The 144179-nt window shown below is 40.7% G+C and overlaps 5 protein-coding genes across 5 annotated transcripts; 1 reads left to right on the top strand and 4 right to left on the bottom strand.

The window, feature by feature from the left end:
* Positions 1-8051: 8051 nt before the first annotated feature.
* LOC139445573 (zinc transporter ZIP5-like) lies at positions 8052-10110 on the bottom strand. The gene is given in 2 exon segments (XM_071226734.1): positions 8052-10067; positions 10069-10110. Coding segments are annotated over 2 exon segments (2058 nt in total).
* Positions 10111-33753: 23643 nt separating this feature from the next.
* LOC139445563 (probable methyltransferase-like protein 24) lies at positions 33754-52333 on the bottom strand. Its single transcript, XM_071226723.1, has 6 exons — positions 52147-52333; positions 39317-39416; positions 37992-38108; positions 36839-36910; positions 35232-35403; positions 33754-34107 (listed from the first exon to the last, which is right to left on the bottom strand). The coding sequence occupies exons 1-6, from the start codon at positions 52277-52279 to the stop codon at positions 33814-33816; spliced, it is 888 nt and encodes a 295-aa protein (XP_071082824.1). The 5' UTR covers positions 52280-52333; the 3' UTR covers positions 33754-33813.
* Positions 52334-72577: 20244 nt separating this feature from the next.
* Positions 72578-92443, top strand: LOC139445558 (sodium- and chloride-dependent creatine transporter 1-like). The gene is made up of 13 exons (XM_071226709.1): positions 72578-72776; positions 74052-74183; positions 74412-74700; positions 77620-77752; positions 78157-78291; positions 82823-82926; positions 86258-86382; positions 86796-86908; positions 87288-87419; positions 89564-89663; positions 89805-89905; positions 90606-90773; positions 92321-92443. Exons 1-13 carry the CDS (start codon positions 72578-72580, stop codon positions 92441-92443), a joined length of 1854 nt encoding a protein of 617 aa, XP_071082810.1.
* Positions 92444-93161: 718 nt separating this feature from the next.
* On the bottom strand, positions 93162-111723 carry LOC139445549 (sodium- and chloride-dependent betaine transporter-like). The gene is made up of 13 exons (XM_071226697.1): positions 111498-111723; positions 104274-104405; positions 103797-104100; positions 102813-102945; positions 101612-101746; positions 100851-100954; positions 99882-100006; positions 99601-99713; positions 99287-99418; positions 95864-95963; positions 95296-95396; positions 93718-93885; positions 93162-93314 (listed from the first exon to the last, which is right to left on the bottom strand). Exons 1-13 carry the CDS (start codon positions 111721-111723, stop codon positions 93162-93164), a joined length of 1926 nt encoding a protein of 641 aa, XP_071082798.1.
* Positions 111724-122019: 10296 nt separating this feature from the next.
* On the bottom strand, positions 122020-135264 carry LOC139445539 (uncharacterized). The gene is made up of 4 exons (XM_071226685.1): positions 135204-135264; positions 126285-126728; positions 124035-124079; positions 122020-122466 (listed from the first exon to the last, which is right to left on the bottom strand). Exons 1-4 carry the CDS (start codon positions 135262-135264, stop codon positions 122174-122176), a joined length of 843 nt encoding a protein of 280 aa, XP_071082786.1. The 3' UTR covers positions 122020-122173.
* Positions 135265-144179: the final 8915 nt, after the last annotated feature.

Genomic DNA, 144179 nt, shown 5'->3' with positions numbered 1-144179 from the left:
GACATGGCCGCCCTTTCACTATCAACAGGCGTGACCCAGAAAGTCACATCACACAAGTTCGATCCCTTGATGGGCTGGCTTGTCGCGTAACCGGTATAACACGTGTGGACGATCTCTTGTGAATAAAATAATAAAATCCGAATTAGAGCAGTCAACAATAGTTTTATGATATTTCTTGTTCATGTAACCCCCTCCCTCCTTTTCAGACACCGTAACAGTTGACTGCCCCTCGGCCTTGGGTGGTATGCGCCCTCTTTACAAAGCACGGAATCCACATGTGCCTTTGTATGCAGTCCGTGACACTGTCTGCAAATCTCATCCGGGATATTCATTGTGCACAAAAAAACTTGTTTTCGTCACCTTGAATAATCTTGGTGTTTTCAACAGTAACAGCTCGAGCCAGTAAACAAACCGTAAACAAACTTGATATGCAAAACAATATCAACAATCGCCCCCAAAACCGCCCCAATGTAAATTCAACCTTCAAAGCTACAATGATTAATCCACACTTGACAGTACTTAAGACACACTTGCCTACACATGACAGTAATTAATACACACTTGCCTACACACGTCGATAATTAATACACACTTGCCTACACACGACAGTAATAAATACAAACTGGCCTACTAAACATGACAGTAATTAATACACACTTGCCTACACACGACAGTAATTAATGCACACTTGCCTACACATGACAGTAATTAATACAAACTTGCCTACACATGACAGTACTTAAGACACACTTGCCTACACATGATAGTAACTAATACACACTTGCCTACAAATTACAATGGTTAATACACACTTGCCTACACATGACAGTAATTAATACACACTTGCCTACACATGACAGTAATTAATACACACTTGCCTACACATGACAGTTATTAATACACACTTGCCTACGCATGGCAGTAATTAATACACACTTGCCTACACATGACATTAATTAATACACACTTGCCTACACATGGCAGTAATTAATACACATTTGCCTACACATGACAGTAATTAATACACACTTGCCTACACATGACAGTTATTAATACACACATGCCTACACATGACAGTAATTAATACACACTTGCCTACACATGACAGTAATTAATACACACTTGCCTACGCACGACAGTAATTAATGCACACTTGCCTACACATGATAGTTATTAATACACATTTGCCTACACAGGACAGTAATTGATACAAACTAGCCTACTACACACAACAGTCATAAGTACTCACTTGCCTACACAGGACAGTAATTAATGCACACTTGCCTACACATGACAGTAATTAATACTCACTTGCCTACACACGACTGTAATTCATACACACTTGTCTACACACGACAGTAATTAATACACACTTGCCTACACATGACAGAAATTAATACAAACTGGCCTACTACACATGAGAGTAATTAATACATACTTGCCAACACACGACAGTAATTAATACACACTTGTCTACACACCACAGTAATTAATACGCACTTGCCTACACATGACAGTAATTAATACACATTTGCCTACGCATGACAGTTATTACAACTCACTTGCCTACACATGATGGTAATTAATACACACTTGCCTACACATGATGGTAATTCATACACACTTGCTTACACTTGAAAGTAATTAATACAAACTTGCCTACACATGACAGTGATTAATACAAACTTGCCTACAAACTACAAAGGTTAATACACACTTGCCTACAAACTACAATGGTTAATACACACTTGCCTACAAACTACAAAGGTTAATACACACTTGTTCACACACGACGGTAAGTGTAAGTGTATTCATGTTCTCCCAACGTCTAAATGCCTATAAGAGACTTGCCACCCGTGAAGATCCGGGGTAGAATAGATCTTCAGCAACCCATGTTTGCCGTAAAAGGCGACTATGCTTGTCGTAAGAGGCGTCAAACGGGGTCGGGTGGTCAGGCTCGCTGACTTGGTTGATGCATGTCATCGTATCCCAATTGCCTGGATCGATGCTCAATTATTTACAGACCGTCGTCGTATAACGGGAATACTGCTGTGTGTCAACAAACGACAGTGAGGAACTTACCTAGTGACTTTTCAAGGATTTATTCAGACTTGCCTACAGACTACAGTGATCGGTACACACTTGCCTACAGACTACAGTGATCAGTACACACTTGCCTACAGACTACAGTGATCGGTACACACTTGCCTACAGACTACCATGATCGATACACTCTTGCCTACAGACTACAGTGATCGGTACACACTTGCCTACAGACTACAGTGATCCACATAGTCCCTTTCTAGGTTTACACAGTTTTGCCAGCGATGCTGCAAGGCCTGGATGCCGGTCAAGAAGACATTTTCTTCAGCCACCCTAAAAAAGTCATTCACGGCGGTAATGACGTCATCATTACTAGGAAAATGGCGACCAGCTAGTTCCTTTTTCATTTTGGGAAACAAGTGGAAATCTGACGGGGCCAAATCGGGTGAATAAGGGGGATGGTCAATGAGTTCGAAGCCACAATCATGGATCGCTGACATGGCAACCACCGATTTGTGAACAGGAGCATTGTCTTGGTGGAACAGGACTCCATTAGTGAGCATTCCCCGTAGCTTAGCTTTGATAGCTTCACGCAACTGTCTCAGTAGGTCAGCATAATATCTTCCATTGATAGTCTGGCCTTTTCCAAGATAGTCATTCAGCAGAATACCCTTGGAATCTCATAAGACTGAAGCCATCACCTTTCCAGCAGAAGGAACCGACATGGCTTTTTGCGGGGCTGTTGATTCCGCGTGATTCCGGATGCTGCCATTGTTTAGACTGAATTTTGGTTTCTGGTTGAAAGTGATGAATCCAGGTCTCATCCATGGTTACAAATCGGGCCAAAGTATCATCGGGATCTGCTTCAAAACGGCAGAAATTGTCACGGGGCGTCAGGAATCTGACACGTTTCTGATCCGCTGTCAAGAGCTTTGGCACCCATCTTGCAGAAACTTTTGTCATTCCCAACTCGTTGGTGATAATGTGCTCAACCCTCTCATGAGAGATGCCCACAACACTGGCAATATGTCGAGTGGTCAATCGTCGATCAGCCATCACCATGTCATGCACCCGGGTAATGTTTTCCGGAATGGTTGCTGTTGAAGGCCTTCCTGGACGCGGGTCATCGTCAAGGCTCTCTCTGTCACGCTTGAATTCCGCAGCCCACTTCTTTACAGTGGAAAAAGAAGGGGCATCATCCCCTAAAGTGGAGACCATGTCAGCATGTATCTGTGTTGCAGTTAGCCCTTTCAGTTGCAGGTACTTGATGACTGCCCTACAGCCAGTTTTGTCCATTTCTGGTGATTTCATTGGGTAGGTTCACAAGATGGCCTGGTACAAAGACAATAATAACACTACAGTTGCAGTTCTTATGTCTGTGATTCATTATATGATTGTACTTGTTGGTGGCAAAAGATTGTTTCAATCCGATGGAGATATCCCACTTAGGTTTAGAACTTTTCAGCCAGCCCTCGTAATGTTTGTCACTGATGCGTCTAATTTGAAATTTTTAACGCTTTACTGATCTATGGTCATCACGTTGTGTAAAAAATCCCGTCGACACCGGAAAAAGACTAATCACAATGACGTTGGCAGGTCGCTGCTTAGAAAGACTACCAACGGTTGAATGCAATAGGGGCACGGGTAGCCCAATCGTCTAAGGCGCCGCGATTCGCTGTGCAGAGTTGCGTCCCTTGGGCACGCCAGAAACCTATGATTGTGGGTTCGAATCACGGTTCGCCCCGATTATGTTTCTAGGTTTGTTAGCACCATACCCGTGCTCGTGGGTTTCACCAAAATGGTAAACGTCTGAGACCTGCATCAGTTTGCTCCCACATTAAGCTGACACACCGCGATATAACTGGAATACTGTTAAAAGCGGCGTTAAACCCAACTCAGTCACTCGAATGCAATGATTTTCTCTGGACATTAAATAAAGTCATCTGCAACTTGGGCTATAAGATGGATGGTATATTTTATCTAATATCGTATTTTGCATGCAAAAGATGGAGCGATTTTTAGAATTGAAATGTTGGTAAATACAGTTGGATATGGTTTGGCTTGGTTTGCTGCTTTACGCCGCACCAGACAATCCAGTGAGTGATAGCATGAGCATCGATCCACGCAATTGGGTACGGTGACATACTTCAACCAAGTCAGCGAGCCTGACCACCCGATCTCGTTAGTCGCCTTTTACGACAAGCATAATCGCCTCTTACAGCAAGCATGGGTTTCCTGCTTCACTGATCTGACGCTGCAAACTCCGTGTCTCCCTTCCCCGTATGTGACCCAACAACGCTGCACAACTCCGTCTCTCCCTTCCCCGTATGTGACCCAACAACGCTGCATAACTCCGTCTCTCCCTTCCCCGTATGTGACCCAACAACGCTGCACAACTTCGTCTCTCCCTTCCCCGTATGTGACCCAACAACGCTGCACAACTTCGTCTCTCCCTTCCCCGTATGTGACCCAACAACTATGCATAACTTCGTCTCTCTCTTCCCCGTATGTGACCCAACAACGCTGCATACCTTCGTCTCTCCCTTCCCCGTATGTGACCCAACAACGCTGCACAACTCCGTCTCTCCCTTCCCCGTATGTGACCCAACAACGCTGCACAACTCCGTCTCTCCCTTCCCCGTATGTGACCCAACAACGCTGCATAACTCCGTCTCTCCCTTCCCTGTATCTGGCCAAACAACGCTGCATAACTTCGTCTCTCCCTTCCCCGTATGTGACCCAACAACGCTGCACAACTCCGTCTCTCCCTTCCCCGTATGTGACCCAACAACGCTGCATAACTCCGTCTCTCCCTTCCCCGTATGTGACCCAACAACGCTGCATAACTTCGTCTCTCCCTTCCCCGTATGTGACCCAACAACGCTGCATAACTTCGTCTCTCCCTTCCCCGTATGTGACCCAACAACGCTGCATAACTTCGTCTCTCCCTTCCCCGTATGTGACCCAACAACGCTGCACAACTCCGTCTCTCCCTTCCCCGTATGTGACCCAACAACGCTGCACAACTCCGCCTCTCCCTTCCCCGTATGTGACCCAACAACGCTGCATAACTTCGCCTTCCCTTCCCTGAAATCTGGCCAAACAACGCTGCACAACTTCGTCTCTCTCTTCCCCGTATCTGGCCAAACAACGCTGCACAACTTCGTCTCTCCCTTCCCTGTATCTGGCCAAACAACGCTGCACAACTTCGTCTCTCCCTTCCCTGTATCTGGCCAAACAACGCTGCACAACTTCGTCTCTCCCTTCCCTGTATCTGGCCAAACAACGCTGCAGCAACTTCGCCTTCCCTTCCCTGTATCTGGCCAAACAACGCTGCACAACTTCGTCTCTCCCTTCCCTGTATCTGGCCAAACAACGCTGCACAACTTCGTCTCTCCCTTCCCCGTATCTGGCCAAACAACACTGCACAACTTCGTCTCTCCCTTCCCTGTATCTGTCCAAACAACGCTGCAGCAACTTCGCTGTACCATTCCCCGTATCTGGCCAAACAACGCCGCAGCAACTTCGCTGTACCGTTCCCCGTATCTGGCTTCGTCTTCCCTTCCAGCCCCCGCCCTTTCTCTCTCAGTTATTCTCTGAGAATAGTGACAGCGAACAAAGTGAGTCAAACATTAGACTGAAAATAGAAGACAGTTTACTTCTTGAAACCTTCTTAATGAGAGTTAAGGGGAAAAAATCATTTTCTTCATTGAATAAAAAAATCAAAAAAAGTTATTTCTGTCACTGAGAAAATGGAAATTATGTCAGTAAATTAATAATACAGTTATAATAAAAGTTATAATATAGTTATTCGGTAATAAAAGACAATTGTACATTGGAAGAGTTAAGAACTGTTTAATACAAAACTATATACTGATCTGATCGCAATGAACACAGAATTTACGTAAACTTCACAAATTTAGAGATTCCAACGTTAGAAAACCAAACGAAAAACTTATTAGTCAGAGAAACTGAGCCTAAAAAAATGTCATTTGCAGTTAAAAACATGAAAAACCCTGGTGTTGAAGGCTTTCCGATAGAATGATTTACACTTTTCTAGAAATAACTATTATTCTTGATATAGAGATTTGTAACAAAAAGCACTTCAGCTAAAAACAAAATGAGTATGACACTGAAAAGGGGAGTTATATCTTGTATACCAAAAGCAAATGAAAACCGATCACAGATTGACATAGCGCCTCTCCCGAGGTACGTCAGTTATCTCAGATTGAGTCAGCTCCTCCCCAGCAAAGACAGGCTGCTGCGATTCGCTGTGCAGAGTTGCGTCCCGTGGCTCGCCAGAAACCTATGATTTTGGGTTCGAATGACGGTTCGCCCCGATTATGTTTCTAGGTTTGTCAGCACCATACCCATGCTCGTGGGTTTCACCGAAGTGGTAAACGTCTGAGACCTGCATCACTCCAGGCTTTCCACCCACATTAAGCTGACACGCCGTAATATGACTGGAATGCTGTTAAAAACGGCGTTAAACCCAACTCACTCACTCAATGACAGGAGGATACACTGCCTCAACTTTAACACACCAGGAATCATATAGTAAGTCTGGGATTATTCCATTAGTGAAATGGTAAGTCCCCGTACAGCTTACCAATAGGATTTAGTTTCTGTGTCGCCATTCAGCATGTTACATTAAATGATTTGAGCAATCTCATAAAAATCAGATCTTAGTTCTCGCTATCGCTAAACAAAGATCCGAGGACATCCCATTACGGGTCACGTTAGACCTTTCATCCGACCAATCAAAGCGTCGCTTATCAGATCATGAAAGTGACAGTCCTAATGTGTTTTCTGATCATGCAACCTCGAAAACGTTTTTTTATCATGGGGTATTCTGAACGGCAGTTACGGCCCAGTGCGACTGATTCCGTCAAAATCATCGTCTATCTCTCGCTTCCGTGGGATAAACATTTGAACAGAAGAGGCGTTGCACAGTATGTGGGAAGCACTGCCATACAATCTCAACCATATATTAGACATTCCAGAATGTTTGTTTGTTCAGATTTCAAACAGGGTCAACATAGTTTTCAAGCGTAGTCTGAAATGGAAGTCGCCTGGTCGAAACGAGTGTCGTAAAGCTCGAGAAAGTTGCTTTCTAATTGGCTGATGTCGACTTCTTGTTAGTAATTTCAGTGGTCGGTCAAAGTTTGCGAAATGTCGTTCTGACATGACCCGTTGTGGGATGTCCTCAGATCTTTGTTTAGCGGCAGCGAGAAGAGAACTTAGATCTGACTTTAATTAAGAAGTGTAGTCAGATGTACACACAGCGACAAAACGAAACAAGGTAACAATTCAAACATATTTCGGCCAAATCCAACTATTTCAAGCCGCAGAGGTCTACGAGCATAGATATGGCTACTGATCCCGCTTGGCTAGGCCTCGTGCCCTCGCAAATGTTTCGAAATTTATATCTCCAAAGTTGCCAAAACTTATAAAATGCCTTAGCTACGTCACAGTTGGACACTTATTTTCAGTATATTAGACTGTTCTTTTGATAATGATAGCAATTATCCCTGTAGTTTATCCAGATTCACGATGGTTAATTCTAACTCGATCGCCGAATGACGAGGGCGACGCCATGTTTGTTTATAAACAGTGAAAGTAGTCCCTACTTGACCTTTGATATTTGCATCTCTATCCGCATATGACCCCAACGGATGTCGTTTTTATCCGTTGGCTTCATCCTGCCGAGAAACCTACCCATTATATGATAAGTGGAGATATCAGACATGACGTGTGAATTGCAACATTGGCATCAGTATCAGGTTCACAACGATCATTGTCAGATCACGCAATTATCCTTGTCACCTTTCTTTCTTTTCATAGTCAAACTCCTACAAGGTTGGTATATATTTCATTCAGTGGGATACATATATAAATTCGCTGAAATGATTAAATTGTGGTTACATTCAGTCAGACTCACAGTCTTTATAGGCCTAGATCACGCGAATACAAATTAGTGTCCATTTTTAATGAGAATGAGTCAATGGTCAGCCAAGCACGTTCAGGAGATCTTCCTCGTAGACAGCTATGGTCAACATGATTCCTGAACCAACACACACGCCTACACATTGCAGGAACAGGTCACGGAGAGGATTCTGGGTATCCATTGACGTCAGTTCCGGTACCATGGTTACCAAAGAGATGTAGATAAACATTCCACCAACAGATGCGAAAATCCACATGGAAGCTTCCTCAATGTTTCCCAGCGCCACACCAATAAGCATCCCAACAAAACACAGCACGGAGGACAGGCAGTTGTAGACAACCGCTTGCTTGATCGACATGCCAGCTTTCAGAAGCACGGCGAAGTCCCCGATCTCGTGAGGAAGTTCGTGACAGAAGACAGCGATGGCGGTGCTGATTCCCCCAGTGATGCTGTTTGCAAATGCAGCCCCGATAGCCAGGCCGTCGCTGAAGTTGTGGACGCCGTCGCCGAGGATGACCATCCACGCTACGGCGGAGACTGTGGCGGGCAGAGGGCCGTCAATGTGGGAGTGCCCGTGTCCAGAGCGGGAGTGGCCAGTGGCTGACTGACCCCTGTCTTTCTGAGTTGTTTCCTGTTTCAGTGGCACTGCTTGTTCCGTTTGGGAACTGTCCTCTTCCGAATCAGACTCGCTGTACGAGGAAAGTTTCACAGCAACTGCGGACAGATCTGGTTCATCACTGATTGCATGTTTTGCCTTCGCCTTTTTCCTTGCCATCCTCCTGTTCCTCGCCCCTGTCAGGATGACCATCAGTCGCTGAACGATGAAGAAGAAGTAGATTCCTAGCAGCCCACAGAGTCCCTTCCACACACTGTCCAGATGGTCGTGGTCGTGGTCCTCGTCAGCGCCTGCTGCCGTCTCCCCGCCGGCGATGGCGTGGGGTAGCAGATGTAGCATGGCGTCCCCAGTGAGGGCACCGACCGCCATGGCCACGAGGAACTGCAACAGTTGGTTGAAGAAGAATTTCTGCATGATTGGAATGACAGCCACACCCAACAAGCCGACGAGACTGATGACGACGACGGCAGCTGTGCTGTATCCCCAAACCTGAGCAGCTGCAGGGACAGTGGACGTCGGCGCAACGTGGCGGTGGTGGGTCTCATTGTGTCGACGGCGGCAGTGGGGATTGTCAAGCTGGTACACAATGGCAGGGGACATGAATAAAAAATCCTTTTTGCCAATCTTACCTCTTTCGTCGGCATGGTAGAGCTGGATGAGTTCTTGTACAGACAGGCATTCAGTGTGCAGGTCGTGGGTGTGGATGACAACAGACTGGGCGTCAGGGCCACTGCCAAGCCTTGGTAAGTCACGGGATGCTTTCCTGTGTCTAGTTTGCAAGTCCCTGCGAACACGTGTGCTGCGGCCTCTATTAGTATGGTGACCAGTACCACCAGTGTGGTCAGGGTCACTCTTTGACTCATGGCCTTTCTGTCCATGCCCGCCATGACCTCTCTTCACCTTCTCCCCATGGCCACTGTTCTCATGGTCGCGGCTAGCGTTCACCTTGTTATGACAATTAGTGTTCCCACATCCACTGTGAATGTTGTTAACGCCATGTTTCACGTGGGTGTTTCCCCCACCCTCACCATCGCCATGTCCCCCCTTCTCGGTGCTCGAGCCAGGTTCAAGGTCACGGACCACTTGGTGTTCTGGTTCCTCATGGTCTTCCATCACGTGACCATGGGCATCATCAACCCTTTCGGGTTCAAATCCTATTCGCCCTAACAACAATTCAAAGTCAGCCAAGAGAATCTGTTTCTCCCCACGTCCATACTTCTCAAATATCTTCTTCAGGAAATATTTCCCTTCTTCTTTGATGTAAGTGGAGCTCTGCCTGTGCCGGGTGCCACTGGTATGCTTGTGTACGTGTACAGCCTGGCGCTTGGGACTGACGGGACTCTCTGTAACCTTCAAGGAACGTCTGGCTACACTCAGATCACAGAGTCCCCCAAGAACAATCACTAACATTATAAACATCGTCGCAGTCGCCATGCTGACGGGCAGTGAGATTCTACAGTGCCGTAGGAAGGAACAGAGGAAGACAAACCTCTGGATGAACCATTCACATACAGCTTTACCCTTACACTGACGGTCAGTGAAAATTTCTCTCAGGGATTCATTGCCGTGCGCAGAGGTCCACCACTCCCATGTACACCCTTTAGCTAACAGCGAGGCAACTAACTTCCTTTTAAGATCACTGACTATTATATAATCCAGCAAACAAGCGCTTCTCTGGTATTTCCTTTGAATGTCCACGTCTATAGGCCGTGAGGGGTATGAATATGACACAAGGTAAACACAAGGTAAACACAAACTACTTCAGGAGTAAGCCTGTAGACAGCACGCACTTTGCCCTTATGAACATACCCGTGTTATTGTTGATATAGGAGTCGCAATACAATAGGTGTAATCTTGAGTTAGCGGCAGGGCAGCAAGTACCCTACAAATCACTGTCTCCAACATAGTGGATCGACCAGTCATCGCTACCCGGGTAGAAAAACAGAGAGTATGGGTCTGGTCAATTGAATCCCGAAATCCAGACACATGCCTGGTTGGGTAACACAACACTTTTATTTATTTATGTTCCTTTGAAAAATGGCTGAAGTGAGTTGGTACGTTTGGTTTAAGTGCTTAAGGCAACATTTCAGTCACATCATGGCGTGGTAGGACACTAGATATTATCTTGCCACATTGTACCGATGCAGGGAATCGAACAAGGCCTTCGGCGTGACGAGCGAACGCTTTAACCACTAAGCTATGCAACTGCCCCAAAGATTTTTAGAAATGCATGCATATAACTGATATAACTAGTTGTTAGTTACGGTACTGTACTGTGTTACATAATAGATTACTATATGTTGGGTGGATTGTAAAGATGGTCCAAAAGTTACGTGACTATGTGATGCATTCGTGTACTCTCGTGTCATCCCTGAAATAATGATACATCCCCTCCCGTCTCCTTGGTATCGCGAGACAGGCGCGTGCTTTACGTGAGAGGGTGTTTTTGTGTTTGCTGTCACCTACTCTCATTGTGCATTATGCGTTCATGTAGTATGCGTTTCGTGACTTCCGAGTCACTACAAACTTGGCTTGATTGCCTTCGCCGGCAGTCACATACGTCACTATATTTTTTCGCGGGGTCCTCTGTCCCATCTGCGCGTGCTATACATTTGATCCCTTGCTGTCCAGTTGGAAATCAGGCCTTCGGGGGATTGAACAGCGAATCACAACATATAAACAATAAAACAACAAATAGACAATTGTTTTGGTTCACTGAGTGAAACCCCTTCTTTACAGCACAGCAGAGTAGTAGAGCGTCCGCCCGGACCGGGGCTCGATCCCCGGCCGCGTCATACCAAAAGACGTTAACAGATGGTACTTGTTGTAACCCTGTCTGGCGCTCGGCATTAAGGGGCTAAAACAAGGACTGGTCGGCTCGGAGTCAGTATACTGTGTCTGAGTGGGGTATTCATGTTAAACTGCGGCATGGTATCGCAGTGGGCCAGCACTATAAATCTGCGTCAGTCCGGACTAGTGAGAAGCCACACACACACACAGACACAGACACACAGACACAGAGAGAGACACACACAGAGACACACACACACACACACACACACACACACACACACACACACACACACACACACACACACACACACACATATACCAGAACATGAACATTTTGTACAGTAGCACAAAGATAACCAGTAGACATAAATAATAATTGCAAGTGTGGATTAAGGGAGATTAAATGGGGATTAAGCAAATACAATTGAGTAGGACCATATTGACTTAAGCTATTTAAGCGACAGTCTGGGTCGGGTTACAATAAAACGAAAGACACGCAGCACTGTCATCTGACGGATTGTATTGAGGCGAACTTTAAACTTTAATTACAGCAACCTGAGGGCAAAAGAAAGAGTTTGTTTTTTATGTTACATACTTTTGATAACTTTAATTATGTCATCAATAATTTCTGCCACAGTGTTTACAAAGTAATCAGCCTGGGTAATTTTGAGTAACAATATATTGGTCCAATGAAGACTGAGGCAAGATATTAACATGACCCCTACAATGTTTGAAATATTATGTGTGCCGTAAAATGATTTTATTGCTTTTTCAAAGATAAGATGTCCAAGACACTCATCAGCAGTTGTGTATTATGTAGAAAAATATTTTTAAGTTTTAAAGGAAAAGTAAATACATGTAGTAGTATTCTTTGAGTGCCGACTAAGTTCTTAGTAAGTTGATTTTCTAAAATATAATATCGCTACCTTTTCGACATTTCAGTTGAAAATCCAATTGATAAAATCAATTGAGAGGTAAAGTTGCTTTTCGTTACGTGCACAAAAGCAAATGCTGACACTTTTAAATCATGATGTCAGTCACTGGATTGTCTGGTCCAGACTCGACTATTTGCAGACCGCCCTGTAATAGCTGGAATGTTGCTGAGTGCGGCGTTAAACAACAAACATAACCATAATAATAAAAAAATGATAAGTATTCCTACCACTTCGTTGGGTTTATGTGAAGTGTGTTAAGAAGTACAGCAACCCTGCAGAGTCCTTCGCTTGGGTAAAGTCGACTGGCCTGAAAAGTGAAACAGAAGGCTTTCTGTTTGCTGCTAAAGACCAGTCACCCCCACTCGAAACCGTCGGCGTGTGATTTTGCATCAAAATGTAAATATGAAATGTAGATTATGTAATGAATTTAATTAGACTGTCCACCACATTTTCAGTGGATGCCCAGCTTTGGCAAAGACACAGTATTTAAGCGATATGATTGAGTGGCTCGATCCTTTTATTACCGTCTTCGGAATGCTTGTGGTTTTGACACAGGGGTCCATCCATGGTGCGACCCGGAATATGTTGAGGGCGTCATGGAATATGATAAATACAAAGTCTTTGGAAGAGGCCCGTATACACCGTCAGACGTATCCAGGCCAACAAACCTGATCTTGTCCTTTTTCATAAATTCAATGAAATTATATATAATACAGAAAATTCAATGCTATGTATATATCTTTGAATTTTCTGTCCCTTTTGACACTAATGTGATTGTCAAGATTGAGGAAAAACATGTCAAATATGCGGACCTCGCTTTCGAAATGTCACGCTTGCATCCCGAGTACCAAGTTGTTCTCGGTGCCTGAGGTTTGGTACCTCCCAATCTGTTAACTGACATTGGGAGGGTACTCGGGTTTGCTACCAGGAATACAACCCTTCTGACAATCTGGGTAATGCAGAAGGCTGCAGCGTTGGGGAGTCTTCATATTCTCCGAAACGTTCTGGGTGGGTTCGACTAGGCAGCGCTTCCTGGGAGAAGTCCCATTCGCTGTCTGGGCTGCGTGTAGAGGGGTGAAGGGCCCTGAGCTTATGATGAGCCTCATCAGCCTGACTGTGCCAGGATCACCCAAACCATCTTTGCTTCATTTTTTATTTTAATCTGTATCTGGGGATAATTTCACATTATTTGGAAGAGTTTCATAGAAGCGCTGGGGAATAGAATGTTCTTTCGCCAAACGTGGATGTTCTGATTTTGGGAACAGAAAATAGTTTCTGTTGTTGAGATCGGAGAGTTCTCTATGGAGAGTAGAATGGAAAGAGTTCAGTGAGATATTTGGGGGCAATGGTATTGAAACATTTGTATGCACTTAGAATGATGTATTCAATGCGAGCTGCAACTGGGAGCCAAAGTTTGGGAGTGACGTGGTTGATTGTAGCTGTCCTGTCGAGTTCTGGAGTTTCTGGAGTCTGGTCTGTACACCTGGGCCCACTTGCACAAAGGGATCTTAGTGCTAAGATGATCGTAACTCCCATAATTTAACATAGGCTTACAATAGTCTTAGTGCTAAGATGATCGTAAATCCCATACTTTAACATAGGCTTACAATAGTCTTAGCGCTAAGACAATCGTAGCTCCCATACTTTAACATAGGCTTACAATAGTCTTAATGCTAAGATGATCGTAAATCCCATACTTTAACATAGGCTTACAATAGTCTTAGCGCTAAGACAATCGTAGCTCCCATACTTTAACATAGGCTTACAATAGTATTAGCGCTAAGATCGCTTTGAGCAAGTGGGCCCTGGTCTTTTGTCATTCGTAAGGAGGCTGATGCGATAAGCCATTCTGGACATTACTAGAGAAAGAACTAGCTTTGCAGTAGAAGGTCTTGTGAGATAAGGTCTTAGCTTTCCGATATTTAGGAGGTGATACTTTGCTGTCTGACACACCCGTGTAACATGATGGCGTTCGCTCGTCACGCCGAAGACCAGGGTTCGATTCTCGACATGTGTACAATGTGTGACCCATTTCTGGTGTCCCCCGCCGTGATATTGCTGGAATATTGTTAAAAGCGGCGTAAAACCACTCACTCACTCACTCACTCACTCACAAACCCAGCCACTCACTCACTCACTCACTCACTCGCCCACCCACCAACTCACTCACTCACATCTGTAAAGGCCTCAACAGAAATGTGTTCGCAGATATTTCGTGTTCCATCAGCCCAGTTCAGATGTAGTTCTCATAAACGTTTCCAAATACATGTAATCGAAAAAGGACGACGCGTAGAAATATATGAAAATAGAATACTAAACGAGCTCCTGTGTAATACTAATTCCATGGCACGAGTGAATGAGTGAGTTGGGTTCAACGTCGCTTTTAACACTATTCCAGTTTTATCACGGCGTGTCAGCTTAATTCGGGAGGAAAGCCCGAAGTAATGCAGGTCTCAGACGTTTACCACTTCGGTGAAACCCACAGGCATGGTGCTAACAAACATTAAAACATTATTGGAGCAAACCGGGATTCGAACCCACTATTATAGGTTTCTGGCGTGCCCAAGGGACGCAACTCTGCACAGCGAATCGCAGTGCCTTAGGCGACTGGGCCACCCGTGCCCCCGACACGAGTAAAGGCGAGTCAGATACCAGAACTATTGACGGGTTCATAAACTTCATAAACGGGAGCGAGTCTAGTATTATAATTACTTGCCGTTTACAACTTTTGATCGAACTATTTGAATTCCCGGGATAAACTAGGTCAAGCTTATAAATTCAATATTTCTCTGTGCTTTGTAAATAGAAAATAAACCCACTGTTTAATTCACTTGAGTTCATAGAATGATACAAATACAAACACATTAAAAGATGACACGTATTAACTTGTTACCACACAACGGCTTGTCGTAAGAAGTCAGCACCGCAAAATTTACAGATTCGTCACAATACCCCTTGACGCAAATGGTGAAATGATTTTGACAGTCAGACACACCAGCTATACAACGCCGAGGGGCCATCGAGTGTGCACAATGCAAGCTCCTCTCAGCGATCAATCATCTCTGCACGCAATGTCATTGAATACACAGAGCAATGTTGAAAGTTTTATATATTTGTCAGTCATACTAGCTCCGGTGTAAGAGGATCAGGTCACTCCCTTGGATCAAATCACTCTTCATCCTAGGATCAGATCTCTCTCCTTAGGATCATAACACTCCCCCTTAGCAGGATGAAAACACTCCCCCTACACTTTCTGCATATTGTATTCGCGATAAGCAGATCCCTACCCTAATCAATTACTTATCCAAACATTTAAATAGGCGAAATACACAGTTGAAACACTTCATTTATACGTCAAGATTAATACCAAAAAGAAAGACCTAACTTGAAAGCTCTATTAAATATTATGCGCGATAAAATAAACATTGAATATGTACGAAGCGGTAATAATGAAAATTCCTTGAAGACATAAACATTTTATATAAGCCTTTGGTTTGTTTACTAATCTATATACATATAAATCAAGAAATCAATGTATACTAGTGTAAAATAAAAAAAATTGTTCAAATCAGTCAGTCGATATGGTGATGGCTTGGAATACTTTCCATCAATAGTCACTACGTTTTTCAAACTCTCCCAATGTTTCTACTGTTTGATATGACACCGCTCACCTTTACCAGTATAATCGGAAGTGTATACATTAATCTTCAATGCTATAATAATTAAGTTTTACACCAGTAACACGCTACTGCTTATTGTATTAAACAATTGAAAGATAAATAAAAACAGCCCAAACTCTGTCTTGTCAACACACTGCTATGATCAATAACGGTAATAAAAATGTATTTCATCCACATGCAAGTATGTTTGTTTGTTGGTTAATGCTGCACTCAGCAATTTTCCAGCTATATGACGGCGGTCTGTAAACAATCGAGTCTCGACCAGACAATCCAGTGATTGAAGTCATGAACATCCGTCCACGCTATTTGGATACGATGGCATACATCAACCAAGTCAGCGAGCCTGACCGCCCGATCCCGTTAGTCGCCTCATACGACAAGCATAGTTGCCTTTTACGGCAAGCATGGGTTGCTGAAGACCTATTCTGCCCCGGATCTTGACGGGTCATGTAAGTATGTATTCCATTAGTCATAAACTTTTCATGTAATTAGTTATGATTGACGCAATTGTTTGTCCCTTGCGTTACCCCTTTGATATAAGTATATCGGGCCACGGATATCAGTATAAAGATAAATAAGTACAGACTATTGACATATCTGCTCAGCTCAAAACAATTTGTCCGGGGACCTTTACGGGGGTGTAGGAAATGACGCTATACGGACATTACCTCTCACATTATGTTACATTGTTTATCAATTTTAAAAAATGACCTATATATTATATTTTTTATTTACATTATTAATGTTTTTTGAAGATATGTCTCCCAATTGTTCACACAAGTAAGATATGCTACTCTTCTGGGTAAATGTTGGTAACACGACGTTTAACGATAAAATGAAGCAATAATGAACAAATTTTCTTGTTCCTGGTCATATAAATCACCACTGGTGTTCAGTGGTCCATTCATGTCATTTCCACAGCTGTTTTTCACACAGCTCTTTTGTATGATGAAGACTAATTATTCTCCTGCATTGAATATTGAAACGGTTTTGTCATTTCTTTGCCATGGAATCAAGGAATTGTTCTAGAGTCCTCTGTCCATTTCAGTACGATGTACACCAGTGTTTCAATCCCTTCTGGTAGTCTCGTGTAAAGGCAGCATCTACAGGAATCTGGCCTGGTTTGCTGCGTGTCGATGACGCTTGATCCATCATGTTGGTGATGGTCCTGGTGGCGACTGGTTTGTGGTCATCTGTGATGGTAGGGGAATGTAGATCCAACTTCACTCTAGGTAAGGCCCCCTTTACAAGACAGTGACACCCTGCGTGAACATTCCCTCATGTCTTGTCTTTCTTGTGTAGCGTTTGGTGTACATGTCGCCTTCAAAGCAGAGCTTCATTCCCCACGATTGTTCTTGATTAATTCCATGATTCTAACTGAAGCCATAGCCATTTCATTTTTATTTATATACAACACTATTTGTTATTACAGGAATTCTATATTCCAAATTCACTTACTTCCAATTTGGAAGTACGCATTTCTTGTCAACTATTTATAATAAAATATTACTAATTTGTTTGGAATTTCTTATATATATCATTTATTACTAATTTTCGTCAATTTGTAATATGGTCTACTCAAAATATTATATTTTCTGATTCAGATGCTATCTATTTTCTGTATCCCTTAATTTAATTCATCTACAATTTCCTCAAAGCATGTTAAATTGGTAAAGGAACCCATACCCCATCACATTACACTAAAAGCATTATAAGCGAGTTATTGAAGTATGAAGAAAGCAATTCGTCCCTCTCTCCCAACACATGATCACACTGAAGTGTTAAAACAGCACAACAATATCACTGCCATTACAGTAACTGTAAAATCTCCAACCTGACTAATTAACTAAAACAATGTTAATAATTCATCAGTTCAGGCAAAATGCCTCTCTGTGGGATTGTACAATCGCAATGCACGCTGCATCGTTTACCACAAGATCTGTTTTTTGAAAATATTTGACTCCAAAATCAGACAAATTTTATTGTATGGTTCCGAGCTATGGGGTGTTGATAAATTCCAGGATGTTTAAAGTTGTACAAATGTTCGCGTGTAAGCGAGTTTTACGTGTTAAGTAGATGTCCACCAAATCATATTGTTAGAGGAGAATGCGAAGATGCCCTATGTACATATTTGAATGTAAGCGTGTTATTAAGCAAAATAATCAATATGACAGGATCACGTTTGGTAAAGAAATGTTATGATTCATTAATGTTAGACTGTGATAATGCCAACACCAACTGGGAATAAAAAGTTAAACACATTCTATTCTCTACTGGTTTGGGTACGTATGGGAACAGAAATATGTAAGTAATTTCATAACAGTCAGCTTCGTGTCTGCGTTAATACTTCGTCTAAATCTTCTTATGAGCAAGACTGACACGCAGCCATATTATCAAATTTAAAATTAACCCTTCAATCATATTTCTAAGACATTTCTCTTTTTAAGTATGGAGCTGTTGTTTCCCACGACTTGACACTGGGAACTACAGCACTACACCAAAGGTTATGTATGGTTTGTAACCAGGGTCAAATGGAAGATGAGTCTCATTGTGTATTAATTTTTATTATATACTTCAGTGTGAAAGACTGAGTTTTCTGAAGTTGAGAAAAGTGATATTTTCATTGCAGTGAACATAACACTTGATATTTCACTGCAGTGAACATAACACGTTGACGGAACTATGTTTGCCTACACGAGACAGCTCGTACACAAACTGTTGATTTACGTCAGTTCAACGTTGACAAGTCATATAATGACAGATGATCATTTATGTAGTTAATACCGATTCTTACCGTTTGTTTATTTTGTTGAAAATGATTTGTATTAAACTGTGAATTTCTCTTCTGATTGCCAGTCGATACTTTACGTTTCGCAAAGCGCCATTTTGTTACTTGAATTGCATGTATTCTTTCGCTTCGAACAACCGCCTCATTGATTTGAAATTTATTTTTTGATGAAGTTGATTTTGTATATAATCATATCCAAATTTATACTAAAGAATTTTAGTGACATCAAAAATTTTTGGTTACTTTTGTTTATTTTTTAAGATTTACCAAAGACGGAACTACATTTTTAGTCGTACTTACAGGGGGTGGAAAACCGTCCATGTGTGTTATGTAGGGAGAATTTACGCTTGAAGGTTTTACATTTGTAATGAAATAATTTAATCTTTCTGCAGACAACTACACCAAAAGTATATTATAAATAGGATATTTTATGTGTCGAGTGAAATATCATGTTTCTCTCATCTCCTTTCCCCCTGTCACTCGGTGAGGAGAGAAACATGATATTTCACTCGACACATGAAATATCCTCTATGTAGCCTCTACCACCATTTGGGATGAAAATGTATGCCACGTAATTGGTTTAAACATATTTATATTTCAAAAGAAATCTGGTAAACTAAAAAATAAGCATATGTAAATATCTCTCCAGGTAATAACTTAATAACACCTGGTTATATACAAGATAGTGCTAAAAATAGATATTCAAAATGCACATATAACACGAAGCCAATATATTGAATTCAGACACAAATCTTTTGCTTTTGACAATGAAATCGTGAACTGATTGAAGGATGTCTATGTTTGTAGAACTGCTGACTGAACTATTGCCAGGTGATGTTGATTTAGGTCATACCCGTTTGTGTGAAAATACTCAGTTTTTCTGATATTGTCGGGGTTTTTTTTTATAACGAAAAAGTGGATTGAATCTTCAAAATGATACCCGCAAGTGCAGTGTGGTATATCTGATACATGGCGCCTAAACCTTTCAGCGTTTAAGCCGCAGCCAAGCCGGGGGCCGCAGTGGACAATTTGTCATTATCTAGAACCATATTTTATGATATATTATATATTATATTGATAATTATATCAGAACGATTAATATATGATTTAAATTCGTTAAATGACCGAGCATTAGTTGCTTCGTCAGGCATAGGCGTGGGTTCTACATTTGTTTTTTTGTAAGTTAGATCTATTTCTGAGGTAATTATTGCGATTATCAGAGACTTGACTTGGAATGAGATCGTTGAGATGTTCAGGTGAAAAACCGTTTTTCATTTTGTAAAATTTATTAATTTGAAGCGGTGTCTTTCTGTTAAAGATTGTAAATTTGAAAATTTGTTTCGTTATAAATTTGGGCATGACTGGTTCTGGTGAACTGCACCACACATGTACATTCTCGAGCAGAAACGATGTCAGTTTGTACAGTTGTCCCAAATATGCCTACAGTCTAAGTGAATCAAGATGTGTACATAATCTCAAGCGTATTTCTGTTTCGTCTGTACCTAAAAACCATGAAGTAGCTATCATTGGACTAACTTTTCTTATAATTTCGTTGATTTGTAGTTTCCATGAACAATCACTTTGAAGTGTAATTCCATTTATAAGTTTGGTCTAACATCGGAATCCACTTTGCGACGGAATATTATAGTTTTAGTCTTATCCGGGTTGTTTCCTACTTGCCCTGTTGGTCCAGTTTGCATTTTTTACTCAATCGGTACTGATACAATTTGCTGCAGAGATTTGGTCATCAATGATGAAATATATGGACGTATCGTCTGCAAACCAGCGTATATCACTCTATGCCTTCGGTAATGTCGTTTATGTAAACAATAAACAGCAGTGGTCGAAGGACCGACCCTTGGCGGACCCCCTCTTGTACAAATTTTGATAATGAGCTACAACTATTAATGACTACTTTTGGGACTCTATTTTCTCAATAACTTTCGAACCATTTCAGGGGATCACCTTGAATTACGTTACAATTGAGTTTATGAATGATACCTTTATGCCATAGTCTATCAAAAGCTTTGCTAACATCGCAAAATGAACCTGGCTCTCATTTCATTGCCTTCGTCTTATGACCTATCAAGTGAGCTATCAAGTTGAGCTATCAAGTTATATAGATACGCGAGTTGGCTTACCTGGCATACATCCCGATTGTAAATTAGTCAGCAGATCGTGTTCCCTGAAGAATTTCAACACATGTTAGCCTTTCAGAACTAGTTATATTTTGTCCGGTGTTTAAAGCTTAAATTGAGTAAGAAATTAGCCCCCCCCCCCCCCCCCCCCCCCCACCCCCCCCCCCCCCCCCACACACACACACACACCTATTTTTAAAAATAATATCAAGTCACAACTAGTTGTGAAGCAAGGTTTAGCGTTTGATGTCTTGATGATTTCTTTTGCTTCTATGTTGGGGTTTCAGGTATGTATTCAAATCAAACACCAGACACATTCCCCAGTAGATCATGTTCAGACTACTGTTTTATGTACAAGAACACTAGAAAATATATTTTATTTTTCAATTATTCAAATCGTTGGTTCAGCAAAGGTTTTCAAACTATTTTTGGTATTAGGCATTCAGTATTTTTCTGTCAAAGATTTAGCCCCTTAATGAATCCTTAGACTCTATAGACTTGTATTCTTAATTAGTGAGTGAGCGAGTATGGTTTTTTCACCGCTTATAGCAACATTCCAGCAATATCACGGCGGAGGATACCAGAAATGGGCTTCACACATTGTACCCATGTCGGGAATCGAACCCGGGTCTTCAGCGTGACGAGCGAACGCTTTAACCACTAGGCTACCCGGCCGCCCCTCTTTATTAGTGGTATTGTTACATAAAGTACTTGTGCAAGTTGGTAGAGATAACCAGTATCACTGTAGAATTTTACTAAGTTTCTGTTACAGTGTTTATGAAGTACACAATTTTTTCATGTACACACATTAGGCATCATGGCTAAGAATTCAATTCTGTATGTGTACAAAGTGAGGCTGTATGATAAAGGTATTGAATAAAGGGAGATAACTCTGTAAATCTTATACTGGCTATGTGATCTAAGGGAGATAATCCAATTCACCCCCCTTCCATTGCATTTGTGTACTGTACGATTATTTCTCTGATGCCACCATGTTGGGCAAAACCGATAAATCAATGACATCGATCTAATCACACTGCAAACACGATATATGTATATGGGCAGTGGACGAAAAAACTACTAAAAAATAATTAAAATTAATTAATTGGTGAGCGTCCAGAAAGTGTCCGGAAAAGCGTCGTTTTTCAAGCGTAAAATGGACGGAAAAGCGATGCTTTTTTACTCCGCCTTGTACAACTGTTAACAGCCAATCTAGATTTGCCAAAATCGTTCTAGACTTGAGTTGGATTCCATTTTAAACTTTTTTTCTAAGGTCTGGGAGACACACGACGGCGTCAGGTTCACATAGAAAACTGACATGTAAGGAGGGTCCCGCTAGGTCCAGTCTGGGGCAAAAGTAATCGGATACAGTGAGTCTCGGGTTTGCTGAATAGAACAAAGGCACACAAACAAGGACACAATGTGGAGATTAAAGCATTCTCACCACAGTAAAGTATGTTTATATAAGATATATGTTATTGTGACTTGAAACCTCTGCCTGAACATTTGCGAATTATATTAGACCCTGTACACTTTCGTAATGGTTGAATAGTTTGTTTGCTTTTGCTTTTTTAATTATCAACAAATAATGAGAGCTACAGTGTAAACATCTACCTGGAGATATACAATAGTATTACTGAAGCGCATATCTGATAAATAGGACTAATCGACTGATAGTCCCTTCTTAAACACTGACCTTTTCAGGCATTCGAATATTATAGTATATATGATAGCTCAAGTGTTGAGAAACATTGCATTTGAAATAATGAGGAATTTAATGTCTAACCCAGCATATCCTTCTACGTTCTGAAATAATTATGATTTCTGCAATCAAAGTTGAAGCATCAGAGAGTTATATAAACGGAAATAAACCATACTGTGATAAATGAAAGATTAATTTCTTATTATGAATTAAACAAACTGAAATAAGAATTGTTTGTTTGCTGTTTAACGACGCACCCAACAATATTCCATCCACAAGACGGCGGTCTGTGAATAATCGAGTATTGACCAGACAATCCAGTGATTGACATCATGAGCATCGATCCACGCAATTTGGACACAATGACATGCATCAACCAAGTCAGCGAGCCTGACCATCCGATCCCGTCAGTCTCGTCTTTTACGGCAAGCAGGGGTTGCTGAAGACGTACTCTACTCCGGATCTTCACGGGTCAGTGACATAAGAAAAGATAGAACAAACAAATCATTTTCATCTGTTCTTGTGACTAGGTAATCAGAGATCGAGGCGTACCCTTTTGTGAAAAGTCAAGTATTCAAAGTTTAGGGGTTTGAACATGTGCATTGTCTGACAGACAAGAAATTAACGCAAGTGAGTAAATTATTAATCCAAATATTATATAAATAAAACTAAATATACAGAAAATAAGAAGTTTAATTTCTCATTATTGGAGGGTGATGAATAATAGTTAGTGTTTGATTGCTTCTTGTTAAACCCCGCACTCTCCAATATTCCAGCTATGTGACGGTCTGTAAATAATCGAGTCTGGACCAGACAATCCAGTGATTGTCATCATGAGCATCGATATACGCAATTGGGACATGCATCAACCAAATCAGTGAGCCTGACGACCCGATCTCGTTAGTCTCCTCTTGCGACAAGCATAGTCGCCTGTTACGGCAAGCATTGGTTGCTGAATACCCGGATCTTCACGGGTAAAGTTTTGAATAATAAGGTACAGTGCAATTCTTTATATGGTCAGGATGAGTGTGTGTACGTGAGATGCACTTTAAAGTTAAAATATGTTTCCAAACAGTGAGTTTGCAGGTTTCAAAATATACACTTCCGACATTTTACTTATCATTTTGCGTTGGGAGAGAGAAGTAGTGACAGTAGTGATTGACATTGATAGGTGCAAACAGGTGTCGAGTCGCTGTCTCAGATTGCTTAGCTCTAAAGACCATGGCGGCAATGCAGACTGTGACACAGTTCGCTCCTCGGTCCCTGAACCATGTTATTTTCCTCCCGCACAGCTGTTACTGTAATGCTATAGTCCTAAAGGAACAAGTCTAGATTTTCCACAAGTTCAGGCTGAAATTTCCATCTCACCGGGGCTCCTTTTCAATTTAAATATAGTATCGTTTTCATCAAACTAATATATTAGACTAAACGTTAGTCTAACCGTGAAGTACAACTATCCAAAAGAGCCCATGCATGTCAGGATTTCTCCAGGGAGACTCTTCTCGATCCTTTTCGATATATGTCAAAAGAGAATTAAGTTTTTTATGAATCCAGAGTGTCTATGTTACTCTAGCTGCTTGCTAAACATATCCTTTTCAACATCTTCTCGAATTTGTTTCAACACTAGTAGACACATTATATGAGCATACCAGCGTAGATCCTTCAAGATCCTTTTGCGCACATATACTGATTAATTAAAGTTTTAATACCACGCAAATACATCAGTTTGTTCTCGTAATCTTTATTCGTGCATGTGGCTCTTTGTCTGCATGAGATTACGGGGTATAAACTACTGGTTACATCACAACAGAAAGCCAGGTCCAAATTCAAGTCATGATTTCATGGTCCGTCTTGTATGTGTGAAACCAATATCGTAACATTACCGGATATTGCTAAACGTGGTATTAACCAGATTGCTCACATTTTAATCAATTTTCTCTATGCATGTTACAATCATCTACGATGAGTATACATGTATATAAGAAGGCACATCTATATTCATCCAGGGGCACGGGTGGCCCAGTCGTCTAAGGCGCCGCGATTCACCGTGCAGAGTTGCATCCCTTGGCACACCAGAAACCTATGATTGTGGGTTCGAATCCCGGTTCAATCCGATTATGTTTCTAGGTTTGTCAGCACCATACCCGTGCTCGTGGGTTTCACCGAAGTGGTAAACGTCTAAGACCTGCATCACTTCGAGCTTTCCTCCCACATTAAGCTGACACGCCGTGATATAACTGGAATACTGTTAAAAGCAGCGTTAAAACCCAACTCACACACTCACTCACTATATTCATCCAAATGTTAATCAATCTTTATTTCACATACTTAAAGGCCACAGGTCTATAGTGCATTACACATTGTCCAGTAGTGAGTGTCTTGTATTACAAACAAACGTTTATCCAACAGATTTTCTAAAATTCATAAAATATATACAGTTTCGCAAATGTATGACATTGTCTGTTGGCATGAGTACACTACAGTTTAAAAGAGAAGGAGAATTTCTGAACTTTTTAAAATACTGACGCCGTAGCTCCGTGTATGTAGGGCCAAGAAAATAATATTCGTCTTCTGAATTGTTTAAGTTGCAACACTGACAAATTCTGTGTTTACGTGGAATACCTGAATATCTTCCAGTCTCAAAAAAAACAATTCATTTCAGCTGCAACGCAATCTTACAAGTTGTACTCTGCATTTAATAACGTTTATTTAATAAATACTTTTCAGTAATAAAACTCTTCTTAAAAAGGAATAACACGTTAATGTACTAGACAATGAAAGAGACGGATGCCGATTCTGAATGTACATGTCCTTCAACGTTTGCGAAAAACATTTAATAAAGTTTGATGATATGCCATGTTATTATAACATTTCTTCGGGTACCTTTCAAATTGCATATGTATTAATCTTAACCAATATTTAATTACTCTATTAAAAATATGTAAGGGATATCGTCCACTTTCTCCATACACCATTAAAACTGGGGTGCTAGGTTTTAACACCAAGGAATCGCTAACATGCATAGAGATGTAGTTTCTCCACTGAATCATATAATTCAATACCCCAAATCTAGGCTCCATGTAGTAAAATTGTACTTATTTTTGTATCAAATATTTTAACAAAAAAGATGGTGTAAGAAACATCCGGAGGGTTTTAATATTTTTAAGAATTCCAATTAAAATCTTTTTGCTAGCGTTTCAGCAGTATTTGCATGCAAAGACCATGACAGCCTGTTTGTAAAAAACACACTCAGATACTTATATGATGATACGCATTCCACTCATTTCCTTAGTAATACCATTTTTCTCTCAGATAAAGTGCCCAAACTACAGTTTTGGTTTTATTAAGTTTAACCGACCAACCCCATTTTTGACAAAACCTTTCCAATTCATTAATTTGTTTTTGTAGATCAGGTATTGTGCTTGAAAGCATTACTATATCATCGGTAAATAAAGGGAGAAATATCTTTACTGTTTCGGGATGAAGCTGGATGCCATTATTACAATGTATTTGGATTTGCGGAATGAAAATAGAAAAGGACACAATATGCATCCTTGCTTCACGCCAACATTACTTTCAAAGGTATCAGATATAGTACCATTATTTCGGACACAAACCTTTACACTAGGAAACATATTGCACAACAACTTACCAATTTTACTACTAAGAGCATGCGCTTTGAAAAGATACCAGAGTAAAAAAACCCGGATAAGTTGACAAAGAGCACAATGACCTTCCACCCTTTTTGTCCGATATCTTTGTATTATTGACCGTAACATAAATAAATTATCAATTGTAGAGTACCCTCTTCTAAAACATGACTGACCTTCATCAACTTTCTGAAAAGTCTCAGTCGAAAATATTTTTCTTTTCATTAATGATATAAGTAAATATATTTGTGTCATCCACAGAACGTTGTTTGTGATTTGGGATATTAATGCCAAGTACTCAGTCTTCGGGAAATGATGATGTTTCTAGCATATTGTTAAATAACGGGTCCAGGTATGGAATAAGAATATCAGTAGAAGTTTTAATTAATTCTCCATTAACGTTATCATATCCAGAATACTTTCCATTCTGAAATGGTTAATACCCCCAGGGTTTCTGCACGTGTTATTGACCTATCGAGTACCTCTCGTGGTATTAGATAATCAGAATTATCTAATTGTTCTGGTTGCAATTCATCAAATAAAAAAAATATTCTCCCTCTACCTGGTGTAGAAAGTAAATTCTTTAAAATGCTCATACCAGTCCTTAATATTAATATTATTAATATCCTTGTGCCGTTTCCCCCCCAAAAAACTTTAATTGTTGCCCCAAATGCTTTCGAATCGTGAATATTGTGTTCCACAAGGTCAGCTATTTTCATAATACTCTGATTTCCTACGTCTACACCTTTAATTACGAACACTGTGATAGTTTTCTACTGAGGCCAAATCATTTTTCTCCTAAATGTATACTCACACGCAAAAGAAACGCAAGTCGCGTATGCAGTTTACATGTTATTTATTTTCAACAGTAAAGACAAGAAATACTAATAGGGCCAGATTGACAAAAATTTGACTGAAGACAGTTTAATGGATTAAAAGGCAGATGACATAATTGATTTTTCAAATGTTAAGGGCTTACACAGTTTCGGGTCAATACCCCAAATGTCAGTCAATACCTGGTGTGACCACCATTAGCATTGATCACTGCCACACATCTCCTGTACATTCAGTGGATCAGACGATTTGTGAAGGCGCTAGGGACCCCCCTGCACACATCCAGAGCAGCTGTGCGTAGTTCATCGGCAGTTGTAGGGACTGGGCCCACATTGTGCAGACGCCTTTGAACCTCTGGCGAGTGTTGTTGATGTTGTGCAAAAAATGGAACAACGTGGGGTCTGATCACTTGGTCGATATGCCGCTGAGCCGTGTCCCCGACCTTGACCAACATTCAGAAAGCACATGGGCCCAAGTCTCGCATTAAGTCCAATCCCTGCCCGTATCATGATGCTAGGTCCACCCCATGGATCCTCCACAACGTTTCTGTCAGCGAAACGATCACCTCGACGCCGCCCAATTCTGAATCTTCCGTTTGCATGGGAGACACAAAAGCGACTTTCATCAGAGAAGATGACACGCCTCCACTCACGATTACGCCAATTGTGATGACCCTGTGCCCACTGAAGTCGTGCTTGTCGATGCCGTGGTTGGAATACAGGCCGACATGCGGGTCGGCGACATCTGAGGTTGTTGGAAAGGAGACGTCGGATCACAGTGTCCCGGCTAATGTGTCGATTATGTGTTCCTATGGTCTGTCGAGCACTTTCACTTGCAGTTAGGAACGGATGTCGCTGGTGTTGACGGGTAATCTGCCGATCTTGTCGAGGTGTGGTGACCCTAGGACGACCGCTCCGAGGAAGGTCATCTGTGGTCTGTGTAGCATTGTATTGATGCAGGAGACGGTAAATTGTGGTTATGTTAACGTTGAAATGACGGGCAATATCTTGGACAGACTCTCCAGCTTCCAAACGTCCGATAGCCTGGTTTCTCTGAATTTGAGTTAGGCGTGGCATTGTTGACCAAGGAGTGGTAGGTCAAAGAATCGGCCACAGTTTTATACCCACTACACTTCGTGACAGTCGTGACGTTTTTACTCGGGGCTTCCAAAATGCAAACAAAAATATTGATAACACCATCAGGCTTCACTACATGCTAAAACTCGTATCAATTTATGGTTCCGTGTTTGTTACCTATTTGCTTAAAACCACTTGCGTTTCTTTTGCGTGTGTGTATATTCAAACATCTGCATCTTTAAAGACTCACAGTCGATATCATACCATGGCTCTTTGTAGTTAGGGGGGCACGGGTGGCACAGTCGTCTAAGGCGCCGCGATTCGCTGTGCAGGGTTGCGTTCCTGGGGCACGCCAGAAATCTATGATTGTGGGTTCGAATCCTGGTTCGCCCCGATTATGTTTCTAGGTTTGTCAGCACCATACCCGTGCTCGTGGGTTTCACCGAAGTGGTAAACGTCTAAGACCTGCATCACTTCGGGCTTTCCTCTCACATTAAGCTGACACGCCGTGATATAACTGGAATACTGTTAAAAGCGGCGTTAAACCAAACTCACTCACTCACTTTGTAGTTAGTATTGCCAGACCTTTTCTTCACATTTTCAGCAGCTATACATAAGGCTTCAGTAATGTATTCCACGCCGCCATTAAGAAAAGACAATGCTGCATCTACTGCTTTTTAAAAATAATTCTACTTCATCATCTGTTGATAATTTTCCAATGAACTCTTCACGTCTCTCTTGTTTCCAAACAAATTTGAATGAAGCATTCGTAAACGTGTTACATACGCTGTTCTGAGACATATCGTTACAGGATGATACGGAGATTCGGAGCGTGATAAAAAGTCAAAATTATTACAAATGTCAAATAGGTCGCATGAACAAATGACATAGTCTATAATGCTCACTCCCCGCGTTCCAATCAAAGTGTAATCTCCAATCGTCGAATCTGGACCGCATCTTCCATTCATGATATGAATGTTTAAACACTGCACATTTCAAACAAGCATTTACCAAACCTGTTCACCAAGGTGTCAACAGAGAAGCACTTTAATGTAATGTTATCTAGCTAAAAATCCACGTAGATTTATCATGACGCTCTAGAAACTCTAGAATGTCATCTTCAACAAAATCTGCGTCGATACCTGTTCTTGAGTTAAAATCACCTCCCAACAAAATTATATACATCCACACATTTACTCAGTTAGTGTCATAAACTGTCTTGCAATAATAATAGCCCATTTTTTACACTGACGTGATGGATCGTTATACCAAGTTGAAAATTCAGGGTATATATAAACACATGAGTATAACATATCTTTTCGTGATCCAGACATATCTTTTTCGACAAATATGAAAATGCAGCTTTCACAAAACTCTGTTCATTTTATATATCTAGAAAGTGTTTTCTGATCAGAACTATAACACCACCTGACAGTCTTCCGAACTTTGAAATTCGTTCACCATATTTTAAGAATATATGAAATTCACTGTGTTTAAATCTGTATCGGGTAGCAATGTTACAGTTAAAAATTGACAAATAACAAAATTTATAAAACCAGACCAGACACATTCCAGAAATTAAATCTAATGTTGTCAGTATGGTTTCCAACACTTGTGTGAGGCACAGTTTTTTCAGTATCAGTGTCAGTAGTATTTCGTACACTTTTAGGAGGTGAAACGTCATCTGTAATTTCAGCTGAGTGAAGTTTCCTATAATCACAAATGTCCTGACCACTTCCCCATTTACTGCCTGTTATTTCTCCAGTTGTGGAGCGTGAGGCAAATTTGACTACAAAATCCCGCTCACGCCGATGACTGTCTACAATGTCTCTACCCTGCTGATCCAGCTCACGTCAAAGACTGTCTACAGTGTCTCTACCCTGCTCATCCCGCTCACGCCGATGACTGTCTACAGTGTCTCTACCCTGCTCATCCAGCTCACGCCGATGACTGTCTACAGTGTCTCTATCCTGCTCATCCCGCTCAAGCCGATGACTGTCTACAGTGTCTCTACCCTGCTGATCCAGCTCACGCCGATGACTGTCTACAGTGTCTCTACCCTGCTGATCCAGCTCACGCCGATGACTGTCTACAGTGTCTCTACCCTGCTGATCCCGCTCACGCCGAAGACTGTCTACAGTGTCTCTACCCTGCTGATCCAGCTCACGCCAATGACTGTCTACAGTGTCTCTACCCTGCTGATCCAGCTCACGCCGACGACTGTCTACAGTGTCTCTACCCTGCTGATCCAGCTCACGCCGATGACTGTCTACAGTGTCTCTTACCTGCTGATCCCGCTCACGCCGAAGGCTGTCTACAGTGTCTCTACCGAAGACTGTCTACAGTGTCTCTACCCTGCTGATCCCGCTCACGCCGAAGACTGTCTACAGTGTCTCTACCCTGCTGATCCAGCTCATGTCAAAGACTGTCGACAGTGTCTCTGCCCCGGTAACCCTGCTCACGTCGAAGACTGTCTACAGTGTCTCTACCCTGCTGATCCAGCTCACGTCGAAGACTGTCTACAGTGTCTCTACACTGCTCATCCAATCAGAAGACATCATTTCGTGTTGGCTACCCAGCCATATTGGAATCATTGATTTGTTTGTTTGCTGTTTCATGCCGCACTCAGCAGTATTGCAGCTGTATGACGGCGGTCCTTAAATAATAGGGTTTGGACCAGACAATCCTGTGATTGACAACATGAGCATCAATCCACGCAATTGGGATACAATGGCATGCATCAACCAAGTCAGCGAGCCTGACCACCCGATCCCGTTAGTCGCCCCTTACGGCAAACGTGGTCATCTTTTACGCCAAGCATGGGTTGCTGAAGACCCATTCTACCCCGGATCTTCACGTAACACAATGGCTGCTGCTGCAGCGCTCAACAAACCTGTGACACCACTTCTGTTCCCATACACTGATTAGATATTATATCCATGATCTAAAGCGAAAGTAGTAGGACACCTAAGTAGGTATAAATAATGTACATGAAATTAAACCAATTGTCGGTTTCAACTACTTCGGTTGTCAATCCAGATGTAAAGAGGTCATTTGACGAAGATCTCGTCTTTGCCATAGTAGATATACTCTGAATATCTATAGAAACGTGTGGATTCTCCATTCAGTATCCCTTGTATTGAAAGAATTACCACTTAACATGTCCTGCTTGACTGTGTTGATTTTTCCATCACAAGGGATAACTATTTTAAGGTTTCATCCATGAAGGATCTTTTTAATAATATAAGCTCTCATTTATTTAAAAAAAATTGAAGACATATAATGGCATAATCAATTTTGTTAATATGTTTTGTATAAAATGAATGACCTTTTATAATTGGTGGAATTAATTTATATCTGAGATTGTGAGTGATTGTGCCTCGAAGGGGGTTGAAGTAGTGTAAAATTATTGTCCCCCGGAGAGAATTTCCAGAAGTCCATCGTCTTCAAAGAATATTTCTGTCTGCTACTCTTTCAAAAGAAGAATATTTGTAATTTTAAATGTGGCTAAAATTGCGGATAATCGCCAGCGACTGTAGGGATGGTGGAAATCCTTCTGGGGCCCATTCAAGGCAAAGGTACTGTAAGTCCCCATAGTCCCTGTGATCTACCTTCAGTTGATGGCGATCTTTTGCCCGTTTTCATATTGTGTTGTTATGTGTAGTGATATTTTTTTATGGTAACATACTAGTTTTAAAAATAAATTGTGACGGTCTGATTATGTTATTGTCCGACGACAAATTTGTATACAGTCTAAATATATCCATTATTAATGTATAAGTTTCTCTCGTCACCATATGGCTGAAATTTGCCGATGTGACGGAAACTTTTAACTCACTCCCTCAAGGCGTTGTAGGGATGTTCATACAAAACCCTAACGTTATCACAATGTTGTAGGGTTGTTCTCACTGACCGATACCGTTATCAAAAAGTTCCACGGATGTTCACACAAACTCATAACGTTATCAAAACGTTGTAGGAATGTCCACAAAAAACTATTTCGTTATCACAACGTTATAGGATGTCCACACAAAACCCTAACGGTATCACAACTTTGTTGGTATGTTCACACAGAGCCACAATGTTATCACAACGTTGTGGCTATGTCCACACAAAACTATTTCGTTATCACAACGTTGTAGGAATGTCCATACAAAACCCTAACGTTATCACAACGTTATGGGGATGTTCACACAAAGTTATTTCGTTATCACAACGCTGTAGGTATGTTCACACAAAACCCTAACGTTATCACAACGTTGTAGGTATGTTCACACAAAACCCTAACGTTATCACAGCGTTGTGGGGATGTTCACACAAAGTTATTTCGTTATCACATCTTTGTAGGTATATTAAAAAAACACCTAACGTTATCACAACGTTGCAGGTATGTTCACACAAAACCCTAACGTTATCACAGCGTTGTGGAGATGTTTACTCAAAACCCTAACGTTATCACAACGTTGTAAGTATGTTCATAAAACGAGAGAAAGCCGAGAAAGTGTGAGAGTGTCAACCGCCGAAAGACCTATGCAACATGAGTATCAGCATTCATACTGTCGTCTTTGTGGACGACTGCAAGACAACATCTGCATATACTGTTGGTAACAATTCCAAATAACGATGAGGATGATTGGTTTTGACTGAAACGAGATACAGTGTTTGAAACAGACTTCAGAGCAATCTGTCCGGACCTCATTTGAGTGTAGCCGTCATACAGCTGGAATACGGCTGAATGCGGCGTTAAACAACAAACAAAAAAACAAACATCATTTGAAAAAAACGACAAGACCATATACATTCATGGGTTGTCATGATTATTCACATGAACAGATATATCTAACATAAACATAATAATAAGTTAAGCCCGCTAAAAGTATATTTCGACATATAGGCCGTTTATTATAATTCCTATCCTGTTTTATATTTCTGAGAAAACGTCTCTGTTTTGGCTTCCAAGCTCTCATAATGAAATACAGAAACCGACATTATTTATGCGTTGCCATGCCAACTGTTCCGTGGCAATAGTTCTCTGACTAATGGTTTCCTTCAAAGTTCTTCCTCTACTTCTTTGCTTTACATGATATGACGCCGTACTTGCAGTCAGCCAGTGGAACATGCAGGTTTTGTACTAGGAATCGGTTTTTGCCGACTTGTGTTTACAGGCATCTTTGTGTATATGAACAGTGCGAAAACAGTATACAATCTACTTTGTCAAGTTTGACAAAGTGTTGTCCAGAAATTAATCGGCTAACATATTTTCACCAACTTTTGACTGTTTTTAAACTCGTATTTGGCGTGTGAATGGTTGTCAAAGATATGTTAGTCGTATACAATCGATCAGACACTGTTAGATACCACATGATTTTTACTTACGTCTATTACAAAATGGCGTCGGCATTGAGAACCTGTTATTGCAAACTTATGTTGTTCGACATAAACCGCTTTTACATAGTTATATAAATGCGATCTATGTCATGTATAGATATTTCCACAATGCACAAGTCACTTCAAGATATATGAAATTGTATAAAGATAGGAATAGCTCCAAACGTTTTCCCAGATGTATTTATATAGTGTGAATGTCTGTTGATGAATTTGAAACAATGATTCAGTTCCCTTTAAATAGTATATTGACGTAATTCACATCTGCCTGCAAAGTCCAGCTTTTTTCCCCGTACTTTCTGTTATGAAAGTCGGCTCTAAATGTGCGTAATCCCTTGTCTTTCATGCTCTGCACACTAGTATAAAACTCCACGTATTTGTCTTTGCTGGGGTAGGCGGGAAACAAGTGCCACTCCACGGCGAACTGGCGAACCTTGGACAGCACGCCGGACTCTGCTAGATCCTTCGCTGTCGGCCACTCGCTTGTCTCCACGTCAATCTTCAGGACATCGATGTGTCTCTAGAAAATCAAACATGTATTATTCCATATTCTCACATCTTGTTCTCATTCCATATTCTCACATCTTGTTCTCATTCCATATTCTCATATCTTGTTCTCACATCTTGTTCTCATTCCATATTCTCACATCTTGTTCTCATTCCATATTCTCATATCTTGTTCTCACATCTTGTTCTCATTCCATATTCTCACATCTTGTTTTCATTCCATGTTCTCACATCTTGTTCTCATTCCATATTCTCACATCTTGTTTTCATTCCATATTCTCACATCTTGTTCTCATTCCATATTCTCACATCTTGTTCTCACATCTTGTTCTCATTCCATGTTCTCACATCTTGTTCTCATTCCATATTCTCACATTATATTCTCACATCTTGTTCTCAATCCATATTCTCACATCTTGTTCTCATTCTGTGTTCTCACATCTTGTTCTCATTCCATATTCTCACAACTTGTTCTCATTCCATGTTCTCACATCTTGTTCTCATTCCATGTTTCGCATCTTGTTCTCATTCCATATTCTCACATCTTGTTCTCATTCTATGTTCTCGCATCTTGTTCTCATTCCATATTCTCACATCTTGTTCTCATTCCGTGTTCTCACATCTTGTTCTCATATTATGTTCTCGCATCTTGTTCTCATTCACTCTCACATCTTGTTCTCACATTATGTTCTCACATCTTGTTCTCATTCCATATTCTCACATCTTGTTCTCATTCCATATTCTCACATCTTGTTCTCTTATGTTCTCACATCTTGTTCTCGCGTCATGTTCCCATATAACACTGATGCCATTTATTCCCTTTCTGATTCTTTCTATCCATATGTTCATTGAAGAAGTGACCTTCACTTTTTGTGATTTCATTGGAATATGAACCTTCAGAGAGTGAGGGCCAAACTGAATGAACGTCGGAGCTTGCAACACAATGATCACAATTTCTTACCTCAAAACATTATTTAGTACGTGTGACTTCATGTTAACACTGACAACCATACAACAACCAGCTATATCGCGGAATAAAATAGTTCCTCAAAAAGAGAGGTGACATGAGAGAGAGCTGTTGGCGAAGTAGAACGTATATTCGGAATCGGTTATATCGTGAGTAAAAACAACACTTACATTTGTATGACCTAGCATCTTCATGATACTTTCGAGGCGTCTGATTTTCCATATTTGTTTGTTTTTAACATATATGTCTTTAGTAGCGACATACGAGTCACTGTCCATCCCTGAGATTCCGATGTCGTGGAAGTGGACATTCTTGCTTCTGTTGAAGTCCTTCAAGCCAATACTGAAACAGGATAAAACCATTACCTGCGTAGCATACATTGCCAGTCTGGCGCACGGGTTGCCCCACCGTCTAAGACGCCGCTACACTGTGTGCAGAGTTGCGTCCCTTGGGCGTTCCAGGAACCACTTATTATGGGATCGAAGTCCGGTTCGTCTTGATGATGTTTCTAGCTTTTTCAGCACCAAGACCAGTGTTTCACCAAAGCGGTAAACGTCTGAGACTTGCATCACTTCGGACTTCCCTCACACATGAAGCTGACACGCCGTGATGCAACTGAATTACTGTTCAAAGCGACATTAAACTCACGTTTCAACTCTTTTCTGAGTGACACAGTGGGTATGTTAATAGTAGGCTGCAACTGAGGACATTCTAACACCATGCTTCTGCTGACCTGGACAAGGTTAAAGGTGAAGCCTCTTTGCTGCAAGGTCATACTGAATAATAAACCTCAAACACCAAACGGAATTCCAAAACATCTCAATAAACGATTTCTAACTTAATTAGTTAACAACATTCTCGTCAGTGGAGATTTTACAGAACAATGAGAATGATGCATCACATTCTCCAAGATCATATGAGGAAATGGACATCCCGGGTAATGAGAGACGTATTTCCCCGTCTCCCGACTGACGCATAGCCTTCACAGATTGCTACACTCTTGGTATGAGGGTAATATGAGACCACGTCGGGCTTTCCTATTTTCTGAATATTTCTGAGGGGAGGTGCGTGCGTGCGTGCGTGCGTGCGTGCGTGCGTGCGTGCGTGCGTGCGTGCGTGCGTGCGCGCGTGTAGAATTAAATGGCCTTTAGTTTTGTCGATTGCGTTTATGGATCACTGCGACAAGGGCGTTCAAATACCGGACACAAAATTGTTTTTTGCACGCAAATCAGCTTATCTAGAAAAAGCTGTGGGGGTTGGCCGCCTCCTCATCTGAGGCCACACACAAATCCAGAAACATAATACTGTGTTTGCCCTTATATAATATCTGGACAGATCACATAGTCACTCTGCAAGGTGAACAGATGAACCGTTCTGAATCTAAGGCAGATTTTACTGTATCTTCACTGACTTTTTAATCACTTATGTCGGGTTTTTTCTTCATAATGAAGTTCTCTTTACGAGTGAGTGAGTGAGTGAGTGAGTGGGGTTTTACGCTGCGTTTAGCAATATTCCAGCAATTACAAATCGGGGTACACACATTGTACCCATGTGGGGAATGAAACCCGGGTCTTCGCTTGAACCAATAGGCTATTCACCACCACGTTTACAAGTCTAAGGAGAGTGGGACTTAAACACACTTTATATAAACTTAGCCTGTGATATATATTTAAGCCTGTTAAATAACCCCGACCTCTGTGATACAAATCCATACTTTTTGAAAGACACTTTCAATCTTTATTGCACTTATCCATAATTTGACATTATTTTATCTTACCTCGGATCAAAAGAATGAACTTCACAGCCAAGGGCCCCCATTGCATCATCAAAAGACCAGTCGTTCCAGATTCTGTATCAATTAAAACACTTCGTATTGAATTCATAATCTTTATGAATTATGGTATGGGCACTAACTAGTCCCGGGTACACGGGGATATAATAAGACTACTTCTCAGTTGAATGTACTTGGAGTATTCAAGAATTCTGACAACGAGTTTTCCTAAAATCCTAAGATTGACAAGATTCAGGAAAAACATGGCAAATATGCGGACCTCGCTTTCGAAATGTCACACTCACATCCCACAGTACCAAGTTGTCCGATTCCCCACTGTTCTTGGTGCCTTAGGTTTGGTACCTCCCAATCTGTTGACTGACATTTGGAAAGTACCCGGGTTTTACTACCAGGAATACAGCCCTTATGACAATATGGGTAATGCAGAAGGCTGCAGTGTTGGGGAGTCTTCACATTCTCCGAAAAGTTCTGGGTGGGTTTGCCTAAAACCCAAACCCAAACCCTCTTCCGTGCATTTTTTAAATTTTAAACTGTAAATAATAATAATAATAATAATGATGATGATGATGATGATGATGATGATAATAATAATAATAATAACAATTAGTAAGGAGTGAGTGAGTGATCGATATTAATTTAATTGCAAAATGTTGAAATTTTATGAATTTTAGGATATAATGAAACAATTAAATTTAAATAATTAATACTAATTGTATTTAAACATTTATCATCCAAAATAAGCTCCCACAGGAGATACTGAAGCTGTTAGCAGTATCTTTTACACTTAACTCACTGCTTATTACTGTCTACAAACTGGAAAAGTTGGAAGAAAGATGTTGGATGATGAATAAAATCTCACCCTCGTGTCTTTTGACATAAATATATCAACACTCGGAATTTTCTTTTATCAACTCGTGTTGACATATTTGATATCAAAAGACACCCCGGTGAGATTCTCTATGCACACTTAGGGTACGCCACACAAGGAAGACGGGCCTTGCTCGACACGTGCTGCTGGAACTAAAATCGATAATAATTTAATCATAAAATGTGTGTTGGAATTTTTTGACAATGCATTATGAAAGAATTCAAATTTAAATAATTAACAATTGCTGTGATTAAACATATATCTCCTCACCCAAACGAGTAGACCAGACAGGGCGGTTTCACAGCGTAGTTCCCGTCCATACAGACATGCCAGTTACCTTTCCTTACTATAGGAGTGCACTTGTACTCGGGCGGTTTTTCCCAGTCCCTGTAACACGACAATGGAGTCGTCAGTAAAATAGACAGAGCGTTTTATAAATCTGTCCCACTGCCAGCACGTATTGTTTAAGTGATTTCTGCAATAAAAGCTTATTCACATTATAACAAAAAAAAGACATCCATTTTTTTATGTAAAAAATAGCATATACATGGGAATTAGATTTGTAAAAAGACCAAACTTTATCAAAACGTTACTGGGCTGACAACCGAATCACTGCAAACGTTAAGGTCCAAAACACAAATTACTATACGCTTATCAAATACATCTTCGAATAACCATTTCTTTTCGTTGCCGGTTCCCCGATTATGTTTCTAGGTTTGTCAGCACCATACCCGTGCTCGTGGGTTTCGCCGAAGTGGTAAACGTCTGAGAATTTTTTTGTTTTTTACATTGTTCTAATAACATAACAAACAACAAAATCAAAATGATTTGAACAAAATATGATGTCATTATTAGAAGGAAGATGCATACTAAAGTAAAAGATTCATCAGCACTGCATCGTCACTGAAGCCCAGAATAACGCTAGAGTGAATATGAATTCTGAACGAAACCGCCGTCTATTTGGCGTTGATATATCATCTCACTTCTGAGTAAATAAAAACGACAAAACCTTTCCATGATCATAGGAAATATCCGCTTAAAGAAACGTCCTTTGTAGGATAAGATATATGAACATTCGTCTAGAATCACTATAAAAATGATGATACCCGTTCACCTTTTCACGAACATCTGGGCCCACTTGCACAAAGCGATCTTAGCGCTACGACTATTGTAAGCCTATGTTAAAGTATGGGAGTTATGATCATCTTCGCGCTAAGATCACTTTGTGCAAGTGGGCCCTGGTATGATCACCAATTGATGGTCATTCCTGAACACATGCTGTTAATATAGTCTGAAAAGTAATTTGCTTTTAGCAGAGTTTACTTATGAGACTGTTTAGACGCTCGTATGTATTATAACATGTGAAAAGAGATGCGGCAGAAACCAGGACACCATGACCTTCAGCTAATTCCAATACGACATTGACCCCCCCCCCCCCCCCTCACACACACACACACACACCCACCCACCCACCCACCCCCGAAACCCTACCACCAGCGATACAGCCCCATCCTTGATGACTGGAGTCTGTCCCATACACTCGATACATGTTGAATAACTCTTCAGACACTCTGGTGGCAATGAGGATCACATACCACTTCAAGAGAGAGGATGCTTGCCACCATTCTGTAATCTTCAAAGGATCCTTATAATTTGTAAGTGTATTCACTGACAATGGTGGTGGTGCTTGAAAACCTGGAACGTAAGCAGCACTGCATTAAACCCAACCAGAACATCGTACCGACAATAACATTAAACACCACCTCTCATATAATTGTGAATGATTTTACAATAATTTGCATAAGCGCTTAGTCATCAATAGATGAGATGAGGTGACAGAAATAAAATACGGAAAAGGGGACGACTTTGTGAAATAGTATTACATCTTTATTCAACGAAACTGGTTCATATTAGGAACGTCAAAAGCATGGGCAGATACACCAAAGAAAGACTGATGCCATCATAGACAATACACCACGCCAGAAACATGCTGATCTACATAGAGCTCTGGGGAACTTTGGAGTCAAGATTAGAGTTTGGATAAAGACAAACGCGGTGCAAGTTCAGATGGTTTGCAGTCGACTGCCGTAAAAGAGAAATATACTCCCAGTTTGATGGTGGCTAAAATGAAAGGAATGGTCACTAGTATACGATGTTGGTGTAGTTGATACGGGTATGATTGTTGTGTTGTTGAACCTTTCCTCTGTTTCGGCGACTGTTTTCAGCTTTGACAACATTTGTAATTTTTGGGTCAAATCCAATTTGCAAGTGTGTACTATACTTTGCCCGGCAGTGTATTCTCCCCTCTCCACCTGCACTTATGTTTCATGGCCGTCTTCCGACAAGCACACGCCGCTTACTGTGACCCATGCATCACGACAATATCCGCTTGATACAGACATATGTCAAACCTGGGACGTCTGTGCCCCAGGCGGAATACAGGCAGTAGACCCTGACGACGCGGCTGTATCTACACGGAATGCTGGCAAAACAAAAGACGTGCATGCAGTTGTTAACCGATCTATGACACCGACGCTGACTTCCAACCATACAACAAACATAAGCTTAAAGTGATCGGGCACACAAAAAGTAAAGATCTCTTCAACAAACTCTATTGGGATATTTTGTCAATTGTCTTACACAGTTACTGAACAGAAACGGCAAAATCACAAAACGCAACCTTCCTTTTCCGTTGATCCGTTATTGATCTAGGTTATGTCATTGATGAATAAGTCTGTTATGGATCAGTGGCAAATCCATTCTGTCTTGACGGCATATCGTGTGAACACGTCCTTGCTAGGAGCAGACTACGTAAGCTTAAGTTCTTCGAGATTAACACTGGTCACCGTTGCGGAAGCTCACGGACGCTGAGGGTTGAAAATGAGTGACTGGTTGTAGTTGTGGTGGTGATGATGATGATGATGATGGTGGTGGTGGTGGTGGTGATGGTTGTGGTGGTGGGGTGGTGGTAGTGGTGGCGATGGTGGGTTGGTGGTGGTTGGGGGGGTGATTGTGGGGTGGTGGGGGTGATTGTGGGGTGGTGATGGTGGTGGTGGTGTTGATGGTTAGGTGGTGGTGTTTGGCTGGTTGTGGTGTGGTGGTGGTGATGGTTGGGTGGTGATGGTGATGGTGATGGTGATGGTGGTGTATCCAAACTGAACCAACTTTCATTTAAACAACAAAGAACCTTGGCAACTGGGGATGAACTATGGCCGTTTCATGTAAAAGTCATCCGTTTCACTTGGCGGGTGGGTGAAATGTATATGCATCAGTTGCAATTGTTCAGATGTTGTTGAAGACGACTGCCATGTTTTGCTATACTGCCCTGTCTATGAAGTTGAGCGTTATAAAGAGCTAAAGGGGGCGTACAATTAAACTCACTGGGCGTTAGTGCTACACAGTGACGTGTTCATTCAATGACAAGATGCGCTACTCAAACAGTTGATGTTGAATGTGTATGATTTGAATGTGTACAGATTTCTTTAGAAGTGAAGTAGTGAAGCAGAAAACCTTTTTATGCAATTAATAAATTCTAGAAACGAGCTTCAAAAGCTCTTGGTATGTCCCCTCAGAAACTGAAAAATGTTGTTAGTCGACGAGATACAAATAGTCAGGCCAAGGAGGTAATAAACATATCAAAACCACGCAAGGTTGATAAATAAGACAGTTTTCAGAGGGATCAAGTCAGACGTGCAATTGTTAAACTGCACTCAGAAACCTGTCCCTAAGAATTTTGAAAAAACACCTTGAAACTGACCATGATTTACGTCTTACAAAGTACAAACTATGGCAGCTGTTGCATACATATGGTTACAAATACAAAAAGATAACTGGAGAAAATAGGGCTGTGTTGTGTGAACGGTCTGACATTGTTCGTCTCCGAAATCATTACCTTCGTACCATCAAGCAGAAACGTGAAGAAGGATATGAGCCTGTCTTCTTAGATGAGACATGGGTAAATGCGTCACACACAGCCAGATGTCAGTGGGTACCCAGTGGTGACTGTAAGGAGTCTGGTAGAAAGTTACCAATGGGAAAGGGTGAAAGACTCATAGTTCTCCATGCTGGTTCTGCTAGTCAGGGTTTTCTCCCAGACTGTGACCTCGTCTTTAGAGCCAAACACAACAGGGACTACTACACAGAAATGAACGGCAATGTATTTCTGGAGTGGGTGAAAGGTAAATTAGTCCCTGCTTTGCCTACCAAGTCTCTCATTGTCATGGACAATGCACCGTATTATAGTGTGCAGGATCCAGAAAGCAAGACTCCAACCTCTAATAACCGTAAAGGAGACATGGTTACTTGGCTGCAACGGAGGAACATTACCTTTCCTTCTCGAGCAACGAAACCACAGCTCTATGAAATCATCAAAACTATGAAACCTGACCCCGTGTATAAAGTTGACAGTTACATCAAGGGTCAGGGTCACGCTGTCTTACGACTGCCACCTTATCACTGCGACCTGAATCCAATCGAGTTGGTATGGGGCATCGTCAAGGGTGACGTTGGACGATCGAACACAACGTTCAAATTACGAGACGTTGAACAACTCGTAAAGCAATCCCTTGGTCGGGTAACAGTAGAAACATGGAGGCGTTGTGTGGCCACAGTCGTTGACGAGATAGAGCCACGTTATTGGTCACGAGATGGACAGTCTAACCTATAATAGTGGCAGTCGGTTCAGGCACCAGCAGTTCCGACGACGAGATCTATGGCATGAGCTAGTCAGATTGCGACTGAAATTATCATGAGACGGCCGCTCTAACGCTCTATCATTTCCCCTACCACAGAACGTGCAGTACATGCGTGCTTGCGCTGTGCCTTCCACGGTTTGTCCCCATACGTGTCATGTACACATTTCTATACAAAATTACATGATAGTTTCTTAAAGAACTTCATCCGTCATGGGTCTTAAAATAAACAAAATTCAGATTTTGTTGGGTACAGGGTATTCATGGTCTAGTAACGTATTGATGTTTCATACTCTTTTCTGGATTTCGAGTTATTTTGCAATTCATCGTTTTCATTTGGAGTCAAACGGACTGTAGTACAAGCAGCCACACAAACACACACACGTACATGCACGTCGCTATATAAGTGTTATAATCTTGGACGCGACGTTAACCCCATTTCACCTCACCTCTAAACCTTTAAGCGTAAAAGGCGACTATGGTTGTCGTAAGGGGCGACTAACGGGATCGGGGGTCAGGCTCGCTGACCTGGTTGATGCATGTCATCGTATTCCAATTGCGTGGATCGATGCTCATGATGTCAAACACTGGGTGTTCTGGTCGAGACTCGATTGGTACAGACCGTCGTCATATATCTGGACTCTTGCGGAGTGCGGCGTTAAACAACAAACACACCATTTCGGATATATACTCTTAAAAAAAACAACTTGACACTGACTTTCAAAATGTAATATAATGCGATTGTATCAATGTAGGACACAGAAACCATAATTGAAACACTATTTGAAGATCAATGTACACAATGTTCAAAACATTAATCGTGTCACCTAGACAGACACACGTACACGATACAGTTAATGTCACAGGGGTACAGAAAATGTCAGTATCGGTTGTGCCCACCACGTGCATCAATCTCCGCTTGACACCGACGACCCATAGATGCAATCAAGTTGTCAATAACACGCTGTTGGATGTGCTGCCATTCATGCTGAAGTGCATCAAGAAGCGCCGGAAGTGTTTGGGGCGGTGGATTCCTTCTGCGAAAGCGTCGATCCAACTCGTCCCACAGATGCTCAATCAGGGACAAATCTGGTGACCGGGCTGGCCAAGGTAATGTCTGGATGTTGTTGTGCTGTAAGAAGTCCTGACAAACACGTGCAATATGCGGTCGGGCGTTGTCCTGCTGGAACTGTCCGCCATGAACGTTGACGTGAGGAAGAACGTAAGGCTGTAGGATCAAGTCTGTGTAACGGACACCTGTCAATGCACCTGCCACATGCACGAGAGGCGTCCTACTACCGTGATGAATTCCGGCCAATATCATGACACTCCCGCCGCCAAATGGGACAACCTGCTGCACACAGTTGGGGGCGTATCGATAATCCCGACGTCTGTAGACACGTGCGCGCCCATTTCAGTAGGAAACGGGGCTCGTCAGTAAACAGTACATTTCTCTACCTTGCACGTGCCCATCTAACCCTCTGTTGGCACCAAAGCAGACGGTCCGCCAGATGACGTGGGGTCAATACATAACGTCGAACAGGTCTTCGTGCAAAAAGTCCAGCGTCCCTCAGTCTGTTGCGTACCGTTTGATCTGATATTCTGGGTACCCCAGGGATCTGTGTGGTTGTAGACGTGGCTGTGGTAGTGCTGTCTCGGAGGAGTCGCAGCCAGATGTATCGATCTTGTGCTTGGGTTGTCACCCTTGGTCTTCCTGACCTTGGCCTGTCGTCAACTCTGTTGGTGTTGTTGTATCGGGTCCACAGTGCGGAGATTGTCTGTCTGGATCCGCCAAAGTGCCTGGTCACTTCTTGCTGAGTTGCTCCAGCTTGTAATCGCGGTGTTTCAGTTTCGAACAATGACTGACAATGTAAACACAACCGAGTGTCGGGAGAAGTGTTTTGAAAACCATTCGGGAACCAGATTACCATTGACCGTCAAACTTCGTATCAGCTTGAATGACAAACCATGGATACAACAAATGGCCCCATATCAAGATATAAGTCAATAAATTTTCTGTAGTTTATCATAAAAAATCGAACCGATTGTGTTTGGCGTCTGCATCAATACGGTTGCACTATAAATAGCAAAGCACATGGTCATGTGTACATGTGACACATTCAATGCATTTGTGGTCAAAGTGTATTGTGTTCTATATTTTTACGGCAGAACAGCAGCAGAACATCAGTTTCGGTAAATGTAACAGTAACGATACTTAAATACGTAATTGACGACGCGATTCTTTCAGTTCAATCCGAAAATTACAGATAGGCCCCTATTTGTTTAGTTTAGGTCATTTGCATTCAACAGTTAGATTTATGCCACACAATAATCAGTTTATATTCATAAAACTTAAATTATTACAAAGATTTTTCAACTAGTGTTTAGGAAGAGGCCTAATTTGAAGCACCAGAAGTTTCGCCAAGTCACGTACATCAACATCACAATGCACATAAGCAACTGGTAAATAAGTAACGAAATATACTTAATGTTTTGACCTACAGAAGGCGTATCCAGATAATATTGTACTTACGATAAACGAAAACTCCAATACACATATTCCAAGACAAACTTTAATTATGAATTTCCTTTCCTTTCACAGAATTTTCACACACAAAACTGAGTTTGATCATTAGATCCACACTTGTCCCAAGTATTTTTTGTTCGGGGTATTTGGATACACTTCGCGCACAAGTTTTAAAATACAATCTGGGACCCCTGTCCCGTTTTGTCCACACCAATCCTTCTTCTGCTGCAACGTTTAATTCCGTTTCTTCAAGTCCAAGTATCTACGATCTCTCCAAACACTTCGTTTATTGAGCTCAGTCCAGAAGCAATGTGTTCGAATCGACGAATTTCTGCAACATGGTGGCCGCACCATTCCCTAACTGCGATTGCCTGTGCCGTGTCACGCATGGTTGACAAAAGAAGTGTGAACATACATGGTCGGCTTCATCTGGTTCCACAATGAAATCTAGCTGCGACACTGATTCACTAATCCGAAGAATCGGCACTGAATATCAAAGTTTCTGTTGCACTTGCAAGGGCGGGAAGAGAGGTGCCATCTTGTCGATTCGAGTTGTGAATCGGAATGATATGTCATCTTGAATTGGAACTTTCTCCACGATAAAGTCACTAATGTCATAACCGAAATAACAAAAGGCTCCCTGATTATGTCGAACAACTCTTCGTCAAATTAGGCTTCACATGAAAATGTTTTGTTGCTCACATTGAAGACAAGCGAAATTACAAAGTTCTGTACAGTTGTAAGCAGCAACCCGATGCGCTCATGGGGCGTGGTTGCTAGGAGATCGCGTGGTCAGAAAGGGGAAAACAAAAACTTTTAGAAAATAATAAAAGAAATACGCAGTGCAATCCAAAAGGACCATTACAGGATATTTTTAAATAATAATATTCACGAAAAAAAATCTTTTCTAAAAATACAAATTAATTTTATTAATTTATCCCAAGGTCGTAACCCTGATCACGTGGTGGGTATCTGGACGGAATCTTTGCGATGACGCCGAGAATGAGGCCGTGTGTATTACATTGTTGAATTCAACTGCCCAGGAAGATTGTTGAGGCATTGACATTTTGACAGATGTTCGTCATGGATGGAAAGAAAAATGTTCCTGAGAGAAACATTGTTGCTTTGAGCTTCGAGACAAAACATGTGTTACTGCCGAAGTAGCCAGCGACCTGAATGTAAGCTTGATGAAAATAATGTTGAAACCCATTTTCACGCACATGACAGAATTAATGAGAACAAATATTTATCTGAACATCGTTTCGAAGTCTGTGAGGCTGTCCGTATTTTAATAGTTTTATCATCATTCCGACGTGAAATAATATAATGTCTTCGTGTCTCAATTTTGCTGCCGCTGTGGAAAATTGCGCACCGATCTAATGAAAGAAATACTACTAGATCTACCATTGCACCGTCATAAAAGAACAAGGTCAACTTTATCTTTGTACCGTTGTTTATTAAAAATTCGTTTCCGAAGCAAAACGAATCGATCTAGATAATAAATTAATTCATAGACTAGATTCTAGTACCAAGTGTTAAACCTTTTTTTTAAATGTCGCAAAATAACTTACACAATTATTGAAAGACATTTTTTGATAAGTAATATATTTTATTTCCTCCGCCCGCTCTCTGGTTAGTTGAGGCTTGAGGGGAGAAACACATACAAAAAATATGGACGGCCTTATGCAAATGACACTTGGCGTGCCAATCAACAGGGATCTGGGTCACTGGGACCCGCCAAATTTCACGGATCGAGTTACTTCGGCATTAGGAGCATCATCTGACCAGTGAGACTTTGCCAAAATACATGGCTACTGGGCAATGAAAAAACGACAAGAAACTACTTTGATCAATTGAAAATATTTTTGACCATTACCAGGGTTTTTTACACGATCGTCGTCATCCAGATTCCAGATGAGGCAAGACGAACACAACGAAGAAAAACATTGTTGAAATCACCGATTGCCGTATATATTGTGAGAAATGCTATTTATAAACTGCAGATATACCTTACACCACAGGATAACGTTTGGTGCCCAATCACATATTATGTTTCTTGTTCATTTACACTGCTCATGTGCATCACGACAAACATATTTCGTTCTCGTCCAGAGATCTAGAACTATAATTTGTGTGTTGGATAATTCGTGGAAATTCCACGGTATCATTTTATGAAGGTGTGAAGACGACATGGCAGGTAGGTTTTGAAACCAAAGATGTACGCGTTTGTTGAAAAGTCTTGGAATCGTTTGGTAGATTTTATATTACCATTAAAAGTTACGTCCTTGTAAACGGCCCATGTGGGTGGGTGTTTACATGACGTCACCCGTTTACGCATTAACCAATGAAATGTATGTGTTCTCATGACGTCATATTGACCTGTCAGATCACTTGTATAAGCTCCGCCCACTAGAGTGCGGTAGTTACTACCGCAGATGGGGCTTACTAATGCGCACGGACAGCGTCTAAGAAACGAGAACGCGAGATCGCGAGAAAATGAATATTCGCGCATTATCACGATTTCGTGTTTTTGTGGCCTAATTTTATAAGTCTCGCGTTCTAGAATTATCATGTTTTGGGCATATTCAGCTCGTTTCCCAAAGTATTCCATAATCCAGAGTCCAATTTTGAACGCAAATAACCGATAACCTATTTTGCGAAATGAAATAAAAACTACACAAAATGCTTCTTTTATCCGGAAAGTCGGTTTCCGGATCCGGACAGACAATTTCAATTTCCAACCTTGCAAAAACACACACCATTAGGTCACACTTACCGGTCAGTATACACGCTTGTTTTACAATTCAAACCCGGCAGTCAAATATTTGACATGTATAACCAGTAGGTTGGTTGTTGGTTGGTTTGTTGTTTAACGCCGCACTCAGCAATATTCCAGCTATATGACGGCGGTCTGCAAATAATCGAGTCTGGACCAGACAATCCTGTGATTAATATCAGCACAAATGAATCGATTCATCTTGTAATTATAAGAGTTTCAAGATAACAAACTGTACTCGAGCTTTTTAATTTTCTGAATTTTTATTGTATTTACGTATTTCTAGTTCTTGATTCGAGAATTAATTTTGGTGTTTATTTTCTTAATATCTGCAATGTATGCATGCTTTGTCAAAGAGAGGAACTGTTTTGCACAGTAGCATTTGTAGACTCTTGTAATTGATCAAAAGAACCTGTTTCAGTGAGAGAAATAACCTGCATTAGTTTTGTTACTGTTTGGAGTCAGTCAGAGACTGTCTTTGTGCTTCTGCAAAGTGTTTTAGGATTTGTCGTTAATCACTGAAAGTGATTATACAGTTTGCATTTCATTCAATTATTTCACTGTATTTATTTTTCATGTTGCTCAGGATTTCAAGAGGAAAAATGGTTGTGTTCATTCAATAGAAAATGATAGAATAATAAACCAAAATAATCTCTTATCTATGTTTTTGTTGTTATTATTTACATGTTTGGCATGACTGCTGAGTTCCAGTACGTATCACAGGTGATACAAACAATATTTTGTAAACAATTGAACAAACAGTGGAAATCAACACATCTCTGTCTTAGTTTGACCACAGGTGTGTCAAATTAGGATTTTAAGAATTTTTGGACAACTAGAAATAGTTCTGGTTACTAGAGGGTTAAAAAATCGGATTCTTCTTGCATTGTCTATGTAGCTCAGTATGGTTAGGTCTACTTTCGCACTTTCGCCTACAGTAGTTTACAGAAATAGTGATGTGATGTGCTATGTGATAGAAGGTAAAGAATGAAATAGTTCATTACTTAACATTGAGTAGAGGACATGTTAGACACAGTTATTAATATTAACATATCAAAGAAATGAAACTGATCTGAAACCAAACATAGTTACAAGAGATTTATAAAAGAAACTTCACTATCTCCTGAGTAGAATCCCATTGTTGTTCAGTAACACAAGACCACTGATCACTCCAAACACTAAGATTAACAAGCGCTTCAAACAGGTTAATTATTTAACATACTTTCGTTAATTCAAGATAGCATAAGCGTCAATGTGTGAACCCAGGTTCTACTGGTAAATGTACATGTAAATGTATCACATGAATTTTTATGGTTTTATTTGCAATGTGAATTCATTGGAGGGTGTTGGAAGATGTGACAATATTTTAGCAAGACGTGTTTTTATTCACTGCCAGAAATACATTGTTCTTAGATTGTTGTGAGATCTATATTTGTTATAGATGGAGACTGTGTAATTGAACAACTGTGCCCTTTTTACGATGCCACCCGCTCTGCAGATTTCCCCGCCATATTTAACCAAAACTATGTAATGATATGAATATGATGTTTAATAACACCAATCTAGTACCTAAAATAGGTGCGATGTCAATCAGTGGAAAAATGCTTTATATAATAAATCCCCTGGGCCTGATGGTATTGCTGCTGAATTTTTAAAGTCTTCAGAAAAGCAAATTACACCAATTTTAGTTATTACATTTAACAAAATCTTTGAGAGTGGTCACTTTCCAGATGTGTGGGGAAAAAGTATCCTCTGTCCTCTGTTCAAGTCTGGTGATATGAATGATGCCAACAATTATAGAGGTATATCACTCATTGATACCATATGCAAAGTATTTACATCTATTCTTAATGCTAGACTACAGAGGTGGTGTGATGATAACAATATCATTGACGAATCTAAAGCTGGATTTAGACCCAACTATTCCACGACAGATCATATATTTTCACTACAGGCCATTATCCAAAAGTATGCATGTAAAAAAAGAAGGTTCTACTGCTTATTTGTAGATTTCTCAAAAGCTTTTGATAACGTTGATCACAATATGTTGTTACAGAGTTTGGAAGATATTGATGTCTGCGGAAAGTTTTTGTCCATTATCACATCAATGTACGATAAACTGTGTACCTGTGTTAGAACACCTACTGGGTTATCCAAATACTTTAAGAGTAATATAGGTATCCGCCAAGGATGAATACTCAGCCCTCAGATGTTTTTAATATTCATAAATAAACTTGTAAATTTTATGGAAAATTATGGGGGACAAACCGTTTTTATTACTAAAGACTGTCCAGCATTATATGCTCTTATGTTTTCTGATGACGTGTCATCTATTGCTGATACACCTTTAAATTTACACAAGAAGATCAATGCCTTGGAACATTTTTGCAATACCACAGGCATGAAGGTAAACTTGAAGAAAACTAAAGTTATGGTATTCAGAAATGGCGGACCCCTTAGACATTATGAAAAATGGAAATTTAATAGTGTATATATGGAAAATGTGTCGTTTTATAGATATTTGGGTATTGTGTTCACGCCCAAATTTGTTTGGACTAAGGTACTAAATACTCTTGCTGCACAGAGTAACAAGGCCATAATGACATTATATAGATATCGAAAGAAAGTTGGTAATATACCCTGTCAAGATTTATTTAAGATATTTGATGCTATGATTGAGCCTATTGTCTGTTACGGCGCAGAAATATTGGGCATCTCATATTGTAAAGTTTTTGAAGATGTACAGAATAAAATGTGTAAATGGTTTCTAAATACAGGTAAAACAACAAACAATGCAATGGTTTTAGGAGAGTGCGGAAGAGCCCCTCTCCAACTTGTGTATACCACAAGGGCCATCAAGTATTGGTGCAGGCTACTGCGTTTGGACGAGCGCAGACTGCCTCGCCAATGTTATTTAATGCTCAAATCACTGGACCATTCTGGTTGCACCACATGGGCCTACACTCCCCATACCAGTACATCTGACAATATGTATGACTCGTTTCAGATGTAGCAAGTTTAAACTTGCAATTGACTTGGGGAGATACACAAATGCCCCATACACTGAACGATTATGTAAATATTGTATAGAAAATGGTATATCTTTTATTGAAGATGAATTTCATGTTTTACTTGTATGTGAGCGTTATTCAGCCCTAAGAAATATGTATCTTAAACTATATCAAGTTTCAAACTGTAAAATCTTTCACTGAAATTATTTCATCAGAAAATGTTGATGTTGTATATAACACGTGTATATATCTATATAAAGTCCAACGGCTAAGAGAAACTTAAATCGACTACTTCCTTGACATGCGTAGTTCATGCAATCAGCCATTGTCTGTATTATGGGCCTATGGCCTTCTTACTGAATAAACTGTCTGTCTGTCTGTCTGACTATTATAAACTATTATGCATTATTATCTACTATATTTTTACCTACTGCCTGGGCGAGTCTAAATTGTTACTGAAATGGTAAACTTGAAATAACATAAATCACCGTTGCATAAATGTGTTGACGATTGTAGACGACGACCTATGTATGGTTCTAATGTCCACAGTAGGGAATTTCGAATACATTGTATTCGAATAACCTGTAATTAATACTTGCTTTTTGAATAATACACAGAATTCGTATGTACAGTGAATATATACCTCACTGTATATGCTTTCAGGATTGTGGTATGAAATACAGCCAGGTGATTGATACACTGTACCCACCGCTGTTACAGGCAAAGAAGGATGTGGCCCTCCACACATCATGTGTCTTGTACTTCATAATCCATCTACTAGAATACCTATCATGTCTTGACAGTGAATGATTAATTAATATACTGTCATCTTCTCGGTCACATGTCAGGGCTTGCATTTATTATAGTTACAACATCAGTGAGTCACTTCAGAATACGTAGATTCATTGCGTGCACTACAAATAGCAAGTTTTAAGAATGTAAGCGCAGACCAATCTAATCTTCATATCCGGTAGCATAGAAATACCTGTATCAATTTGGCTTGCGTTTTTACAAATTGACCGTTGCTTGTCCTTTCTGTCAATTCTTATCAGCTCATACTGAAACTACATAACGTAATCTACAGCTAAGGTACGTAGTTCTGTTTGTTGGTTCAAGTCACAATCAGTAATATTCCAGCTGTATGATAAACATGTAGTTAAACTACAGTTATCCACAGCTGTTTTTTTATAACAAGTAACATAGGTTCAAGGTGGAATATTCATATCATGGTCTTCATTAACATGCAGAACATCACAGCACGACCAAACACATGGTCATATCATATTGGTCTCCCAGGTTAAAGTTCCCGTGAAGCCAATATATTATTGCATGATCATTTAAGAAAAAATCCCATATGTTTTACCTTGATTTGAAAGCTACTTGTGATTTTAATGAGGAGGCAAAGAAACACATGTTTTACCTGCATTTGAAAAGCCGCTTGGGCCTTTCTCCCCAGTGTATCCAGTCTGTTCCCGTGTTGAATAAAGGACAAATACTAGAAAGATTAGAACGCCTACAAACGCTGCGGCTACTGCCTTGATTCCGAACGCCATGGTACAGCTCTTCACCTGTCTGAACTGTGACGTGGAGGGAGGTGTCAGACACACATCAAGAATGGAGCGGTGTGGCTGAAGGGTTTATTGACGTCACGTGTTATGTGCCTCTGTTCAACTGCCCACGGGGTTCTACACGGGGGACTCAAAGCTCTGTACATGGAGCATTAATAACCCATCAGCTGATATTCTGTACAGTGGGTTTGTTTACTTGTAATGTGCCTGTGAACATGTCTCCTGTTCAACCCAGTGTGTCTGTTTACCTGGCCTCCTGTGCAATCTAATGTGTCTGTTCACCTGGCCTCCTGTGCATTCTAATGTGCCTGTTCACCTGGCCTCCAGTGCAATCTAATGTGCCCGTGGAACGTGTTTCCAGTGCAATCTAATGTGTCTGTTCACCTGGCCTCCTGTGCAATCTAATGTTTTTGTTCACCTGGCCCCCTGTGCAATCTAATGTGCCTGTGTTGCGTCACTTCGGGCTTTCCTTTCAAATTAAGCTGACACGGCGCGATATAACTGGAATACTGCCAAAAGCGGCGTCAAACCCATCTTACTCTCTCACTGTTCACCTGGCCTCCTGTGCAATCTACTGTGTCTGTTCACTTGACCTCCTGTGCAATCTAATGTGTCTGTTCACCTGGCCTCCTGTGTAATCTAGTGTGTCTGTTCACTTGACCTCCTGTGCAATCTAATGTGTCTGTTCACCTGGTCTCCTGTGTAATCTAGTGTGTCTGTTCACCTGGCCTCCTGTGCAATCTAATGTGTCTGTTCACCTGGCCTCCTGTGCAATCTACTGTGTATGTTCACCTGGCCTCCTGTGCAATTTAATGTGCCTGTTCACCTGGCCTCCTGTGCAATCTACTGTGTCTGTTCACCTGGCCTCCTGTGCAATCTAATGTGTCTGTTCACTTGACCTCCTGTGCAATCTACTGTGTCTGTTCACCTGGCCTCCTGTGCAATCTACTGTGTCTGTTCACCTGGCCTCCTGTGCAATCTAATGTGTCTGTTCACCTGGCCTCCTGTGCAATCTACTGTGTCTGTTCACCTGGCCTCCTGTGCAATCTAATGTGTCAAACAAACAAACAAAACACAGGAAACGGACGCATGGCACATTGAAATACATCCCTGTCCACGGGAACGCTGACAGGAAAATTCCAGACGCTGTTGTCCCTGTTTTAAATTCATAAGGCTATCACGCTCAACATGCTTATTATATACCGCACAATGGTGTCCTCGTTTTCCTTTCCTAACGTTTTTTTTACTCTCACTACTACGCTACTAACAGTCTTGACTGTGAGGGACAGCTCATTTGATATTCTAGGTTGGCCTGGGATTTGAAAAAAAACACCAAAACAAATAAAAAACAGTAAAAAAGAATTTGGTCTTAGGGTTTGTCAAAATATAATTGTTCGTTGGATATGCTGGATGTTGGGAAGAAACATTAAGTTGTTCGGATCCTGTCACAGAAATACATTGCGTGTTTTGAAAAAGTGACCGAAAACATACCCTGTCCGATACAATTCCCCAATATGACTTGCACAATATGTTCCCGTGTTCGTTCAGGTCAACAACTGACTTGCCTTTGCATGTGTTCATGACGGGCGCCATCGTTGGGACATGATGCGCTCACCTTTTCGCAAACACCTAGCATCATCACTATTTAATATTAATGGTAGACGCTTCCTTATGACATAGTCGGGAACGTATAATGGTATCTGCTTGTGGAGAGATTTCTTCTGATCATGGAAATCATTTTTGTCTTCATTTGTTTGTATTCTACAAAGTTTGACAAATAGTGATTCATTGATTCAGTTCCAATGATTATAATCTCATTTTCAATGTAAGGGAGTGATGCCTAAACACATTAATGTTGCTGAATAAAATAATAATGATTTAACGAAGTGGAGGAAATTGATAAATATCACGACGTTATGGTTGATCAATAGCAAACTTGTCAAACCAGACCAGATTTCGAGACATGTGCCATGGTAGAGAGCGCGAAGGTCACCACTGGTTAAGATAACGAGCCAAGAACTGACATTACAGATGATATACAGAGAGTGGCAGTACTGCAATTATGATGAAGCTGCAACGCAGATAATTAGGTACCAGTTGAAGTGTAAGGCGCTACAAGTGGCTAAAGAGGTGTAACAGAATAATATGGTTGTGGGTCTGATGCCAAATGCAACCTGTGGCTTTATGCACACATTGTGACTTGTGTAACTGTAGGACATAGCATTTCAATATGAAACTTATATCGTAATTTATTACAAAATGCGACTACAAATCAACGGTGTGTGTGTGTGTGTGTGTGTGTGTGTGTGTGTGTGTGTGTGTGTGTGTGTGTGAGTGAGTGAGTGTGTGTGTGTGTGGGTGGGTGGGGTGTGTGTGTGTGTGTGGGTGGTGGTGAAGTAAGCCCAAAGTGGTGCAGGTTTAAGAACCTTAACACTTTGGTGGTGAAATCCACGGGCACGGTATGGTGCATCTCATTATCTCATTTATGAACATAACGGATTGTAGACATTTTGATGTTTGTCTCCAAAGTTGCCCAAACTGAATTTCAGTATATTAGACTTTTCTTTTGATAATGATAGCAATTATCCCTTAAGTTTATCCAGATTTCCGATGGTTAATTCTGACTCGATCGCATGACAAGGGCGACGCCATGTTTGTTTATAAACACTGAAAAGTAGTCCCTACTTGACCTTTCATATTTGCATCTGTATCCGCATATGACCCCATCGGATATCGTTTTTACCCGTTGACTTTATCCTGCCTAACAATAGATGTAAGTCAGTCTGCAGTTCTCACACTGGCGAATAATGTCAGGGACAGTTTAAGTATTTTTATCTCACCACTCCTCGCTAATATGTCTGCCAATTTGTATGACTACTGGTACATGCAAATATATGATTCGGATGCGTGTCTAGAGTGGGTTTGGCGGATATAGGTGAGAGGATAAAACTTTCATGTATATAGCACATTCTGATTTTTTAAATTTCCTCGGGAAAGACACAGTCGTATGACGATGGTCTACTTACCACTAAACTGTTGATATTTATGTAGGAGCATTTTTGTAATGATTCAGTATTGACCAAGTGTGTTCCCCTTTGGATAATTTCATATATTACGTGTACAAGTTGCATTATGTGATCATTTGGAGAATTATTCTACATGGCCTATGTGTTTTCCCATTGTAAACAGCAACTAGTAGAGCAACTAATGCTTTATGTGGCCTACGTGTATGTACATCAATTAATTTACATTAATTCCAGAATCCAGGTGACAGCTGTAGCCATCATGTACGAAGAGACTCGTTCATTGTGATGCACTGTTATGTGAACATGTATTACCGCCTATTTTATGTAAATATGTGAATTCATAGTATTTTCATATACATAATGCCACAACACCTGCTCCACCCACTGGACTATAGCTTTATGTACATGTTTGACTGTTTGTCGTATTTACGCCCATGATCTGGTAGTTACAAATATTGACTGTCGGAAGGTCCTACGTCGTCCAATATACAAGTTTGTATTGACGAGGCGAACAAGGCTTGTGTGCATTTTATTTCAAAATACAATAATTCTAGTTATTGTTAATATGTGACTTTTTTCCAGATGTATGGTGAAAGAGAATTGTTTGTCCTCTGTTCAGATCTGTTGATGTGAATGATGCCAACACTTATAGAGGTATATCACTCCTTGATACCATATGCAAAGTCTTTACAGCAGTGGTTAATGCCAGACTACAGAGATGATGTGATGATACCAATAACATTGGTGAGTCTCCAGCTGGATTTAGACCCAAATGTTCCACGACTACGGTGGCCCATAAGGGACATGGAGTCTGTTTTTCAATATTTTGATATTTCACTTACTGTTATCGTAACCTTTTGCAAATTAACACGATTTGTCATACAAATATGTGATAAATCATGTATAAAGACGATATTGCATCGCTGAAAAGATGAAAATGTCAAAAACAAAAACGAAAATGTCAAAAACAAAAGCGAAAATGTCAAAAACTAAAATGAAAATACAGAAAACTATACTGAACCAAATTAAAAATTTCACAATCCTAAAATTTTAACATTTTGACCAGTTATCATTGTGGGCCCTTATTGTGTATTTAAACAGTAATGGCTACGTATTGTCTTCAGATAACACCCGTTAATGTGCAGGTGAGTAGTATAGAACGGGTCCGCAGGAACCTTTTTTGGTTGGGGGAGGTTGAGTGAAAATAGGGAAGGTGATTGGTTGATCCAAGTCAGAAATAAGGCAGAAAAGAATTCATAAGGAAGCAAAAGTAAAGGGTTACGAATAGAGCTCAATGTATAGCGTGCTGCCCTGAATAGACAGACCGTACCCGTCAGCCCAGTTTGAATTGAGCGCGCTTGACAACTGACGTGGCCTCGTCGTTTAACCCGCGCTGGCTAGAGCGTGCGACCTGGTTTGATGAATGCAGGGTGTGTGTTGAAAGTACGACCATACCGCAATAGAGACGGGTTGTGTCAACATGATATACGCCGGGTAATGTAAGGGAAAAAAAAATGTTCGTCTGGCTGGATCAAATTCATCTTATACGGTCTACACGTTGTACACCATGAACGTTAGACAACCTGTATAGAAAAAAAATATAGACAAAATAGATAAGACTACGCAATCAGCAAGCTAGCGAAGTCGTTTACGTTTAGCGCGCAACAACGAGCTAATTAATAGCAGAGAGACTAAGCGACCGACCGCCCATAACAATGTCAACATACCCCGGCCTTACAATTAATGTCAACATACCAGCCTCGCCTGAAGCTTCCCATTCATAAATTGTGTGACCAGTGGTATTTATGATATGTTAGGGAAGATGTGTTGTACATTTGTTATTTTAAAAGGGAGTTATTTCAGAGAGGATATATGGGTATTCCCCTCATTAAACCTTTCTTTCGTTGGCGTCTATTAAACGTATCCGGTATTTAATACATTTGAATGATGTAGGAAAGTATGTTCGTGTAGATGTTGTACCTATATCCGAACACGAATGTATGACACCTTTCAATAGATCAATTACGGTTCTAACCACGACACGCAACATGACTATGAGCGTGGTTAGCAGTTCATATTTATAAACACATCGTAAATGACAGATTTCTGATGAATGAACTCGCCCGCACACATGTCTATAGGGTTATGTTCGCCCGAACTGTAAACAGTGACACATTGATAACAGGAAGGGTGCGTGGAATGCACTCGTCCTTGTAAGGGTAAAATACGCGTTTAAACTCACCATTTTAACGATGACATTACTTTTTAGATGTATTGGTATCAGTGAGTGAGTGAATTTAGTTTTACGCCACACTCGGCATTATTCCAGCTCTAGGACGGTGGTCTGTCAATAAACGAGCTTGGACCAGACAATCCAGTGATCAACAGCGTGAGCAGCGATCTGTGCAACTAGGAACCGGTGGCACGTGTCATCCGAGTCGGCGACACTGACCAATGGATCCCCGTCAGTCGCCGATAAGCATGGGTTACTGAAGGTCGATTCTATAACCCGGGACCTGCACGGGTGTAGTATGACGAAGACTATATACTAATATGATCGCTTTTTTAACATACTCACAAGTGTGCTGTGAAGAAAAGAGTGTCTTCTCAGAATCCCTGTGTAAGACAGTATAAACTCTACAGTAGTGTAGCCCGACAAACAGATTTACTCTCGCCAGCGAACGGATTGGACGTGAACAACATGAAGAAAGCATCAGAGATTAGACTTGACCCTAGAGATATATTTAGGAAGACTACGTTGAGAAAATCACAACAGAGAAAGAAACCACAAGCAGCCAAGAAGTCGACGCTGAAGACAAAGAAGAGACAGGTAACACCTAAAATGAAAACGATGACAACCAAACAGGGATCGAAGACAACACCCCAACCCGTGAAAATACAACATGTGTCGGAGGTGAAGGCTGTGGTGGAACGGGCACTTGCTGCCTTGAAGCGTCAACAGAGTCAAGGGTATAAAAGAAAGCTTCATACCCTCTAATCGCACACCGTATTTGGATCACCATGGGGGTTGCCACCTGTCCGGACTGTGAAAAAATGTTTTCAAGGAGAGATGTCATGTTACGACACAGGAGAAATAAGCATAGCATACCGCCGCCGTTACAAGCCCACCCGCCGCCGCAAGTCCACTCGCCATTACAAGCCCACACGCTAACGCCGCCGCCGCCGCAAGTCTACCCACCGCCGCCGCTGCGTCAAGCCAACCCGCCGTTACAAGCACATCCGCCGCCGCCGCCGCCGCCATCGCAAGTCCACTCGTGGCTGCCTCATTTACCATGTATATCTGATCTTCGAGAACAATTCAAGTTCCTGATTCCCTCAAATGCGCTCGTTGTGGGACCCAGTGGTTGTGGAAAGTCTGTGTTTACCTCTCATGTACTCCGGCATGGCCTGATCCAACCCCAACCTACCCGCATCGTTTGGTGTTATACTCAATGGCAGCCATTATATCAGGACCTCGGTGAGCAGCTGCCTCAGCTGACCTCCCTACGATATCTTGGACGAGGATTACTTTGATGCTCGTCAACAGAACGTATTGGTCCTGGATGATTTCCTGGCCGAAGCAAAGCACGACAAGCGTATTTCGCGGCTGTTTACTCAAACCTCACATCACAAGAATGTATTGATCTTTCTCTTGATACAAAATCTGTTTCCGAGAGGTAAGGAATCGAGAGACATTGCTTTGAACGCGCATTATGTCACCCTGTTTCATTCCCCCATAGATAAACAGCAAATCAAACTCTTCGCTCGTAGAATTTTCCCCGAACATATGGATCACTTTATGGCTATGTATGAAAAGGTTGCTGAAACACCCTATGGACAACTCACCATCGATCTAAAACCTACCACCAAAGATAAGGATCGACTGCATGTTAACCTCATAAATGAGGAAAACAGGAGAACAACAGCACAGTCTGAACCTTATCTGCGTAGGGAGAAGTTGACTACAACAGAATCTCTGGATCGTCCTCTGACACAAGAAGAGAGATTGCCCCAACATCAGCTCACTCCAATTGAAACTGATTCAGACACGAGTAGTGAGACATCATTGACTATGGCCACGGCTTGCGCAGATTGCGGGGTGCTGATAGATAACATGCACGATCTACAGCGACATATCAAACACTGGTGTCCGGCTAATAGCAAAATGTAGGCTTACAACGCATCTGGAAGCAGGTGTACGATACGTTTCATGACAAGATGAAACTGCAGAAAAAACAGTACAAGCGACAGGGACGAACGCAAGAATGGATTGAGAGAAGATTGAAACTGAGGTGGGAGGATCTAGTGCGTAGTACTCTCAACTATGCGATGGAATATACCACGTACTTTAAAGAGGCACCTCTGTTTCAAAACATGCTATACAACCTGGGAGACATGAATCCTTCCACGGAACAATCCGTTCTCAAAAATAAAATCAAACTCCTCCTAAAACCCAAGATGAAAGAGATCCTGCCTTTCATGGATATGCCGGAAATAGAAAGTGAGACTGAATCTGATAGCGTTGCAGAGGATAACAACGGTGATGACGAGGAGGAGGAGGATGATGATCGTGAGCAGAACGATTAGGCATAAATACCCATCACTACTGTATCAGTCTAACAGTCTGAAGAGAATGCCGAGTCAACGCCACGCGTCTAGTTTGATTCATATTTTGAAAACACCTCGTAAACTGCGGCGTTTGAACGATAAGAAAAGCCGAAATTCCCTCTACGTGAGAGGAATTGTGAAACTGGGACCTCCTGGACGGAAATCGTTACAAGCAATGGATAAAGCATAGACTATAGACAACCATTCAACCTTAAAACAGCGTAGGAAAGGAAACATTCAACAGTGCGAAATGTGTTTCAAAACATGGACTGGCTTTTTAAACAATAGGGCCTTCGTGCAGCAGCAGCATGTGTATATGAGTGACTAAATAATGTTCCAGAGTGAATACTATTGTCCATTCGTATATAACGGCTTTGTATGGAACCGATTGACTCGAATCAATAAGTGATACGAATGAATTGTTTGTTTTTTCTCAGTTTTTGCATATTAGTATATAGTCTTCGTCATACTACACCCGTGCAGGTCCCGGGTTATAGAATCGACCTTCAGTAACCCATGCTTATCGGCGACTGACGGGGATCCATTGGTCAGTGTCGCCGACTCGGATGACACGTGCCATCGGTTCCTAGTTGCACAGATCGCTGCTCACGCTGTTGATCACTGGATTGTCTGGTCCAAGCTCGTTTATTGACAGACCACCGTCCTAGAGCTGGAATAATGCCGAGTGTGGCGTAAAACTAAATTCACTCACTCACTGATACCAATACATCTAAAAAGTAATGTCATCGTTAAAATGGTGAGTTTAAACGCGTATTTTACCCTTACAAGGACGAGTGCATTCCACGCACCCTTCCTGTTATCAATGTGTCACTGTTTACAGTTCGGGCGAACATAACCCTATAGACATGTGTGCGGGCGAGTTCATTCATCAGAAATCTGTCATTTACGATGTGTTTATAAATATGAACTGCTAACCACGCTCATAGTCATGTTGCGTGTCGTGGTTAGAACCGTAATTGATCTATTGAAAGGTGTCATACATTCGTGTTCGGATATAGGTACAACATCTACACGAACATACTTTCCTACATCATTCAAATGTATTAAATACCGGATACGTTTAATAGACGCCAACGAAAGAAAGGTTTAATGAGGGGAATACCCATATATATCCTCTCTGAAATAACTCCCTTTTAAAATAACAAATGTACAACACATCTTCCCTAACATATCATAAATACGGGACACTGGTCACACAATTTATGAATGGGAAGCTTCAGGCGAGGCTGGTATGTTGACATTAATTGTAAGGCCTGGGTATGTTGACATTGTTATGGGCGGTCGGTCGCTTAGTCTCTCTGCTATTAATTAGCTCGTTGTTGCGCGCTAAATGTAAACGACACCGCTAGCTTGCTGATTGCGTAGTCTTATCTATTTTGTCTATATTTTTTTTCTATACAGGTTGTCTAACGTTCATGGTGTACAACGTGTAGACCGTATAAGATGAATTTGATCCAGCTAGACGAACTTTTTTTTCCCCTTACATTACCCGGCGTATATCATGTTGACACAACCCGTCTCTATTGCGGTATGGTCGTACTTTCAACACACGCTGCATTCATCAAACCTATCTGTCTGTCTATTCAGGGCAGCACGCTATACATTTAGCTCTATTCGTAACCCTTTACTTTTGTTTTCTTATGAATTCTTTTCTGCCTTATAAACACACACCTTTCATTACCCCCTCACCTGTGACGCGCTGTTGATGCATGTGTCATCCTATCCGATCACGTGACTTGGATCAACCAATCACCTTCCCTATTTTCACTCAACCTCCCTCAACCAAAAAAGGTTCCTGCGGACCCGTTCTATACTACTCAGGTGAATCGATCAAAATCATGTGCACAGCACTATAGTGGCAAAAGTGTTTTTTCACGTGCAACTGGTCACGTGGCCATAATACCGCACGTGTTTTCAGCCATACTTGTTAGCAGTCATTAACAAAAAAAGAAAAACACAAGAAAACAAAAGTCTTTACGGCCATTTGTCATGCCACGCCTTTCAAATGTGCAACGTGAACGTGCCATCGGCATGTTGCAGACGGGAACGTCCGTAGCTGAAGTCGCAAGGACGATGGGTTGTAGTCGACGGCCTGTTTATGATTTACAGACGCGCCTACAGCAAACGGGTACCACCGCTGATCGCCCTCGGCCAGGTCGACCACGTGTGACGTGACATGCAGAGGATCGTCAGATTGTCTTACGTCACCTCCGTAACCAATTTTTTATGGCTACATCAACCAGAAATGAACTGTTTAGGGGTAGACTGAGTGCGCAAACTGTTCGAAACCGTCTGAGAACTGCTCACCTTCAAGCACGACGGCCATACTGCGGGCCGATTCTGACTCAATTAGACAGACGTCAACGTCAATTGTGGGCACAGCGACACTTACGATGGACTCGGAATTGGAATCAAGTCGTCTTCAGTGATGAATCCCGATTCGATCTTCGATTTGCTGATGGTAGAGAAGGTAATTTGTGATCATTAATGTCCAAAGAAGGATTTTAATTGACGGTGGTAACCATAATTTGTTCCAAGCACCTACGGTATTCGGTAATAACATAAACAGTTTAAATCTTAAGCCCCAAGCATGAGAATCTGATGGCACACAAGTTCAGTAGCGTGTATGGCCACCATGTGCGTTGACAACTGCGACACAACGCCTCCGCATGGACCATGTGATGCTGGTGAACACATGATTGGGAAGACGACGCCATTGTTGTTGCAAAATGGTGTCAAGATCTTGCAAATTCTGTGGTTGGTTCTGGAGAGTGAACAGACTTCTGCCAAGAGCATCCCAGACGTGTTCGATGGGATTGAGGTTGGGAGACCTTGACGGCCAGTCCATAATGTTGACTCCCGCATTCTGAAGGAAATTCCTTGTCAAAATTGTTGTGTGGGGTCTGGCATTGATGTGTTGGAAGATCAAACCGGGTCCATGTACTGCCAGAAAAGGCAGAAGTTCTGGTGCCAGTACCTGGTTGCGGTAAGAAGCAGCGTTGAGGTTGCCACGGATGACAAGAAGCCAGGAACGTGCATTGCCACAGAAATCTAAAGCAACGTTGATCAGCCGCGGGGAAGGTTTTAAGAGTTTACTTTTTGTATTCATACACGGGTTTTAATTGTGTAAGATACACATACTTTTCCATTCTTCCAGTGGACACAGTCTCACTTAGGCTTGCCTGAACGGCCTCCTGGAGCTCTTCCTCGGAGTCAGAATATGTTATTAGTTCGGCATAGTCTCTGAAATATAATCAGAAAACAGCATTAAATTCGGTCATCTAATGTGACTTGTTTTACAGGAATTGCTAAATTATAGAAGGAAATAGTCAAACTCAATTTTAATATGTCATGCGGGTCCCTAGCCAGGAAAACTAGCCAAGCATTCCCTTTAACCCAATTAACCAGCTTAAGTCAAACCTGTTGTCACAGAAACGTCAAACATAAGAATCTCTAACATTCATCAATAGCAAAAGCACCAGTTGAGCATGAGCCTGATAGGCATGCAAAGGTTCGTTTGGAAATATGTAACGGTTTCTGAGTTAAGCACCGGAAACGATTTCTGGACGTACATACGGACGGGCAGACGGGCGGACGCTGTTTCAGGATCCCCTGCCTACTTCGTTGTAGCGGGTTATAATATGTTTTGTCCCAATAAGTGGGCTCCCGTCACTTTGTTAAGATAAGAGTAATAATATCCCCAAAACAGTTTGACTATAACCTTCGATAATGTTTCATACTTACCGCTGCATGTTGTATCCTAGGCCTGCTATTGATGTCGATGGAACAGAAGGACAGATTATTTCCTGTGAAGTGGTCAGATGATCAGCGGTATTTTGTGAGGTGTTGGTTGATGGGTGTACTGCGGAGGGTGGCATGGTCAGAAGATTCACCGGAGGCTGAGACGTGAAAGCGAGATGAAACGTTGACGATGCTGTGACAAGGGGTAACTCTGAAGACGAAATCGTGGTGGAAGGATATACCGTAGTTGATGACGTCGAGGCTCTGTTTGATTGACTTGCTGAAGGTGAGGTGTTTGATCGGTTTCGAGTCCTTCGACGTAGCAAAACTTCCCCACTTGGAGTTCCAAGGTCAAATTCTGGAAGTATTGTGTCTGAATCTTGAAAGTAAATTAATATATGTGCATCAAAATCAATTACAATCAACGCGTCGGTAGAAGGTAGAAGGTAGAAGCGAATGGCTCCCGGGATCCTTTTTTCCTCAATATAGTTTCCTAAATTAAAACTGCAGGATAGAGTGTCATTAAGATTTTCATTCCTTCCATTGACGACCTCTAAATCATAGTCAGTAGCATTTCCGAGAACGGAATTATTTCCGTTCACAAACATCGCCAACTCTTTTTTTGTCTTCATTGTTTCTTATTGAATCTAGTGAAAATTCCATAACAAAACAGTTCTTGTCTCCAAGTCGGGCTTTGATTGATTTTAGCTATTCTCCAGCTATCTTCGTCGCGTTTTCTTTCATTAGAACTCGCATACCGATATTAATGGTTCTTGTGGTCTATTTAGGTCTGCCCGCTGTGTTTGTAGTCTCTGGATTTGTTCTACTTGACCTCTTATTTTTTCTCAGCATGTCTGTCAATTTCTTCCTTCTTTCCCGCAGCTTGCAAATCTTCCGAGATGGTTGTAGTCAGAGGTGTATGCTCTGTGTTGTCCGAAGGCGGGCTATCACAGAAATGTTTGAGCTTCGCAACACACGCCAAGTCTGTCAACCCTAATTTTTGAATGTCACAGTTACCAAGTATTGATACTGCTTCTGAGTCAACCTGAAACATCATGGTTAAGATCGTTTGGTTAAGATGAATTTTAAAATTCTCAATCAGATTTCTGCAAGGTCTGCAAAGTTGTGTTCTGGTTATTTCCCTCACAATTATTAAGGCATAACGTTTCAAATACGTCAGACAGGAACGTTTTTTAATTTTAAACGCGGTTTGAGGTAGGTTTAGGGAGGCGGATGAAGTGCTATACAAAAACTATGCTGAAAAGTACGGCGGCTCAGTTTCCAAATGGCGCGGTTTTACCACTGCAAGACGCTAACCGCTAGGGGCTAGTGGTTGGTAAAACCGCGCCGATTGAATCAATTCATTTATGATGTAGTATTTCAATTGGTGCGGTAAGGACCGCGGATAAAAAAAATCGAACAGTGCTCAATTATCTTGAACCCTGTGAACTTTAAAGAGGTTTTTGACATCTATGTCGTGCCATAAAGTCTGTCTAATTTCTTGAGGAATTTATCCGAGCGTTCTACCATTGAGTTATTGCGACTGGGATGAATTATTTATGAATTTATTTTAAATAGTAGCCTTGATTAAATCACGTAATTGTCGATGTTGCACATGCAGATTTGTGATGCGATAACAAACGCTTTCCACGTGCACAAGCTATTGGTGGCACGTGCACGTGAATCGACGGTGTTTTACCGTTGAAAGTCGATAAATATGAACTTTCATATTGATAAGCTTTAAAACAGACTAGAACATACCCACAACAATGTTAGTATCTGGAAAATATTGGGTTTCTTTTTCAAATATCAACAAAGCTACAATTAAAGATGCAGACACCAGAAAGAAGTTCAAGAACACTAAATCTAAAGAACTTTTGTCTCCAAAACTACTGTATCTAAAGTAACAACTTTAAGTTCTAATTTGGGGAAAAGGAACAGTTTAATGAATACAAACAAGTTGTTTAGACTGGCATGAGGAATATTTACTACTTTTGAAGTAAAGAAAAGTCTCGATAGTTTACTACACTGTATAATTAAAAACATCTGCTTACAGTGATAAGAACTGTCGATTTAAACCCGAATCAAAATGATTTAACCTCTTTTTATGTGAACAAGAAGTGATCCCTCCGTGACCGTTAAGTGGTGTCTTTAAAAGTACCTTGTTAGATGTTTACGTTATTGAAAGCGATTTAGTTTTGCAAATTTTTATATCTATAATTCGGGCCCAAATAATTACAATTGAGACTGTTTTCTTTTTTTCCTGTAACTTACCATGTTTTGCCGAAAACGTAACACTGTAGCTGTTTCTACACCAATGTCTTCGAGAAATAAGCAGACCTGTAGGGAAATATACCATTATCAGTATCACAGACCTGACCTGTATCAAAACGAGGCTTTTACATCCCACGTGACTTTCTACAGCGGTGGAAATATTATCACCGCGGTGGAAATATTATCACCACGGTGGAAACAGTTTTCTGTATTTTCATTTTAGTTTTTGACATTTTCGCTTTTGTTTTTGACATTTTCGTTTTTGTTTTTTTACATTTTCATTTTAGTTTTTGACATTTTCGTTTTTGTTTTTGACATTTCCATTTTAGTGTTTGACATTTTCGCTTCACTTTTCAGCGATTCAATATCTTCTTTATACATGATTTATCAAACATGTGTATGACAAATTGTGTTAATTTGCAAAATGTTACGATAACAGTAAGTGAAATATCAAAATATTGAAAAACACTCTCCATGTCCCTCATGGGCCACCGTACACGACAGATTTTATTTTCCTTAAAGGCTATTATCCAAAAGTATACTTGTGAAAAGAAAGGAAGTTTCTTTTGTTTATTTGTAGATTTCTCAAAAGCTCTGATAACATTGATCACAATACGTGTATACTGTTACAAAATTTGGATGAAATTCCTGTCTGTGGAATTTGTTTGTCAATTATTACATCAATGTGTGTTAAACTGTATGCTTGTGTTAGAACACCTGCTGGGTTTCTCAATATTTTAAGAGGAATATAGGTACCCGTCAAAGATGCATCATGAGACACAAATGTTTTTTAATGTTCATAAAATTATCTTGTAACTTTTATGGAAATTTATGGAGGACAAACCATCTTTATTACTACACACTGTCCAGTAATATATGCACTGGTGTTTGCCGATGATGTGTCATCTATTGCTGACATACCTATAAATCTACTATCCCATCCTAGTGAACAAAACGAAGAAATGCACACCTGAACAAACTATCTTCGTATCGACTCGATCCGTGTCTAGGCGCGCAGTGACAGTCAACATCAATCTATGAATTTACCTTAGTGTCTGTTCGAGAATGCGACATTTGGGCATGATGCAAAATCTGCAATCTCTCAATCTCGACGTGTCAAATTAGGCCACGAAATCGCGAGAACGCGAGAATGCGACATTTCATTTTCTCGCGTTCTCGCGATCTCGCATTCTCGTGTTTTGGGCATATTTACCTCGTTTCCAAAGGTCGAGATCGCGAGAATGAGAGATCGCGAGAATGTCCCTTACAGTATTCCATAGAAATAAGACAATTACAACAGTCAACAATCAGTTGTTACGCATATACTCAATACGTGAAATATTCGAATTTCATTGGACAATCAATAAAATTAGACAATCAATTTGGATCGAAAAAGCGTCTGATTTTATGACCGCTTCACTGCGCACTTATACAAAACAGTAGCACTTCTTCCATTTCACCACTAACATGGCTGGTATCAACACAACAGACGTGATGGATTTCGGATTGTTTTTAATCGGCAATTGTTCCGATATATATGGTCCGAACCTACACATTTCAGGTGAATTAAGCCAAGATTCTTAGTCATAATTTAACATCGTGAAAATATATAAATCAAACGAAAATATCATCTGCTTAAATGTGAAGGCCAGTCTTATGAACACATCTCTTTTTCAAATATCTTTGAAAATACTTCATTACAAGTTAAAAAAAAGCACATCATCAATTTTTTCCTCACTTATTACAGCAAGTTCCATCCCCGAGAATAAACAATCAACATCTGCACCAGCAATGCCGACAAAGGAAAAAACAACAATAATCGGCTTTTACAAATTGAACTTAGGTAAGGCGATAACTGTCAAAAAAAGATAAACGTCAAGAATTTTTGAAAAAGCGAAAACAACTGATGACCATGATTACCCGAGTTTTGTTCACAATTTCATTATGAGGCCTGTCATTAACTGGCTGATTAAATAGCTATTCTAGATATATTTTTTATATTTTATTAGAATATCTCGTGAAACAATATTTTCTCCTAAACAAATTAATACATTATTCCCACAAACACTAGAGATGCAAAACAAACTACTTCTGGAGGAAGCTGGGGCCGTTTCACAACAATAGACTAGGCTGACCTCTGTTGAGTAGTCATAAGGATAACACTATATTGTTTTGGTCATGTGCAGTGGGGAACTGGAAGGACATCCGACGAAACCACATTCTAACTAAACGAGTGACGAAGAAGGTGTAGTGCAAGTTCCTTGTCTCGTCTATTCAATGGGGAAAGAGGCGGAACACATTTTAAAATCATTCACCTCTCCTCGTCTTTTCGATCGGAACAATTTCGAATATGTGCTAGCTCAGTTTGATAATCATTGGTAGTAGTTTGTATGGACTTTCCGAGTATTGTGACTTTGGGGGCAAGAAGAATGAGTACATTCGTTTCGTGATAGGATCGTCTTTGGTATTAAGGACCAAGAATTGTCCCAGAGATTACAGATGATTCCCAATCTTGACAGCTACACGTCCGGCACGACAGACAGAGGTGATTTAAAGTCAGATTTCCGATCGTGGGGAAACGACTAATCTAGATGAAGTAAAAGGATCAGGATCCAAGGGCAGACAAGCACAGAAGGGAAAAGGGATTCCAGATTTGCCAGCAGGAAAGAGATGTCACATGCTAAGGGGCTGGGGCACATGAATGTTGGGAAAATTTCAGACTCAGTACGTGGAAAGTGTTGTAGACAACACAATGGTCAAACGTGTCCAGCCCGATTCAAACGTTGTCTTAGATGCAACCAGATGGGACATTTTATAGCGATGTGTCATGCTAAATATGTGCATGGAGTCACTGATGATAATCTCCGCGAGCAAGAGGAAGAATAATAATTCTTTGGAGGAACAATCACATGTGATGAGAATGAAAAGCCATGGGAGATAGATCTTGGGATTTGCAGTCTCCGGGCGACATTCAAATTAGATTCAGCGCTCACACTGAAAGACCACAAGCCATTAGTGCCACTAATTAACAAGCGGGAAATCGACAAAGCTCTTTTTGAGGTGTACAAGTCTCCTAATACGACTGATGAGATTCAGTGCTATAGCCGAAAATGTCAGTGGGGAGGAGATTTGCGTATCTGATTTACTAATCAGCCCTAATCAGTCTATTGATAAAACAGTCGTTGAGTTGGAAGACGAAGTAGAAACCTTTGTTGACACAGTATCGGAGAATCGTCTTATGTCAGACAAGAAATTGCAGGAGATCCAACAAGCTACAGAAAGGGATCCTAAACTTCATCTGGTGATGAAAATGACACGTGATGGGTGGCAGCTAGAGATTACTTCGCATAACGTGGGGAACTTTCGGTGTCAAGGAACATGCTAACTTTCAGAGACCGACTGGTCATTCCAGAAGCCTCGAGGGCAGCGATAAACATCAAGATTGATGAGGGACATCAAGGGCAACTGGTGGCCGAACATTAACATGAACATGCAGGAGAAAATAGAATCATGCTCATTCTATCAGGAACACAGACCTTCACAGAAAAAAACCCTTGACATCGTCAGAGTTACCAGACAGACCATGACAACGTATTTATTTGAATCGGAGGGGCGACACTTATGGTTGTGGACTATTACTCTAGATACATTTACGTAGCACATCTCACTAGTACAACGTCAGTACACGTCATCGAGAAAATTAAGGCTGCATTTGCCAGATGGGGAACACTGGAACAACTAGTGACGGACGACGGACCGCAGTTATCAGCAAGTCAGTTCATCAAATTCACTACATCATGAGGTATTCAGCACACATCATCACCCCACCTCCCTCAGTCTAACGGGATGGCTGAGGCGGCGGTGAAAATTGCCAAGAGGATCGCCGTACAGGACAATCCATGGCTAGGTCTGCTGAACAACAGAAGTCCAGCTAAGCTTTTTATGGGACGCCAACTGAGAGGATCCATACCCATTGTAGAGCACGCTGTAACTCCAAAGTGGCCTCATTCCTCCAGAGTAAAAAAACATCAACAGACCAAGGAAGCAGTCCATTGAGGCGTGTTATGATCGTCACAACCGGGCAAGGTTACTATGTGAGCTTAAGCTTAAGGTGATGAAGTCCGGCTCAAGTGGGATGGAGAGACGGGTTGGAAGAATCCAGGGGTCATTAAGATTCATGCAGGTAGTCCTAGTTCATTTATGGTGCAAACGCCGACTTCAGTGGTCAGGCATAAACAGGAGGCATATCCAGAAGGTGCCCTTTTGTAGTGTGAACTTGGATAGCAGCAACGCCACAGCGCCAGATTTCGAATCTCTGATGAACTCAGATGTTACCAACGAACTAACCAGTAAACAGAGACTACATGTAGTTGTGAACTTTAATGTCTCTAATTACATGCTGATTGGAACTCGGAAAGGTTTAACAGTTCTGTGTTCAGTTGGTTGAGAGATTATGAGTATTGTCCTGAATTACTATGCTGAAGTATTGCCACGGGTGACAGTTGAACTTTATGATTTGATGTTAAAATTGGAATGTTTTACATTCTTAAAAAAAAGAAAGAAAAGGGGCAGATGTTGAGTAGTCGTAAGGATAACACTACATTGTTAGGTTATGTGCCGCGAGGAACCGGAAGGACATCTGGCGAGAGCACATGACAACGGACACACACACGTCATCTCCGAGAATACATTCATCTCGAACTATCACTCCAATGTCGCGTCGTGATTGGGATATAATCAAGTCAACAACCTCGACTCTTTTTTCTTGGATGGCCGACCTATATCAACCCTACGGACAACAGACTGGGGAGTTAGGATTTTTCAACGTGAGGGAATTATTAATAATAGAACATCTAATAAAACTTTTGTTTCAAAAACACAATTACATGAATTTTCCCGTCACATTTATCCCAAAATCTCTCTATCATATTAACTCCTTTTTTTTAGAATACTCAAACTTAATTACAATTTAGCCTATATGTCTAACCATTAACAATTAATGTTTAACTTAACAGCCCCTTAAAAATATATCCCTTTTTATTCCTCATTAACAGCAAAATTTATTTATGATATTTGCCTACCTGGTAAACGGTGTGTTTGTTTCCGCTTAAATTGGCTGACTCAGCATATACTGAGGGAAACAAATAAGGGAACACATGGAAGTACATGTTCCTTTATTATTTTCCGGGTTTCTTCGCATGCTTTGAGTTGCTCTGTGGGTTAAAATCTGGAAACAAATAAAGGAACAATGCGATGAAGTGGTGTTCCCTTATTTGTTTCCCCGGTATATGAAGTCCAATAAATTTGAAACACTTCCAAAAGAACTGGCGTCATATCTTCGACACTTTAATGCTGAACTTTCCACTGCTGACGGATTCCCCGCAAAACTGTCACTGCTGGTGATCCATGTTGGTACACCTTAAAACCACTAAGTTACACTCCCCTGTCCCATGTGGTGAAAACAATTTCCGAGGAACCGGAAGTTAGTCGCATTTGCACAAATTATTGCGTTAGGGCCTTTTGTCGCATGCCTGGTACAGGCACGTGAAATCATCAAACTCACTGGTCATAAAAATCAACACTGACTCGTAGGCCGATCAGAAAAAAGGGTTCAGGTTCGACAGTCAATCAATTATCCTTAGGTCTGGCCATTCCATGTTGTCAGGGGTACAATGCCACGGCAAACCAAACGGTAACCTGGTTTCTGTTGTGTCTGGAGGGTTAATATAACCAAGCTGTTACTTATTTACGTTGTGAAAAATTGTTGCATTTAACAAATAGTTGTTTGTTTTCTTTTGACGAATAAAACGTTTACGTTACAATGTTAAAAAAACAACAACGAAGGACACCTAAATCCGCCTTCACAGACGAGTTCAATTCGCCTCACGTGCCATGCCGCGGTACGAAGGAGTTTGATTTTAAATCGGTCATGGTCGAATGGAGATAAACATACTGTACTTGAAAATTAGATTAATGTCAGAATGAATTGATAGTTTCTTGATTTCATTTGCAACTCAACGCGAAGCCATGCATGTATGCCATTCTAAAATTAGTATACTATAAGGGTAACGCCATTTTTCAGTGCATTATCATTTGCAGGAGCCTGAGATCTTCCATTAACTGCCCGACGCATGAGGTTATTATAGCTAAAATGGATGGAATTTGTTATTGAACGTGACGTCACCTATCCCTATCCTATGACGTCACCTAACAACGGGCGTGATATTGGGCCATCGTCAAGCCTTGGTTGATACATGCCATCGATCCCGATTGCGTGGATCGATGCTCATGATATTAATCACTGGATTGTCTGGTCCAGACTCGATTATTTACAGACCGCCGTCATATAGTGCGGCGTTAAACAACAAAACAACCAACCAACCATCGTCAAGCAATATGATTGGATTATCAAGTTACAGAGGCCCGCTGAATTCTGATAACATGCGGGCGGTGTAATGATAGTATTACTTATTTCCATTTTAGCTATAATAGCCTATGCTGCCTATGAAACCTATGAATATTATCATCAGGTCAGCTGTTACATGAATATAACCTGGCAACACAGGTATTAGATGTGACCAGTAATGCTGCTTCCTGCCTAGGCTGAACTGATATGACACTCTGCGTTGAGGGGAAGAATCTCGACTTTGAGATCAACGACTGCCCGGACTCTAGCAATGAAGTCCAAATTAGCCATGACAGAAGGATCAAGTGGTCACGACAAATGGACAGCATTCTTTCTTTAGTTGGGTACTGTGTTGGCCTCGGGAATCTATGGCGATTCCCCTACTTCTGTAACAGAAACGGTGGCGGTAAGAACAGTTATAAACAGTACAGCGGGGTGTATAAAAATACAGAAAACTATTTCCACCGCGGTGTGAATATTATCACCGCGGTGGAAATAGTTTTCTGTAGTTTCATTTTAGTTTTTGACATTTTCGTTTTTGTTTTGATATTTTCATTTTAGTTTTTGACATTTTCGTTTTAGTTTTTGACATTTTCGCTTCACATTTCAGCGACTCAATAGCTACTTTATTTGAAAGTACATTTTCCATGTTTTCGGTTGTTTTTATACATTATTTATCACATATTTGTATGACAAATTGTGTTAATTTGCAAAAGGTTACGTTAAAAGTAAGTGAAATATCAAAATTGTGAAAAACAGACTCCCATGTACCTCATGGGCCACCGTACACGACAGATTATATTTTCCTTAAAGGCTATTATCCAAAAGTATACTTGTAAAAAGAAAGGAAATCTTTTTTTGAGATTTCTCACCGGAGTAATCGTTCATAAAATTTTCACTGCTACTTTGCCTTTTACCCCCAATGGAATGAATGTGTTTTGTGGGATAACCGGGACTGGTTATTCGTGAAGTTGGTTGATTGGTTTGTTGTTTAACGCCGCACTCAGCAATATTCCTGCTATATGTCAGCGGTCTGTAAATAATCGAATCTGGACCAGACAATCCAGTGATTGGCATCATGAGCATCGATCCACGCAGTTGAGATACGATGACATGCATCAACCAAGTCAGCGAGCCTGACCACCCGATCCCGTTGGTCGCCTCTTACGACAAGCCTAGTCGCTTTTATGGCAAGCATGGGTTGCTGAAGACCTATTCCCTCCCGGATCTTCTTATAACAGTATTCTGTGTCTGAGTGTATTATTTATGTTGATCTGGTCAGCTCAGCGGCAGTATGCTGTCTCTGAGTTGGGTATCGATGGATGAATGGTCGGCTCGGATATAATATACTGTGTCTGAGTGGGTTATCCATGTTAAAGTGCTGCATGGAAAGGTTACAGGTGTTATTTGTTTACCACGTCGGTGAAACAACTGAGCACCAATACAGTGCGAATCGGAATTCGAACCTACGACCATAGGCACGTCTAAAGTACACATCTCTATATAAAAATGGAAAAATAAACCGAGGCGCAAAAGAAACTATATCTCTCAGCTGATGTTATCATATGTTTGATTTTCAGTTGAAAATATCATATTGTATCCAGAACATGTACTGGTACTTAGTACTCCAAGAATACTTCTACATGTTTTACTATGTACTATGAACCTGTGTATGCTCCAGGGGCGTTCCTCGTGCCATATTTGCTGTGCATTGTCCTAGTAGGCCTGCCCCTTTTCTTCCTGGAGCTTTCTATTGGACAGTTTTCTGGAAGTGGGGCCATGCACGTGTGGAATATATGTCCACTGTTTAAAGGTGAAATTACTTTGTATAAAACATGAAATCGACATTTACAAATCCACAAATACTAAATGCAGTTCAATGTACATTCTTCAATATGTTAAATCTCACGTTATCACAAGCCATGCAATGTCACACTACTGTCGTGCCAGGACGATAATAAACCTCACAATTTTCATATGTAATGTTTAGATTCCTTAATAACATGCAGTGACAGGTACAATGTGGTCTTTCTATCCCCAGGCCTGGGCTATGTGATGAGTATTGCCTCTTTTATCTGCTCCTTCTACTTCAACCTGATCATTGCCTGGTGCCTGTACTACCTGGTAATGTCCTTCTATCCTGTTCTACCCTGGACCACCTGCTCCAACTGGTGGAACACGCCCGCATGTACCACCTTGGACACGCCCCTGTACTCTGACAATTTAACGACAAGTAACAGTTTAACATTGACCAGGAACATCAGCATGTCAAGTTCTGTCAACGAAAGCCTTTCCAACGTATCAAGGTCAGCAGCAGAAGAGTTTTGGCAGTAAGTGATGCACGACATGTGCAATGACACATTTAACATGAGCAACAATAACTACTAAACAAGGCGTCGACACACCAATGTATGTGAAACGTTGCTTTGACTAAAATCCATCACTTACATTAACATTTAAAATATCATGATCATTATGATTAACATTAACATATAAATTATGAATTTAACACATGATCATTATCATCAGATGTCGCGACCATATGCTTAATGACCTCGTATCATTAAGCATATCATCATGCTATTTTAAATGTTAATGCAAGTGATGGATTTGAGTCAAAGCAACGTTTCACATACCTTGGTGTGTTTTAATTTGGACATGTACCTCGTATTTTAATCTGAAACAGAGTGCGTGAGATTCAAAAAACTCAAATTCAAAACACAGTTTGGTTTATCTTAATTCTACCATGACGACAAGAACTGTCTCAAAACGGTAGTCGTTTTCATCGCTTTATACACCACGCCGTGATATAACTTGAATAATGTTAAAAGCGGCGTTAAACCCAACTCACTCACTCACTCACTCGCTTTATACACATGGGTAAATAGAACATAGATCAGCGATCTTAGAACATTCCGAAAAGGGGCCATAGATAGTCCTAGTGTAACAAATATAAGATTATTTACTTTAGTTTATTTTTGACTAAATCAAAATACTGGTAGCAACATACATGGTATTTGTAAAAAAAGAATTGACGAAAGTTTTATTTTATCGCACCCTGTTGCATATTAGTACTGCTTGGGCATGTTATTTTTTGGAAATGTAGTCCAATATAAATGGCCTATTATTACTATAAACAGTGAAAAAAGTGCAGAACAAATATATGTCTCCAACAAACGTTAATAAATAAGAGCATTTTCGGTATTTTAAAGTTGAACTAAGATGTACATATTTAGCAGTTTATTTGAAATATCTCCCCAACAGTAATACATATTACGAATGACTACCAGTATCTTTCCACCCCGAACTTCTCTTGGGCCGAGCTTGTCTTACGCTTAGCTGTCTATGACTGCCAAAGTAGTTGTTCACGGTGACAGTGCTATCTAATAAATACTTGAACCCAGAGGACAATCGTGATCTGTAGTAATGTTTAACATTTACGTGGTGATTTACTGGCGGAAATGAGCGCACTGGAATACCTCCTCCCACCCTGAAATATGACGACACGAGAGATACGAGGGGTGTCCCATAAGTTTCCGGCCTCCGTAAGTAATTTGCAATTTATATAAAAACTGTTTTACTTATTTTTCAACATAATCTCCCTTGACCTCAATGCACTTGTTTCATCGGTTCTCCAGCATATTTAACCCGTCAGAAAACCACTGTTTGTCACGTGACCCTAAAAATACCTCTACAGCAGTGATGACCTCTTCATTTGTCCCAAATCTTCGCCCCTGAGTACAGATTTGAGTTGAGGGAAGAGGAAGAAGTCCGAGGGGGCCAGGTCTGGAGAATAGGCTGGGTGAGGCAGGATCTTGAAGCCACATTCATGTGCAGCGCTCACTGCTACTTGGGAGGCGTGAACTGGTGCGTTTTCCTGGAGGAGCCAGACACCTCGGCTTAGTTTACCTCTGCGCTTTGCTTTGATTTCATTACGCTATCTGCACAATTCATCTGCATAATATGCACCCTTTATGGTGGAACCCTCCTGTAGATAATCTATCATGATTACGCCCGCGGAGTCCCAGAAAACGGAGGCCTTGACCTTGCCACTGGAAGATGTGCTTTTGAACTTTTTGGGTGTTGGTGACGTCACATGCTTCCATTGCATGCTCTGACTTTTTGTCTCTGGGTCAAAATGATGAACCCAGGTTTCATCCTGAGTAACATTATGAGCCATGAAAGCACGTGGATCTCTCCGAAAATCTTCCAGAAGCTGTTGACTAATCATGACCCTCTGACGTTTTTGTTCTTCAGTCAACATTCTGGGCACCCAACGGGCAGACACCTTGTTCATGTGTAAATGTTCATGGATTATTCGTTCCACTGATGTTTTACTCATGTCATGTGCAGTAGCTAACTGTCTAACAGTTACTCGTCTGTCCTGCATTATTGTATCAAGAACAGCTGCAACTTCATCTTGGGTAGTCACTTCACAAGGGCGACCAAACCGTGGTTCGTCTTCAGTGCTGCGTCTGCCCCTTGTAAATTCAGCACACCACTGTTTGACCGTACTATACGAAGGAGCATTGTCACCTAATTTTTGTACCATGTCATCATGAATTTGCTTTGGCGTTAACATTTTTAAATGTAGATACTTAATAACGACTCTACGACTCGGTCTTCTCCATTTTTTCCAAATGTGAGGGGGTCATGCTGTTTGATAGCAATTTATAGGAACTTGTAGCACGTGGGATTCATGTTTTGCATGTCATCCACGTGCAGAGATACTGTTCTAGCAACAGGTGCATTTTGGTTGAGTTTGGGCTATCCGTTCATGTTGAGGCCGGAAACTTATGTGACACCCCTCGTACTGTTCATTTTTGTGACCAATGATTATGTGGCCGTGACACAGTGGTTATAGTGTGTTTTAGTTAAGCGTGTGTTCTGAAATAGAGTTCGTCATGTCTGATAAACTGTTGTTCTGATATCGAACGTATTCAATATTCTAGGTTGTCGTTATTCATTGTTGAATACACCTACAGATTACAGATTGTATGTGAAAAGTCTTAATTCAAAAGAAGTATCAATATAGAAAAATGTATAAAAAAATAATAATCAGAATTAGGCATTCGTCAATGGAATGATGATCGCTTCAAAATTAAGGGACTCAAGTTTCGTTGATGGATTGACTACACACATTTTTTATCATCATAAATGCCCTTAGTTCCATGTACTTTCCCGTGGCGTCTATATACACAAGCACACACACATTATCATCATGGTATAAATGACACTATCTGCTTCAGGTACAACGCACTGCGTGTTTCTGCTGGGTTGCACGACATGGGAGGAATACAGTGGCACATGGCTCTTGCATTCTTTGCTGCATGGGTCCTCATATTTCTCTGTCTGATCAAAGGTGTCAAATCTGCTGGAAAGGTAAGTCCAACTACTCACAGGGTGTCAATCAGTAATATAACGTCGGTGTTGAGGGGCAGCCTAAATTGTTCACTTGTATTTGTTTGTTTGTTTGCTTGTGTGTTGTTTAACGCTGCACTCAACATAGTTCTAGCCATATGAGCCTGACAACCGAAACGATATTGTGAGCAACAATCCGCATCGCCGGGGTACGATGTCACCCAACTAGTGACCCAGTCTGACTGCCTGATTGGCTGTCTCTTTCGACAAACAATTGAGCGCCAATGACTTGTTCTTACCAAGTTTCATCAGGCTTGAAAAAAGGAAAACAGAAGCAGTAATGTACCACAGCCGCTCACGTTACTTTGTGTCACAGAATGCTTACGACCGAGGCCAGAACACTGACCACGCTGCTCTTGTTCCAGGTGGTGTACGTGACGGCCCCCCTGCCTTACATACTCCTCACAGTGATCCTCATCCGGGCCGTGACGCTGCCTGGTGCTGTCAAAGGCATCATCTACTACGTCAAGCCAGACTTCAGTCGACTTGCTGACTTCCAGGTTAATATATGCGACAAAACCCTTTCCGTATTTATAGCGAGTATACGATTCCGACTGTACCATGAACATGTGTTTATGAATCATTATCAATTAGCGATGAGTGTGAGTGAGTTTGGTTTTACGCCGCTTTTAGCAATATTCCAGCAATATCACGGCTGGGGTCACCAGAAATGGGCTTCACACTTTGTAACCTTGTCGGGAATCGAACCCGGGTCTTCGGCGTTACGAGCGAACGCTTTAACCACTAGGCTACCCGACCACCCCGTAATTAGCGATGATACCAGATGTGAGCGTATCCTGCCCCACCGTCGGCAACTATCACAAACACATGCAAAGGCAAGGTAATTGTTTAGCGGAAGTAATTCGTAACGTAATATAGTGCTGTACTAATGTAATCTTACTTCTAATACCAGGCATGTTTCGAGTTCCTTGATGATGGATCGATAGATATCCACTGTTGATGACCAGCTAAGTAGGTATCACGTTTGTATGTTTTAAATGTAAAAGTTTACATAATATACGGCTTTACCATTGGACGAGAGGTCGGTCACATGACCGCGAAACTGACGCTCATAAATGTATGAACGACACAATTTGACGTTCACACGTTTTTCACGAGACGGTTTTCTTGAGAAAACTCCTGGGAATTCCAGTGTATATACAGACGCGTTATTTCTGATTATTTAGACCCTGTAGTCTTGAACTCATATATTGAGAAATATCAGAGAGTTTGACTGCATGAGCGTTCACGAATATCCTCGCTACGACCCACCCTGAACAAATCGAAGAAATGCAAATCCAAACCATCTTAGAATAGACTCGATCCGTGTTTAGACTGACAGTGACAGTATACAGCAATCTGTGCATTTACCTCACTAACCTTTTGTCATATCTTTACAATCACCTTTAAATGATCGGCCAATTGACCAATGTAACACTTGTAATCGCCACAGGTTCATAAACAGCTTCCTCCCGTCACGCTTTAGTCGACTATTTTGGCGTCTTGTACTTGATGTAAATATATTGTGACGCGATGTTATTGTGCCTGACTTACTCATCAAATGATGATATTAGTTGAATATATTTGTTGTAGACAATCTACAACATATGTCACTGTAGAACAATCTGAGCCTGCACACGGCCATGTTGCCTCTCCTTTTGAGGAACTACATTCCGCGACACAACCTGTTGTTGTATGGCTGTTGTTGTCATGGTGAATATGAAGCCGCACGTATTTTGTGTATTGATCAACATCCTTTGAGATAAAATATTGTGACATTAAAAAATATAAGAATCGCAAGCTCCGACCCTTACTCTATGAAGGTTCAACTCCAATGAAATCACACGAAGTGAAAGTCAATTTTTTATTATGTAGTTCAGCACAATTCCTGAATGTGTCTCACTAGAGTATCGCTTCTTGTGTTCACACTGAGGAGAAAAATCTGATCATGCGATATGCATAGGCTACATTGAATGAGTGAATGAGTTGGGTTTCATGTCACTTTGAACAGTATTCCAGTAAGACGGTGTGTTAGCTTAACGTTGGAGGAAAGCCCAAATGATGGAGGTCTTAGACGTTTACCTTTGATGAATCCCATAAGCATGGGTATGTTGCAGACAAATTAAATCTTAAAACATACACTGCAAGCACGTAAACGTCGTATTTTTCGTATATGGTCATTCGACGGAAAAACGACTAAAAATTCATTAAAATTCATTGATGGTGTTCGGGTAAACGTCGAGTTTTTCAAGCGTAAAATGGACGGAAAAACGATGCTTTTTGCTCCGCCTTGTAAAACTGTTAACGGCCAATCAGATGGCGCTGGTCCCCCGACGCATGTGATACCAAAGTCCTCCTGGCATGCCTTGATCTAGGAACTGTTGCGCGCACTACCGCGTGATTTGCTGATCAGTCGGTTTTAGGATATGAAACATATTAGCGGAATTCAGACACGCGGCCAGAAGTCAAACCAAACCATGTTAGCAAGTTTATTGAGATAACATATCCCTCCGCTATGTACAGTTACCTCTATCGGAAAATGGGTGGTGGTTTATTTGGTTAAAACAGTAAATAACTGTTAAATGTGCAGTTTACACGATATACGGCTTTTACAGTGGACGATAAGCCTTTTGGTTGTTGTTTTTCCAACAGTTATCAGAGAAATAAAGGACGCGTGGTCGTTGTCCATCGTAAAATAAAACACTGCAGGGAGAATAAACCATGCGTGGTGCAGCCCGGAGTGATTTATTCTCCGTGTTTTGTTTTATTGTACTATAAACAACAATCATGAGTAGTTTATTTCTTATGAGATGTCAATATTATGTACGGCCTCTTTAAGGATAAAACATACAAGCTTTATAAATATGTTTATTCATTTTATAAATCAATACTCCAACCAGAAAAAGATCTGTCTACTTTAACATGTGAAAGAGATCTTCTTAGAGATTTATGTAAATTCCATTGTTTAAGCCATAATCTAAATGTACAGAAAACTCGATTTAATACAACCACAGTGTCATCGTTGAATTTATGTATGAAATGTAACCGCCATGAAATAGAAAATGAATACCATTTTTTGTTAATTTGTCCTTTTTATAAGCAATGGTAGAGAAAATTTAATTCCAAAATGTTACCATGTGCAACCATTTATCCAAAATGTATCTATCTATCTACCAGAAAAGATTGTGTTATTAAAAACATGTCCGTATTTTTAAAAAGACATTTACCTATGTAAATACAAATGTCTAAAATATGAACGTTTGTTGTAAGAAAGTTTGGGCATTTGCATGGTACATATTATCCCTGAAAATTCATGAATATACTTCTTCTTCTTCTATGAGGTATAGGCTTGTGGTTACATGATATCAGCAAGCCACGTCCAAATTCAAGTCAGGATTTCATGGCCTGTCATGCATGTGAGATACCAATATCGCAATATTGCTGAATATTGCTAAACGTGGTGTGTAAATGTCATGTTAATGTCGACGCTAATGCAGTGAACATACCACAGACATGATGCTGGACTAACATTTTACAGAAAAATATTGTATGGGAATGTTCTAGTTGTCGGACGTTCTCCTTTCTCATGTTGCAGTTACTTGTTTCAACACTTCTGTTAAAGTTCTTTTGTCACCTTGGCCTTATTTCTGCTAATTTGTCAGTGAAAGAGTCCCTAATTGTATTAATTTCTGCTAGGATGTCTGAGCTTGTTACGATGTTATAAACACACACGTTACACACATTGTCACAATCAATATTACCTTCCCCGCAACCATAGGGAGTAGTAGAATGTTCAACTTCATGTACGTCTGGGTTTTTTTGTATTTTAGCAGCTGAAGGTTCGCAGAAGTAAACGGATACCGACGCATGTACACCCGGCTGTGACAACACAGCATCCACATAGTCTCTCGCGCCTTCCAAATCACGACACATAATTTACAAGTTTATGTCGAAATTATCAACAAAAGTTATATCAAACTTGTCAGTAAATGTTTATCTGATGCAAGAAAGCAAAATAAAGGTATATTCGGCTTTTGATATGTGTGTGTGTGTGTGTGTGTGTGTGTGTGTGTGTGTGTGTGTCTGTGTGTGTCTGTGTTGGGGAGTGGGGGGTTTGTTTAAGATCCATTCTAACCCGGATGTTCCCCTTTGGGATCGGTTCCGTTGGTAGCCTAGATGTCCATAGAATAGACTCTAGTCCGTCTCACATTCCCTGAACCAGATCAGTTTCCCTTTCGCACAGTCCTTTCCATAATGCGGAGACCTAAATGAAGCAAGTCTAGATTTCATCTCTGAATCCCCCATCTCACTGGGGCTCCTCTTCAACTTTAAAAATGAGTTATTTGCTTCTATCAATATTATATATTTTCAGACACTAATCGTTAGTCTAAATATACATCATCAGTTTGGAACATCACACTAATATGTTTACAATAACAGAACATTAGCGACTACATTAGAATATTACACAGATTACTGCTTAATTGTCATATGCAAATATGAAATCGGACAATTAGAAGGCGGGCGAACCTTAACATTATTAATAGACATAGATTCATCAAATCCAAGCAATATCAGAAGAATAAAATATGCATATAATATCTGGCAATATACACCAAGGTTACCTTCCACAAAAATAGGTTTTGAAAGCCATCATATCATTCAGGTTCAGCTTGATATTAGTTTGCAGATTTGAGTATATAACTAGCGAAAATATTCATCCTTTGTTTATATTTAGCCGTTCTTTGGCCTTGCGCTTTCCCAATGATTTTGACAAAAATTCTTACCGTTCATCGTATCAGTTAATGAGAAATGCGTGACGATCAAGTACATGTCCCAGGGGACGCAACTCCATAAGCTACAGTGATGTATTGTTATGTGACGCATCTCTACGCAGCAGCTTACGCCAACAAAGCACATTTGTCTCAGAATTCGGGTTCAAGGGTCTGAAGATCCATATTCATTTCCTTTCTGAGACATTATTCTGTTAGATCAGAATCGGAGTACAGTAACCTTTTTCCTTGATTCCAGGTGTGGATGGAGGCGATGCTGCAAATGTTCTACTCTCTCGGCGTCACCTGGGGCGGCCTCCACACAATAGCCAGCTACAACAGATTCTCCAACAACTGCTACAGGTAGATGTAAACAAGATGTGCAAAATTCCATAAACATACTTCAACTGTTGCCTGTGAATGTGTATGGTTTTACGCCGCTTTTAGCAATATTCCACCAATATTACGGCAGGGGAGAGCAGAAATGGGCTGCATACGTTTTACCTATGTGGGGAATTGAACCTGGGCCTTCGAAGTGATGAGCAAACACTTTAACCACTAGACCACCCCACGCCGCCTACTATTGCTTGTAGTATTGTAGAAATCTTGCTATCGCCTTGTAACCTTGTGAAAGGTACTACTTTCCTAGTGGGACCTGCTGATAGGTTTTACATTTGAATTGTAATACATGCATGTGATCGATCGCAATTGCGTGGATCGATGATCATGATAGTTATCACTCGATTGTCTGGTCGAGACTCGATTATTTACAGACCGCCGTATATAGCTGGAATATTGCTGAGTGCGGCGTTAAACAACAAACCAACAAACCAACCTCCTTGGAGGATCTACACGTGAATTGTAAGACCTGATTTGAGATTTTACATCTGAATTGGAAGACCTAGGCTTTACAGCTGAATATATAAACTGCCTTTTAGTATGCATCTAAATAAAAGTTGTTGTTTGACTGGTTAAAAGTCACACAATTCTTCACCATGAGGTGACTTTAATCTGCACCCCTTACATATATTGTAACCCACTGTTTCTTTCAGGGCAGCTGGTGAAAGGGTGTTCAATATTATGTGTTATGACTTCAGTTGTCTGCATGTTGCACGTTGTCTTTCTTTAGTGTTTCACTAAAGGTATCCAAATGTTTTGTTTTATTCTTTCTGGTGTTTGTTGCATTAAGATAGTTCAGATAGTTCATTCGTTAAAACACTCCTCCGGGAAATGACCTATGGCCTTCCTGCTTTCCCCCCACTTGGGGTTTTACATTTAACTGCATTGCAACTAAAACCTCAGAGGTGTATTTTAACTGTATCATCAATAGCTCATTTTGTGTGATATGTTCTGTCTTGGCAAAAGTAACACATGACTCTTTAAGAGTGCTATTCTGTAACATAAGAATTTCAAGTTTGTCACTGCTCAAATATTCTGTTCAACAGAAACATGTAAACACAAAATGCTGTTTGATAAAGCCAGTGCTTAGTTTTTCTTCCACGAAATGGTTGTCTTTGTAAACATGTCCTCACCTTACAATGGTCATCCTGGATTTTGGCCCAGCTAGGTAGTATTTAAGCTTCTCAAAGGCTCAAAGGAGGCTTAAATGTATACGGCGATTTTCTGAAATACTGAAAAGTTTCTGACACAATTGCCAAAACATCTATCAAGATGTATGTGTGAAGCCCTTGCTCGTTATCTTGGCATGTCCTTTGCAGAATCATTGAATCTCTAGACCAGATGGACAGCAAGGTTCACAGACAGACATTTAACGTCGTGTACCACCATTGTCTTAACGACAGTTTCATCAACTAAATGTCGACTTAAAGAAGTATAAATTCCAGGTTTTCCTGAGGTCATGAAAGGAAATGATGAGCTAAGCAATAAGTCATCATTGGATGTTATTGTAAAAGTTGGTACGTCACTCCTTCATCACTCCATGGTATGCCATTGCATCAATTCATCTCTTATCAATTCTTCCGTCTTGTTTTCTTGTGGGCACTATAATTGTTGTCATGGTAGTGTGAGAGTGGAGTATACGACTCTAGTCACTCTGATGTAGATCATAAGATTCATTTTCACTGCCAGATAAGCATTTTAACTGCTACAATTCTCACATCAGTATTGGATTGTTATTTTCAGGAAGGAGAGTCTCATTGGCATTATTATTCGAACAGTATGTAATTGCATGTATAGATGCCTCACCCGTGCTCTTGGCTGCTAAAATGATAACAAACAATTGGTTATATTTCTCAGACAGAACAGAACTGAGGTCCAGAATATGATTTTGACATTCTGAGTCCATGACAAAGTATACATGTATACTAATGCATGTATACGAAACTGATAGTTGTGTGTTCAACATTCAGTTTTTGATAATGTTACACGATGAAGTAAATTGTCATCGGAGTTATACAATCAGGAACACATGGCTTGGACGGTTCATGTTCGTCTCCATGCAGGACTGTCGCGTCCAAGATTATTGCGACTGCTTGTGCTAGTCCGTACGCACGCTGATTTAATAGTGCCAGCCCACTGAGATACCATACCACAGTGTAACATGAATACCCCACTCAGACACAGTATACTGACTCCGAGCCGAACAGTCCATGTTTTAGCCCCTTAATGCCGAGCGCCAGACAGGGTAACAACAAGTAACATATTTACATGTATTTTGGTATCATGCGGCCGGGGATCGAACCCCGGACCTTCCGCTCTCCGGGTGGACGCTCTACCACGCGGTCACTGCAATGAAGGTTTATAGACACTGTTCACATCTATAATTTGAAGCAAATGTTGAATTTACACGTTGCATTGTGTAATGTGAAAGGAAACGTCATCAGAAGTTTACGGAGATAACAATTTGTGAAATGCTGGACTTCCTTATTGATATTAACATCAATGCAACATTTTGTGGAAAGACATTTAGGCAAGAAGTAAACATCCCCATAGGCATCAATTTTGCTGTTTCTGTTTCTTTCTGCACATGATTCGGAATTTCAGCTCGGAATGGCAAAGTTAAAACAGGGTTTAATTAAAGCTAAAGGTATATCGATAATCTTATATCGTTCAATAACCATCAAATAGCCAGTTCCCCCCCTCTGATTTACCCACCTGAACTAGAAATAAAGGAGATCAGTGCGACGTCCTGATCTGTTTCATAATTAGATCCATGAATAACGATTCAGAGTGACAACACACTCTCCACAAGACTGTATGACAAGAGGGAAGTCTTCAACTTTCCAGTAGCCCACTTACCCTTTATGTGGAGCGATATTCCCTGCAGCTCCAACCTTTTGTGTTTATATTTCACAACTTTTGAGGTACATGCTCTTACTACCAAGAGTTCACAGACCGTCATACGACCCTTGTTCAGAATCTGTTTTGTCAAGGTTACAACATTCAAAGTCTCAGTTAAGCTTTCAAAAGTTTTATGGTAGACATGTGGAGGACATTTGTTCCCGTGTTTTTATAAGTGACTTGCCTTTGCATGTGTTTGTGGCGGATGCCATCGGTTGGGCAGGATACGCTCAACCCTTCGCGAACACCTGATATCATCACTATTTGATAGCAATTAAAGAAACTCATGCTCGTGATATAGTCGGAATCGTACCATCGACGCTGCTTTCAGCAGAGATTTCTCATGAATATGGTAAGGGTTTTTGTCGCTTTATTTTATTGATTCAACTTGCAGGGATGCTGTCTTGATTACATTCCTCAGCGAAGGCACCAGTTTCTACGCAGGCTTTGCCATCTTCGCTGTTCTTGGATTCATGGCAGAGAACAAAGGCGTTCACATATCAGAGGTCATCAAAGCAGGTGAGGGGGCGGGATCATACACAATGGGAAATATGAGTTGAAACATTTAACCTCGGCACTATAGCTCATTTTGTTCCTTGGATTCTCTTCAACATGTAAACATCGTAACAAACATGACCACCTGTGATTGTCTGAATAATGTGGCTGAATTTCGTTTTTTAGCAATACTCCAGCTATATCACAATGGCCTGTTAATATACGAGTCTGAACAGGCAAACATGTCAATGAGAACTATATATGCGTAACTATCTACGTTTTGGGGAAAGACCCAACAATCAGTCACATTTTCTGAACATCATCTTTGATCAAATGTAGGAGCCTACTACGACCTACAATAGGGTTCAAGTTTCCATGCCTAATAGTGACTAAACTACAAACTACAAATACTAAAACCTAATTATTTACTCCTGCAGGACCTGGTCTTGGGTTTGTGGCTTACCCAGAAGCCCTTGCGCTACTTCCGGTACAACAGTTGTGGGCAGTCATCTTCTTCATCATGCTTGTCGCAGTGGGAGTTGACTCCCAGGTCAAACTTTATAACATTGTAGCTACCATCCGACCTAGCATCCACGGAACCTAATGATAAAAGTGAAACATAAAAACTCCACTTTCACTTACGTATCACCTGTTCAGTACTCGGTCAAATTATAACTGTAGCCAATGTATGAGGAAGTCAGTTGAAGGTCAATAACAAAAACCAAACGTATATTTGATTAATTTTAATTTTCTCTGTATGGTTTATATCATGGTTTGATAACGATTTTGTTGAGGGGAGAGCTCAAGAATGGCATTCACGTGTAACAGGATTTGGTTTGGTCTGTCAGATGCACGAAACTTATCATATTCCTGTGATTGCTATACATTCCTATGATTGTGCTTTTAACACGTATATATTTTTGCTTTAGTTTGGAACAACGGAAACAACAGTGACGGCAATTGTAGATACATTTCCAAATCAGCTTCAGCGACGGCGAGGTTTGGTGACTGCTGTTTTGTGTGGATTCAGCTTCATATGTGGTCTTGTGCTGGTTACACGGGTGAGGCGTGGAACCCGACATAATTTCAATGAAGACCGTAACAAACCGAATGCGCGCGCACTCGTCTTCTTGTTGTCTTTGTGGTTTAGTGTATTTGGTTCTAGTTACAATGTGGCATGTTTTAATCACTTCGATGCATGCTTTAGAAGTTTGTGTCTTGTTTATAATTTGTGACGCTGTTTCTGTTCCCATCCGTACATATTCCTTAGTTTCCTTCTACTGGTTTTCATTTGAAGGTCTGAATATGGAGACGTCGATTATTGATCCCATTCCAGTTTTAAGTACACATCTTTCACCAACTATACTGAGTCAAATTAAGAACTTCAAATTTTTAAAAGTAACCCCATATAGGATAAACAACGGACAAATGTATCAGAGAAGGTAATTTTTAATCATTAATGTCCAAAGAAGGATTTTAATTAACGGTGGTAACCATAATTTGTTCCAAGCACCTACGGTATTCGGTAATAACATCAACAGTTTCCAAGCACGAGAATCTGATGGCACACAAGTTCAGTAGCGTGTATGGCCACCATGTGCGTTGACAACTGCCACACAACGCCTCCTCATGGACCTTGTGATGGTTGTGAACACATGATTAGGAAGACGACGCCATTGTTGCTGCAAAATGTTGCCAAGATCTTGCAAATTCTGTGGTTGGTTCTGGAGAGTGCGCAGAATTCTACCTAGAGCATCCCAGACGTGTACGATGGGATTGAGGTCGGGAGACCTTGACGGCCAGTCCATGACGTTGACTCCCGCATTCTGAAGGAAATTCCTTGTCAAAATTGCTGTGTGGGTTCTGGCATTGTCGTGTTGGAAGATCAAACCGGGTCCATGTGCTGCCATAAAAGGCAGAAGTTCTGGTGCCAGTACCTGGTTGCGGTAAGCAGCAGCGTTGAGGTTGCCACGGATGACAAGAAGCCTGGAACGTGCATTGCCACAGAAAGCCTCGAAATCTGTCAACTTCCTGTACACAACACTGGGCGTAACGTTCATGACGGCGCCTCCACACCCTCGCCCTACCATCAGCAAATCGAAGATTAATTCGGGATTCATCACTGAAGACGACTTGATTTCAATTCCTCTGAGTCCATCGTAAGTGTCGCTGTGCCCACAATTGACGTTGACGTCTGTGTAATTGAGTCAGAATCGGCCCGCAGTATGGCCGTCGTGCTTGAAGGTGAGCAGTTCTCAGACGGTTTCGAACAGTTTGCGCACTCAGTCTACCCCTAAACAGTTTAATTCTGGTTGATGTAGCCGTCAAAAATCGGTTACGGAGGTGACGTTAGACAATCTGACGATCCTCTGCATGTGACGTCACACGTGGTCGACCTGGCCGAGGGCGATCAGCGGTGGTACCCGTTTCCTGTAGACGCGTCTGTAAATCATAAACAGGCCGTCGACTACAACCCATCGTCCTTGCGACTTCAGCTTCGGACGTTCCCGTCTGCAACATGCCGATGGCACGTTCACTTTGCACATTTGAAAGGCGTGACATGACAAATGGAAGTAAAAACTTTTGTTTTCTTGTGTTTTTCTTTTTTTGTTAATGACCGCTAACAAGTATGGCTGAAAACACGTGCGGTATTATGGCCACGTGACCAGTTGCACGTGAAAAACCACTTTTGCCACTCTAGTGCTGTGCACATGATTTTGATCGATACACCTGCACAAAAACGCGTGTTATCTGAAGACAATACGTGGCCATTACTGTTTAAATACACAATAAGGGACCACAATGATAACTGGTCAAAATGTTAAAATTTTAGGATTGTAAAGTTTTTAATTTGGTTCAGTATATTTGACTATCCTTTGTCGACAGTTCGTGATATTATATGAATATATTATTTTCGTGCCATTTCTAAAACATTGTTGACGTGACAGAAGATGCTCTCACTCATTCTTAATTTTCAAACATCATTTAATTGTTTGTTTGTTGTTTAGCACTCAACAGTATCCCTGCTATTTGTCGATGACCTCAGACAAGCCACAGATTGGATATTATGCGCAACGTCCTACAAAATTGGGATGCGATAACACGTAATCAATAAAGTAACCGACCCTGATCATGTATACCCTATCAAAGTACGACCAGCATAGGTTTCTGGGGACGTGATCCAACCTGTGAATCGTGTTTACAGGGCGGCATCTATGTGTTCATGTTGATCGACTGGTATGTGGCAACCTTCAGCCTCCTGTTGGTGGGAATCATGGAGTGTGTCATCATCAGTTGGATATACGGTAACACACATAGGAATAACCGAATTTGAGTGAATAAATAGTTCATGCATCCTTCGTTGATCTAACCTAAAATGCTGTTTGTGGCCGCACATAACATCAGTGCTGCCTTGATGTGAATGTTGCTCTGGCCTGTTGGACCAGGTGCGGACCGGTTCAGTGGCGACATCGAGATGATGCTTGGACGAAGACCCCCTGTGTTCATGAAGACGCTCTGGTGTTTTGTATCTCCAGTTCTTATGGGCGTGAGTAAAGGAATGTTTTATAAATGTAGCCTCACGTATATCATGTGGTTGGTTTCTGGGATATAAAAGGTAACACTGAAATAAATACCTTTCGGACCTTTCATATTTCTATAACTACCGATATATAACCCCAACTGATAAACACCAGTACAGATATGGCACCGCCTTTGCCTATCGGCGATTGAGAAATTACCATTAGGAGTCTGGACAAAGTACTTGTCAACATTATCAAAATATTAGTTAAAGGTGCACAATTCGCCTTCGCTCATCAGATACCAGATCTAGTCGCTAATTTAATAAAATTCGTATTATACGGGAGCTCTTTTTTGTATTCTACATGTATCACATAATCGTGTGGTTTGTGTTCATGGTTTTATTGTTGACTGGGATATATATTCGTGAGGTTTGTGCTCATGGTTTTACTGTTGGCTGTGATATATTCGTGAGGTTTGTGCTCATGGTTTTACTGTTGGCTGTGATATATTCGTGAGGTTTGTGCTCATGGTTTTACTGTTGGCTGTGATATATTCGTGAGGTTTGTGCTCATGGTTTTACTGTTGGCTGTGATATATTCGCGAGGTTTGTGCTCATGGTTTTACTGTTGGCTGTAATATATTCGTGAGGTTTGTGCTCATGGTTTTACTGTTGACTGTGATATAATCGTGCTCATGATTGTATTGTTGACTGTGATATGTTTCAGCTTTGCTTCATCCTGACTGTAGTCAAGTACGAGGCTCCTACGTACGGGGACTATGTCTACCCGACATACGGCGTTGCTATTGGGTTCTGTATCGGTCTGGTGTCCATAGTACCGGTGCCAATCTGTATGATACAAGAATTGGTAAAGGCCAATGGGTCATTTGTTGAGGTAAGAAATTGGTTTGTTTCCTCTGATGATTATTAAAACTTGTTCAAGACAGAATTCTAACGACCAGTTGAATATGGAGTATGTTAGTTGTGAAACGATGATAGCGGAGAGTAGTTGGATGGGTGACCGTGTTCAGCAGCTTGATTCCTGAGAGCTTCCAGGGATTCGGGCTTGCCTCACCCTGAAGCATATGCAGCATATGTGATGTGTCTTAAGGCAAGGGGCTTTGTTCGACATGCCTTAGTTCATCCAGCACTGAATGGGCATCCGGTAGCATGATATTGCTATGTTCCTGTTAGCCTCACTTTCGTTCTATACTTCTCAATTAACTGAGAATGGAAATAGTGTACACACTGATGCATTGACCAGGGCAATAATTGTGTGTTTGAACATTTTTTCTGGCATGGAAATGGATTCTTCTTCTGCTCCTTCTTCTTCTTATTATTATTATTAAGTACAGATTAAAATAAAAAGGTTTTGGGTGATCCTGTCAGTCGGGCTGGTTGGGCTCATCATCAGCTCAGGGCCCTTGCCCCCTCTACACGCAGCCCAGACAGCGAATGGGACTTCTCCCAGGAAGCGCTGCCTCGTCAACCCACCCAGAAATTTTCAGGGAATGTGAAGACTGCCCAACACTGCAGCCTTCTGCATTACCCAAATTGTCAGAAGGGCTGTATTCTTGGCAACAAACCCGGGTACTCTCCCAATGTCAGTCAACAGATTGGGAGGTACTAAACCTAAGGCACCGAGAACAATGGGGAGTCGGACAAGTTGGTACTTGGGATGCAAGCTTGACATTTCGAAAGCCAGGTCCGCATATTTGTCAATTTTTCCTGTATCTTGTCAATCACATTAGTGTCAAAAGGGACAAAAAGATTCAATGATATAAATGATTTCATTTGATTTGTCCAAAAGGACAAGATCAGGTTCGTTGGATAGGTCTGAGGTCCAAAGAATGTTGTGTGTATCATTTTCCATGACGCTCTCTACATAATCTGGATCGTACCGTGGATGGACCTCTGCGTCAAAACCACAAGCATGGCGAAGGCGGCAACAAAATGATTGAGCCACTCCATCATGTCGCATAAGATACTGTGTTTGTGCCAAAACTGGGCATCCCCTGACAATGTGTCGGACAGTCCTATTAAATTCATTGTATAATCTTCATTTCATATTTACATTTTGCTGCAAAATCACACGGTGACGGTTATTATTACTATTTGTGAATCATGTGTTTATCTATCGCGGAAGAAATAGATATGCAATATTGTTTTATTGTGATGCAGATATATAGAAAATGAATCTCAATCCCAAACTCGCAATGCACAGTGGATATGCAGACACAACCTAAACAGGACTGAAGACTACAAGCAGGATATGACGGATACATTTATTTCTGGAACGACCAGTTTCTTCAGATGTCACAAAACCTGAACAAAACTGGACACAGTAAAACGTATTCCTTTACAGTAAAATATTTGTATTAATTCTTTTGAATTAATTTAACATTATTGAATATGATTACATATATTTGTTTTATTTGCCAGAGAGTGCGAACCTGCTTGAGGCCAGACTCCACGTGGGGGCCAAGCTCCAGCAGGCACCGTGCTCAGGACACCAAGTCTGTGGAGTCGGGCTGGAGGAACGCCTTCAGGATATATACATGGTAGCGGGGATACGTAGTGCTGTGTACACTAAGTCTGTGGAGTAGGGCTGGAGGAACGCCTTCAGGATATATACATGGTAGAGGGGGATACGTACACCAAGTCTGTGGAGTCGGGCTGGAGGAACGCCTTCAGGATATATACATGGTAGCGGGGGATACGTACACCAAGTCTGTGGAGTCGGGCTGGAGGAACGCCTTCAGGATATATACATGGTAGCGGGGGATACGTAGTGCTGTGTAGGAGGAGCATCCGGTCTTTGTCTAATGTAGTGGAATATGGCCAAAAATGTTAAAGCAATATCAAGATTTATTCTCTATCAATACATGGGCTCTTACTATTTGTAGACCCATCAATCAGCAAAAGTTTGGACTTGTTTGATTTCATTAATGACATAGTACAGTCTAGTTCTTTCTATGTGCAGTCCCAATTGTTCATGTCGGAGAGGTATCAAATATTCTAAATGAATTATTCCATTTTGCCTCCCTCCTTTGATGTGAGTTTACGTTGACGTGTTGCATGAAGATAGGCATGAAACTACGGTCAAAGTGTACATGCAGCCTAACACCGAAAACGTGGATTTAGTAAAAGGTCGAAAATATCAACAGTCATGATTTAACAACAGGGGTTCTTTGTAGTTTACTTTCAATAAAATAATTTCACAGATTTCACGGATTTCAAGTGACTTGATTATTTCAAAAGGATACTTTATGAAAGAAGTTATTCATGGCTCAGAGCGTGTTTGAGTTTTGAAAATGTATCTGAGGTTTTCTAAGAAGGTTCTTCTGTTGTGAAGAATGCCCTCTCTGTGTCTTGCTGTAAGCGAATCTTCCGCTGGACGCCACTGAGAGTTTGGTCGAAGGGACAACGTCAGTTTCTGGAACAGTAGATTACAATTAACCTATTATTTAGTGATAATTCGACTGGTACACTAACCAATATGCCATTTCCTACCTTGGACCCTTATCATATCGGTAGAAGGTTTGTACTTGTCGAGTTATGTCGGTAAAGTCGGTAATGACTACGTAAACACGGATTTCGTCGTTTGTGTCAATAAGAGGAAATCTTTGACTTGGAAATAAAGTATTAATGTCCGGTGGCTGCAGTGAACTCCAGTTAATATATTAATCGCATAACATGATTTCAATTCATGATATATGCTTCACAACATTTTCAAATACATTAACATGTGACTCTGTATTTCTACTTAGTTGCTCTTTTGGCCTGCAATATATTCTCAAACTTTCATTTCAATTCTTATAACACCAGGAGTTTCATACCTGTCTTAACGACCCCTGCTGTTTCCTCAAAGCCTTTATTATGAAAATGGCCACTGGAACAACAGAAATAAGGGCAATCATCCATCCAATCGCGGTAGCCTCTTCAGGGTAGGTGTACTTCCCGTAGGTGGGAGAATCGTACTGGGATATCGTCGTAATGAACACAACCTGTGTTCAGGAATGAAAGCAAAATAAAAATTTGATCGACATTCCCTGTATCTTGCTCTGAATACTGTAACAAACTGTGAGAGTGAGTGAGTATGGTTTTACGCCACTTTTGGCAATATTCCACCAATATCACGGCGGGGGACATATGGGCTTCACACATTGTAACCATGTGGGGAATCGAACCCGGATCTTAACCCACCACCCCAACAAACTGTGGGAACTAATAACACAAGGGACTAGCAATTCTGCTAAATATCAGTCAAACCTCAGTTGGGTTCCCTGCTAAATAATAACAAGGAAATCATTTCAACAATGACAAGTTATTTGTTCACCTGACAAAAGCATGGGAACATGGATAATTGCACCAGACATAAGAGTTTTCACTGATGCGCAAAATTTGGACATGTCCTCCACATGCATACCATCAATTTTGTTTGAAAGGTTTACTTACTAAAGGGAATTTACTTACATCTTACTGATGTATATGACTCTAGTAGCTACCGATAGTCCCACTTACACAGTTCCATACAGAGCACTAATTACAACGTCAAGTTCTGGGCGAGCCCTGCCGTCAAGCTAAAGTTCCCCTTAAACAGCTTTTGTAAGTATGCATGTGTGTAGAATTTACGATGTTGTAGTCTCAGTCACATCTTCACTATTAAAGCTGGAGACACCACCACAAACGCCGACAGGTAGTGACACCACCACAGACGCTGACAGGTAGTGAAGCCACTGCCACAGGAGCTAATGCAATGATACAGTTTTCTCTAAATCCAAAGCAATCGTGATAAAATCTGAAGTTGTTAGGTTGTTCCTGGGAAATGTTTCATAGGACCAGAGCACTAATCCAAAGGTTTCAGGAAAACAATAGTTGTTTTGTTTTGAATATGAAAGCAACAAAATTATTTTCATAATCATAAGAAATCGATTATACGATTCCCACTATATCATGAGCATGTGTTTTTGAATCACTATCAAACCATCATGATCATGCCAGGTGTTTGCGAATAGTTGCAAAGTTCATTACATGTATGTCGCATAAATAACGTCCGCTTAAACATTTCATTATCATCAGCTGCAAAGCGTTACAGTAGACTTACATCCAGATACGACAGGAATCTAAACCATTTGCACACGACACACGAATAAATTTGAAGTTACGGAAGTTTAATAATGTTACAAATGGATTGAGACAATAACAGCGAAAAGAGGGTTCAAAATGTTCTGACTCTAAAATATGACATGGAAATGTGATGACGTTCATTTACTTCATGTTCATTCATGGCATCTGTAAACGGTAGAAGCATCACTTGGAAATATGCCGACGTTCCTTTACTTAGTCATTCATTCATTCATGAATCTTTTAACATCACGCCAACACTTGCCCAGTTGAGTAATTATTCTGCTTACCACAAGTATTGCCGGAGTGACGATGCCCCACAGGACTTTGATCAGCACAGGCAGAGGACGTCCACACATCATGTCAACATCCTCACTCAGCTGCTTGATACCTTCAGTGAACAATGTCATCATGAAGTTGCAGAGGGTATACAGTGAAACACCGTTAGTCCGGGCGCTTTCGATCCCAAAGGATTGTACTGATTACGCACTCTCACAGTAGCATCTATTTTCCTATACGACATGAAGTTCCGAACAATATAATCGTTCAGAATGTGAGGTTTACGATCTAATGGACTTACACTCTACATGGATATACATTGTAGCATTGTGTCATTAAATCTCGGAAGAAGTAAACCTTGCACATACTATCAACCACTGGTTTGTATTGCCCAGACTCGATGACATAATTAGGCCACCGTGATAGTGCTTGAACATTGCTAAGTGATCTAAACAAAACTTTCTCAACGAGGACAACCAGCGCCCTTGATTATCACATTGATAACACACGTACATTACCTCTTTTACAATCTCGATTTACAATTCACGTAATTACACACAGGTCATTGTACACAGTTACCGTAGAACCAGACAGCAGCCACACACTCCAGGGTACAGAAGAGGAACACCGAGAGAGCCACCAGGTACCAGTCCAGGAGTTGCATGATGTACGGACCACCCTGAAAGTATGGGCAGGGATAGCTTGTAAAGGTGTGTTTATCATTCTGGTCAAGTGACTTTCAGACCTAGGAAAGAAAAAACTGTGATTGCAAACATGAATTTACTGAGGAAGATAATTTATGGATGTCAAGTTCTTTATTATGAGGATCACAACGTTTCAGGGGCCATGCTTACTCCTTCATCGGGTCAATAAATGCTATGAGCCAGAGAGCATATATGTATGTATGTACTGTACATGTAAGAACAACAAAGGTAATAAGATAACAAAAGGTGGAAACTTAAGCCAAAAGATAATTGGCGCCGCTAGGTGATAAGCAACAGACAATGGAACCCAACACTTTACAGTTGATAGCGCTGATAGTTATGGACAACTTGAAGAAAGGGTGAAATTGTCACTGATTGGTAATTGGCAATCGAACAATGGGCAAACGGAAGGCCTGGGGGTAATTAGCACTGATAGATAAAAGAATAGAAATAGCAAAGGGCAAATAGAAGACAGCTAGATGATTGGCACTGATTAAGATCAAAGCAATAAGTCCCAAGCACTAGATAGATAGGTTCCCTGATCACGGTTCATGGCTAGGCGGTGTTTCCTGATTTCATTGGCTCCTTGTAGTTTTCTTTGTCGCCAGTTGTTGTTGTTATTGGAAGACAGGACTTTGGTGGCTTCCCACATGATGTTATGATCTTGGTGCTTGAGGATATGTTCTGAAATAGCGGATTTCAGGTCTAGTTTGTTGTCAGAGGTCTGATGTTCTTTAAGTCTTGTGTTGAAAGGTGGGATGGTTTCTCCGATGTACTGGTGGCCACAGTTGCAGGGGATCTGGTGTATACATCTTCGGGGATTGGGACTTATGCTGCTTGTGCCTCTGCCATTGGCTTGTAGATGGGTCTTGATGGACTTGCCACTAGAAAATGTGACATCTTTGTTCTTGATGAGTCGGGAAATCTGATGAGTGACATGACCTTGGTAAGGTATGGTGATTCTGATTGCGGATGGTTTTGGAGACTATTGACATATAAAGAAGTTGACATCCATAAATTATCTTTCTTATGTGTGTCACTTCTAAATGCCTTTCAAAGACTTCAAACCAATTTTCATTTCAAACAAAGGTGGTAAGGTTGAAATATATGTTTAGTGCTGTGGAGATGTCCTTCACATGTCTAGCATACAATAACTTGAGGGGTGTACTGAGGCCTTGAATGAAATAACTTTTGTGCAAGGGTCGCAAGAAGTTCTTTAAAACATTCGTAGAATGACCATGTCCGATTGTACCTCAAAGGTTGTGAAATGTAGACACCAAAGGCTGGAGCTGCTGGAATAAAGCTCGACATAAAGGGAACGCTGACTAAAGGATAGTTGAAGTCATCCTCTTGTCATACAGTCTTGTGGAGAGTGTTTTGTCACTCTGAATCTTTATGCATAGATCTACTATGAAAGAGAAGAGGTGGTCTCCTTTATTTCAGCTTCAGGTGGGTAAATCAGTGGAAGGGAATTGGCTGTTTGATGGCAAGTGAACGATATCAGATAATAGATATAACTGAAGCTTAAGTTCTACTTCTAGGCCAAATTACCTTGCTTTGAATTTACCAATCCGAGCAGAAATTATGCTTTAGATGCATAAAGAAACATATCAGCAAGAAGGGAGCACAAATGGTGGCCATGGGGAGGCTTACTTCTTGCCTAAATGTCTTACGCCAACATTTTACATAGACGTTATGAATGAGGATGTCCTACATTTCACATATGGTTTTCTCAGTACACTTCAGATGACGTTTGCTTTCAATTTTGACAAATTGTCCTGAACCTCTGAAGATAGATATGTAACCTAGTCACCTAGTTTGGGAGCAAAGTGCCCCCTGAATCAAGGAATGAAGTGTTTCCTAACGTTTGTCATGTGGGATAGTGGTGTACAAAGTTGGCAAATCAATTGTTTTGACAGAATTGAAATTCAAGTCTTGGTCCTTTTCTGACGCAACGCAAATCTTTGGCGTTTTGGGGGAATCCACATAGTATTACTTCCACTTGTCTCAAATGCTTTCAGTGAAAATAACGAAAGTCCTACGTGATACTATTAAGGATTATTGTTAATCTTTGAGACATGGATTTTATGGTACATTTGCTGGACCCAGCCATATCAATCTCTGCATGCGGATTTTTGTTATGGAGCTTTGGTATCCAGAACAAAAGAGGAAAGGATATGGCTTCAGGTTTTAAAGTCAAGTCAAAAGTTGATAGTACTGATGCATTCATTATGTGATATGTCACTTTTACCAAGTTCATTTATCAAGCAATTAATGTAGTGATGCTAACATATAATGGCTATGTTATTTGAGGCCTTGTCTGGGAACAACGACAAGATTGACATGTACGGTAGCCAACTTGGGATAACTGCTGGCTGGGACAGAATAGGTTCACTTCAATTCTGTTTCCTCCTTTTTAGTGTTGTGCGTGCTGCTAATGACATAATCACTCACGTACTTAACCCACATTGAAAGACCTTAAACATGTTCATGTAGTTTTACCCATGATTTCAGCACACATAGTGATATTAATTGTGATCAAATTAAAAAGCAGGCAGTCTTTATCTGACTTAGTGGAGTCGTTTTCCTCTTTTGATGAAGCGTCTCCAAGCAACATCAAGAACAATACTCTTACTTGTTATAGACCAATCAGCAAACGTTCCCACTTTCGGAATGGTACCTGATAATATATTAATACAAAGGTAATACCTGCTCACTAATCATTCATCTGTAAGGGTATTTGTTACAATTCGTGTTACATTACAACATCTAAGGTGCAATCGAGCATGCTCTTTCTACCAACTTGTTAATGGGCGTCGTGTGACTCAATATCTGATAGGGGTTACCACAATCAGGACCTGTGTGTAGATTTTGAAAGGTTGTGGCAGACGTTTGGAGGGTAATTCCAAATTTGACACATCAGTGACAACAACTATGTCCGATAAAATTACATATTTTGACGTGTACCACATGTTCCCATGTTTCTTCGGTCGAACATTTGACTTTGTTTTGCATGTGTTTGTGACGGGTGCCACTTTTCGCAAACACATGATATCATCACTATTTGATAGTGATTCATAAACACACGCTTATGGCATAGTCGGAATCGTATAGTGAACTCTGCTTTTAGCAGAGCTTTCTAATGATTATAGAAAAGGGTTTTTGATGTTGTTTATCCTTAATACTGATTCACAAGCCACATCTGCAGTGTATCACAGCAAAACTCATCACCTTTTAATTCATCACCAGCTCTCTGTGTTAAAGTTACCTACAGTTTGTATAAATAATATTATCTTACCTGTGTACATATGATGATACCAGGACAAAAGGCAAGGACACATATGACTGCTGTGACCAGACCTCGTCTATGTCTGAGTATCAGGGGAAACCGATCTATCACCGTCGTGGACAGGAGCTCAACAAACATGAACTGCAATTCAATAAACTGGATTACCATTTAAAATAAAACTAAGCCTTCAGTCCTCTACGTATTCACGCTTCGTAAATGCAGTTACAGACTAAACCCTAACTAGTCCCATATTTACGTTACTTTTCGGGAACAGGAGAATCAGTTCAGGAGAAGTTTAATAAGTGTATAATATATTTCATCACCTGGGAGTCTAATCCTACAGCCAGTAACATCAGGAAAAATATAAACGACCACACCTGTGGAAGCGGGAGCTGTGAGAGAGCTTCTGGGTAGGCAACGAATCCTAATCCTGGTCCTTTGCAAATGAAATGTTCATACTCGTCAGTCACTGGTACATTTTTATCCACATGAAATTGTTTAGTATGCTTAATTATTTAAACTGAGAGCCTATAAGAAAGTATGCACATTTCGAGTTAGAAAATGCAGATTGAGACTCACCTGTAACGCGTTTTAAGAATCTCACCTGATGAAACAACTTCAGATATTGAGACGCCCACTCTTTCAGCCATAACACCCAGGATGGCAAACGTGACAAATCCAGCGAATATGCTTGTGCTTTCAGATACAGTGCATAGGATAATAGTATCTCTGAAAAATAAGAGCAAATGTTTAGTTTTGGAGGAATACGGTAACAGCTGAAGTGATATGAGTCTATGTATTATCAAGGAGTGAGTGAGTGAGTTGGGTTTAACGCCGCTTTTAACAGTATTCCAGTTATATCGCCGCGTGTCAGCTTAATGTGGGAGGAAAGCCCCGAAGTGATACAGGTCTTAGACGTTTACCACTTCGGTGAAACCCACGAGCACGGGTATGGTGCTGACAAACCTAGAAACATTATTGGGGCGAACCGGGATTCGAACCCACAATCATAGGTTTCTGGCGTGCCCAAGGGACGCAACTCTGCACAGCGAATCGCGGCGCCTTAGACGACTGGGTCACCCGTGCCCCCTTATTATAAAAGAACAGTGTGTATTATATAATTAAGTGTGAAACACTGAGATGTTAATGCAGTGAAAATATCTCTTTATCGGAACTACACCGGAACGTCTCTCGCATGTGATAGAAGCCGGGCTTCGGAACACTAGTCTTCCATTTCTGTATTGACACTGACAATCTTTAACACCCAGTAACAGATTTACTGGATAACAGTTCTTTTCATACGTTATCTGTCTGAAACTCTTCCTATTAGATGCATTACTAAGCGATCATTAATTCAGAAGCTGTACGTAAATAAAAAGTGAGATGGATAAAATGATATGTATCAACAAAGCCAGCAAGCTTCACCACCCCATCCCGTTAGCCGCCTCTTTCATCAAACATCGATGCTTAAGTCTGAGGTGAAGTCTGTGGCACTTTTGTCCCTTTATTCGTCGGATAATTTATTGACACTTAAACATGTACATGAGTTAGAGTAAACCCCGTGATTCATCACCTTAAAGTAGGTGCGTGGAACTTGTTGTAGCTGGATGCAGTCATGATTACACCCCAGCCTGGACCAAGACTGTAAAACACCTGGATACAAGCTTCCGACCACACCTGTGTAATCACAGCACTCGCTTTAGAATATTTGGAGGTAATGTTGCATTCAGGACATGCACCTGTGTTTGAGACATTAGCTTCAGGTTCCAAAACACGGTTCAGAGGTCTCATAAGGGCTTTTTTTTTATCCCATTTCTAATATGCTTCGCGAAAAGATCAATGACGCTGACGAATTTATCCTGTTCCTGCAGCATGCTAACATTAGTGGTGGAAACCAAGTTGCAACAACGACAGAAAACACCTCAACAATAACAATATCCAACGACCTCGATATGAACCTCGGCTATTTTTACCTTTTTTTATTATCTCGGCCCCACAATGCACCTGTGGAATGTTTCGAATCACGTGATTAAATTGAGCAAATTGATATAAGTACTTTATTTACTTATTGCTGCATGGGATTATGGATAAACACACACTGGGCGGATAATGACATGTGACCTATTTAAATAATACACTACCCATTTAAGTGTAGTTTTTAACCAAAACGAAAAACATGTCTTTTAGCGTAAGGGTGCAGGCAATTAGATGGACGATTCCGTCAGTTAGCCTTGGTCGATGAATTTCAATTTACGTCACAAGTCATTACAAATTGATTTTAAACATGTGGTGAGTCTTAAATTCAGCACCTGAGTACATAAACAATTTTCATACCTGTCCATCGAGGAGTTTGCTAAAATCAGGTTTAAGATAGTACAGAATCCCGTCAATAGCGCCGGGCAGCGTGGCGGTTCTAATGAAGATCGCCGTCAGGAGTATGTAGGGAAGCAATGCCGTCACATACACGATCTGTAAAACGGCAGATTAAATAATATTACACATTTTGACATCGTGATAGCAGCAAGACACTTTTGAAGAAGATGGCACTGCTATGTGAAGATCGTACAGGTAAAGATGTTTTGTTTAAAAAAACATGTTTATGCAGTTTAAGGTGTGTTTGAAAATACATGTTGCCATGTGGAGTTCATGCAGTTTAAGGTGTTTTTGAAAGAACGTGTTTCCAAGTGGATTTCATGCAGTTTAAGTATTGTTTGAAAGAACATGATGCCATGTGGAGTTCATGCAGTTTAAGGTGTGTTTGAAAGAAAAGAACATGTTGCCATGTGGAGTTCATGCAGTTTAAGATATGTTTGAAAGAACATGTTGCCATGTGGAGTTCATGCAGTTTAAGGTGTGTTTGAAAGAAAAGAACATGTTGCCATGTGGAGTTCATGCAGTTTAAGATATGTTTGAAAAAACATGTTTCCATGGGGAGTTCATGCAGTTTAAGATATGTTTGAAAGAACATGTTTCCATGGGGAGTTCATGCAGTTTGAGGTGTGTTTGAAAGAACATGTTGCCATGTGGAGTTCATGCAGTTTAAGATGAGTTATAAGGACATTTTCATGTGAAGATGGTGCCTTTTAAGATGTCTTGTTTGAGAGAACATGTCACTATTTTGAAATTATGCAGTTTAAGATTTTTTGAGAGAGCCTGTTGCTACTTTGAGATCATGCAGTTTAAGACTACTTGTTTGAGAGAACATGTTGTGATGTGATGTTTTTGTCAGATTAGGTTTGTTGTTTAATGCCACATTCTGCAATATTCCAGCTATATGGCGGCATTTGAAAATTATCCAGGTAAGACCAGATAATTCAGAGATCAGTACCATGAACATCACTCCATGTAATTAAGCAAGTCGCCGAGCTGGACCTCCGGATTCACGTAGTCGCCCCTAACGACAAGCATATGTTGCTGAGGAAGCGTACTTTAGTCTTGCCCGGAATCTTATCATGTGAAGATCATGCAGTTTCAAAACCGCGTTTCAGAAAACATTATTCCCAACAACCACGTGGTGGTAGTAATTCAGTCCTACCTTCCCACTAGCTTTGATTCCACGAAACAGACACAGAAAAATACAGACATACGACGCAAATAAACATCCCACTATATGCCACTGAACAGAGCCGATTTCGTGTATTCCACTTGATATATTCAGGACGTTGTACCTGAAAGAGAGTAGTTTAGTTTCAGAATGCAAAATTGTCCGTGGCATTTGCTATTCTCTGGCATTTCTTAAGTTAAGTACCTTATGTCCACATCTTGTCCTGTGTGAACATTGCACATATGTAGCTCTCGTTTGGGGGGAAAGTTCGGTAGTTTCATAGAAAAGTATTTTTTCTTTCGTCGAGAAATCATGGGGAAGTTAAATCCTTAATTTTAATTACCACAGCAAAGCCTGAAAGAAACGAGTAATTTCTATATGCTCTTGAATAAGATGTTATTCACTGGTAATGTCGTTCGATAGTTCCAGGTAAGTTATTTGAATTAATCCATTTTGACGTTGCTTGAATATGAAGGATGAGCAATAACAATACTAAAATTGGCTATTATATCAGCATATATTTAAAAACACCAATGTCTCGCGTTTTGCAAAAATTATTATGAACACTGGGAGCCATCATTTGCATTGTCACGGTGATTGTGTTATTAGTCGTGAAATATGAATCTTCGAATGCTTATATATGTACAACATGTTGCATATAGAGGTGCTAGTACCTTTCCCGATTCAAGTAAATAAAATATCCCTCAATTCACTCCCTTTTATATTAGATCTGTTAGTTGACAAAAATGCACAGACCCTCATTGGATTACTGTGAATTCATTCGATTGAGCGTTTGGTTCAGCATCAGGACACCCTAGAAGGATTGATATTGGTTCTGTGTGTTAAGAACACATACGCTCTTCACATTTCCATGGATTGATTGTAGGACAGATGACCGAACATACAGACTGACGACACGCCTTAATGGACTGATATTTGGGTGATCACGCACACATTCTACACAACATAACTCACTGGTAGAACTCCTCCACTGCTGTGTGAGATAACGTATTGTTCCTCCATAGTTCAGCAATGCTGGGACCAGTACCATTGGTGCCTTCTACGTTCGTGATGTTCATGACGTTTGAAGAGTTCATTGAATGCGTTTTCAGAGTTGAGATGTCCTCAACACATAGCTCTGTGTTCCACCAGTTTCCACAGGTTGTCCAGGGCAGGACGCTAGAGCAGGAGTTCACCATGTAGTAGATAGGCCAGGCCAGAAGGATTTGATAATAGGGTTGACAGATTGCAACCTGGATGATCGTTCCGACACCGATACCTACAAAAGCGAATAACCTAGATGTGCCTTCGAATTCGTGGCTACACATACACTAAACACTTTTAGAGACTACATTGGTGACTGGGGGTTACTGCTGAGAGCTTTGGTAGTTCTGAAAGAACTCAACATTGTCATTATATCCTGTTAAAATATTATTAAAGCAGCAGACTTACCTTTGAGGAGAGGGCAGAAATTCCACGTCTGTACAGCTCCTTTACCTGAGAACTGTGCCAGAGACGCCTCCAGGTAAAACAGAGGTAAGGCGGCGATAACGATGAATATCATGAAAGGAATCAAGAAAGCACCTGCGAAGATAAATAACAAGTTATGATTGTGAAAAATGGTATAGTTCTAGTATCAATAATGTTAACACGACTATCAGCTGATGTACCATACGTAAGGACGTAAGTACTGTTCATTTCAAGCCTTTTGAGATCTGTAAAGTTGCTGTTGACCTGTCACATCTAATCGATATCTAAAATAGATTGTTCTTGGTTCGTCACTGATGATCGAGATCTAACCTAGATTTTTCTTGGTTGTCAACTGGTAATCGAGATCTAAAATAGATTGTTCTTGGTTGGTCACTGGTAATCGAGATCTGAAATAGATTGTTCTTGGTTGGTCACTGGTAATCGAGATCTAAAATAGTTTGTTCTTGGTTGGTCACGGATAATCGAGATCTAAAATAGATTGTTCTTGGTTCTCCACTGGTAATCGAGATCTAAAATAGATTGTTCTTGGTTGGTCATATCGCAGAGCCCACTGTGGTTTAAGAACAAGTCTGAGGCTATGGCAGCATTACAACAAACTATTCAACGCGGAATTGACATACCCGACTGTTGGGGTGGTCCGTATTATTATCTAGTATCGAGATCAAGGAAAGTAATGTAATCAAGGAGACAACCCTTGTCCAGCTTGTTTCCAGTTTGTTTTCCAACGGCCCTTTTCAGGGCCACCCATCTCACCCAAAAGACAACTATCATCCTTTGCTTTGACGACCCTCCAACCCAAACAATGAACCCGCCTCCTCCCCCTTCCCTCCCTCCCTCCTCCTGCTCCTTCCCCCGGAAAACGGAGGCGACGCCCTCTTGAAGGTGCGCGCACCACCGGACACGGAAGCGACGCCCTCTTGGAGGTACGCGCGCCACCGGAAAACGGAGGCGACACCATCTTGGAGGCGCACGACATCGGAAACGGAGGCGACGCCATCTTTGAGGTGAGCACGCCACCGGAAACGAAGGCGACGCCATCGTGGAGGCGTGCGCCACCGGAAACGGATGCGACGCCATCTTGAACTTATCAGCAATAATTGTATATGGTCTCGTGTATTAACGTATCAATGTGTTATTTATTAGTAGACAGTCAGCATGATGTTTGTGTAGAAACGAAAGAAATGTCTTTTCTTTCACTGTGATGATCTCTGTATGACCTGAATCAGGTTATCCTTCTTGACCCGTCTTCTTGATGTACACTGTATTTATTTATTTATTTATTTATTTATTTATTGTCATGACGTCACTCTGATGTGTTGAATATCCAATATTGTTCACGAATGGACGGTTAGTTGTGAAATAGTCATGCTTACAACATCGTGAACCCACACTTTGATAAATTTACACATAAAACAGACGGAAACGTTTTATTTTATTATAACATTCAACTGACTATTTTCAAATAATGTCGGAAATATAATACGTCAATGCCATAGAATAATCAATCAGGCTTATACGCCTAAACGGAATCCATTAGGCGCAAAAGGCAAAATTAAGGTAGCGTTATAAGAATGGATCACTGAATTTCAATGATGAAACCAGTTGTAATCATATACAACATGCTAGAAACATTTGCATGAAAAATACGTTATCACGTGCAAGTCAGGGAATTTTTCAGAGATTTCTTGGGGACACATGTCCTTCTCACAAATCAAGTAGCGCTGTATTGGGTGAATGTGGCAGATTTCCTTTACATATCAATGCAATGATGAGAGCTTTTAATTAATGGCTACGTTTAATGTGTATGCCGGGTACCCGCTTACCTAAAAAGTGTTATGATATAATGTATCTATACGATAGTCAAGGAAAGAAGAATTGGGTTACTAATATTAGAACAACGTTATTTTCACTCGGATTCGGTCATGTTTGGTTACCACAATCACCCGGTAACGTACAGGTATTTACTTCGATGTTATTTCAACGTTTGAAAGATAATTTTCAACAAATATGGCATAGACGTTTATGTCATAGCTCAGAAATGTCCTTCTATTATCATTTTAAATTAACGTTGAAGTGTGAAGAATATTTGTATTGTGTAACCGTGAGTAAATTCCGGTCATGTATGTCAAGGTTTAGATGCAGCGCACACTGGCTGGAAATAGAAACTGGTAGAAAACTTAATATCCCTCGCGAAGAAAGATTTTGCAAACTGTCAAGTTGGTCTAATAGAAAACGAGTTTCATTTCCTGCTAGTGTGCCCTGCATACTCACCTACACCATCTCTATATTACTTCAAAATATTATTTACACCCAAATGTCCATAAGTTTAATATTCTTTTATCTACAACCAACACAAAGCTGATTATTAATTTCGCTAAATATCTGTATCACAGTGAAGAAGAGAGAACACGTATTTTATCATTGTGACTGTTGCCATAAATATGCCATACATTTTGTACAAAGGGCCTGTGGCCTGTACTGTACTGAATAAAGATCTGAACATCTGAAATCATTCACTGAGAAAAGCGAATTTTAAAAATCATCATGCCAAGACGCAATAATACTGCTTTTACATTTGAAGCTGGTGAAGGGCAAGCATCAGTTTCAAGGCATTTCAAGAGGACAATTGCCTGACTTTCGGCACAATATTGGCAACATAATACAACTAGAGATTGTTCAAGATCACGTATAACCACAGCAGCGAAGGATCGCTACATCCGGATCTTTCACCTTCGAAATACTTAGTACATCCGGGGCGGTCGGGTAGCCTAGTGGTTAAAGCGTTAGCTCGTCACGCCGAAGACCCGGGTTCGATTCCCGACATGGGTTCAATGTGTGAAGCCCATTTCTGGTGTCCCCCGCCGTGATATTGCTGGAATATTGCTAAAAGCGGCGTAAAACCATACTCACTCACTCACTTAGTGCATCCATTACAACACAGAAGGCAACACCAAGGTCTGGTCTCGGTCCCATATACAGCCAAGTCCCGTTATTCTGACATTGTTGGTTGCATATGATTATGTCCGATTAACGAGTATGATGGACCCAGTTTGTTTTGGACCCAATGAAACAGCAAACAACCTTGTATCATGCATTGTAACATAAAAGTAGGTATGTTCCCTGATCTGATTGGTTAAAAAGTGTTGTCGAATGAGCATAACATCGCTGAATTTTTGGGGTCTCATCACCGTGTATGTATACATTAATTAATGGAACTATTTTTGAAATCATCAACATGGAGGAACAGATGGAAATTTACCCTGACTTCCACATCGGAGATTTCGATGAAATATTGAGTGAATGGGGCGACGAGACATTTTCTGAGATAATTCAAGAATTTGAAGGTAAATGAAATTTACCTTTTTCCATTAATTACAAAATTATAATCATAATCATAATCAATGTAATTTTCTTGGGCTTGACCAAAGGAAAAAACAAAACAAAATCAATTTTTAACAGAGTAAAAAACATTTATTGCAACTCTATAATAGTTATGACTTTCATACACCCACCTAATTTTGTTCTTATTATAACCCACAACAGCTGTTGAAGCTGAAAACCGTTCTGAGATGGCCCCTGAACTAGGAAATACAGCCAGCGTTTCCGTAGAGCCCAAAGTTCAAGCGTCCAGTGACCGCTTCGCGTCCCTTGATGAAAAAGCAGTACAGGACATCGTGGATGGGAACCTCTCCAAATCTACAGGCAGTTAAAATATTTCGACGTAAGCCATTGAAACATAAAAGAATACATAAACACATACCAAAATTTCCTACGCAGTTTCGATCAACATCAGCAAGAGTTACCTCCCTTACACCATTGCCATGATAGCAATGTAAAGCGTGACCAATGTGTCATCGCAAAAATTGGCAATAATATAACTAGATTGACCAAAATCTTAACATAAATTAAATATTTCGTTTTGTAAGATTTGAGATATGTTATACTAAATGGATATACGGAAATTTTATTTAAACACGACACCGTAATAAATAACGAATTACTCACACTTACCGTCACATTTGTACCCTGAACAAGGCAAACTTTTCACTTCCAGAATGGCTTGGTTTCCGAGGTTTTGAACCCACGTTCGAAGAGCTTCCTGCTTTTCAACTGAATGAGAGACTGAGGTTCTTTTATGCCGAAGTCAGAAATGCTGAGGGAGACCTTTACTCAAAATCGACTTTTGTTGGGTTGCGTGCTGCCATAAACAGGCACATCAGGGGACCGCCATTTGAGCGCAGCATAAACATTATCCAAGACCGGGAATTTCACACTGCAAACTGCCGTCACTTTGCTGTCAGCCGCAGGTATTGAAAATCGCGAGATTTGCAGAATTACCGGCCACAAAACCGATGAATCGTTGAAGTCGTATTCCATTGACTCGAGCTCGTCTCAAAAACGACATTATTCGAACATTTTTCATGGACAGCAGCAGCTCGCTAACGAACGTAATTTGGTACCTGTCAAAGATACAAATATCCTGCCACTGTCCACTGCTCCCGTGAATAATTTCCAGGTTAATTCTTCTGCTAATTTCCACGGTCTCTCTCACATATGTTATTCCACTGTAACAGTAAACAACTATTTCAATCCCAGCTAAGCTGCATGTCTGAAATTTCGCGCATGTTTGACGTCTCTTGTCACCACCTCAGTTTCAGGCGAGTTGACACCATCTTGTATAGGGGCCAAACAGTATGTACGTCTTTTCTAATTTTGATTATTTGTATTTCATAGATACGCATAACTACAAATTACAAGTAAGATGAGGAACTGTGATAAAGAATTGAATTTGTGATATTTCCCGTTGTTTGTTTATTTTCTGAGAAATGAGCTTCAACATGTGACCACCCCTTTCGTAAAATGGACCCTCATTATTGGAGTACCTCGAAACCATTGATCGGTTTCGCGGCACCCCATATCGTGCATCTTTTCGAAGGTGAGCACGAGGAGACGTATTACTAACGACAGTCTTGTTGTGTCATGCGCTCAGTAAATTAGTTCCTCCTAAATATCGATTTTAATTAACGTTCATGTTACAATGTCGATAGATATTTCGTTTTGTAAGATTTGCGTGATGTTATGCTGAATGGATGTACGGAAATTTTTTGAAATTAATTGTAGTTTCAAATCAATAATGCCACTGGTGCTTTGGGCATGTTCATCAATATACTTATCGTACTGCACACAAAGACAACTCATCACAGTGTAGGTACAGACTACAAAGAGTTCTGGTCTATGATTTAAATACTTTCATCAAAGGACTTTACTTTTGAAACAAGCATTGACTTCGAAATGGATTAGTAACAGATTCCAAACTGCAGAACAATGTACATTGCCGTGGCTTCTCCTTTTCAGGGGGCACGGGAGGCCCGGTCGTCTAAGGCGCCGCGATTCGCTGTGCAGAGTTGCGTCCCTTGGGCGCGCCAGAAACCTATGGTTGTTGGCTCGAATCCCGGTTCACACCCATTTTGTTTCTAGGTTTTTGCTCGTGCTCGTGGGTTTCACCGAAGTGGTAAGACCTGAATCAATCCTGGCTTTCCTCCTACATTAAGCGACCGCCTCCGTGGTCTTGTGGTAGAGCGTCCGCCCGGAGAGCGGAAGGTCCAGGGTTCGATCCCGGGCCGCGTCATACAAAAAGACGTTAAAAGATTGTACTTGTTGTTACCCTGTCTGGCGCTCGGCATTAAGGGGCTAAAACAAGGACTGGTCGGCTCGGAGTCAGTATACTGTGTCTGAGTGGGGTATTCATGTTAAACTGCGGCATGGTATCTCAGTGAGCTAGCACTATAAATCGGCATCAGTCCGGACTAGTACAAGCAGCCACACACACACATACACGTGCATGCACGTCGCTATATAAGTGCAATAATCTTGGACGCGACGTTAAACCCAATTTCACCTCACCTCCTACATTAAGCTGACACGCCGTGAAATAACTGGAATGCTGTTAATAACGGCGTTAAACCCAACTCACTCACTCACACTCTCCTTTTCAAGTTTAATAACACAGCTTAATTGGACTATCTTTTCTAGGGAAGTATGGTTAATTTGTTCTAGTATCAAAACATTGATGTTGCAAAACTGCTTGCGAATATATTGTAGAGTGTCTGTTTCTACATGGTTTTAATCATAAACGTAAATAGTTTGACGAAAAACATAAATCTGCGGTCATGGTTAAATTGTATTGTCATATTGCTGAGTGCAAGCGAAATCACACAGCGACAAGAGGGGTGTATTTCTTATCATCATGTCTATCAGTCGAGATTTGACTTACCTGTCTGTTGGAATTTGAATTTGTTTTTGTTTTAAGTTAGTGCATGACTTGGGTTTAACGTCGCTATAACATTATTTCAATCTGTCATGGCGTGTCGACTTAAGTCGGGGAAACTTGTTTGACAGGCACGCCTTAGGAGTTAACGAAGGGACACAATTTAAAGATAACTCTTTTACTTCTAAAGTGGGTCTTTACTTTGTTGGAAGATATTTTGTGTTAATATACTGAATATTAATGTCATTTTATAAAGTGAAAGTTGTTTGTTACAAGACTATCGATGTTAAACACTGTTCCAGCAGCTCCAGCCTTTGATGTGTACATTTGACAACTTTTGAGATACAATCAAGTATGCTCTTTCTTAGAAGATTTCAAGGAGTGCCATACGACTTTTCATGAAAGGTTGTTTGATCAAGGCTACAACAATAAAGGTCTCGATAAAGCTTTCAAGGTGTTTTATTGTAGATATTTGCAAATCTGTGACCAGAATTATGTGCAATTTCCTAGACTTGTATCACATGTTCCGGTGTTCCTTTCGGGTAAACAATTGCCTTGCCTTTGCATGTGTTTGTGACGAGCGCCACAGGTGGGGTAGGATATGCTCACCTTTTCGCCTGGCACTGGTAACATCACCATTTGATGGTGATTCATGAACACATGATAAAGTTATAGCAGTGATGGTATAATCAATTATGCTTTTGATAGACATTTCTTACGCATATGGAATGGGTTCGAGCGCTTCTATTTCTATCAAGTGCGATAAAAGGCCAGGGACTTGACATGTACATATGTAAGCGTTTATGACTCATTCAGTTAATGTATTCAAAATCCCATCCTTTCAAGCAATCGACAAAATCCGTCTGGTGCTATGGGTTAATATCACTAGTCGGTTTGTCTCGAACATTCAGTCTTACCTCCCCCATTTCTGTTGCAGAGGTAAGGGAATCTCCACAGATTACCAAACCCCACACAGTAGCCTGTCATAGACATGATGTAGTCCAACTGAGATGACCAGTGGTCTCGTTTTGGTCTCGCGTCGTCACCGGAAGTGTCATCCTTCTTCATCTCCACCAATCCTATCGTGATGTGTGATGGTGAAGCATCGTCGGGGCCGTTCTCAGCGAACTCAGTGTCTGCCATCATCTGTTAAAAGGAAACATTATACAGAGTTCGAACCCCAAGACCATATCATACAGAATTCGAACCAATAAACCACATTATACAGAGTTTGAACTCAAATACCATATGATTACGTAATACAGACAAAATAATTCAGGTCTGAATAATCTGGTCTTGGATTTTGAACCCCAAGACCACATTATACAGAGTTCGAACTCCATGACCACTTTGTACACAGTTTAAATTTCACATTATATAGTTCAAACTCCAAGGAGACTTTATTCAGAGTTCGAAGTCCCAGACCACATTATATAGAGTTCGAAGTCCCAGACAAAGAACACATGTTACAGAATACCAAAGCCGGTATGTGTTTTGTGGACAACCTGCTGTGTACCTCAATACATAGAGACGCGCATCTGTGTTTGTCAGTTCGTGTCTGGAACACGCGCTTGCGTCTGGTTTGGAATGATATATTGGCAAGATCTTCATACTAGCGTGCCAGCAACGGTACGCACTCATGCGGAATAGGTTATGACAGAATTCAGTGAATTGGTTCAAGATGTTTATGTTTACTTGTATGTTGTGCTGTGTGAGGTGACAGATGCACAAAGTGATAGTATAGTGTAAACGTTCAGTAACCCGAAGGCGGATTTAGGATTTAAAAATAGAATTGTGGGTCTGTGTGTGTGTGGGGGTTGGGGTTGGGGGGGTTGGGGGGTTGGGGTTGGGGTGAGGGGTGGGTGGGTGACGAACATAATAACGATGTCACAAAACAGTAGGATTATACCTAATGGTGACAATGTAACAGTTAACAATGGAAACACCACTTATAATGACAGTTACCGAAAGTACTATCCCCAATGGTCTCAGTGTCAGACTTACCAATAGGAATACCACTAAGGTGTGTGGCTTATGTGGATTACACATTGTGCATCCACCATCACTCTCCCTACATATTAAAGTTATCAGTGGTACAGTTTCGGCGTTGTGCATCTGGTGTGACTGCATGCAGTCTATGAACTAGAAGCAATGTTTGATTTCCGAAAGTGGATGTTTGTTTGTTTGTTGTTTAGCGCCGCACTCAGCGATATTCCAGCTATATGACGACAGTCTGAAAGAAATCGATTCTGAACCATACAATTCAGTGATTGGCATCATGAGCATCGATCCACGCAGTTGGAAAACGATGGAATGCATCAACCAAGTCAGCGGGCCTGACAACCCGATCCCGTTAGTTGCCTCTTACGGCAAGAATGGGTTGCTGAAGACCTATTCTACCCCGGATCGTTACGGGTCGAAAGTGGATTTGAACATATGGAAATGAAAATGGAAAAGCGGACGAAAATTAAAATAAAATACAAACACTTTATGGTATATTTCAGAGCACATCTGTGTAATATATGTCATGCAAGACAAGTGCGACAACCAATAAACCGTACAAGGTCGCAGGTCCTATTCTGTTCGTCGTGGTGACAATTGCGACACTAATGCATGTGCAGCTGTACTTGTGTACCCATTAAAGGTGATGTAAGAGCCACCAATGTCCACTCACTAATCATTGATGACCCACATTACACAAATACAATTTCTCCGTTTCACTCAAGGTACGAGATACAGTGTCTGACCCTGTGATGAAAACGGACAACACACTGTGAGCATAGCCTTACCTGGTGTCTTCAACAATAAGCGCATACAACGTCAGATGACCCCCATGCAATAACTTTCACTAACACCTGGAGTTATTCTTACTGATATTCAGTGGTCTATTCATATAATTTCCACAGCTATTTGCCCTTAACCCCAAGTGGAATCTGTTTAAGTAGAAAATCTAGGATGGTTATTCTCTTGCATTGATAATTTGTTTTGTATATATGTTGCAACTTCTTTGATAGGCATTTAGAAGTTGGAGTACTAAGTAAGGATAAGGATTTATGGATGAACAACTTCTTTATTACAATTATCACTTGCTTGATAATGGTGTTAGAACCTACACCGAAACGTCACTCTTAATTGTAATAAAGAAGTTGTTCATCCATAAATTCTTATCCTTACCTATATATGTTGAAGTCAATGTCTTTAATCAAGCAATATGTATATAGACTGAAAATGAGACCGAATTTTGGATAGATTAAGTCAAATGAATTAGACTCCTTAATTTAATCTCCTCATTACGAAGATCAAAGTAACTTCTGTAAGTATGCAGTTTACACAATATATTGGAAACTTTATAATGTCAATTCTAGCACATCTGTGACTTGATTCTATTATTTGAACGCTCCATTATTATTCAGGAATGGAGAGTTATCTTGAACCAACATTTGAATTAATTTCCATTTGGAATAGACGGAAGTGCTTTTTACATTTATTGACAAGTGAATAATTTCATTTTCTTCCCGACAACATGTTTCGCCAGCAGGGTTCGATTAAGAACGTGTAATTGTCAACCTCAGGTTACCTACAAACAATATTCATATTTATAGGTACTAGATAAACCTTTGATGAGAAAAAAAACAAATCAGGTATATCCTTATTCGGGGCTCGATATTTCCTATTATTCCCGTCAGCATGTATTAACAATGTGCAAATGATTGATAAATACTAGTTAACCAGGTACCATGCATTGTAAATGTCAGCTCGCGACGGAGCTTGGCGCACGTGCAACAGCGGCAGAGGACACATCCCTCGTACATCACACAAGGGCGACTTCACTTGGGATGAATTTTAAGTAGAGGAAAAGCCTCGTAACTCTCAATTCTTTAAAAGTAATGGGCCTCGGCCCCTGTGGCTCCCCTGCTCCATTACGTTTAAGGAATGGAGAGTTACTCGGATATACCCCTCTACGTAAAACAGATCAGAAGCGAGATAGTTACACCAATAATTGGTAGCAGTGACCCGAAACAGTCTCCTCATCAAAGAATATAACCTTATCAGACACTCTATAAGTACACTAGTTACATGTCAAAACCTATAAAATAAACAGGACAGTTATACTATGACATTGCTCTGTCAACTTTTGCAATGGCTACTTCAATGGAAGCTTCTTTTCATGAACAGTTGTTCAAAACGAAAGTATCAAACAAATCCTTATTATTGAATAATTTGCGTCACTTGAAGAACTCAAAGGAGCTTCATCTGATAAGACCATATACACTTATTGTAATGTCCCTTCAGATCAAGTTATACTCATGAAGGCAACATACAAAATACAATTATACAAATACATGATGATCAACTGAAAACTTTTTCACAGAAGCAACTGGCCATCCACAACATTTTGGTGTAATGAGTGGTAGCAGTCTAGTATAGTATACATGCGGGATAGTCTCACGTTAGTTTAACCTTTCAGAATGAAGTATGTATGAATGTACTGATTTCAAGATCAGGTTACCAGTTTTTTTAAACTTAGCGTTACCATTCAATATTGTGATAAGATCAACTCCCTCCGAGAAGAAGAATGAATATGCTAATATCACTCGTGAGTTAGTACAAATCTATTTGCATCGAATGTCAGAAGAAGCGTTAACGAATAAAGGACTCTAATATTGTTTGAAGAACCAATCAGTTAATTGTGAAAACATTTTTAAGGACTCACAGAAGTTACTTTTATCTTCGTAAGATCAAAATGGATCCAAATTAAAATGAGGATTCATTTCAGTCCATCTGTCTAAAATACATGTGTATGTATACTGACTGAAAATTGAGTCAATATGCATATTGGCCGGTTATAGATATTGACTGTGACATATAAATATTTGAACTACATGGTAAAGAAATGATACACATTACAGTACATCTAAACACTCACCTACTCTCCAAACTGATGAGCGTCTGCTGGGTAGAGCTGACTGGATGTGACTTAGGCACGTGCTGTATCCAAGAAACGTGCACCTTGTCACACGTGGAGCCACTGACCGTACAAAAGCTATGTAGCAAAGCTAATCATGTGGTTCCTATGTGCGAACGCACAACTCATTGTATGGGGGCATGAGGGTTTTTGTTTGCATGCTTTTGTAATAGCTGAAACCGAAATGTATAGAAAATGACATTAAAGATTTCATTATTAACGCACATGTGGATGCGTGTGCTCCGGACCGGCTGTGGCATTGTAATACGTAAGCGCAATGAAGTGGTGAAACAGTGGCTGTAGTTTGTGTGACTCACTATCCTTATAGGTAACATGTGGTAATGAAGATTCACTGACACGGATTCTGATTTGTGATGACAGTATGCGCATACCCTTAATAGTGACAGTGTCAGAGTTACCAATAGGAATATCTCTGATGGTAACAGTGTAAGAGTTGCCAAAAAGGAATATCTCTGATGGAGAAACAGTTTATGCTAGCTGGAATCTGCGTCGGCGGATAGTCTATTCTGGTCATTCTGTGTCATTGGCATTACATTTTAAATAGTGACAATGTTGCATTTAATTACGCTATCGAAGTATTCCTATTCAATATGTTTCACGTCGGTCTCCGCTAAAGCAAATCTGCTGTCAACATATGTATAGTAAGATATAAAGACAATACAATTGGTTTTTCAGATCTATAGTTGGAACGGGAGTATTCGTCACCAAGTGTGTGAACAGAGCTACTTCCCCCGTGATCACATCAACTAACCTTCATGCTACCTGGGACACTGGAGTATACGTCACCATGTGTGTGAACAGAGCTTCTTCCCCCGTGATCATATCAGCTAACCGTCATGCTACCTGAGACACTGGAGTATTCGTCACCATGTGCGTGAACAAAGCTACTTGCCCCCGTGATCACATCAACTTACCGTCATGCTACCTGGGACACTGGAGTATACATCACCAAGTGTTTGAACAGAGCTACTTCCCCCGTGATCACATCAACTAACCGTCATGCTACCTGAGACACTGGAGTATTCGTCACCATGTGCGTGAACAGAGCTACTTCCCCCGTGATCACATCAACTAACCGTCATGCTACCTGGGACATTGGAGTATACGACACCAAGTGTTTTAACAAAGCTACTTCCCGCTTGATCACATCAACTTACCTTCATGCTACCTGGAACACTGGAGTATACGCTACCGTGTGTATTAACAGAGCTATTTCATGCTACCCTTTGAGAATTCTTCTCCCCTAAAGGTCGAACCAGTGCGGGATACTCTCCACAAACGATATCTGTGACCTCGCGGAACTACAATATACAACCCCATTATGTAGATTTATTTCATACGTTACGTCTCCAAGACTCGGTTCTGTTGGAACTCACTCCCTTTGGATGTTTGTTACAGTCGAGGTCACTCCTAGTACAGATCTGATTGTGTTTTTCACAAGGGACTTCAAATCTGAACTTCCTACACTTCGCAAATCCCCGACCACACATAATAATTTGCACATGCATATTTCAAGAGGAGACGAAAGATAACAATTAATTGCGTCATGGTAGATTATTCTGCTTCGCGAAACTGGGTCCACAAATGTGTGCATTCTGTTGACAGGAGATACGCAATGGCACAATCAATTATTAATATTCGTTTGTTCTTTACTGTTGTACTCGAGAATAATCGAGTTTTGACCTGACAACCCAGTGTTATCATGAGCATCGATCTACGCAATTCGGATATGCTGACATACCTCACCAAATGATCATGAGTGTTACTGTCCACCATATCAACTTAGTCGCCTCTTACTACAAGCATGGGTTGCAGGGGCACCCCCACGAGTCAGTGACTCCACTCTGGTCGACGTATTCACTGGTTTGAGGAGAAATGGGGTTTAACGTCGCGTTCAAGATTATTGCACTTATATAGCGACCTGCATGCACGTGTGTGTGTGTCGCTGCTTGTGATAGTACTAGTTCATAGGGCTAGCCCATTGAGATACCATGCGGCAGTTTAACATGAATACCCAACTCAGACACAGTGTACTAACCAGTCCTTGTTTTAGCCACTAAATGCCAAGCGCCAGGAAGGGTAACAACAAGTACCATATTTTTGACGGCCTTTGGCATGACGCGTCCGCGGATCGTATCCCGGAACTTCCGCTGACCGGGCGGATGCTCTACTACTAGACCTCAGAGGCGGTCATATTCACATTCACAGAGAGGAACGGGTGGCTATCAGTGTTCCATGTTCCATTTCTTGTCTAGTGGCCTTTAAATATGGAAAATATCAACCGAGATTTAGTTTCACATTATTTTTCCCTTTTAGGGAATAAATGCATTAACATTAACATCAGTAACTTGTCGAAATCTTACGTGTAGATCGTGCGTAGTGATGCCGTGTGAAAATGTACAACCTCTTAACTTTCCCATGAGATATTTCTTCGCTGAGACAAAATATTGGTCGGATTATTTTAAACAAAATACTTGAACACAGTTTTGCAGAATAATTGAAACTCCAATAAAGGTAACAACAACGATTCTGTGTCATTTGATTATATCTCTGGTATAATTCTATTGACATTGAGCTTTCGAATCAAACCGCTCACTCACTTGAAAAATGTTTCGCAGGATGAAAGGTCAGAGTATGCTTTTGTCGGTCTCACTTTCACTGACAATCCGGCGTCTTTTGACTGGAACCGGGCTTGGAGGTTTAACGAGATTAATCGTTATGTTTCTACCAGTAATGTTGCCAGCAAACATAGTGTTGACACCACCAGAAACATTTATAACCTGAGACCACTGACTGTGTTGTCTTTTGGCGGTTTGGAAGGGGCCGCTCTGCATGACGGGAGTTTCATGAACAAGCTGGGATGGAGTGTTTCGTGAAATGATGTTGGATATTTGCTTGTGCTGGTCAGGATTAATATGGCAGTAATTATTCACAGAATATATGTTTTTGTCACCAGTTATCTGCATCATTTCATTTGGCGGAACATTATTTATTCAACTTTTGCACAAGGTGTTTGCGCGCAGAGTGATTAGTGAGTCGTTTCGATGTTTGGAGACTTGCGGCATCGCACATGTTTTTCATGAGAGATGAATGTTTCTTTTTTCCCAATACGATAGCGCATAAACCACTAAACGCCAGGTTTAGGCATGCCTAAAGTGTGTGTGCCGATTGAAACGGGATAGTCATCGCGACAAACGTCGGGAGGACACGTGGAGGCGTACAACTGCACAGGGCACCATTAGCAACATTAGACCACATTTTGGGCCTCACGTCGCGACAATCACGAGGATTCTCACCAGACCTGTTCTTGTCTTGACTCATGGACAGTTTAAGATATTCTTGATCGTCTCCATCAACATGCAAGGTATTGTCTCCCTGTAACATATGAGACTAACACGATGATTCCCGTGTGTTCTGGAGAGCGTTTAGTCAGGGGAGATCACTCTCCAGGATACCAATGTCACAAACACACTGTATCCGGTAGATGTGGTTAACATATACAAAATGTATATTACACCCCCAACACACGTTTGAGTGATCACTGACACCTCTTAACCCCAAATGGATTGTGATGTAGAGCCATAGACAGTTTATTATGCTCATTGGATTATTGATTCCAATAGATCCAGATCCGGAAAGCCACATGGACTCGATCTCATCATCAATCGGGTCACCTCTCCATGGTAGTTACCACGCCCGTCTTTCTATTGTTCAATTTTCCACCCCTTTAATACTTCCCGTGATCGTGAAAATTCTAAAGATGACGTTATTGAAAAGCCATACCCCCTTCGTTTTAGTCGATGCTGCTCTGAAAACCCATGAGACTGTTTGATTCATAATTTTCCCCATTTGCTTTTCGAACACTAATGAAAAATTTGCATAGAAGTGTGTCTAGGTCCTTTTAGGGTATTTCATGCCTTTGGCGTATTTCATTTTGGACTTTTAAAATGTTATCAAACAGTTTTCAAATCGTTCAAAGTTTTCTTGGTTGTATTTTTGATTTGATTGTCTTGGATCACACTATCGATCATGTCGTCCTCAACAGACACCAATCTACATTGGCCATCTTTAGGCTTTGTGTTCGTTGTCTGCTTCGCCGTGTCGGTGATTATGTTTCGATGACGTGGGTCATAGGGAATTTTCATGACAGTCAAATTCAAATTCGATATCATCAACCCGTAACCTGTAATATCCTTTTGTCAACACTGATAGCACTGTAGCACTTCCCCTTTGATCTATAAAAACATTGTCTCCAACATCAAAGGTATCCATGTTGTTTGTAAACACATTACTCACGTGCACCGGGGGCGGTCGGGTAGCCTAGTGGTTAAAGCGTTCGCTCGTCACACCGAAGACCCGGGCTCGATTCCCGACATGGGTGCAATGTGTGAAGCCCATTTCTGGTGTCCCCCGCCATGATATTGCTGGACTATTGCTAAAAGCGGCGTAAAGCCATACTCACTCATTACTCGCGTGCACCGGCGAAAAAAGTCCCACTTCCGGTTATCTATATTGCATATATAATTTGCATACTTATGTCATTGGGGTATGACCTATATGCCATAAGCTTATGTCATGGATACCTGCTTTAATTATGTATATATATCTATAGCTGTGTAGGGGCTATTGAAATTTGCAATAGTGAAAACCGAAGCAGCATACAATGAGAAAGGAACAAGGTTTTACATAACATCAAACAGCTGACTCGTCACACAAGAAACGGTCTTGTGAATAACAAATTTGTTTATGTGGCTACTACAACAATGTCTTTCGTTAATATCAATCATAATGACACAAACGAAGTATATCATTGAAAAAGATTTATCTTCTAAGACATACATCTTTATCTTGACGTCACAATGTTAAACAGTGAGGAGACAATTTAGTAAGAAATGCGTATGTAACAAGAATTCATTACATAATGGTGTTCACACAGCGGACGGGGGTCGGTGATTGATCCCCTGGCCGCGTCAAAGTCGTCAAAAGATGGTAGTTGTTGTTACCTTGCCTGGCGCTCGGCATTAAGGGTCGAAAACAAGGACTGCTCGTATAATGTGTCCAAATGGGATATCCACGTTTAACTTCGGCATAGTATCTCAGTGGGCCAGCCAGCCGTGAAGATCCCTGTTTGCGGTAAAAGACGATTATGCTTCTCATAAGACTAACGGGGTCGGGTGGTCAGGCTCGCTGACTTGGTTGATACATGTCACCGTATCCCAAGTGCATGGATCGACGCTCATGATGTCAATCATTGGGTTGTCTGGTCCAGATTCGATTATTTACAGACCGTCGTCGTATAGCTGGAGTATTGCTGAGTGCAAGGTTAACAAAACAACAACAACAACAACAACAACAACAACAACAATAACAACAACAGCTACCAGAAACAGTGGGACAGCAAAACAAAATCGGCATTAGTCCGCACTCCTTGAAGCACATACACACGCGCATGCGCGTGGCTATATAAATAAAATAGCCTTGAAAACAATTTTTAACCGCATTTCACCACACAGTGGGGGTCAAGATCGATGGGAATGCACTTTACGAAAAATATAAAACGTCAACGGCAGAAAACAACCAGTCTCCGAAAGAGACTCCAGTGGACGCACAAGGCAAACAGCGGTGAATATCATAAATGGGCTACCGAAAATCAGGGACGACATCAGGGGTAAGGCCAAGCAATACGTCAGCTATTGCTAAAGAACATTGCCTATTATATAGTACAGTAAACTACGGTTATAACGAATTCCAATGGACAACTAATGTTAGTTCGTTATAACCGTAGTTCGTTATAAGCATATAGAAAAACATCTATACAGCAAATGGCCGGGACCAATAATTAAGTTCGTAACATCCGTCAGTTCGTTATAAGCGTGTTCGTTATAAACGTATTTTACTGCAGATAAATACATGTTATATGAGTGCGATGGCAATTGATGGTGATATATACACGTGCGTTAAGGTAGTCAGTGTTTAGAGTCCAATTACAATCTGAAGAATATAAAACTTCGTGATGTAATTGCCCAGCTGTATTAACCAACCAAGGATATTTTAGTTAACTTTATTCTTTTGTTCGAGTGTAGGATCCCAGAGCAACTACCTAGGGTAGATATCAGACCACATCCTGGTCAGTAGCACGTCATGCCATCAGGCACAGAAGTGAATGAGTGAGTGAGTGAGTGAGTTGGGTTAAACGCCGCTTTCAACAGTATTCCAGTAATATCGCGGCGTGTCAGCTTGATATGGGAGGAAAGCCCGAAGTGATGCAGGTCTCAGACGTTTACCACTTCGGTGAAACCCACGAGCACGGGTATGGTGCTGACAAACCTAGAAACATAACCGAGGCGAACCGGGATTCGAACCCACAATCATAGGTTTCTGGCGTGCCCAAGGGACGCAACTCTGCAGAGCGAATCGCGGCGCCTTAGACGACTGGGCCATCCGTGCCCCCTCCACCTTTGAGAAACAAGGACATATGTATGATATCTTGCCGGTGAGTCAACAACCTCATCAATTCAATTTCAGCAACAATGATTTGCAAACTTATCTTATCAAATTGGTATTTTGTGATGTGCATTAATAGTTCAGCCTGTCGAATAAGACTGATCACGGACTACCAAAGGATGTAACGGCGTAGACTTTGGAGCCTGCTTCATCCCCAAGTGATGGAACACACTTGTCGGTCAGTTTGCAGGTGCCCGTTGTGGAGATGCTGAACCCGATGCAAGCAGTGGTGCAGAGACACTTGTAGTTGCACTCCTTGGTGGTCATCCCTGTTTCCTGGAAGATGACGTGGTCAGCGTTGTTGATCATCTTCCCTACACCAGACATATGGAAAACAAAGGGCTGGAACCCTGAGGACACCGCCGGTCGACCTTGGGCAGCACAAGTGGGATCCGCTGAAACATCGTGATCGGAGAGTCAGGCATAACACCCCTTTGAAAAGTATTAAGTTACATGACAGCGTGTTGGTTTATTGTAGGGAGGAAGGGTGATTGAGTGAGTGAGTGAGTTGGGTTTAACGCCGCTTTTAACAGTATTTCAGTTATATCGCGGCACGTCAGCTTAATGCGGGAGGAAAGCCCCAAGTGATGCAGGACTCAGACGTTTACCACTTCGGTGAAACCCACGAGCACAGGTATGGTGCTGACAAACCTAGAAACATAATTGGGGCGAACCGGGATTCGAAGCCACAATCATAGGTTTCTGGCGTGCCCAAGGGACGCAACTCTGCACAGCGAATCGCGGCGCCTTAGACGACTGAGCCACCAGTGCCCCCTAGGGAGGAAGGAAAATTGGCACATCTCAGAAACATTTACTATTTTGGTGATATCACGAGCACCAATAAGGCCCTGAGAAACCAACATCTGGGATCTGAACCAAATGCCACCGGATCTTAGTCAGCTAATGTAACCATATCTTCACACTGAAGATCATCGGGCGACTGCCCAAAATCATCAGGATATGAATACACACGCCCAGGTGAAAGTCGAACAACCATTTATTTCCTCTTATTGCCAACTTTTACGAAGTTTCTTGAGCATAACAGTGATGTGTTAAACAAATACGAAACATTTTAACATATATAATATGTATGAGCATACAGTTTAAAATGAGATACCATGTATCATACCTATGTTTTACTGAAGTTCAGACATTAGAATATTTAATAATACAACTCTACCGTTATAATAATAGGTTCTAAATTAAAACGTTTACTCAGATTCCCATTGGTAAATGCCATAGTGAATGGCTTGTGAATTGGCATGGCAAATGGTTTGGTAAATGGCTTGGGAGATGGCATAGTAAATAGCGTGGTAAATGGCGTGGTAAATGGCATAGTAAATAGCATGGTAAATGGCGTGGTAAATGGCATGGTAAATAGCGTGGTAAATCGCATGACAAATGGCATGGCAAATGGTGTGGTAAATGACATGGTAAATGGCATGGTAAATGGCGTGGTAAATGACATGGTATATAGCATGGTAAATAGCGTGGTAAATGACATGGTAAATGGCGTGGTAAATGGAATGGCAAACGGCTAGGTAAATGGCGTAGCAAATTGCATGGTAAATGGCATGGTAAATGGCGTGGTAAATGGCATGGCAAATGGCTAGGTAAATGGCGTAGTAAATTGCATGGTAAATGGGATGGTAAATGACATGGTAAATGGGATGGTAAATGATATGGCAAATGGTGTGGTAAATGACATGGTAAATGGCATGGTAAATGACATGGTAAATGGGATGGTAAATGACATGGCAAATGGCGTAGCAAATTGCATGGTAAATGGCATGGTAAATGGCGTGGTAAATGGGATGGCAAATGGCTAGGTAAATGGCTTAGTAAATTGCATGGTAAATGGGATGGTAAATGACATGGTAAATGGGATGGTAAATGGCATGGCAAATGGTGTGGTAAATGGCATGGTAAATGGCATGGTAAATGAAGTGTTTGTAATCCTTACCGCATGTCTGAACAGTGTTGACAGTCAGATCATCAGTTGTAGTGTCTGGAAGGATAAAAATTATCTGTTCATTTCAATGTGACATCGAAGGTTGTTTGCAAAGGAATTCATATGTTAAACCATAGAAGTACATTTCCTCAAGTGATGGCACGTACATGTAGATTTACACGTAGGTCTGGCATAACAGACCAAGATTACATCAATCCATAGAACATACACAGCCACGCCTACTCTTATGAAGCTAGTCATGGAAACAGATTTCGTCCCTTTATTGCAAGAGATGAGGTCACTAAGTATACGTTCACACAATGCGATACAACATCAGTAGCTCTAGTATGACGTGCAGGTTAGAGAAAAAGACACTTAACAAGAGAGGCCCACGCGAGATATTAACAACTCCGAAGAGCACCTGAACATTGTGATATATACACTAGCCTCGCATAAACAAAGAACAAACTAGCAATAGGCACAATGACACAGCTCATGTTCTTATCATACAACTCTTTACATTTCAGCCTTGTGATATATTATTGGGGTCATGTTTTTATCGGATATATGTCCTGCAATGTATTATTGGGGTCAGTTTTTCATCGGATATATTCCTCGGACGGTAGTAGTATTTGTTTGAATTTACGAAAATCATAACTAAAATAAAATAAAATATAATACACAAATAACATTAAATGTGACAGAGGCATCCAACTCGGTCACAATATGGTTTTAAAGCTGACGTTTGTACAATTGTACGCAATGTAAGCAACTACATTGTCAAAGAAAAGGAAAACCTGCAAGACAATCGTTTTGCCATATAAATAGTTGTACGACCAAGAAATCTGAGGTTGATTGCTACAGAGAACTGAATGAAAATGTATCACACGAAGGGTTTGAATGTGGACTTCTTCCACGGCTGGACATCCCAAGGGTGATAGTGATAGAGTAACAATAGCATCCGTAAATCCAAAATTAAAACCAATCACACAAGCAGTTTGAGAGCAACGGTGGAAGAATACCTTACAACTCCCAATGTCGATTGGGGCGGTCGGGTAGCCTAGTGGTTAAAGCGTTCGCTCGTCACGCCGAAGACCCGGGTTCGATTCCCGACATGGGTATAATGTGTGAAGCCCATTTCTGGTGTCCCCCGCCATGATATTGCTGGAATATTGCTAAAAGCGGCGTAAAACCATACTCACTCCCTCACTCACCCAATGTCGATTACATAGCGTCTGAGACAAAGGTGCACTTCGTGGAGAAAATCAGAGTAAATCAAACACCTATACCAGCATTTTTAAAACTGAGGGGCCCAAACTATCAAAATCCTCTCGACCGCCTCCGTGGTCTAGTGGCAGAGCGTCCGCCCGGAGAGAGGAAGGTCCGGGGTTCGATCCTGTGGACCCGCCTATGTACATTGTAAACATTAACCTTGCCTCACTTCATTGATCTTGCCTCAGTGCGAGAAATTCTACCTATAAGATGACCTCGGCTGACTAATCGAGTTTTGTGGCTAGACACAACTCCACTGGTGAGTTATCCATTTTGGAAGATCTCGTTACATAAGCATCATTGTCATGGATAACACCGAACGTTCGGCAGTATAATACGTACAGAACAGAAGTACCGTCGGCGGGATGGGTTGACGTCAGTCACGTTAACCCAGTCATTGTTAAGCTATCGGACAGTTCTGACTCACGTTCCGAGGAATGCGACTAATTATAAAATCATTAAATACTTGCTCCCACAGGAGATATCGCTTGGGGTAGATATCGCTTCAATGAAATTGCATCACAATGCTTTGCAGACCATTGTGACGTCATTGTTACATGACGTCACAATCAAATGACATCACTAATGGCTCTGCTACTGCAGCTGTTTGCAGCACTTTTTACACTTAAGACACTGCTTATTACTGTCTACAAACTGAAAAAGTTGGACGAATGATGTTGGATGATAAATAAAATCTCATCCTCATGTCTTTTGATATCAAATATATCAACACTCGTTGATATATTTTATATCAAAAGACACTCGGGTGAGATTCTTTGTATATCAGTTAACGTGGATTCATTCCAGTGAGGTCGATGTCGTAGATTTTCGTGTGTGCGAGGGCCTTCACCATTAGCATGTCAAGCGAACAAATGGTTATGTTCAACAAGTGAGAAGCTCGGGTTTGAAGCAGAGTTGACAGACGAAAGTTAAATCAGGACAAGAGGATCAGGATGAAACTAACAATGACCATGTCTTGACAGTACTCACCAAAGCGCATGGAGACAACATTTGATCCGTCCGATGCCCCGACAGTCATGTACTTGATCTCAATGATATCAGGGTCCATCCAGCTAATCACCTGCTGGCCACCGATGACTGTCCCCTTGCCCATCCTGATGGTGCACTGGTCCCAGGCGACCCAGTAGGGGTGAAAGGTCGAGTCGCACGTGAAGTAGGAACCTCCCTGGTTCACCTCAGACTCTGGTGTCCCTGGGCAACCAGAGCATTTTTTCCTGACTGCCGAGAAATACTGTCCACCAGTGTCTTTATTCAGATCGATGTTGTAGCCATTGGATGTTGACTTGGTCGGCCCCCACAGCCCAAACTGTATGTTCTTACATCCCTTCAGTTCAACCTTTGCTGACCAGTGGCCGATGATGTTGAGACCGTATGGATCTGCATAGTTGTTATATGATGCTGTGTTGATCTGTGCTAAATATACAAAAAATACCCTTCAATGAAGTACAACTCTGGGTTTAGACATCGATCCCCTTTGCGTACATGATACATACACACCTGTGACTGAGTAAAGATGCACGAGGGTTTACAAGAGTGCAGCCTCCTATTCCATCATCCACAGCTGGTGCGGTCGGGTAGCCTAGTGGTTAAAGCGTTCGCTCGTCACGCTGAAGACCCGGGTTCGATTCCCGACATGGGTACAATGTGTGAAGCCCATTTCTGGTGTCCCCCGCCGTGATATTGCTGGAATATTGCTAAAAGCGGCGTAAAACCATACTCGCTCACTCATCCACAGCTTGGCAACATAACGCGATTTACCGGCAGGCTGAGACACAAAGTAAAATCCTTCATGTTGATTTGTCATTTGTCTATGAATAACTGTTTTCATAAATAAATATGCCAATACCTCATTGCTCACATGTTTGCCGAAAATGGTTCAGAATCTGCCAATATACTATCATAGGCATTAAATGTGAATGTATTAATATTTAAGGTTTAAAACTAAAATAATTGTCAGACACTGGTAATTATTCGTTATGCAAACAATAACACATAGTAAGAGAATTGAAATATAATATCATTTCTAAATGTTAAACCATAAATACATCGTCACATAAACCAAAACATTCAATAGCTGTCTCTGTTGAAACACTGTTTTATCTAAATGCCATGTAAGCTATGACGTATTTTGTGGTATCTAAGTTTCAGTGAAAACAAATCATAATCCAACTATTAAAATATTTTCTAAAATAACATTGTCAACACCACTTAATTAACTGGGCTAATAAGCTAATAGAATATATGTCATCCACCAGCTAGTTAGTGTCAAAGGATACACAAATTAAGATTTCAAATAGATTAAAACCTATAACAACATTCACGTGAATGTTAATCCCAAATATGGTTTGGTTCACACAACCTAACCTTGTTGTGATTTGTCAGCTTACCCAAACCAATAATATACCAAGTATACATGTAATTTAGTATAAACATCGGTGCGGGGAGAGGTGTCTACAGACTTGCTCTCGCCTTCCTGGGAACACACTCGGTCCCTGGGAAGTCCCTCGTGAGGACCTGGGGTAGAACGTGTCCCAAGCATCCCATTGTTAGTCGTAAGAGGTGATTGAATTGGGCAACCCGTTTGGCGATGGTTGCGTCCCTGTGTCGACAGAGGACGGGAGTGTGGCGGTTGCAGGCACTGGCTACAGGAATAACACACTTTTTTAAATCTATGTTTAAAGGCGTTTTTGAACCACAACTGCAACATAACTATGGGCACTTCCATTCCATGTACTTGAAGCCTAGTTCGCATGAGAAAACACGAAAACATGAATCGTATGATTATGGAAAGAATTTTGTCGCTTATGTTGCAATTGTAATAACAGTATCAGGGTGTATCAAACAAGGGTTGTTTGGCTATGTTTAAAGACGGGTTTAAACCACAACTGCAACATAGCTATGGGCACTTCCATTCCATGTACTTGAAGGTGACACTAGCCTCTCTTCATTTTATCACAGTGGTCTTTCGCTCAACCTCTTCAAATGTGCATTTATTTCCAATTCTCCAAGTGTTTCTTTTGCATTTTTTGATAATCAAATATTGCATCTTCACACTATTTTTCACTTCTTTAATACTGTAAAAAGCGACGGTTCGGTATAGATCCTTATACCGTTGTCACCTCATCCGTCAACTTCTAAGTAATGCCTATCAAACAATTTAGACACATACATATTGAAATATTGTACATGATGTTTGCCTAAAAAACAACAATAAAACTTGTCTTAAACTATTAATGGAAGAAAGAGGTCATGCAGGAATGATTGGATGCAAACATAAGATGTATCAACTATGAGCATCATGTCCATATTCTAATCAAATGTTTGTCGTTAATGTATCGAGCAATAGTTCTTTCTAAACCTCGACATGGGTAATGTACAGACTATACACACCGAAACATTATATACAGGATCTCTATGTTAGCGAGTGAGTATTTTACGCTGCTTTTAGTAATATTCGTGCAATACCTTGGAGCGAGCGACCGCCTTACCACTCGGCTAACCAACAGACCCACTTGTCTATGTATAATAGTAACCATGCAATATTGAGCAGAATAAACACCACAGTTATCAGCCTTGATTGTATTGGATTGTACACGTTGTGCCTATTTGGCTTCTTAAAAAAGCAAATAAAGATTGATTGATGTACGTACAGATATGCTGCATATATACTTCTTAAGAAAACGTAGACATACAAATATAACAGCAACTGTGACAGTATCGCTTCTGGCATGCATTATTGTTCTGCTGGGTCGATAACACTCACTAAATTTCCCAGCCATTTTGTAAGTTAGAAATGTCTGCTTTAAGTTGTAATCTATGTTTAAGCCCTATGCATAGCTGAATGTGTCAAAATCATTATTGGGTGGCATACATATTCGACATCGTTTCAACGAACATTTAGTTATATGTATATGCAACTCCACTGAATTTACTGTTCAGCAACATGTATCTCGAACTCGGTAGAAATGTCCAATATTTAGTAACATGTTATACCGACTCAATTACAACTAGTATCAAATAGGAAAGAATATTAAAAAAACAAAAGCCGATATTAGTTTATGAATGTGAATTTTCGTCAAGACGAGTGTTTGCATTACATATGAATTATTATGGAGAACACTGTACCACAACTGATGATGATGAAAGTGTGCCTCGTCTCCTCGTTTGATTGGCTGACATTGGGTCAGTCTGTTAGAAGGTGTTTATAGATTTACGAGTTATATGTCATTGGAAATCAATGTCCTTTGTTGTTCCCCTGGTTGTTGTCATAAACTATGAAGACCTACTGGTTGGATATCTTCTTAAATAATGGACGCTGTGGCACAAAGAACAAACCTGTGCCCAGTGGATGAGTCCCCGCGGTTCCCCGGTACTATGTAAACGTTGACAATGGCGCAAGTACCAAGAGAGCACGGGATACTGAAGTGGATTTGTACTTCAATTGCACGCTCCAAGTCGTTGGAACCCCTAAGTGTCTTATCTTCATTAAAGATTCATAAAATCCATCCTTTTCTATGTTTTACCATTACAAGTCAACGTGGACTTCGTGTAGAATAGTTCAAAGAAAAACGATATAACACTTTCTCTATAAAACGTGGCATCCTGCATTAATCTGCATTAGTCTAGTCTTCTATGAAAAATGGATGGTCACAACAGCACCTGTTTCAAAATAATCATATTGAACAATGGTGATTTGGGTAATCCTTTACCCCCATGGGTTCGTGAATCGTGAGTTATAAAGGAGTTGAACGAGCAAAATATAACTGAGTGCATGTTTTCAGAAACCAAAAGAGATATGTGAATTTCCAATCTAAACCACTTGACTTTCTGTCTCCTTTTGGGGAGGGGTATTCTGGGACAGCAATGACACCTGAAATGAGTGTCTTGTGTTTATCAATATTTACTGCACATATCACAGGTAAACATGCCCGACAAAGGTACTTAATGGAGGTAGGACTGTAGTGCTCGCTCGTTTCACAGTTCTTCAAACTCTGATCAGTTACTACTAAAGATTACACACAAGAAATATACATGACATCATTCAACCAGATGGTTAAATGATGTTTGTCGTGATCACATTGTTATTATTAGAAAGGTTTATCAAGGAAAGGAAAGATCTTCTTACTCCAATCATACTGCAGCAACATCTGACAACGACCTTGAAATGTTCCATTTTAGCGTAGATGAAAATGTATACAGTGACGATAAATCCCCAAATGTCTATAGCACTGGCTTCACACAAAATGAAAAAAAAGAAAAAGAATTGAATAAAAGTACACGGCTTACATTTGTAAAGTATTCGTCTCTAATGGCGTATCGGTGATACCGATATCGCTATCTGTACCCCGTAGGTTGACTTGCCTTAGCATGTGTTTGTGACAGGTGCGAACCGTGAACACCTTGCATCATTACTATCTGATAGTGATTCTCAAAATTTTGCATATATATGGTACATTGGACTACAATGAATTTCAAAGACTCTTGTTTACAAGCTGTTTGATATTAAAAGCACATGTAAATCGTGGTTACCATACATATTGTAACATATCTATCGGAGGTTCAGGTAAACTTGTCAAAAATGAAAGCAAATACCATCTGCATTTTAATGAAAAAACAATGTACACACTATTTGAAATGCTTGACTTCCTCATTGATAACATTTATGGAAAGTTTGGGGGTAAGAAGTAGGAATCCCCATGATCACCAATTGTGCTCTCCTTCTTGCACATCTGTTTCTTTATGCATATGAATCGGAATTTCTGCTCGGATTGGCAAAGTCAAAAACAAGGTAATTTGGCCAAGACATTTAAACACACAATGCCATTTAGAAAGTGGTCAAAGTGTAACAAATGTTATATTTGGGATAACACTTTCTTAGTAAAGTACAGATTTTCGTACTTTTTGGGGTTGAGTCCCGTATTCGAACCAGCACCGCCATAGTGAGGCACCTAATCGCCAGCACACAAAGTCAGCGATCTAACCCACTCAGCCACCGAGGCTTCAACAAAAATGAAAGTCCGACAACGGGTAGTCTAGATCACGCACTTTGTGTACCCCTCTGACAAGTGTTAATTCCCACGTCTCCCACTGCCGGAAGCTATGAACACACAATGCCATTCCGAAAGTGGTCAAATGTAACAAATTTTATATTTGGGATAACACTTTCTAAGTAAAGTACAAATTCTCCTACTTTTTGGGGTTGAGTCCCGTCCGGGATTTGAACCCACGCCGCATGCGTGAGGCACCTAATCGACAGCACACAAAGTCAGCGATATAGACAAAAATAATTGTTCGTGTCGAACTAGTTGCATTGAATATGCTATGCACCATTTGCTATTATGGTATTTAGGGGGCAGTCGGGTAGCCTAGTGGTTAAAGCGTTCTCTCGTCATGCCGAAGACACTGGTTCGAATCCCCGCATGGGTATAATGTGTGAAGCCCATTTCTGGTGTTCCACGCCGTGATATTGCTGGAATATTCCTCACTCACTCACTCACTCACTCACTCACTCACTCACTCACTCACTTAACTTGATTGTGGAATCTGTTTCTTTATGCATAAAAATAGGAATTCTTCTCCGACTGGCAAAGTCAAAGGTATATGTCAAAGAAGTTTAGCTTCATGACCTGATATCGTTCAATAACCATCAAATAGCCAATTTCCTTCCGTCTCTTCTGTTTCATACTTAGATTTTTGCATACAATTCGTAGACGTTCTGGTTGACATCATATGGCATAAAGACGTAGAGGAAGTAATTGAGAGGCACTCAATTACCTATTTCCTTGGAGGAGTCACAATACACTTTATTGGATAATCGATTTCGGTTTCAAAAACACAGATATGTTTCGTAATAAAGCTAACACGTCATACGTAGCTTTTGAAACAGCTTAAGGCGATTTAAAGAAAAGAACATGTTTACTAAACCATGACACCATTGCTGCCAGAGTGCATTTGGTTTAACACCAAACAAAGACTTTAAAAGTTTTATCAGCACTTGGGCAAAGGGCACAAAATAATAATCAATAATACTTAGAAAGTAATCAGGGGTATACCAAGTGATCTACGGTGTCACAACACGAAGACATAATTACTTCAATGTATAGATTATAACCGAGTGTTGGCTCTTTTCCCATTTAACACAGCTCAAACAACCAATGGCCAGCACAATGACATGCTGTGTTGACGTTCAATGTTACGTCAAGACAATAAAACTCTCTAAGTGTACAGCATTTGTGTAGGGTTTCTTCGAGATCTGCTTTGAGTGCAATCTAAACAATTCCTTTGACGGAGACATCACTGCCCGAGGTGAAAACTGGTACTTATAACACTGAATACTGGAAGCACTGCGTGTTAGTCATGACCCGTGTTTAACATAATTGTACAATGCCAAACTACTCTCCTTGATGTTTTATTTAGCGGGTGAATTCAACTCTCTCTCTCTCTCTCTCTCTCTCTCTCTCTCTCTCTCTCTCTCTCTCTCTCTCTCTCTCTCTCTCTCTCTCTCTCTCACTACACATGTGAAATATCCGATTAAATACATTTCCCCCTAAAAAAACAAAACAAAGCAAAACAAAAAAACACAGGCTCAACTTGCCAAGTGTCACATCAATACTGGTCTTTACCATAACCTCATCACTTTAAAAATGATACCACAGCACTGTAGATCACCTGGTTATGTACTTAACAATTATACATGTCAGTACGGAGAGTTGCTGTTATGAAAACCATCACTGATACAGTAAACTACGTTCATAACGAACACGCTTATAACGAACTGACGGATACAACGAACTTACTTTTTTTGTCCCGACTATCTGGTGTAGTTATGCTTATAATAAACTACGGTTATAACGAACTAAAGTTAGGTGTCCCTTTGAGTTCGTTATAACCGTAGTTTACTGTATTCATATATGTCCCTTCATCTATATATGAGGACGTTTAAAGACCACACTAAAATCCGCCACATCGGGAATGTCACTGTTCTATCAGACTTTTTTGCAAATACCCACTGACCATATTTTTATAAAGAGGCACAAACGTTATTCAAATGCAATTGCTTTCGCCTATTTATCGATCAACGACGTCAGGGTTTAAATAAAATACGTAAACCACCTCATTAAAAAGACATACGTGTTCTGTTTAATATAATGAGTGAGTGAGTGAGTGAGTGAGTGAATTGGGTTTAACGTCGCTTTTAACAGTATTCCAGTTCTATCAGCTTAATGTGGGAGGAAAGCATGAAGTGATGCAGGTTTCAGACGTTTACCACTTCGGTGAAACCCACGAGCACGGGTATGGTGCTGACAAACCTAGAAACATAATTGGGGGAATCGGGATTCGAACCCACAGTCATAGGTTTCTGGCGTCCCCAAGGGACGCAGCTCTGCACAACGAATCGCGGCGCCTTAGACGACTGGGCCACCCGTGCCCCCTAATATAATGAGGATAACTCAGTTCCTACTACATACATACCAGGTTTCACTTCATTTGGAACAAAAATAACTACATGTGGTTTTCAATATGGCGAACGTGGACGCCATACTGGATATAAAAACCATCATTCAGTGGCATTCTCGTCATTTGTGGGAGCTAGCCTGTGAAACATAAGATCCACTGTGGTTTCTGAGTAGATGACGTTTACAGAACAAATAATGCAAGAGAGTATATTCAGTCTAGATCATCCGCAAGAACAAATTCCCTTTGGTGTTAAGGGCACAAAAGCTGTGAACATTATATGAATGGACCACTGTAAATCAGTGAGGACACCAGGTGTTCGCGAACAGGGTAAGCATGTCCTGCCCTACCGGCAGCATCTGCTACTCACACAAATGCTTTTTGAAACATTTAAGAGCATGGTCCAAAGCAGAGCCAAATCATGTTAATAAAAAACTGTTGCACAAAGCAAGCGGAACATATGGGTGAATGCCACTACCAACAACATTTTGAGCATCAAAGTCAGAGTAACGGCCATTGATAGGGTTTTTAATATGGCTGTTGTGGCAGTCTCTAACCACTTCAGCAAATCTGTCGTCATAGCTTGTGACGTGTCAGCTTCATTAGTCCAGTTGTGTTTGAGGAGATGTTACACGTATGACGAATCTAGTTTCCAATGTCCGCTGTCAGCCATATTAGATTTCCAATTATAATGCCTCGAGTAAGGTTTAAACTACATCTGTGAAGATCTCATCCACTATTGTATCCTGGCTACCGCCACAGTGAAATTTCTTTCTGCTTAATTTGTTTCAGAGTTTATTTAACAATATAGAAATAATATGATCAATTACATGGTCTAGCTCGTGTGATATCTTAGTGCTTCGTATTAATAGAAGCTTGTCGTACTGTCGGTCACATCACACGTATCTTCCCAATTTGGCCAAAACTCACGTTACAAATACATTCACTGTTTGTACTTCATGATTTTTTGTCCCATTTGATGATTATTATATGCTCTAATGAGTTATAACCTAAACGTGCAGGAGTTCATACGGTTAGATTGTGGAGTGAGTGAGTATGGTTTTACGCCACTTTTAGCACCATTCCAGCAAAATCATGGCGGGGGACAACATTCATGGGTCTCACACATTGTACACATGTGGGGATCCGACCAGGTCCTTCGGAGTGACGAGCGAAAGCTTTAGCCACTAGGCCCGGTTTAACATTGAAACACACCGTTAGTGACAGGGACGACAAACGAAGATTGAAACAACGAAACATGTTTCTCATCATTAATGATACGGGTTCCTAATAAAAAATACCAGAATATCTAAGTGAACAAATTTGTGCAGTTTAATGAAATACAAATTAGTATGAAGTATCCATTAAGAAAATTCCAAAAGCTATACCAATGCCATAGATTAATTTTCACTGGATTAAAGAATGGAAATTCACCTGGAAAAGCAGACTTCACGAACATCATAAGAATGGTCCATACTCTTGCCGCTGTTCCCATTCTTGCGAATGTAAATCAATTCTGCTCGCCCGCCACGTCTGTCCGCTACCTGCAGCCTTCTCAGATTGTGCTGTAGCCGTGTGCAGAATTCCTTATGAATAGAACATGAAGTAGAATATATAATGAACGGTATTTGTTGCAGAAACATTTCGTTTTCCCCGAGGACTTAGTTTAGTTTAGTTTAGTTTAGTTTAACCTAATTATATTTTGTTTTTACTACGTGAGGTGCAGGGTGTAAAACTCGAACAAGTATTTACAAAAGTCTTGCATTATGATTATGTTCAAACCTTCTGTTAGGTCTTACGCTACATTAAAAATCTTTTGTGTAGTTTGATTTGGGACACAATGCTGCGTATACGATTGAGTTGGCGTAAGGCTGGTTTTAACCGTAGTTCAGCAAGAGCACGGTGCGTCAGCTGAACGTGATGCAAGTCGATCACCACTTATGTGATCTCCACGCGCATGCCACTGCGGCTGGCGCTGACGAACCATGAATCATGAACAGGGCGATTCTGGAATTCAAACTCACCATCACAGGGTACTCGCAGGAACCTCGTACGTGCAGGAATCTACGACGATATTACAGGGGGCACGGGTGGCCCAGTCGTCTAAGGCGCCGCGATTCGCTGTGCATTGTTGCGTCCCTTCGGCACGCCACAAACCTATGATTGGATTCGAATCCCGGTTCGCCCCAATTATGTTTCTAGGTTTGTCAGCACCATACCCGTGCTCCTGGGTTTCACCGAAGTGGTAAACGTCTGAGACCTGTATCACTTCATGCTTTCCTCCCACATTAAGCTGACACGCCGCGATATAACTAGAATAATGTTAAAAGCGGCCACTCTGGCCATTGGAGCTCTTGTTTCCAACAATCTTACACTTCTTCTGACAACAGGAGCCCCTGTATGCAACAACAGGACCTTGACCCCGAACAACAGAAACATGAACGCCTGAACAAACACGGGAACATGTCAAAATATGGAATTGCATCTGACAACATTTCTGTCACTGATACGTCAAGGTTTGAAATGTCCTCCACATATCTACCAAAAAACCTTGTAACCTTGATCAAACAAGAGCCACTGAAATCCATTAAGGTCCATTGTATGATTCAGACACTATATCGTGGGCGTCTCTTTATGGGTCATTTTCCAACGGTGGTGATACCTGTTTAATCCTGCATCATAACTGTGAAATTAATTTTATTTATGAAATCAAAACCAATCTAGATATATATCCAAAAGCAAGTCTAGCCTTGTCTGGTCGGCATCAGGACAATTATTTGTTTTAATGACTATCGTAAAGTTGACGTCATTGACCTCTTGTCATACAGTCTTGTGGATAGTTTTTAGTCACTCAAAATATGTATGAATAGATCTAAATATGACACAGATGATGCAGTTTCACTGACCCGTTTTATTTGTTGCCCATCACTGAAATCAACACTTCTCCATTGTTGCGGGGACCATACATGTGGATTTCGGCAAAGTTGACGGTTATGACGTAATAGTCTACGAACTGTAATTCCTGCTTCCCTTAATCGATTCCCGACGGTTTTTAGTCGAATATTCTACACGTTCTGCTATTTGCGGCGACGAAGTATGGAATGGATATAGGTACATGTACGTGGTTAATATTTTTTGACAAATCAGAATCAAGCATTCTTCATTGTCATGTTAGAATTGTTGTTATTTAATTGATTGTCGATATTTAAACGTCAGTCGAATTCTAAACTGCCAGACAAAAAACCCATTATACACGCATCTTCAATGGTGGCTGAAAATGTCATTCGATGGTGAGCTATTTGATCAATTTGTTAATGGTAATTTAGGATTGACAAACAAGATACTAAAAACCAGTATTCATAGTGAGTGAAAAGACCGAAATACTTCCAAGCTTCGAATCCCATTTACTCACATTTATCAAGAACTGAAATTGGTAAAGCCGTCAGTTCCAAATGAAATGTCCGTCTATCGAAGACTCATTGCTCACAATAAATCACGAATATCTAAAAATATGATGTTTATCTCCTAAACGATTGCTTGTTTGGTTGTCGCAAAATGTGTTTTTGTTGGACTGATATGACCAAGGTTTCAGTATATTTTCTTTTTGACAGCATGGTAAACATAAAATAGCAATGTTTCAAGAACTTTACAATCAACAGGAGATGCTTGTTCACGATTACGACGTAAGGATTGATGTTCAGGAAGTATTTATTTTTGGTAACTCGTATTACATACAATCATTAAGTGGAATTCATCTTCAGAAGTTTTCTAGTACAAAATGTACACAATAGTTGTCCGTGTCATTTACCGTAGTTATCAAACATTTGGTCACAGCATCGTGGTCGGAACAAGGTTTTAAAAGATTTTCTTTACATTACTAAAGGCGGATGATCTTCACACACAAACTGCTGCTTAAACGTAGAGTATGTATATGTACATGAGGTATTTTGTACATCCCTTTGTTGTGGAGCCCCAAAGATTCAAATGTTATGTTTCCAGATCCCGGCTCAATACACATCCATATGTAACAATAAATTGATATGCCTTGTCCAGTTGCTGTTGAGAGTGGTTGCGTGAGTGAGTTTGGTTTTACGGCTCTTTTAGAAATATTCCAGCAATATCACGGCGGGGGACACCTGAAATGGGCTTCACATATAGTATCTGTGTCGAAAATCGAACCCGGGTCTTCAGCGTGACGAGCGAGCGCTTTAACCACTAGGCTACCCGACCACCCCTGCTGTTGAGGAAGATCGTAATGCATTCTGTATAATTTCAGGAGGTGGTTTGTTTCAGTAGGACAATCAGGGGGTACAGTTATTAGGATATCTACTACTTTCATGAGAGAAGGCCACGCCTAAAGCAAACGTTTACATTGAATACGTCTTCAATACAATACATCCTTTACTCTTATATCTATGAATAATATATCATCCAATATACTTTCTCATTAGTTATGATTGGAGTTAATCTGTTTGACTGATTGATGTGTAGTGAAGCTAAGTAAGGTGTTGTGAAGTGTGGTGAGGTGAGCTGGGCGGCTGATTTGTCACCAAGCGACGATGCGATGCGATTTGAGTGACTGGTGTGTCTTAAGGCGCCTTTTTTGTTGAACGCCGCACTCAGTAATATTCGAGCTATATGACGCGGGCTGTAAATCATCGAGTATGAACTAGACAATCATGTGATTGACGTCATGAGCATCGATCTACGCAATTGAAATATGTTTACATGAAACAGACACGCCGGCGAACCTGACCACCCTATCCCGTTAGTCGTTTTTTTACGACAAGCAAGGGAAACTAATTCTAATCCTGTGTTTTATAGTGAGGGAGATAGGTGATTGATTGATTGGGTATAACAACCACCAATCAAACTGTTAGAATTCCCATGTGGTGATTATTTTGACAATAAGGTCCAGTAAGAACTCGGAAGGATGAGATGGTAATGTGACTTGGGTTGTAAACTCCCCAGCGAATTGAGAAAGGTACTGAGTGCATACTGATCGATTGACCGGGGTAATACTACTGTAGCGCTTTGGGTATACCCATGGAGGATGTGGAAATACGGCGCGATATAAATGGCCTATTTTTATTAATATAATATACGCCATTGTTGTTATAGACACAAATGGGGATTTTAGCTCTGACCCGGATATTATGTTCATGACTTGGATAGTTGTTCCTGATGTCAACCACCTGAATTCATACGTGTCGCCTGAAAACTTCGTCAATCAACATTCACTTACTAGTCGTGTATTCACTATAAACCACGAACATACGATTGAATACATGCATTCATGAACTATATAACTGGAGCGAAGAAACAATATCTTCAATCATGAACTGAGTCGGTTGGGGAGCCTTGTGGTTAAAGCGTTCGCTCGTCACGCCGAAGACCCGGGTTCTATTCCCCACATGGGTACAATGTGTGAAGCCCATTTCTGGTGTCCCACGCCGTGATATTGCTGGAATATTGCTAAAAGCGGCGTAAAAGCAAACTCACTCACTCATACATGAACTGTTTAAATACATGAGATTTAAATCTTATTTATGTCGGTTGGCAGACAGATTGCGTGAATGCATGATTCGAGGACAGCTGGTTTCAACGAGGGCAAAATGTGAGTGGTTGATGGGTGGATCTTTAATCTGCACCGGTACTGAGCATGGTGAAAACCTAGAGCCAGCGATTCTCTTCAGAAACATGCACGTAGCTATCACTGCGTTTAGTCATTTCACAAATCCCAATTTTGATTTTCTTTAGTATATGTCAGTTCATTTTGATTCTGATGATGTAGAGGGGACCGCTGTGTTTGATTGGTCAAGATAATTTCGATATGTCCATTGACAGAAATAGTGTGTAAAGTTTAAAGTGAATTTTACTGTCACCTCAGACACGAGCATGTTTGTAGGCCTTAATAATCAGTAGTAGTTTTCATTAGGTGGCCTATCGTCACTAACTTGAAAAGTTTAAGTAGTAATATGATATACTTTCATTGTCATCAGACCCGTGAAGATTCCGGGGTAGAATAGGTCTTCAGCAACCCATACTTGCCGTAAAAGGCGACTATGCTTGTCGTAAAAGGCGACTGACGGGATCGGGTGGTCAGGCTCGCTGACTTGGTTGATACATGTCATCGATCCCAATATTAATCACTGGATTGACTGGTCCAGACTCGATTATTTATAGACCGCCGTCATATAGCTGGAATATTGCTGAGTGCGGCGTTAAACAACGAAACCAACCAATCAATCATTGTCAGCTTCCTGTGTTAGAGAAATTCTAATAGGAATACAGCAGGGCGTGGTGCATGTGTGTCCAGCCACTGGGCTTCTAGTCAAAACATGAGGCAGTTGAGATGAAGATGAATTTCATTCGCGTCAGATGATGGGAGGTAGGCTGGAAACAGAAGAGCTCCCTCCATTATTAATATGTAACACAATCTATTTTGAGCCAACAGAAAATCATTATTATTTATATAGGGAAGTTTATTGTTGAAGCATTTTGTTGAAGACCATGTGCTGAATAAATGCAACATAAATGTGTAGACTGGCAATATTTATGTAGAATGAATTAAATAATAATGTAATTAAATATATTCTGCTTTAATGAAAAGATGCGATACCCTTTCTATGAATATATTTGTTTCAAGAACAAGTTGGAAAAAATATGAATATTGAAATGTTTCTCATTTGGAATAGAAGTCCATGCAGAAAGCACGAGGAGGACAAGTGAGAAAGGGAGTTTAGATAAATGGACCAAAAGGGCCAATCTTTGAGACTGATAACACCTGACAGGTGTCGAAGGAAGTCATGATCCTAAACAGTAGTGTGAAGTGGTGGAAGTATAAAAAAATAGATAGGTGAAGCTGGAAAATCACAGAGGCTGCAAAGGATATAAAGGTTGATGTTAGTTGGCTGATGCAGACAAGGACAACATATAATGAACACAACATAAAGTGATGGTGATAAAGGATGAAATGTGACTATATATAAAGTAATAAGTGAGTATGGTTTTACGCCGCTATTGCCACTATTCCGACAAAATCCGACTTATCATAACCACAAGCCATGACACGTATCTAATCTACATCCCATGACACGTATCTAAATTACATGCCATGACACGTATCTAAACCACATGCCATGACACGTATCAAATCGACATGCCACGGCACGTATGCCACCACATGCCATGACACTTATCAAAACCACGTGCCATGACACGTATCTAAACCACATGTCATGACACGTATCTTAACCACATGCCATGACACGTAACTAAACCACAAGCCATGACACGTATCTTAACCACATGTCATGACACGTATCTACATCACATTCCATGACACGTAACTAAACCACATGCCATGACACGTATCTTAACCACATGTCATGACACGTATCTAAACCACATGTCATGACACGTATCTAAACCACATGCCATGACACGTATCTTAACCACATGCCATGACACGTAACTAAACCACTTGCCATGACACGTATCTTAACCACATGTCATGACACGTAGCTTCACAACATGCAATGACACGTATCTAAACCACATGCAATGACACGTTTCTAAACTACAAGCCATGATACGTATCTGAGTGGGATATCAGGACGATAAATAACAGACCATGACAAAATGTGAAATGTTTAGAAGTAATTGGTTTCAAAGCATACAATTTTAAAAATAAGAAACAACCCAGGTCAGTGACTGAATGTTTGTATTATCACAGAAACGTCTTGCTTGCGACACATATATACTTTGAGCAACACCAAGACACTAGACAAATCAGTATATTTGCATTTCTAATATGAGCATCTACTAATGTGATCATCGCCAGTGACAGTTGGAGGGGGACACAGCATTGGACCACGTACATTGTTTTACACAAGGTCAGCTTTATGCTTTGTTGCTGTTCATGCCTTCCACCGTATTTAGTAATTCGTTTGAACAGCTGGAATCGGTTGCATTATTGATTCACAAGTTCACCATTGGATTATACTCTACTTCTACACATATAATTTTATAAGTACAAATATGACTGTTAACACTGCTATTTGGTGTAGGACTATGGCTGTATCTTAACATTCAAAATGTGGAATAGATTATGCTGTGCCAAATACATTACTAAAACAAGTTAAAGATCAACCGATTCTTTCATATTACTACATACAACATGTCATGGTATGACAGAATAAAAATAAGTAATTAGAAAGAAGCAGGTTTTTTTATAATTACTTAGTTCTGTCATGGTATGACAGATTTACTATAAGAACTATAAGTATATAATAATTGAAATGTCGGCCCATACAGAGGAACAAAGCGTTGTTTTACTCTTTGGCTATTGTTAAAATGTCACCTCATTCTTGACGAATAATGCCTAATTTTGTCGTTGTCATGGACAGTTGTCGGGACAGTGCACAATATGATTAGAAAATCAACAGACCAAACATCTAAGGTACGATTGGTAGTAGATATCGTATGCATGATTCATTATATATACAGTGATAGATCAATAACTAATTGGGATGCAGCTATATAACACTATTGTGAAACCATGACAACAGGTATGTTACAAGTACCTACATATACAAAGTGATTCACATGTACAAACTTGTTATAAAGTATATATCACATCGAAGAACATTGATGATGTATGGCATATAACTACAAACATGTTTGATGATTATCAGTGTCTGAAAGTTTAACACACGACAATGCCAGGGAATAACGATTATCCGACCAGACATATTCAAATGGTCGGAAAAGGCAAATAGTGGCGAACATTGTATGAATGGATCACTGAAAATCATGTTGACACCAGGTGCAAAAACGGTAGACATGTCTTGCTATACCGGAAGCAACCGCCACTCATTCAAGTTTTCTAAGAAGTAAGCAAAGTAAACACAAACAAGGCATGTTCAGGAATGTGTTTCAATCCTAAACGGTATGCACAATTAGTGTGTTCTGTCTAAACAAGTTTTGGTCTAAATACATGAAATGAGCTATCGCCCTATGGCCTAAAAACCACCCAAACGCAACATCCTCATAATTCAAACACCTTTGCACATATTTAGAATGTTAACACCTTTAAACATGTTTAGAATATTTATACTACCTTTAAACATGTTCAGAAGTAACACGTGAAATAAAGTGCATTTCATCCAGCTATAAGTCAAATATGGATGTAATGTATGATATATATTGAAATTAGATGTGCAAATCAGATTCACAGGCACTTGCATAACACATATAACACCTGGACTTACAACGACCTTGGTACAATTATAACTTAATAACACACTAAGCTGAGACAGTCATTGTACAGTCTCAGTCATTCAGTCAAAGTCAACTGTGTAAACCAGTGAACTAATGCCAGTCGGTCTGTCGGTCAAGTTTGTACAGTCAGGACAGTCGGTCACCCACAATATGTTGCCGCACTCAGCAATATTCCAGCTATATGACGGCGGTCTGTAAATAATCGAGTATGGACCAGACAATCCAGTGGTTGATATCATGAGCATCGATCCATGCATTTGAGATCGATGACATGCATCAACCAAGTCAGCGAGCCTGACCAGCCGATCCCGTTAGTCGCCTTTTACGACAAGCATAGTCGCCTTTTACGGCAATCATGCGTTGCTGAAGACCTATTCTACCCCGGATCTTCATGTTGAATTGGTCAGCCAAACTGTTTGAATGATCATTTGGAGTAATGTGAAATTTGTGACATCTGTCCGTCTGTCTGTGGTCAGTCGGAATTGTGACATGGTTCGTAAAATGGGCTCAACAGCTGCGGTTGTTGAATAAATGACAGAGTACAGAAATATTGCCGTTAAATTCCATCCCCTACAATAACACTCCTAACACTCTTGAATCAGACAGCTGTACGGATCACACTTCACTCTCAACTGCGTGATGAACACAAATGTCTTCAAAAGCATCAATTTAAGAACTTAACTTTAACAATTTTCGTGTCCTAATTGTCACAATTATCAATAATGATTTCCGGAAATATGTATAATTTTTTTCCACAGCTAAGCCTCATGTGTGACGAAAGTATTCAACTAGGATTGAAAAAATGAAAACAAAACTCCACTGAAAGAAATCCTGCATGTTCATCCTTCAATACAAAAACAACATGTACAAATGTACATGTTTGTCTGCGCTGACCGAGAACAACTACTTATTATAAACCTATAGCAGATTTTGCCTGTTGTTTACGATACAGCTCATTTTCACATAATGACCCTAGGGCAGGTCTTCCGGTAAGAAAACCTTGTTGACAGGTTTTACTTTTGAAAAGTAAAACCTGCTCAGTAGTCAAGTTTTACTTTCTAAGAAGTAAAACATCGGATATTGTAAAACCAGTTAGAACCACAACACGATAATAAAAGTCATCAT

This window comes from Haliotis cracherodii, unplaced genomic scaffold (assembly GCF_022045235.1).
Source record: "Haliotis cracherodii isolate W230 unplaced genomic scaffold, xgHalCrac1.p SCAF_10, whole genome shotgun sequence".
NCBI lineage: Eukaryota > Metazoa > Mollusca > Gastropoda > Lepetellida > Haliotidae > Haliotis > Haliotis cracherodii.
The sequence above is the reverse complement of the archived record's forward strand: the minus strand, read 5'-3'. Positions and strand labels throughout refer to the sequence as shown.

What these genes read in the sequence shown, in the direction of transcription:
- LOC139445539 (XM_071226685.1), bottom strand. Translation starts at nt 135,264, where the DNA reads ATGGGAACAGCGGCAAGAGTATGGACCATTCTTATGATGTTCGTGAAG. An exon ending in TGTTGTCTCCATGCGCTTTG is followed by an intron (nt 124,080 to 126,284) that starts GTGAGTACTGTC and finishes TTATCCTTCCAG; the next exon opens with ACACTACAACTGATGATCTG. An exon ending in CAACACTGTTCAGACATGCG is followed by an intron (nt 122,467 to 124,034) that starts GTAAGGATTACA and finishes ACGATGTTTCAG; the next exon opens with CGGATCCCACTTGTGCTGCC.
- LOC139445558 (XM_071226709.1), top strand. Translation starts at nt 72,578, where the DNA reads ATGACACTCTGCGTTGAGGGGAAGAATCTCGACTTTGAGATCAACGAC. An exon ending in GTGTCAAATCTGCTGGAAAG is followed by an intron (nt 77,753 to 78,156) that starts GTAAGTCCAACT and finishes CTCTTGTTCCAG; the next exon opens with GTGGTGTACGTGACGGCCCC. An exon ending in TTCTCCAACAACTGCTACAG is followed by an intron (nt 82,927 to 86,257) that starts GTAGATGTAAAC and finishes TTCAACTTGCAG; the next exon opens with GGATGCTGTCTTGATTACAT.
- LOC139445563 (XM_071226723.1), bottom strand. Translation starts at nt 52,279, where the DNA reads ATGGCGTTCGGAATCAAGGCAGTAGCCGCAGCGTTTGTAGGCGTTCTA. An exon ending in AAGCGGCTTTTCAAATGCAG is followed by an intron (nt 39,417 to 52,146) that starts GTAAAACATGTG and finishes CTTACGTTCCAG; the next exon opens with GTTTTCAAGCACCACCACCA. An exon ending in GCATCCTCTCTCTTGAAGTG is followed by an intron (nt 38,109 to 39,316) that starts GTATGTGATCCT and finishes GTCGTGTTACAG; the next exon opens with GGACTGGGAAAAACCGCCCG.
- LOC139445549 (XM_071226697.1), bottom strand. Translation starts at nt 111,723, where the DNA reads ATGGCAGACACTGAGTTCGCTGAGAACGGCCCCGACGATGCTTCACCA. An exon ending in CTGTAGGATTAGACTCCCAG is followed by an intron (nt 99,419 to 99,600) that starts GTGATGAAATAT and finishes ATTGAATTGCAG; the next exon opens with TTCATGTTTGTTGAGCTCCT. An exon ending in GGCTGCTGTCTGGTTCTACG is followed by an intron (nt 95,397 to 95,863) that starts GTAACTGTGTAC and finishes TGTTCACTGAAG; the next exon opens with GTATCAAGCAGCTGAGTGAG.